This window comes from Paramacrobiotus metropolitanus, unplaced genomic scaffold (assembly GCF_019649055.1).
Source record: "Paramacrobiotus metropolitanus isolate TYO unplaced genomic scaffold, Prichtersi_v1.0 Parri_scaffold0000133, whole genome shotgun sequence".
NCBI lineage: Eukaryota > Metazoa > Tardigrada > Eutardigrada > Parachela > Macrobiotidae > Paramacrobiotus > Paramacrobiotus metropolitanus.
This window is the reverse complement of record NW_026570353.1, coordinates 1,435-128,729: the sequence shown is the minus strand read 5'-3', so window position 1 is coordinate 128,729 and position 127,295 is coordinate 1,435. Positions and strand designations below refer to the sequence as shown.

The window sequence follows — 127,295 nt, the reverse complement described above, 5'->3', positions numbered from 1 at the left end:
TTACAACTGCCAGGATTTATCTGTTATCTAAATGTCATATGAGTACCGTGTGACGAAAGGTTATTTAACTTCCGGCGAAACGTGGATCATCTTGATTCATACGTTTTTCTGGTGAACGTTTAAGTTTTAAAATTTACACAAATCGTTATTAGTATGCTACACATACCTACACAGCATACCCGGGAAGAAAAATTCAAAATTTTTGACTGATGGGTGCGTGTGTTTCATTTTCATTCCGATGAATCAGTTTTACAATGTCAGACCATTAAGGGTTAAATTACCAACGTTTTGACTGGCGCAGTGTAACGTATTTAAGAATGGAACCCCAGCGGTGTGGCTGTACAAGTGTGGAATAAGAACGTGATTTGCGTGCCAGAACAGCTTGTCAAAATTTTGTAATTTCGGCGCTTGGCCTCCCTACGTTCATCTCGGGCCACCACACGAACTTACGCACAGACGGCACAGTCGAAACTTAGTTAACAATTAACATCGATTGTCCGCTGGCGCACATAAGCGGTTTCAGTCCCCTGAGTGGAAGTTAACACTACATGTCACTGGGTGGTGACGAAATCGCCGTCCATATGCCCGTATTTACGCTTAAATGGTTAATCGGGTCATTTCTGTGGTTGTAGCCATGCTGTCGCATTACTCCACTTTTCTTGTCATAGATGTTCGCCAGCAACAACTCGTTCTATCAGAAGAGAAGTAGTAGAACCAGCGGTTTGATGGTAGTACACATAGCGGGCTCTCCTATTGGTCGGTTTAGCCTAAGTACCGCCCCCTATAGTCTAGGGTATACAAATAGCGGAATATGGTCTGTACACTGTACTGTATATACAAATAGCGTACAAATCAGCCTGATCTGATGGTGTGTACGAATAGCGTACAGTCCATGTACTGTGTACAATAGCGTATTGGTCGGTTTAGCCTGAGTACCGCCCCCTATAGTCTAGGGTATACGAATAGCGGATTATGGTCTGTACACTGTACTGTATATGCAAATCAGTCTGGACTGATAGTGTGTACGAATGGCGTACAGATCGGTTTAACCTGTATGCCGCCTATAATATACTGTGTACGAATAGCGTATTAGACTGTACACTGTCTATGATTAGCCCCTTTCTTTTGTTTGATTTTCCCCACCCTCTTTTTTTTTGTTTTATTCAGTCAGAAATCAGCAAAGCAGCATCCACTGATCTGGATAGTCAATATAGTAAATCGAAATTGCAGAAGTCAGTATTAAACATCAGTGCTACACGGACAACAAGACACAACAGATTTTTCGTATTTCTTTTGAGTTTCTTCAATGAATGCCGCTCCTTTCGTCTCCGTAAGGTACGGGCATTTTGGATACCATCGGGCATGTTCTTCCCAAGGTACATCAGTTGCTTCCCAATTGTGAATTTGGCCGCCGCAGTGAAAACAACGAACGCAATCACCATTTCCTTCGTAATAGAATCCAGCGTGTGCCATGTCTCGTGGATGTTGCTGCTTGCTTACAGGCCATTCGGCATAACTGGCAAAACGTGTCTTGTAATCTTGCATTTCTGGCGCAGCGAAAAGCAAATCATGTTGTGAACCGAAGTCATCCTCACCAGCAGCCAGTGCTTGTGAGTTAGGGCAATCCGGACGCTCAAACAGATGCCGATAGAAAGGCTTATACCGAGAATTGGGCCAATCGCCCATAACATGGCCGCAATACACACAGTGAATTTCGTCGTACACGCCCTTGTAAAAGAATCCATCAAACGCCAGTCGTGCTATGGAATACTCAGTACATGGCCAGTTGACAAAGCTGTTGCAGCGGTTATCTACGTCTGACATATCCATTTTCAAGAAGTGTTTTACCGATTATCTGCCATAGCCGTTCCTAGATGGATAGAGGAAGCAAATGCAGGCAGACATCTGTCATCTTGTTTAACTGGCCGCTTCCACGATCTGTATGATTGTGAATACAGACAACTTGATTTGGCGATCTTGTTGTCTGAACTCAACTGACGGAGTATACATGGAAGCTACAGGATTCAACTTGATCTCCAAATTTTTATTCAGTCTGTAGGTGTAATCAGATTCTTCTAGATCCGGAGTATACCATTCTGTTCGCACCATCCACTCTAAGAATTCCAAGTCACGCTTGTTCAAAGTTATTCCGGTTCGTTTAGCTTCCGAGTAACCGTGCTCATCCACCGATGGCACGTCTTTTGCCAAAACCATTTTGCCTGCGGTATAATGCCAAAAAACAAATGTTTTGCCATTTCCAAAGCGATAAGTCCTAATCCCCTCATAGCCGGGGTAGCTAACTTCTACCAAATTTGACTCCATAATAACAATAGTGTTCTCGGCGTAAGTTTGTTTGTGTCTCCTTAATGCAAAAAGGGTTCCCAAAATAGCGACGATGTCAGCTTGTCTGTCAATTATTCTGACAAGCTAAGACCGTCACTAATTCGGGGCAGCGCCCTCTTTTTTTTTTTTTTTTTTTTACAAAGTAACAATATCGGCTAATGTGGCACATAGTCCACGAAACTGAACAAGAGTTAGGTCCAAAGGCACATTCCCAGCACTACTGATGCGCACGCAGTCTGTCTGCGAACAGCGTGGTCTTAAGCGGATCCGAACAGATTTTCCTGTGGCATCCCTGATCCGATAACACTGAGTTTTTCGTGTGGTGATGGCGCGATTCCACAGTCGAAGAAATGAGTCGTCTTCATGCATTTCTATCATGCGTTTAACAACGGTATCATTATACTCGCCGATGTTTCGTACAAGACTCCAACTGGATATGTGTGTAACCAGTGAAGCGATAATAAGATGCTGATTTAATGGTCTGAAACCGACACGTATACTGTCGCTTAACCAAAACCATAATACATCGTCAGCGCTGCAGCAAAACGGCAAAGAAGAATCGTCATTCCCATCAGACTCCATGATTGCTGCTGAAGACAGAAAATGTTGTAAATGACTATTTCTTGCTAGTCTTCCTTGATATCGACGCGTACGCAAAAACAGCTATACATCTGACATTGAAAACTTATATGCTTTCTCCCATTAAGTTCTGACAAGCGTGCTTACCATTACTGATCAACCAGAGTCATTAGAGTTGCGCAAAGGATTCGAAACTCCAACACAGAAAGTTCCAAAGGTCCACCATCGGTTGGGCGTATAATGCAGATCTGTGCTTGCTCTTTCACCGCACGTCCATTCACTTTGATGAAAATTTCTTTGCGCACGCCATCCACGATCACGCAAACTACAGGCTGCCATTTAAGAATGGACTTTCTCAACGCCTGGATCATTTCACCGCTTAACTCCATTCTGATAAATTTACGAGCCACACGAACGTCATATTCCTCCATGCTCTCTATACACTGCTCACACCCAGCACTAGTCTCATCATCTGCAGGACCGCCAGGACTGACACGCACAAGTATAAACGACTTGCTAGCTACACGCCATTCCATACGAAGAGTGTCGCTGAAGCGAAAATACTTTACGCCGTTCTCCTCTTTGCGAACAGACATGGCGTCTACAGGCATTCTCAGTGTTCTAGAATGGAAAAGGAACAGGCTGTTCAAAAAAAAGACAGAATGCAGCCGTTGTAATGTACAAGGCAGTTTACAGTTTGACTTCTGACCTTCTTACCTTCGTGGATTTGCACAGTCTCATCAGCTTTACTTCTGCCACTTGTCTAAACAGTCAGTGGTCCGTAACCAGTTATTCTGTATATTTGTTTTCCACCCAGCATGCTAGTCACGTTATGGAAGATTTTGTTGAACATGGCCTCGGGAATCATGATGGGATCGCTGGGCAGCTGTGATGTCATCTTAATTTGAACGTACACTTCCAGTGTCCACAAAATGAGACACAATGTGGAAATAATACAGTAGAAGATGAAATCCTTTTTATCCATTATAGCTTGTTGATTTATTGGTATCCGTTAGCATCATAGTGTTCAGGAACGCTTCTGTCACGTCTTTTGACGCTTTAATATCAATTTCCGTAATGTTTCTGTTTCCCTTAATGGATTGATAGATTTGCAGGGAATAGAAACTGATGAGAAGGCCAAACATGACCACCCAGAACAAGGTGGCCACGACCTGCTTTTTGTTAATTTGCGATAAGTCCATTTATAAAGTTGCGGTCTTTTACTCGTGTTCGCATACTGAAAAACTTGTTAATGAACTTGCATACGAACACATCGTTCACTCCTTTATGCTTGGTTAGTGCTGACATGACATCCTTGTATGAGTATCCGTAGCAACGTAGCGTAACAAAGAACATGCAGTACTGACCGCAGACTGTGCTGTCTACACTTTGCCGCTCCGTGTTAGATACAATGAGAAAGTCGTCACCCATCCAATTCTTGATGTGCTGTGAGTATACGGCCGGATTTTTACCGTACGAATCGAAGGCTTCTAGTATGCCTGGTGATACACAGTAAAATGCCACCCAGTGCTCGCCGCGATTGCCGTCTACCTCTGTGTTGACAATGTAAGCACCAGGAAATTCTTTGTCCGGTAGTGTGTTTGCAGAATACACTCCCACAAAAATATCTCGGATTTTTGGGTCCTTCTGTAATGCGGCTTGGATTTGCAGGTTGTTCATGGTGCAAAATCAAAGATAACCTGACGGTTGTTGTTAATTTCGATCACGTTATCGAACACCAACATGGCTACACACACCGCATTTTCTTCTAAACCTTTGGCGAATTTCATATGTATATTCAAATTCCCATGGCGGGACAGGGACATTGCCCTCGTCCTGTGTGTCCACGCGTAAAATCAAATCCGTACAGGCAGAATCCACCCTTGTTGTACTGTTCACGGTCTATTGGCAATTCACCCGCTCCCTCGTTGAGACGTTCAAGTGTATCCAACAGACCTTCATAGCCTTGTACCGAACTGCCCTTCTCGTAATTTAGATTGTAGCCTTGTGTGGGAAACAGTTGGCCGTCAATCTCGGCCACGATATTGGTCAAGTTGAAATGTGTAAAGTTAAATGGGGATGATCCGTATTCACCAGCAAACGATCGGCTCGGTACAATGCCAAAAATCATTATTTTCGGCAGCTGACCCATAACAATATTGGACCAAACAGCTTGTTGCTGACCAAGAATCAATGTATGTTCACGCATTACCACACGCTCAATGTGATATTTTGAAGTGGTGCTGAGTAGTTCTTTGCTCAAGGCGGTAAAATAATCCGGAGAAGGTTCATATTTTCTTACTTGCAAGCGCGGATTTCTGATAGCCACCATTTTCGGGGCGTTGCTATCACTGTCAGCAACAAAAACCACTTCGTTCTTGTTCCGCACCAACTTAATTGTGAGCTCGACTCCGGGCAAGAGTGGCTTATCTTGTTGAAACAGGTCACAGTGAAGTTTGCCTGACAACTGCAACGGTTTCATATTCTGTAGCCAATCCCGTCTTTTGTTTGACCCATCGCTACAGAAACGATTCACTTTTGTTGTTGCATCTGTAACATGACCAGGCTTTTTCTCCCAGTTATTATCCAATACAAATCCCGATAGGGTAAGTTGTGATTTTTGAGCTTGATCCGTAAAACCGAGCAATGATTCTAGGTATGCACGATAGTGATACAGCGTGCTTGTATCCGTGACATTCCGACCACCGATGGTAACAGTAACTGACTGGAACAGGCTGTGCAGAATGTTGTTAACTGGTGCCAAGCAGTCCGAATCTTTCAAATCTGCGCCGTCTTTATTCGTAACGTGCAAGTCGCATTTAAATCTAATATCCGCCAAGCTCACTAATTCGCTCAGAGAGGGCGCAATAGTGAAAACAATATCGTTTGCTGAGTCAAATGTCGCTTGAGCTGGTCCAATATCGTAATCCTTTGTGTTCCATCTCTCTGTCAGTGTTGCCGGTAAGTAAAGAGATGGTTTTCCAGAAGCATCGAAGGCTCCGAATTTGCTTCAATCATCGCCATTATTTTTGTTAAAATCTGTTAGCGATTGCGTCGATGGCTAACTGTCGCTTGGTTCGTTTTCTTGTCCCTTTACGTTTAGTCACGCGTTTTGCTTGTCTGCGAGTTTTGACCTTGTGTCCTTGCACTCGTTGTCGTCGTCGTCGTTTGCGTCCTCCCTTAATGCCCATTTCTTCGCCTGCGGACTCTTTAAGCTTTTGTTAACTTTCTCCACGGCTGTGTCTATGACTGACTCCACTGCTTTAGAAGCAACTGTCTTCATATGAGGTTGTGCTTTGGTTACAAGGCTTGAAATGTAAGGTGCAGCTTTGCTAAATAGACCTTTAGCAAACCCAATCACCCGTCCCCAAAAGCTGCCACCAATAACTGGGGCGCCTCGGTATTTTGGCATACCAAAGCCATGCTGTTTGGCAAATAAATCTGTGTAGCGAGATTCGCTGAAATGGTGCTCCTTCAATACCATGGTTAATATCTTTTTGGTCTGAAATGTAATTTAATCACTGCTACTCCGCTATGAAATCGTATTTCTTCTCCTCTGTCGTCAGTCACTTCAATCTCCACTGTGCTAAATGTCTGTTTTTGAACAGGCAAGTAATGCGGATTCTCGAAACGCAGAACGGTACCATCGTACGAACTGGCTTCGGTACACAATGTGCGCAGAACAGGGACCATTGCATCCCCTACGAGTTGATATTCCACTAAATCACAGTAGATGTTCACAATGCGGCAATGTTTGGGTGGACGTAACACGAAAGGTTCCTTTTCAATCCCCATATAAGGATAGTTATTGTGTAATCCAAGGGCACGTGTATACTCCGCTCCTTCAAATATAACTTGACTGTCACCGCGCACGAAAAGCTGTCCATGATCTCCTTGAATTTTGATGGCTGCAAAAGGGAGTTTTTCATACTGCTTTTTTTCGTCTTCCGTTGTTTGGGGTAAGTCTTTAGGCTCTCTGTTAATCAAGTCGTGGTGGCTGTAGCGAAAGTCCAAATTGCGAGCGAAACGCGGATTGTATGTGAGCATTTCGTTTACGCTACTGATTAAATCATATTCATCTCTATAGAATAATTTCTTTGGGAGCGTACGCACTTCAAAAGTCGGCTTATATGGTTTGCTTATTGCAACCTTTAGATCTGACTGAAAACGCATTTCCATTGGCGGGAGAATTAGTTCAGAAAGTCCAACCTCCCATTCTCCGTCCAAGTCAATTGAACGGATAAGTTGTGTCGTATAGCAGCCAGGACGATTATCCGGGAATATCGTACTGGATGCAGAACTTGGTAATGACATGTAAAAACTCATTTTAGATTATCTTTGTCCTCCCAGGAATCATAAGCTGGCCCGTAACCATACCATCGCACGAGATATTGTTCCTTTCCCTTATGCTTTCTCGTCCTTAATATGCGTGATATTTTATGACCTGATCGTTCAGTCATAATAAATTTCGACAGCTCTTGACCATAGAACAAGCCGTCAACCTCTTCACCTGACAAATCTTCAACTGCATACAACCACTGCTTCCCTTTCTTAATAACTTTTATCACTTTGAAAAGCTCCTCCGTGAAGTTTGTTTCATATCCTTTCTCAAACGTAAGCTTCTTTTTGGCAAGTCGCACATAATCTCCAACAGCAAAACCAGGAGGTTTAATTGTATCCATTTCATCTTCCTCAAGCATTTTACCCCGTATCACGCGAGCTTTTTGCACGTCCACTTCACTTGGCGCAAAACCGGTAGCAGAGTGCACGCTATTATTATATGCTGTGACCACATCGTCCAGCACGTCCAGGTATCGGTATGTCTGTTTCTCTGTCATGTAAACGTAAAGTCTGTCCTTGAGTGTTCTGTTGAAGCGCTCCACCATTGCACACTTTATGTCATCGTTCTTTGTGGTAAAGAAAGTAACTCCACAGTCGCGAAGAAAATCTCTCACTACCTTGGCTGTAAATTCCTTTCCATTATCGCTCTGACACCGCAGCGGTGGTGTACGTAAGTCTCTGTAGATTGTTTCCAACGCTCGAACAATCTCACTTGGTTTCTTTGATTTCACAGGAATGGCCCATGCATATCGCGAAAAACAGTCAATGCATGTTAACAGATACTTTACTCCGTCGTTCTCTTTGTGAAATTTCTGCATATCGGCAAGATCAATTTGATGTTGATCGTTTACACCGACACAGATAATTTTTCTCCGTTTGAATTTTGAGCGGTACGGTCGATGCTCGGTATAGGTGTCTTTTGACTGCAAGTATCGTTCAACTTGATCTTTTGTAAAGCCGTGTTTACTGGCTTCCGTGTAAAGACGTTCCACTCCTCCCAAACTGCCCGGATTGGAGGGATCCAAATATAGATCATCCAGGAAACCATTATGCATAAGAGATCCAACCACTACCTGTCTGATGCTGTGTTTTATGTTTCTTTGTTGGAGGCTGATTATCGTTTCTTGCTTTCTTGCTGCGTGCTGTAAACATTTCATCGGGCTTGTATAAGATTGCCGGGACCGAAATTTTATTTGGCGCCCTATATGTCAATGCTGGCTTGGTAGCTGGTGCTGGCAAACTGGCTTGCTCATATGTAAGTGCTTTTCTGGCCGCAGGTGCTGGCAAACGGGCTTGCTCATATGTAAGTGATTTTCTGGCAGCAGGTGCTGCAATTCTAGGCTGCACATAAGTCAAAGCCTCCAGTTGGTGAGACGCCGGCAATTGTGGCTGCGCATATGTGATTGCTTTTCGACTTGCACTGCTGGGCAACTGCGGCTGCTCGTGCGTTAAAGACGGTACTGCGGCTGCGGGAGCTAATGCATACGAAGATGATAAATCATCATCGCTGTCCGGCCATTCTACATTTGGTACAGACGTGTTGTCAGCCAAAGCCAATGTAGGCGAAGGACTGCGTATTTCCCAGTACGGATTGCCAGCTGGAAGCAATGGAGGATTCTGATACACCAGCTGCGGATTTTGATTGCCGTATGTGATGGCAGGCAATGCAGGTCCTTTGGTAATCGTAGACACATTTGGATGACGCATTGTACTGGCTGCATTTTTCGCACGGTTCTGCTTAGATATCCGCTTATTTTTAGGTTGAGGTTTATAAACATGCCGCACAACAGACTTGCCCGGTGCACTGATATACTGCGGGACTGGAACAGGATAATAAACAGGATCCTTTTCGATGTAATGAACTGTTGGCTGTATAGGGTCCGATTGTGTTTGACTGTCTGCCATGAAAGGTTTGGGCGCAGCAACATATTCAAATAGCGGTGCGGTATCCACTTGTGCTGCGTGATCATAAGTAACACGTGAACTAGCTGGCACAGGCGGAATATCTGCATGGTTTGGGGTTTGTACAAATGTCTGCGGCATTGAATTTGATGAATCAACAAGTTTGTGTTCGGCACTGGTCTTTGGACCTTGTGTTAAATGCCTCTCAATCTCACTGCTAATTTGATAGGCCTTTGTCCATGGTGTTGGACACGGTTTCATCACCGTATTGTATTCGCTCTCCGGTACGAGCACGAATGTCTTCATTTTGCTATGAATGTAGATAATAGCGTTCCTAAAATTGGCAATAAAGCACCGAGAAATCCACCTCTTTGCTGTAAAATCTGCTGTTTTCGTTTTCGCGGCGTATCACGGCTGGCCAGTCGCTTAATGCTTGCTGCATACTTTCTCGCTTGCTGGAGTTGTGATTTGCTTAGACCACTTGGATTCTTCAACAGATTCAAACATGCCTCTTCCATGGCATTGACTTGTTTCTTTGTGCAATGTGCAAAAAAGCCTCTACGCTGAATGGGTGACATAGCTTGCAGCGCTCGCACTATGAATCCAAGATTTCACTTGGATTCATTCTGTATAAATGCGTCGATGAGCAAAAATATGTGATTGAAGTCGCAAGTTGTCCGGAGTTTCAGGTCGTAAATTTACAATCAAATAGCCGTACTGTTCCTTAATGGCCTTTTTGTACGCATTTTCCAAATGTTTCATTCCTAGTTGTCGACTCAGCACACGAATTTGCTGGATGTCTCTCACACTTTTGAACAAAATCAAGTACTGGGCATTCAAAGCAATGTCGCGCATGCTTTTCCCTTGTTTGAACAAGTTCTGCGATATAAATACAGCAGTGACATTCTTATGGTGCACATCTCGCGTGAAAAGTGTTGAGGCTTTTACATTGTTGGCTAATTCTTCCATTAGATCGTCAAGTATTAGTAACGTTGGGACATTTGGGTTGAAAAATCCATCATCGAACAGTTTGTTATAGTCAGAGACTAATTCAATTGACGAAGGAAATTCTTTGAACGAATTCTGCCAAGTTCCGTACGCGTATACTATACGTTTCGGACACGGGTAAAAGTGTGCATGCGGTGCTTTAAGTAACTCCATTATCAAAGTGGATTTACCAGACATTGTTGGGCCGCACACATACACCGAGCATGGTGTTTTGAAGCGAAAATCAAAATTTACACGTTCCATTTTCCCAAAAACAGTATTTTAATGGTTGCATGTGATTCAGATTTGTAGAATGGCTTAATGAGCAAATTCCCAAAACAGCAGTAGATTCAACCTGGCCGCAGACAAGTTAAAACTACCACCGATTTGGAGCATTCAGCTCTCTTTTTTTAACATTTTTTCAGGATAAAAACGGGAGTTTTTTTGTATTAGAAAATTGCGTTCAATAAACTACCAAAATTGCAATCGGAAAAGTGCAAGGAAAGTCACATTATTACATGCAAAGTCTATGGAAAAAGCAAATCGAAAAACTACAAGTTTGCGACATAAAAAACTACGCAAAAGTATGAACAGCGCACATCGAATCAGTTCATTTAGAAGATGTCTTCTGGCCAAGTAAAGGCATCACTTGATCTGTTTGGACAATGTGCAACTAATTTCTCGCACTGTGTTAGAGTGAATACGGGTTCCTCCAACTTCTCCTCGTGCTCCATGGCGACTTGGTCAGTTTCTTTGGAATCCTTTCCCCACTGTGCAACCAATTTATCGCACTGTGTCAACGTAAGGGCGGGCTCCTCCTCTCCACACTTCTCAATTGCCTGCAGCCATTCTTCCATGTCGTTGCACTTCTCCTGCTGTACTGTTTGGCTTACATCAATCTTTTGGGGAATGGTTCGTTTTCGCTTTCGGGGTGTGGTCTGTGTGCCTTGACTAACTGTTGTGCGGCCCTCTGATTCACGCATCATCTCTGCTTCCAAGACTCGCACGAATTCATCAATGTCAGAATTGATGGATTTGCGCTTCTTGCGCACGGCACTTACATCGAAGTCAGGAGACGGCGGTGGATTGGATGGCAGTGTGGCTCGAAGACGGTCAATGCAAATATCCACTGCTTTCACACTCTTGGCGCCTAGGATCGTACATTTTCCGGAACTAAAAACTTTCACGGTTATACCCAAATCGGCGTATCGCATTTTTGCCGCGTCAAACAACTCCGGTTCATAATACAACTTCTGTGCTTTCGCGAACTTATACAAGTTGATCGGATGCTGATGGTCGTACGTAGCCATAATATTCGCAGTGCGCTTGCTAACGACATTGGCAGTATAGCCAAGATGTGTTAAACGGAACCGGTATCGCTTCAACAATGTGCGTACTTCTTTCTCTGAAGTGCCGCCATTGATGATTGCTTTGCCTGAACTGAAAACTTGACAATAGCTACCATCATAGGATGTCAGATTAAGCGCCTTAAAATCCTTCACAGATGTACACTTGGTGGACGATGCAATTTTCTGCAGATCAAACTTGCAGTCAAAGACAACAACGGTTATGAAGTGGTGAATCATTTTTATGCAAAGCAGGAAAACCGACAATGGACTAAAACTGATGTCTGATGCCCTGCTTCATGGTCATTTTATACGTTTTACCCGATCGTTCCTACCACTGAACGATAGTTGGAATTTCCGTTCGCAGTTAACCAATCCAAAAGCAGACTACGCCTATTTGAGAATTCCGGAATTTTCCCGTTTTCAGAGTGCTACCCAAAACCACGTTACTTTCAGCTTGGCCGTAGAGAAGCTAAAAATAACGCAGATTTGGGGCAACGCCCTTTTTTTTTTTTTTTTTAATTTAATTAAGCAGCACATGAACTATTTAGGCTTTAGGAACGAGTTGAGTGAGTAACTTGCACACACTTCGGAAATTCCGGTAGCCCAGCATGATTGAGGCCCCTTCAAGGGAGATGGAAATCGTGCGTCCAAAAGCGGTATGGTAAGCCAACTTGATGTCGATGACAGCATCGTCAGCATCCTTAACATGTGTATACTTCGGGGATTGTCCAATGCATGCTGCATCCAAACCATGTCGGATTTTTCCTTCTTTCAGCAATAGGAGAAGATTGTTGATAGCGGGTAAGTCCAGTATGATGCCCTTCTGTCTGGCAGTCATGAGTCCATCAGAGGCAGGGCTGCGGGACAGAAGGACAGTGTTGCCGATAGTATCGTACCACAGTGAAGATTTGCTGGTGATCTCGTAACACTTGACGTTTCCGTCCTGAAACTGATACTTGAGCTCGGGGAAATCCATTGTAAACGGAGAATTCAGTATTGTTAACTGTAAGCAGTGCAAAAATGAAGCAAGTGTGAACTTTCATCGAATAAAAACACCGTGCAAGATAATGCTTAACATGCATCTGTCATATTTACTTCTGCTCATAGGAATAGCATAATTAAGGATATGGAGGACAGATATCTACTCCACCAACAGCCACAACAACTGCATCATCCGGCAGAATGTCCAGTTCCATATCGGAATTAGCGTGCGATCCATCTGAATGATCTTCGGCATCGGAATCACAACCGCAACGGAATATCAGCGCTTTTCGATTCCATTGAGTTTTAGCCCATACACTCAACTGTTCATCGACGTCCAACACATTTCTGATAAACTTCTTACTGGCAAGATAGTTCAAGTGCTCGCATGACCAGCTGTATCTGGCGTGATGTACGTTAATATCTTCAAACGGTAGCAAGCCTTCAAGTCCTACGCCACAAGTGAAACAATGCAAGCGGCCTTCACCAATATGGTAGAAGCCGGCGTCAGCCATGTAATAGATATCCAAACCAGGAAAATGGTTAAGATTCCCGAAGAAAGTTTCAATGCGCTTATTCACATCGGCCATATTCTGGTTATAAATCACCACGTCGTCTTGATAGTCACGACGAACGTGAGTAAACGTAGGCTTAAGATCCTCAGGAACAACCATTTTAGCATAATGTGCGAAAAAAACAAAAACAGCGTTCAGAATGAGTAAGACAGTATGGGTGACTTTTTACCCGATAGTTCAGTTCCCGCATACCTTTAGTCATAGCATTCATCATTTGCATCTGACAATTCAGAACAGTGAACACTCGCACGAAGATATCTGTCATCGGTCTCTGATACCTCAACTACAACCGTGTCAGATTGTCTGTGACAGATCAACCTAACACAGAAACAGATGAGGTTTTTTTTTTTTTTTTTCAGTAGAGGAACGGATGGTTGAAAAGATAGTGGAGAACTTATCATGCGCGAACTTCACCACATGCTTGTTCTTAGTTTGGGAGAAGTAAATGCAGAAGAATCTCCCAGTTTTGAAAGTTATTTTCAAGTTATCAGTCCCGTCACCATGCAAGAACAGATCCATTGGCTTACGTTTCAGAACAGAAGAGTCCAATAATTCTTGAACAGTGTTGTCAGAAATGCATTCCAGTATACGCGCGACGATCGGTGCAGATAATTCCATGGCCGTATATACAAAGCGCTGGTCTCCTTCGATCGAAAACGTCTTGCAGAAGGTAATGGCTTTGGACTTCTTGTGAAAGCCCATGTACGAGTCACGCTTGATCTCGTACCACATGGTCGTGGCATCCTCCAGATACAAATCCATCACGCCGGCTGCGGGTCCTGTGTACATATGATGAATTACAAGTGTGCTATCCTGTGTGTCGAACAGCATATAACTTGCATAGACATCTGAACTATAATCTGCTAAGCAGTTACTTGCTTACCGGCTTCTTGAAACCGTACGGAACTGTGGTGAAATCTTCCAACAAAACCCGTTTGTCGTACACCATGCGAAGATGCTTTTTCAACCGGACAGTGGAAATTTCTTGAGCTTTAAAGTTCCGCTTGATGTACTCAGGGTACACAACCTGTGTTAAACCACTGGAATCAATAAGAAGTAAAAGAAGAATAATAACATAACTGATACGTACCGGCATCGTAGCGCCTTTCAGGATTTCGGTCAACTTGTCAAAGTCAAGTTTCTCTCCAGTGCGCTGCAGATCATCGTTCAAGACATCTTCCGTGTACCCGTTCTGAGTCATGCCTTTAACTTTCAGCTGAATTCGACCGGTGTTTGTTTCATAGCTGTAGACTTTGGGACCGCAGGAGACAAAGCGCACAATATGTTCGTCTGGTTTCAACTCGCTGCTCCATTGACCAAGTCCATTACCGACTTCAGGAAGCCATTTGCCTTCTTTGTGAACAAAAATGACAGAGTCGGTGTCAAAATACAAAAGGCGCGGTCCAAGCTTGGCCATGGTCTTAAACAACTGAATGCGGGCATGGCTGGTAGTGAAAGCGGCAATGGCAAGATTGGCACAGTTGCTGCCTTCGTTGTAGTCATCTTTCTGCGAGTAAGTAACCATCATGCACTCTGGAGTCACGGCGTGAACGCTCTGTATATCAACAGATTTGGATCTGACTAAATCCAGATACTGCTTCACGGGGTAGATGAACACCGTCTGCTGTAAGTTGTCTCTTTGTCCAAATTTGCCCCAAAATGAATTTAACATCAACTTGGCAACTGCACGTCTTGCGGGGTTATCTTCAATGCGATTAATGTCTAGGAGAATTCCATCGCGCAAGGCAACTTCTTGAACATACAACTCTTTTTGACGTTGCGTTGTACAGCCGGCGGGGAATCCACTTGCTTCCAACTTTTCCTTCAGGAATTTGTCCACATATTCTTGAAATAGGCCCGCACGCTTTTCGCTCCAGTGCCAAACTTCGTAGATTTCCTGCACTTGATAACACTGTCGCAGCGCCATGTGCAATTCCGGAGTGCAAAATACTCCTTCGAAACTTCTTTCCTCATCGGAATGCGAACAGTAGTCATTTATGCCGTTTTCAGCACAAGTTCGGCATAATGTGAACACAAGTTTACCGTTGAAGGTGGCAGGCAACACAGGATATCGAATTCGTGCAGGCGGCAGAACTTTGCATTTGACCAAGCCAAAATATTCCGTTACGGGCTTGAAGTTAGTCACGATGATCTTCGGATGCCCGATCGGATACTCAGCTTTCTTGTTGACGAACGGGTACAAGGAGACGATGTCGTAATGTAGAATTTGCTCATCTTCTTGGACTTCTCTGAACAAACATGAAGCGTTGGTACGGCCACCTTTGAAGGCTTCACGCGGCTGCAGTGGATCACGTAGATTCTGGTTCAAGAGGAATTGCTGTATATCCGGATCTTTTCTTTCACGTAGCCACTCGCAAGACCACTTCTCTTCCACATCATAACCCATCCCTTCCAGAAAAAGTTTCTTACGTATCCACTGCTCGTACACTTCTGACATTTTCTTCAAGGAGAACGGTGCCCGGTCATCTTCATTGGTGCATTCCGGGTGTCCGTGATGTACGCAGCCGTTGTATTCGTAAACTGTTTTAGTGTCCGGATCAAATCCATCTACAAAGTAGCGATTGATTTTCCGTTCTTTACCGTTCCTACCATGCTCGATGTTCCGATGACTCATGCTGGTCCATTCAAGCCACTGCGTTGCTTCCGCGCTTGTCTTTCGATTCGGCTGATAACCGTTTGCGGAAATCACGGCAATTTCTTTAGCTTTTAGCAGCTTGGTCTTGTAATACGTTTGACAGGCAGACGCAATGGTAACGTTCTGAAACGGATCGACGTTGGTCATGTTGATGAAATTTTCACGGAACTGAAGAGCACATTTCCGCAGTATGGTAACGTCCCTTGCACAGTAGTCGGCCATTTCCAGTCGAAAATTGAAAACCCCTTTAAAACATGAATTGCATTTAAAAAAAAAAAAAAAAAAAAAAAAGCACCAGCCATACCTTTCTTTTCTTTTTCTTCGGCATGCCACTGTTCAAACTTTCTCCGATCCGCTCGCTTCAAGCCGTCTACTATGTATTCATCGACATCGGGAAACGGAAGCACTTTGTCCCAGTTTTCCGGCTTGTTAAAGCGATGAGGGAAATCGCCTTTGGATTCGCAATCGGTCAGACCAACAGCTTTCGGAAAATTGGATAGTTTCGTCATGACAAAGTTAAGAGTGTCGCGCGCCTTGATTTCCAAAGCCGGGTAACGGAGATCAAGAAGTTGACTGCCGCGTCGTATGACTTCAACTCCTTTGAGATTGTTTTCCAGAAGATACGAAAGTAGGAAGTGTCCGTCGTAACCGCGAAAGTTGTGTGCAATCAATGTGTATCCTCGGTGTTTCTCTGAATATACCCATTGGCCAAATTCTTTCTGAACATCATAACCGGTCATGAACACATTATCTGGAGGAAAGCGAAACTCTTCTCCACTCGTGTATTGTGCGACGACATAACAAGGTCTATGAATTCCTTCCGCGTCCACGTAAGTCTCGTAATCGAAAAGATGTAATTCGAACTTGATCCATGAACACGAGGCTCTAAAGGTTTAAGGTAGCACTTGTGAGTCGCTTGATCTACCCAATCCTGGCACGGGTGACAATACATTTCACCACATTCGTGCTTCTTGGTCTTACGATTAAGCAAACTGACAAACACTCCACATTTCGGGCAGATAAACAATTCTGTGCAATATGGCCGCCCGTTTTTGCGTTCTTTCTTGTGAAGATCAAAGCAGGTGTCATTGTTGAACTCGCGATTGCAATCTTGGCACAGAATCCTGCTGGATGCCTCTGGCTCGGTACAGATTTCTTTCGGGCGATAACACTTGAGACATTTGCCTTGGCATCGATGTTTTTCTTTCTGAACGTACGACTTGTCACACAACTCACAGTAATAACCACGTCGATGGAATCCGGATGGACTGGTTATCAGATCAAAATGGCCATTCTCGTACAGAAGATAGATGGTTTTCAGCTTACCCTGCCTTTCGGGACACCTGGCAATAATGATGTTACCTTGTTCGGCTCTAACAACTTTGATCTGGAACTCCTTAAGGACAGTTGTTTGGAATCGTTCAATGTCGTTTAAGGAAAACTTGGTTCCGACAGTAAGTCCAGCTTCTTCCACCAAATCCGCTGCAAGTCCTTGTATTTTCTTATCTCGTCTATCAGTCAGTTGCTTCCAGTTCCGTGTGTTCTTTGCAGGATCGTGATAGAACCGTCCAAGCACAAGGCATGCTGGCAAACACAGATTATAACCGACATCAACTTGCACAATTGAAGTCGCAAATCGTTTCCGATCGTGGGTTGAGTGAATATGCTTGCGCTTAGCAGCACCACCAGCGGGAATGACCGTACGTTGAATAACGAGCCGTAGAGAATCATCGATACAGAAAAGTCCACCTGAGTTGATCTTCATTACCATCTCCGTCAGGTCGCGCGGATTAAAATTATTGAAGAACTGCATTTTTAAATGCATGGGATTTTCCATAGTCCGGGTGAACAGTGTTAGGCAGACAGCGTCGTCCGGCTGGAAATCTTTAGAACAGGCTTTCCAAACTGCTTTAAACACTTCAGGCAGGGCTTCCAATGACGTTACTGTATCAAACTCTTGCGGCAAAGACTTGATTTTGAGGCTGTAGAAATACTGATGATGGTTGAACTTTTTGTTGTGATTGTGACTTATCTTCTGGAGCGTAAAAACTTTGGACCAGTCCGATTCCGACGGTAAGGATTGGTCTGACTCAGGAACGTTGACATTCTGAACAGGTTGGCTGAATAATTCCTGGGAAGGAACATGATTCGCAACAATAGCTTCTTCCACATCGTCGTCGTTGTCTTGCACGTCGACATCCATCGCCTCTGCACCACCTGCCTGAACATTTTCATCCACATCCAGGACGTTTTCCACAGTAACTTCCATGGGTTCATGCGTTTCATCGGATTGTGTGGCTGGCGATTGCGGTGGTGTGTAGACTTGTGACCAGTTGAATGGACTACCAGGCGGTGAATAAGGATTGAAGAATTGGCCGAAATTATATCCGTAGTCGTCAAAGTCGTTGTCGTTATCCATGAGATCATGATCCATGGCAGCAATGTAGTTAGTATCCACTTTATTCAATGTTGAAGGCTCAGAACTACAAAAGAAGCCCTTGATTAGCTAGAGTACTGCTTACACGTAGAATTCTGTGCCATACCTAAGATCTGTGGCCAAATTTAGAATGTAGTGGCAGCCAATTTGCTTTTGAATCTGGTTACGGAGGGCATTGCTCTTTTCCAACGTTGTATGACGGGAATAAATAATTTGCCAACCAAACAGCTGTATTTCGACAGCTGTGTCACGCATGGCAAATCGTATATCTTGGCCAGAAACAACCTGTACAGAAATCATAATTGAAAAATGAAATAAAGAAAGAAAATATCGATTCTTACCTTTTCCAAAGTGGTGTTGATAAAATAACGAGACAAGTGCGTGCATGCTTCACTGAACAATGTTGCACCATGTTGTACGCTGTCAGGCAGCAGGTGCTGAAAGTCTTTAGGTATCTCCGGCCATTGTTGATGGAAGAAGTTATACAACTCAGGGTACGGCTTAGACTCATCCAGAACAGCTTCGATGAAGGCGCGGCCAATGAATTTGGACGAGCACTTCTTGCCACTTGGATTGAAGAACATGATTTTTATTTCTGGGCCTACGAAAGACATGACATGACATGACATCATTGAAATTCAGAAACAAATCTTTACCGTTATTGAGTAGCGCCATCACGGACACATGAGAGATAAGATCTTTGTGCATTTGCTTGTTTGTTGTTGACACAGGAATCAAGAAGCTGCCTTTCGTTGCAAGCATCTGAAGAAGACTTTTCAAGTTGACGCAGTCCAGCGATGCAGCAAGATTGCTGAGCGACCAAGAGTCGGTAAAATCCCCGTCGGTCATATAGCGATTGTATTGGTCAGCACGGAATGTTCTCGCCACGCGAACACCTGAACCATGAGCCAAGGCACTGGTCACTTTATCCAACTGCTTAACAAACCGTTTTCCAGGATAGTGCAGCGTTTCAAGCGCATCCACAGCCCGTTTAGCCGCAGAACTTTCTTTTTCTGCAAATTCTTTGAAACACTTGGAAATATACGAGCAGTGTTGCAAGATGTGGGCACTTATAGGCTTGGAAACCATGGTTCCGCATCTTGGACATTGTCCAGTAACTGAAGTAGACGGTCTCGGTGTTGAAAGGATTGGCGACTTTTCTTTATCTAGAAAAACCGTTCTGCGACTCCGGTTTCGTACCGGAACTTGCTTGCATCGTCCCATATTGGCCTGTGGTTACAAAACACGATGTCAAAAAAAAACAAAAATTGCGCCCGATGAAGTTGAACCATGTGTTATCATCTAGAAAGTTGTGCAAGTTGCACTCGATGAAGTTGCACCATGTGTTGCATGTTTCGCAAAAAAAAAAACAAAAAAAAAACAAAAAAAATCATTTCAGAAGCTCTACCCGATGAAGTTGCACCATGTGTTATCATCTAAAAAGTGGCGCCCGATGAAGTTTAACCATGTTTTATCATCTCAAAAAATTGCATGCACCATCAGTAGCGACTCAGTTTTCACGTCAAACATGTAGGAAAGTTGAGAATCTCGTGTCGAGCAAGAAAATCTCAGAATGTCAAGGCACAGTTCAGGGACAGACAGGAATCAGACAGGTGGAATGTTATGCAGCATGTGGTAAGGATTGTGAGAATGCACCTGGCGTGGCGCCAAGCAAGACGGTAAGACAATAGGAATCTTGAAAATGTCGCGTCAAGCATGAAAGAAACTTGAGAATGTCGCGTCAGAGTCACAGGACAGATAATTAGGCAGCTGGAATGTTGAGATTGTCATATGAAGCACGTGGGAAAGTAAAGAAGCGAAAGTGAGAATGCACCTGGTGCGGCGCCATGCACTTCGTAGCACAATAAGAATCTTGAGATTGTCGCGTCAAAGTTGAAGGAGAGACAGTAATTAAACAGAGAGAATCTCAAAGAAAGAATTTGTGAACGACGCAAAGAAGGTATAACTTGGTGCAACTAAATGTATGCAGGGATGAAAACTATGAGAAAGTGCGGAAAAAAGTACTTAACACGTACACATTCACTTACCGTATGGAGTTTCTCCAGAATGCGGACACTTCTCTACTCCGCCAGCACTAACACGTGCTGTTCCGTGCCAGTCAATCAGTACAAGATGAGAAATAGTCCAAAATCAGTACAGATCCGAGTGCAAAATTAACAAAACGCGGACATCAACAATGATAACATTAAAATAAAACCCTTTCAAACGTGCAAACGATCTTTGCAGTTTCCAGCAAAACAACTTTCATAATGATAGCACACGATCACGCACGTTAATCCAGTTGTAGTGCTGCAGATATAATTCCTTAGATGGTGACTTACAGAAGTGAAAACTAAGAATGATGACTTGGAAAGTTTGACCTGTGCACTTGATCACAAGTCACTGCAGTGCAATACATCTGGTTTAAAGTGGCATCGTAATATAATGTTAGCCAATACACTGTTGTACGCGGTGCATTATGGGCGGTATTCAGATCAAACCAACCAATACGCTATTGTACACAGTACATGAACTGTACGCTATTCGTACACACCATCAGTCCAGACTGATCTGTATATACAGTACAGTGTACAGACCATATTCCGCTATTTGTATACCCTAGACTATAGGGGGCGGTACTCAGGCTAAACCGACCAATAGGAGAGCCCGCTATGTGTACTACCATCAAACCGCTGGTTCTACTACTTCTCTTCTTCTATCCATTCCGTAATTTGTCCACTGATTTGCAGAACAAAATTCAACCAACCGGCTAACCGACTTAATTACGCACCCATCCAGGTAGTTCCATAAAAGTGTATTTTCGGCCGTATCTTGAAAAACTATACATTGGCAGAAACTTCAAAAATTTGTTGCGCTGGAGTCGATGAATTTATCCGCTGCGCTGATGTCCTACGGCAATCCTGCACAGAATGCGGGCGCGCTTACAACAAAACATCGATTGCTGATAAGGCAGAATGACCGTGATACCCAAAGAGGGCATTATTAAACTGCACTAGGTAAACAAAACTGCTTTTAATTCCGGAATGCTCCATCTATGTGACTCGTATCACGTTACGTTGGGCGGGAAAGATGACGGCTGCCAGAGACGAAGCTGGGGGATGACTCCGTGGGATAAGAGCAACGGAAGGCATAGGCGGCGAGTCTGGACAACGGTGGTTGCATTTGTCCGGTTATCGCTTGATTCAGCCTAGACATACCAGATCTCTAATTAAAGATAATTTTTAATTTCATGTTACCACTTCACAAAAACGTGTGCACAGAGTAATAAACACATCACTTACAGCTGGATCATGAGGAGCTGGTTTCGTAGCGGATATTCGGCACGCGAAAGTGTCGAACGGTAGGATTCGTCAGTGTGTTTTCTCTCGCAATCCGTGAACGCGGGGCAACTAGCGTCTAAAGCCTTCACAAAATGTTGCATCCGATCGGCTTCATCAAGCGTGCAGTCCAGCACGAGTTTCTCCACAAAACCGTCGATGTCCAACCGAGATTCGGCCGGCACGGAAAACACTCCGGCGATGGAGCCGAAGAGGGAAGGAACGATGGCGTTGCGCAGATGCAGTACGCGGCAGGCTTGCATTAGATGACTGAGATTGGCCCACTCCAGCCGCTTTTTCTCATAGTTCAATTTTCTCATAGTTCAATGCCACGGCGTATGACAATACTACATTCTTCAGGAAGATTATTTGCAAACGCGTTACTTTAATCGACAGAAACCCAAAGATGTACATGCCGAATTCCATACTTAGATCGCCGTTTATCAGCGTCAGCGACACGGTCTTTGTATTCACGATAGTGTCGAGGATGTTTATAAGATGAGTGCGGTTATAATTTCGCTCCGGGCCGTTGGAGGATTCGGGCAGCAAATTGGTCAGGTCGATAGCGACATGTTGGTTAATGCCATTTCGACCGAGAATGTCGTGCCAGCATTTGCACACTCTGCAATAAAAACCCCTTAGGCAACTCAGTCTTTGGAATTTTAAATAGTACTAAAGCAGCATCAAGTTCCTAATCAGTTCACCTTGTTGTCCATGCCTGCCCTACGCTTGACATAATAAACATTCACGAGTCCGTTTTTTTTGCATTTCTTTTAGTGGTGCTTTCGTTCTTTACATAAACGAAGATCTCATCTGGGCCTGTAAATTTGTGTTGTACTGATTCTTACAACCGCAATTATAGTCACACCGTGAGAACACCTAACAAAGACTACTGATGACCTTGCGCTGATTCCAGATCGACACAGCTAGAAGCTCGCACGCAGCGCTATTTAGAAAATTCGAGTTCGGCTGTCTTAATAATTGTTAGCACCATGCTTGCTTTTTCGCAACTTACTTTCGAGCGCTAACCACGCTGTGGATGTCCTGGATTGCCAGCACGGTCCTCTCCAACACTTCATACGGCAGCTTTACCAAAGAACTGTCCCGATGGGCACCAAGCATATTGAAGTCCACAAGTTTCTCGGGCGCCATCACGTGACACCGCGATTTTTGAACTAGAATTTTCAAGTACGTCTCACTGAAAACACCCTTTCCTCGTTTCGTATAGACACAGTGAACGCACTGGGTGTCCAGCCATAGCCGTACCACTTTTATCCGCGGAGTTTCGTTGAACGCCTCCAACAACCGCTGCAGATCAATGCCTTCGGCATCCGGCCCAAAATCGAGGGGCGCTGTTTGTTTTAAAAGCTGATGACAGCATCTAAGTACCGAGCGTCTTTCGAGAGCGTACGCGCTGAGCTGAAAATTCCACACAATGCGCAGCTGGAGCGGATAGACAAATTTCCGAATGGGTACATCGCCGCCCGCAGGTGTCAGTTCTACACAAATCGGACTCATGCCGCCGTCCTGCCGGTCATGGTGAGAAATAATGCGCGCTGGATAAAATACATAGGGTTGGTCGGATTCCAACCGCACAGCGGCTTCAACCGTTTTTTGGTAGCGGAGATCCCAACTATCTAGTGGACGATTCTTCTGCACATTCGCGGCGGGCAGCCACAAGGGTGGGTTGCCGTAACAGTCGAAATCCACCAGGACGCGCTCTCTTTCCCTGTCTACGTCGCACAGATAACCCAGAATGAACTGCTCCTCTATGACTTCGTACACAACTGGTTGCAGAGTTTTTCCCAGAATTTGTCCGCAATTGTTGTCGTCGATGCTAGAGCCCTGATCGGCAGAGGACGGGGGAGCGCTGAGTAACGTTGTATGAGCACCTTCGGCATCGTCTGTTTGGGGAGCGTCTTTGCGTCGTGGAGTGAGCGACAACTCTTCCCAGGACTTGCGTATCCAGCGATCGAAGCGCGATTTTGTCGACTTCTTTGTGGGACGCTGGCTGGCCATTTCGGCAGTTCAAGTAGCTGATTAGGGAATTTTGATTATGTATCTGATAAACAAACGTCTTTCAAATGGAAACAGGCGGATGGCAAAAAGCAAACTGGCAGCAGATATTGTGGCTTACACTATAGAGCTTTAAGCCTTATATCTGGAATCTGCTCACTACGGGGAAGACGTTGTGCCTGCTGAGCGCTGCGTAGATAATTGATCGATAGTATGCGAGAACAGCCGGAGCTACGTCTTGTTACGAGTACGGCTAACAGAAATGCAGCGACACTATGACGCGGTTGGACAGGAATAGTGTGCATGAATCATCATAATATCGATTGGCGTAAGGCTATGATGGAAGGGCAGTAAACATCAAAAATTCTCATACAGTTATAAATTTTCTGATATTGTCCATGGGAAGTTAGCGGAGAAAGATCAAGGAAGTGACTAGAAATCGTTAAGTTATTATGTTTTTAAATAAACCACTACGTACACGCCTACACGGTAAAGTATATTGGTTATTAAATTTTAATTTGTTATTAAATTCGGTTATTGGTTATGAAATTCGGCTGCGGCACCAAGCGGCAGACTGGGTGCAGTTTTAATGTCGCCTTGATGGCTTCGTAATTCCGGCGTTTGTTCGTCGAGTCGCCACACGAATTGGCGCAATGGGACTTTTAGTTGCCATTTCCATTATAATAAAGTTTTTTCCGTTCGCGCCCACAAACGGTTCCTGTCCTCGCGCCCACAAACGGCAGTTACGATTAATACGACCTCAGGTCTTAATGACGATGGCGCCGTCCATTTGCCTTATTTCCGCCGTATCTGGGTCGTCCGGTCATTTCTGACCAGCCTGTATATGATTCGTCTGTAGCCAGTGTGGAGTCGCATATTACGCCCCTGTTTTTGACATTTTGTCATAGTTTTTCGTCAATACGAAATCGTTTTACTGTATAATACTTTTATCCATTCTGTGATTTATCGAGACGAGTGCTTGCAGAACAAAATCTCCCCAACTGGCTAACCCACTTGATTTCGCACCCATCTAGAAGCCGGTGGTTCCGTTGCCCGTACAATTATATTTTTCGTTGGACTTTGAATCAACTATACGAGTACATATGACCACGTCAAAGATTTTTGCGCAAATAAGCGATTAAAAACGCACACAGAGTCACAGACTACTCGGGCACAAGAGCTGAATAAAGAGCTGAGCTGAAGAGCTGAATTCGCACGGGAACTTAGAACTAGAAGCAGCTCAAAAGGCTGAAAGTGAAGCAAATGATGAATCAAAATATGCGATACAGTAGGTATCAAGACATGATATAAGTCATATAAGTCATATAAGTCATATAAGTCATGTATCATATAAGTCTCACAACGCCTGTTAATAATGTTTACGTTTACTACGAGTAAGTACTTGAAGGTGTTAATGCCACCCTCGCCTGTGGGTGGCTGTTTTACCGCCGTGGTACGACAGCCTTGGCCCCTGGCAAATGTAAAAATTTTGGCCATTTCATTTTTTCAACTTTTACTTGCAAGAAGTGGTCAAGTGGGTGATTGGTTTTAGGTATTCATTATTTTGTTGACGACGCTGCCCTGCTACTGTTGCTTGCTCTGCTACCGCATACGTAGCCATCATGTCTACAGATGAAACTACAGCGAAGACTCCAAAGCAGCAGGAACTGGGCAAGGAGCAACTAGCTGATATAATGAAACGAACGTTTGCCAATGGAGAACTCCCCGGTGTGCGCTTCTCCGTGGGACGTGACTTTGGCAATGTGCAGAACTTTTCCGCACACAGGTAAGGTCCCTCGTTATCTACTTATTTGTACAAACTGGTTGATTACGTGCCACGGTAACTGAAGTTTAAGGACTGTTTTCAGACTGGTATTGAGCATTCGAAGCGCCGTGTTCCGTACGATGTTCCACGGTAGTTTGCTACTTTGCTTGAGAAATGCGAGGAAGCCATCGACATTCTGATATTCAGTATTTGCCAATCTGCTGAGGTGCGTCGATATTCTCATATTGTGTTACCTTCTTGTCAGTAAAACATGGTTTTTGCTGCATAACGCACCGTGCCATGAGAAATTGTTGTGATATGTGATATTGCTGTCTTTTCATCTCTTGCAAGGCATAGTTGTGATATTAGCCGTTTTTTTGTTCTTGAAGTTTCATGTACATGGACGCAGTTGACCACCTCGATGCTGACAGTGCTTTCGCCACCATGGGCTGCGCCGACAAATATGTAGTCGGAGCTGATCTGTACCATCTGCGGCAAATCGGATTTGCCGCAGATGGTACAGATCTGCTCCGACTACATCCTGGGCCATTTGAATGCTGAGAACTGCTTGGCCACTTTGACACAGGCACGAATGTCTTGATGTTAGCGTGACTATATTCTTCAGAAGTTACAAAAAAGAACGATTGGTTGCGCGGCTTATAGGCTGTGTGTTGGCATGCTCACAGTGTTACGATCGTGGTGGTTTACGACCATGGACACCGGATAGCGTGGATTGCATGGCTGTATGTATCTTTATGGTGTTGTTTGTGCCGGTCTGAGCTGTATCATTTATGATCATATTTGTGCGGGACATTTATGTCTTTATGGTGTTATGCATTTATATGCATGAGTGTTTGTGACCGATGGTCAAGTGTGAATGAGAGGAAGGCAGGACTAATCTGGCCTGCAGGAGCGGATGTGCAGTGGTCAGATTGGTGCGTGTGTTTTTATAGCTTTTGTGGCTGTATGCGATATGAGCGTGTTGTGCGAGCATGCATATTGATGTGGTATATAAGTTGATGCAACTGCGTGGACACAGTTGTCGGGAGTGCAGCTGTCATGAAATAAAAGTTAAGCTTTTTCCCTGTGGTTTACGTTGTACGAGGTAAACGTAGGGCTGCAGGGTTTTAAGAACAGCACTGTGGAGCCGTGCCTGACTTGCGTGGATGCTAACGCTACTGCAGTGCTGCAGACGGATGCATTCACCGATATCTCTTTGGACACGTTGCAAAGCATTGTGCAACGCGACACGCTGTCGGCGGAGGAGCACGTTATTTACTTGGCTGCAGAACGGTACACTGAAGCGTAGACACGGCTGAGTCTGCCGTTTGGTTCACTTCCTAGACCTAAGATGAGTTTTGATGTGGGTTATCGTGGTACATGTCACTCATACAGTAATAGGCACTTATGTTAGTGATGTGTGGAAGGATATTCCATCAGGAATTCCGTAAAATAAATGCTTTGACGTTTTTCGATTTTTCGTATTCAATATAAATCCGCGTGCTGGACACCAGTATTCTCCGCGTTGTTCCACGCGACTAAAGCTGTTCAGAAATTGATTGCGTCATAATAACTGCTTTGTTTACCAGCTTTCACACGTTACTAAGTAGTAAACAATAATTTAGTTTAATAATGCGGAACAACGCAGAGAATACTGCGTCTCTGGCATCCGGCACGGGACTCCATAAGTTGTCCGAAAGGCAAAGAACATCGAAGTGTGTTAACATGTTAAATGTGAGGGCTCCAGTTATTTACCGATAACATTTGTTGTAGATGGGCAGTGGCGGCCTGTACTCGCCTTGCGATGGAAGCTTCGGACGCCAACCGGCGTTAGATGTTGGGCACCGCGTTATTCCATGTGCGATTTCCGCTCTTGACGCATAGCAAACTGGCTGATGGTTGGGGTTTGCAATGGAGACGTTGTCTTGATTTTTGTGAACGGCTTTTGTTGTTACCTTTCGTTTGAATAGCCAGGTGGTGAAAACTAAATGCGAAATCAAACAATAGATAGTGAAAAAATATGTACGATCCGAGGACTGATTGTGAAAACATTGGCCGAAAGAAAAGAGACCAAACGACGACTGCGAGTACCAGTAGTGCACCGTATGGCTGTATGTATCAGTGACCTGCTATAAGATAATGACAGAACTAGGTTTTAATGCTATTACAACAGTTTAGTTAAGTTGTACGCGGACAGCACATTCAGACGGTGAGCAATTTTTCATTTTGCGGTTGCTTTTATCCAGAAATTGGCGTTGAAACCAGTTAGGTAGCTCGGAAGCTGATCAGTTTATTCAACATAACTGCAAAATATATAACAGTATAAGTAACATTATGTGTTCTGCCAGAATGCTGAAACATTATAAACCGGAAGTAAATCAAATTGCCTCATTACTGTTCATACATTGGTATGCCGCAATTGCAGTGCATGGGAAAAAAACAAATAAAACAAGAATTTCGTTCAGTTCTTATCAGAATGCTCAAAGTTTATTATGGCAAGAATCGAAGAAATCAACTTAAGGTCGAAAATAAATCCGCGTTTACCATTCCTCGGCATCCTTCTCCGCACCGAATAATCCGCATTGGGAATAAACATTTACTATAATCCTACTTATCCGATTCAGCATGGCTCTACCAGAACCTTTTTTATCGACGCTTTGCTGGAGGTTGACCTTTCTTGTTTTGACGGGATCCCACCGAGTCACCGACCTCTTGTCTGAACCAGAGTGCCAAGAGAAAAATCGATAAAGATGCTCGAGCTCGGCCATTGGGGTCCGCTTAAAAATCGTCGGTGCTCAGTGGGAAAAGGGACCTGTGGCTTTACCAAGGAATTCCGGTACATAAACAAGTTCAGCATCTCTGCATCGGTCAGCAGACCGCTCTGCCACAACAAAAGCCAAAATAATGTTCAGAAACCATTACGTTACCCTTCCGCGAACTTACCTTGCCGGGACCTTCAGCCAGCTGAGAGTTACCCAACAGCGGAAATCGTACGAGAAACAACGCGCCACCCAGCATCAGGCGGCGGTTCCCACCAGAAGCATCTGTGCCGGTACGAGTGCATGCCGCTGCTGCCCACCTGCAAGAGACAATATCCGTGGCACATAATAGGATTATGAAATCTGAACCAAAGCCTTCAAGCGCCTAGTGGATAGCATCGGACGCGGAACAGCTCTGCCTAGGCTCACCAACCGTCACTTGTGCGACGTCTAAGAAAACTCACAAAAGTTGTGACCGGTAAGAGGGTTACCCTCTGTCCGCTTGCCAGACACACCCAAATGGCTTTTCCTGCAGCATTTTTCTATCCACATTAATAGAGGCAACGCGCTTTGTGTTAGGGACACTCTGCCGGTAAACCAAGGATTCTAGTTTCCGTTAAAAGTCTATACTGCTTCCGTTAACTCGTCGTTGTATTTGTATGTCTTTAAGGCTACTGTATTCGCTCGCACATCTTGGACCACAGAGTGTGTGTACGGGAAAAACGCGCATTCAATATACACACTCTAACCGGGCCAAACGCGCGATTCGCGATTTGATAAATTTCTGATGTCTTACAACATCTGGACTGGAGAACTTCTTGAATAATGAAAAAAATTAGAGCTCTAACAATTTTTATCATGTTTAGGCTCGAAAGCAGCCATTAACATACAGCTTTGGCGTAAGCACGAGTTACAAACGGATTTTGTTGTGGTTTTTGGGGTGCCCCTGGAGGGGGAGGGGTACGTTCCGCGTCAACATTCTTGATGGCGATGAACCACCGAACAATGCGAGCTTTCAGCTACAGAACCTTTTTTTTCCAGAGTGAATTGCCATTTAAATGAAAAGACTTGATTTAATAAACAAAAATTCACAAGAAGAACTGTTCATCTTGAAACCAAATGAGGAATATTTCGTAGTCGTGCATTTTGCCCGGTTAGAGTGTGTATATTGAATGCGTGTTTTTCCCGTACACGGACTCTGTGGTTCAAGATGTGCGAGCGGATACAGTACTTAAATCTAGAATGTGGCTCTTAAACCAATTCAAGATTTCTAACCCCACAACTGCTTTTATTAGCACTCGACCTGTTGAAATATTGTGAACTGCGTGGGTGAATCAGACTGGGTGATAAACGTAGACGGTAGGGGTCCTGTTACTGCTTACTAGAGCAGTATTCAGAATTGTGTTGTTATCTGCACGCGCCGTTCAACAGCCAAGTAAATAGCGTTTTCCTCCGCAGTCAGCGTGTCGCGCTGCAAAATGGTTCGCAGCAACGATCGAGAGATGTTAACAAATGCCTCCGTTCGCAAAACTGCAGCCGTTTTCGCATCCACTAAAGCCAGACATATTTCCACGGTGCTCTCCGCATGCCAACCAAGAGCCTGCAGACAAAAAGAAGCCCGTATTAAATCGGTGCGCTTACACTCACGACATACGTCGTAAGGCGATGGTACCTCCTTCAACGTAGACAAACAGTTGTCTGGATTCAGCAAATCGTATTTGTCGGCGCATCTCAAGGTGGCGAAAACATTGTCAGCATCCAGATTATCCACATCGTCGGTGCATATGAAACTGCAACCAGACCAAGAACGGCCATACAATACCGTAAATCGCGTCTCCTTTGATGTCGGCTCTTTTGAACAACATCAGAGGCGCCGACCTCTATCCGAATCTGATAACAAGTTTCAACAGACAGAAAGTTCCTCGCGCTAGTTCACAAACCTTAGCACGATGCCAAAGGCGTCTGGATGAATATCCGGAATGTCAATCGTATCCTGACCCTTTTCAGGCAGTCTGCCGTAAAACATCGTCCGGAACACGGGACTGCGAAAGCCCAGGACAAACCTGCACACGATCAACGTCCGCGGCAAGATCAACCCAGTACATCAAAAATTCTTACTTATGCGCAGAAAACTGACGAATCTGGCCAAAGTGGCGACCCACTGTAAAGCGCACATCGCTGAGCTCCCCTCTCGCCAATGGCTGCTTGACGAAGTGGACAATCCCATCGATTCCTGCACCAGGCTTTCCGTTGTCTGGAAGAGTCGGCGAAGCTGCGCTCATGGACATGGCTAGATTTATGGGATTGGCAGCTTATCACTCAATGCAAACTGCAAAGAAATTCATGGAAGAGAAAGAATGCCAAATGTCGAAGTTTAAACTCACAGGTTAAAATCCAATAATTTTTCCGATATTCAGAAAGTGAAAAATAATTCTGTAACTTGTAACTGCAAGTCTGCAAATGAAAATCTGTAAATATTCACGACACGTCATGGAGACGCCGCATTGCGGTGGTTGCACTTTGGTGGTAAATTAAAGGGCCACCAAGAGGTGACATCATTATGTAACGACTCTATCCCGGCCAAGCAGTACTTACTCTTTTAAAATATATCTCCAGAGACTTCTTTATTGATTTACTGCAGTTCACAGAAAAATTTCACAATAACTTCTAAAACGATCGCATCAAGCACCAATCGACAAAGGCGGCCTAATCACAGAGAAAATGTGATTTAAATTTGCCCCTATCGGCGCTGTCCCCGGCATTGATGCCACCTATCCTCGTTGGATTTCGATGCTGGCGAAGTTATTCCGTGGCTCGTTTTTTTCGCCGGTTTCCTGTCGTATCATCTGTTCGAATCCCATTATCGACTTATCGTGCGGGCTGCATCCGGTCCGGGCGGTCCGAACGTCTCAAAACAAAGAGCACGAAATACGTAGAGCCATGGCAGTACTTGATTAGACTAAGATTAGCATATCCACCGTTCTTCCAGCTCTGGCTAATGTTGTAGCGCCCAAGCCGGCCGAACAAAGGCCACCGGCGGGGTTAACTTCCTATACGGAGAACTCCCTCGCTCTTCCGAACATAAGCCTTTTTAATAACTTTCTCTACCAAAACTTTTTCAGAAGCTTAGAAAACAATCACTATTAAGCATCACTCGAGAGGGGCGGCCCAATCACAGAGGAAATTTGATTTGCGTACATAAGTTCACGTACATAAGTAAGTAGTAAGTACTGCTCTTATTCGTGCTCTACCATGGCGGTACTAAAGAGAAGGCGTACGCGCGCCGTTTGTGACGTCACAGTAAGGCAAGGAACCCCCTAGCGCAGTGCTTCAAAGGCTCGTAGGCTCTATAGACTGCTATGGTGAACGCTTTTCGCTTCCGTGCTATGGGATCACCGAGTTATAGTTCAAAAGAAAAAGAAAAAAATTTCAAGATTTATGATGCAAACGTCTTCGAAACAAAAGCTAAGTGAGATTTCTAGAACGTCTCGAAAGTAAGCCGAGTTAGCGTACAAAGTCGATGCAACGGTCGGTCCAGACCGCGCGACCGTTGTGTGCTAATTGCATACATTTTCTTTTTTTGAAAGCTTTTTACAACATGTAATCGACTTGAATTACACACATATTATACATCCAAAATCTTAAAATTTTTTTCTCTTACTTTCAAGCTATAGCCCGCTCATTTTAAACTTTTAAAACTTAAAATTGCTTAACATGGCAACCAGTGGAGCCTAGGAGCCATAAAGCATTGCGCAGATGGCTGGCTTGCCTTCTCATGACGTAGCACCGGAAGTAGGCGTGTCGCGCTAATGCATTCTATTTACGTGCACGTTATATGCTCAAGAAGTAGGGAATACTGTTGTGTAGGAAAGCGTTGGCAAGAATTTTTGTATTTATGTGTGAATAATATCTGGACATTGTAATCTTTTATTTTCGTCTTTTGTGGAACTGGTTGGGTGTGTATGCAGTAAGCACTGTGTTGTGCATAAGTACAGATACGCGTCGATTTCTAGACATCACCTAGACCGTGGCGGCGCCTTCGTCTTACCTTGAAGCTGAGTGCATACAAACTTTCATCATTTACTATGTCAGCGTTAGAGTATAAACCAGATTGTATTTTCTACAAAACAAGTAAAAACTGCATTTCCCGTAATAGCTAACCGTTAACGGGACAGCAAAAATAATCATTATTTTTGACGACGTCCATAAATTAAGCTATGCGCGACGAACACCTCGGAGCAAATTATTGCAGACTGCCGGATGTTCCTCCTCGGTTGGAGTAAAGCAAATGTCGTACCTTGACAATTTATACGAGTATACTTTAAGCCACATATCAATATGTGCAATCGCAGCCTCGGGTGACGTCTGTAACTTGCAGTATTTTCGATTTCTGCGTAGATGAAACTCGAAGTACATGTACTGCAGCCTGAACAAATGACTGGGCTAGAGCGGTATTTGGCTGGATTTACGGCCGGAATACATTAAACATCATGACAAATTTCCATTATCCTTAAGAGTCATGAAATAACTTTCACGCATAACGCCAAATGCATTTTGCCACCACTGATCCTGAAGCGATGACAGCAAGCGATAACGAGTCCAGGTACTTCGGCAGCATGCAACTGTGCAGTAATTTATTTTTAATTGCTTAATTTTTGGCAAAATTCGAAACGCTCCAAAAAAAAGTAATAACTTTGCCAGGGTAAATTAACACATCGATATATAAAGAAGGGCAGGAATACTTGATCTGCTATAAGTGCAGTAAATGTAGACGTGGTACCGCGGTGCGCGAAAACTTTCTGCAAAACACTGGTCACTTATCTACGTTGCGGCTTTCTCCGTATTCAGTATTCGTTTTTGATTTGCTTATCCCTGCAAGGATGCATCTAACGATTGCGGTTGCATCCGCTCTAGCAGTCGCCACACTTTTGGTCGATTGCGGCGCTGTGACCCAGCCGCCTGTCTCCTGCCCCGCCGGCAGCCACCAGATCATAGGTTGTCCACGGTGTGAGCCAACATGCGCCAACCCCAACCCTTCGTGCCCGGTGAGATGGACCGACTGCCCCGATAAACGCGCCTGCGTCTGCGAACCCGGAATGGTGCGCACCGCCCAAGGAACCTGCGTGCTGCCCGAAACATGCCTACCCGCTCCCTGCTCTGGTCCGTACGAGATGTTCGGTTGTGAAACGTGTCAAGGCACATGCAAATCTCCCCAAAGTCTGTGCCCCGTGATTTGGACTGGCTGTCTCTCGGCACGCCAGTGCGTTTGCGAACCAGGAACGGTGCGCAACAACAACAATCCGAGCGTCTGCGTGCTGGCTGACCAATGTCCGCCGGCTCCGGTAGAGGACTTTTGATCCCGAGGGACGCCAAGGATGCTATCGGGAGTGCTTAATGCGTTGATGATGCTTGCTTTATTGTAGTGCTTGGCGACCTTGTGCTTTGCCGAGATGGAAGCCACGTGACTGACTGTTGTAATCACGCGAAGCTTCTTTGCATTACTTAAAATTATGCGGCTGCTTTTACGCTTTTATAATGCCTTTTATGCGAAGTATGTATTTCTCGCTTGCCCATACGGTATGGTACCATTTCCAATAAACTGTGCCGGTAATCCGGTGGTCCGTTGTTTCCTCAGTTCTGGTACATAATCGCTAATCATAGCTGCATTGGTTTTCTGACAAATTATCTTCGCTTGCTCATCATGACTTTCCGTGTTCTTGAGGCGTCGAGTACGGAAAACCAAAAAGAACCTGCTGAAGTCTGCATATTCTTAACGGTTAAAGATTTTTCATTATCAGTGAGAAATGTTGTTTAGAATTAATGTGAAACAGAATCAGGTCTCAGGGTTAACATGAAGAGCCAACCTACTCACACTAGTTTCGCAGTCAGAGGCGGTGAAAAAATAAATGCCGCGCATACAGAGTACTAGGTACGTTTATGACGCTACCCCGCCAAAACCTATGTGCAAACTGCGAGTAGTACTCTATATAGTATATACTGTCTTCATCACTAATGTCTATATCATCTTTGACACAAGTCAAAAGACAATAATCTTCCCGAAGTTCAAAACAATTTGTGATAGTGAATTGTCAGAGGCGTACGACTGCGCCTGGTGCGTACGGTCCACACTGGACGTACTTGCACTCATGCTTGCCGTTATCGCCTCTCTCGCTGTACGTACGTGTGCTGCTGCACTGCACTCATATCCGCTGAAGCGGATATACGCGGCGCACACACTGAGCATACTTGCTCTCTCGTCCCTCTCTCGCATAGGGATGCCGAAAACTTGAGTTAATAACTTGACTTGACTTTCGACTTGGTTTTTCCAAAAAGTCAAACTTTTCAGATTACTTGGACATCCAAGTTATCTTTTCTGACTTAACTTGGAAGCACAAGTCAAGTTGTTAACTTGAAGTCGACTTCAAGTCGACTTGAAGTCGAATAAAAAGTAATACGAAAATTTGCGTAAAGGGAAGTTATTAGGCGTCACACACGCGTTCCATGTACTGTTCCAGTCATCCGCCCGGAGCTTTGCCTCCTGGCTGCACATACAGTCTATGCAGCCGTGTGGTCATAATTCACTTCGATGGCGGGAACAGTACATGGAAAGTGTGTTGTACAACACCATTATCAAAACATTTTAAAGATATAACGCAGAAAATGTCGGTTTACTTTAAAATTCCTCAAATGTTTTTAAAAACTCGCAAGTCGACTTGAAGCAGAACTTGAGAACTTGGTTTCACAAACCAAGTCGACTTCGTTGACTTGGTTTGGAAGGATAAGTTCAAGTTAATAACTTGACTTTTCCTACAAGTTTTTTCGATTAACTCAAGTTATTAACTTGATAAGTCGACTTCGCCAAGTATTTGGCAACCCTACTCTCGCAGTATGACTCAGCGTTCATACGCTCGCGTTGGATTGAGTCCAGTCTGCGCATCAACACACAGCTGATGGCTCACACCACGTGCTTGCCGCCAGTTGCTTCTTTCACGCCTTGACAGACGCTCAAGAACCCACTTAGCATCACTTGCTATTAGCCATCAGTGCTTTGTTCTTGCTTTCCCTGCTATTACGCAGCATTTGTTCCCTTTATTTGTACAATAAAGCATCACTCGCGATCTCCTCGTGCTTGTCTGTTACAGAATGGAAATCAGAAAAATTTCACGACACTTCGCGATATGCCTACGCAAATTTAATGTTGTTTTGTAGCATTCGGAATCGATATTCTGACAATATAAATTTTTATTTTTTGTTTAAATGGTTAGGTGCGTAGAGCGTACTGCGGAGTCGTACGATACGGATACACGTCGTCTGGAGTCTAGATTTCAGCCAGCCTATGACCTTCTTGCTCTATTTATCAAGTAAAACGTTAACGGCACATAGAGGACATATTATAAAGCGTAGTATGGTCTGGATGGCTGTCTTTTCTCAGTACGTTGTCAAATTCAAGAAAGAAAAGCCATTAATAATTATTATTTTTGACGATGTCCATAAACCATTCGTGACAAACGCCTCAGAGCTACTTTGTACCGGATGTGCCAGCTCGGGTTGGAATAAAGGAAATGTGGCAAGACAACCTAATATGCAAGCATCCGTAATGCTCCGCAGTACTCGCAATTATTATATGGTTATGTCACTTATGTGCATCTGACGTAACCTCAGGTGGCAGCTGTGTTATGGCTTTTTTGCGTAGAGGAAACCTGATGTATAACTTGAACAAATTTACGGAGTAGTGCGGCATTTAACTGACCAAATTACGCTGGGTACGTACACATCATGACAAAAATTAATGTATTTTGCCAGTCATAACCATAACTCGTATAGTCGTATGCATAAATCATAATGATGAATGCACTCTGCCATTGCTAATCTTTACGTGATTAGAGCAATCGATAACGTGTCCAGGTATTTTGGCAGAAAAAAATGTACAGTAATTTAAGTTAATGGTTATGTTTTTGGAAAACGTCCAGGCACGCCAAAACAAGGAGAAAACTTTCCTTGGACAAATTGACACAGTGGTATATAAGGAAAGGCAAGTAGCAAGTAAACTGCCACAAAATGCAGCAGATGTACGTATACCTGATACCGCGTTGCGTAAATATTTTTCTGCAAAGTACGCCGGTACTTTCACTTATAACTTAACGACTTTTCACTGTACGTCGCTATTATTTTTCCGTTCATATTCGGGAAGATGGAGTTGACGGTGGCGGCTGTAGCTCTTCTATTAGTCGCAACGCTTTTGTTCGACTGCGGCACGGCAAAGAACTGCCACCTGGCACTTCCACCAGTCTACATCGACGGTTGTCTCGCCTGTGAGCCGTACTGCAACAACCCCAACCCTGGTTGTGAACTGGTTTCGGCCAACTGTCCCGAACATCCGTTAGGAGCACGAGACTGCGTCTGTAAGCCAGGATTTCTGCGCAACGCAACACGCGGGGATTACAATATCCCCTCCAGCTGCGTGCTGCCCAGTCAGTGCCCCGGCGGCGCACCGAAAACAACGACCCCGGCGCCCGCCTCCTGCCCCGCCGGCAGCCACCAGATCATGGGTTGCGCTCGGTGTGAGCCAACATGCGACTTTTCTTTTATCGACCCTTCTTGCCCAGTGAGGTGGACCGATTGCCCCGATAAACGCGTCTGTGTCTGCGAGCCGGGCATGATGCGCACTCGGCAAGGAACCTGCGTGCTGCCCCAAGAATGCCCACCCAAGGAACCCACCTGCCCCGGCCAGTACGAGATGCTCGGTTGTTTTAACTGTGAGCCGACATGCCAGTTTCCCCAAGTGAGACCGTGTTTTGTGACTTATGCTGCATGTCCACGGCCACGCCAGTGCGTTTGCGAACCTGGAACGCTGCGCTCCTATGCACAAACCTTTGGTGAGGCAACAATTTGCGTGCTCGCTGACCAGTGTCCGAAACCGGATTCTGATCCCGAGGGACGCAAAGGTCCCCAGGCGCAGTCTTCAGGGAAAAAAATAGGTCGTAATGATTTCTGTCTGGGTATGACCTGGATGGATTGTTTATTGCGTCAATTGGGCTTTATTCGTCGTCGTCATGCTTGACGACTTTGTTCGGTGCTGTAGATGAGAGTCCCGTCATGGATGTAAACTGCTCAGTTCCGAGCATCTGCATCGCTCGCTTACAAATGCAGCTGTGTTTTTGCTCCAACTTCTAAACGAAATATTTTACGTAACGGATGTTATAAAATCTCAAAACTGTGCCGGTGATCCGGTGTTTTCTCGGTTCTGTTATTCGCAAATCAATGGTATCTGATATTCTTTTCTGATGTACACAGCACGACCTTCCGGTTCATCGGTGCGGCGAATAAGATACGCAAATTAAACAAAATCTGTGAAGGTTTTTATTCTTTTTAATGGTTTAGGAGTTGATATTTGCTAAAATCCGATGTAGCCTTTAGATAGCACGTGTCCTTATAGAATTCAGCCAACCCAACCACAAGATTGATTTTGCTTGGAAAAGCTGTATAATTTTGCTTGGAAAAGTTGGAAGTTGAATAATTTTGCTTGGAAAAGTGCACTTTATGAGATGGAATAACTGGCGTGCTATTTGCGAACGCTGAACAAGCCGTAACCTGACTTTAACGAACCGTGACAAGCTTAAGTGAATTTCATGAATAAATAAACAGGTATGGCGCTTTAAGATGTCATGAAAAAGTTGCTGTAAAAACCACAGATAAATCTTACGCGTTCTAAGGTAGACAATTTCCGGTAGGCATTTGTTTCTATTAGGTACTTGTAGCGCTTTGAAATAATTATAGTGGTGTCACTGTATAGTCATGTTAGAACAAATCCAACTCGCCGTAGTCACACGCGAACTAGATTATGGAAGCCGACGCTGAGAAAAACGAAGACACAATATGCTTATGTCGCTATCCACTTCTTATTATTTTCAGATATTATCAAAGAAGTAGTGCATAAAGTTTATTTTAAATACATGAATGGTCCCGATTCTCCAAACAAACAAACTGTACTCTGTATCACACAGCGGAATCTAGCCGACACAATAAAAATCCAGTTAGCCATGCGAAACGCAGCTGCTAGCTACGGGCCCAACACAAACGTGTGTCGGTCAGTAAAAAGACCGTTATCGAAAAAAATGCAGCAGCCGGTTAAACAAAATGCAGATTTAGCGCAAACGATGTGACCAGCAAGTCAGTTCACATTTTAGCGAGTAAGAAGCGAGTCATTAGAGCCAAACCGTTCAACGTATGTAGAGGAAGTAAAGTGAGCGCTAAAGTAAGATAGTACTACCTCTGCGGGACCGTCAGCCAGTTGCGTGCCGGTTAGTAGCGGAAAGCGCAGTAGATAGAGCGCGTCGCCCAACATCTGACGGCGGTTCACGGGGGACGGTTCCAAGTCCTCTCGAACGCACGCTGCATGGGCCCATCTGCAGAAGCAAGTGTCAGCAGCTGGCTTTCCTTCGAGAATGGAACCAAAAGGTCTGTCCTTGAAAGATAAGAGGGGGCCGGATGTGATCAGCCTCATTCCGTGGAAGCGCGGAAAACCGCTGGCAGTGGATGTCACCTGCGTGGACACGCTGGCAGCCTCGTACATCGACCGCACTTCCGTGAATGCCGGCGCAGCAGCCGAACTCGCTGAAAGGAAGAAACTAGCGAAACACGCTTGGATGCAAACAGGATACGATTTCGTTGCTGCAGCCTTCGAAATTTACGGACCTTTTGGAGACGGTACTAAGAAGCTAGTGGAAACGGTTGGAAACGGTATAGCGGCTTCAACTGGCCAAAAGCGGGCGAAAGAGTTTTTTAAACAGCGAATATCTACGCAAATACAACGGGGAAACGCAATTTGTGTAATGGGTACGATCCCCGATCAGGATAGCATAGAGGAAGTGTTTCTTTTATAAATGCCGTTTTGTTCTGGTGCATAGTTTGTACTCATGATACTTATTAAAGGTTGCATAAATTAAAGTACCATGATACTTATTAAAGGTTGCATAAATTAAATTAAAGTACCATGATACTTATTAAAGGTTGCATAAATTAAAGTGTCACGCCATACTTCCACATCAAAATGTTGATGTGATCGCAACTGATTACCGCTGAACAGCCAAGTAATAAATATCATGCTCAGCAGGTCTTTATCGATGGTAGGGAATACCAGAGGCTTTTTCATCCAACAAATTGAAACATTTCTCCGCGACACCATCAACGTGCCAACAGATGGCCTGCAACTCCATCGTCGTTACTAGTACATCCCAAGATTTTGCTTAGTTCTTCAGCGCTTTTAGAGACGCACCTGTTCCAAAGCGGATAGACAGTTATTGACGGTCAGCTGGCTGTAGATCATCTCCAGACACGCATGCACTAATGGTGCAAAATCGTACTTGTCAGCGCAGTTCATCGTGTGGAAAACATTGTCAGCGCTCAGGTTCTCCGCTTGATCCGTGTACATGAAAATGAAAACCCAGACACTCAAATGGAAATACTGTTTTTGCTAGGTAAAGCTCGGTGACCATGCTGCTCAACGCAAATCCTCCAGAAGACATGTGAAAGTAAATGTGAAATGTGTAAGTAAGACCAAAGCCACTCAAGCAAGTACCTGAGCAAGTTGGGAATAAAATGCGGAATCTCGATGGGGGCTTCGCAGCTTTCGGGCAGACTTCCGTAGAACATGGTGCGGAACACGGAGCCACGCATACTCATGACGTACCTGCAATTAAATGCGAGAATGAATGGAACTGCAAAAACCCGGCTCTGAAATCATCCGTATCGCTTATCAGAGAACATTGCTTACTTATGGGTCTGGAAGATCTGCACCGGGCCAAGCTGACATCCAACAGCAAATTTCAAATCGCTCAGTTCTCCGCTGGTCAGCATCTGTTTCATGCTACTGGCGAGGGTCGAGACGGGTCCATGCTTTTGGGATACCTTTGATGATGCAGGATTTGTGGAGGCCATTATGAATTGTTTATGGCTGTTTATTGTCCGATCAGGCGACGACGTGACACTCTCGGAATACGATTACAAGGAACTTCGGGATTTTCACAAACATCAGTCGGTTTACAATACACAATCAAAAAAGGGCGCAGGTTCTCAAAATGTAGAAAGCTCCAAATTGAACTAAATGGTGGATACGGTTCAAAAAGGAAGAAATTAAAAACAAATTAAAGGTTGGCAAAATACCCAAACTGCGACAAAATTGTCTAGCTTTAAATTTTGCCACACTCCAATCATCGAAATTCGAAACTGCACCTTGTTGAAGCTGCAAATAATGACAGCTAATACCGAAAATTTACCGACCGAGCCTCTTCGGCGCGATAAATATCGGCCATGAAAACAGTGCACGGCTCGGTTCGGATTCCAAAACAAAAATGGAACGAAAGATAGTACCAGCACTGTGTGCAACAAACTACGAAATAGATACCAATAAAACGTATGCGTTTTCTTATACCAGCGTAACAGTGTCACTGAATTGTTATGACCATTATTAATTTGGAAGTTGACTTTAGGATCAGAAGAAAGTTCAAGAATACAACGTACACTAGTGACTAAACCACTAACTCGCAGTCAGAAACAGATGAAGTCTCGAATATGACGCCGGCGTGTGAGGAAAGCAGATTCCGCTTGTTATGTTATTCTTATGAATTTATTCCGCCATCGTTTACCCGATCAGAATTTCTTCCACGTTGTTTCGGTCGATAGTGCATAAAGCGTGGCATCAAATTATTAATGCCAAGATTCAAAATGGAGAGAATGCCGCTGAATCCACGATCCATTTAAATAAACACGAAGGAATTTTGCTGGAAGACTTATTAAGTTTTATAAACGTCATAAACCAAAGAAATCCATTGGTCATTGGAAAAAATCGAGCATGTGCAGGAGAGCACTAATTAATCCAAGATTTAAATCCGTTTAAACCAACATAGGAAATCTGCTTTTCATTTTAAAACTGTCAAGAATCTGCAGTTCAGAATCATAAAAATCGAGAAAGCCTCTGTATTCCATAATCCCAATCGGCAACAAAACGCCAATTGACCACAACAGTGTGCCTCACACAACATCCATTTTCATCGACGCTTTGCTGCGAACAGGCTGGGTACGCCAACGGGTTCCGGCCACGGCCAAACGGATCCCGCCGATCGTTTCAAGCCACCGCCACTAAGAGAAAACAGAGGCCGGCTCGAAGGCGCTCGGAAGGGATATCGTCGGTGTGCTGTGGGAAACGGGGTGTGTGGCTTCACCGCGGCATTCCGGTACATAAACAAGTTCAGCATCTCCGCTTCCGTCAGCAGGCCACTCTGTCGCAGTGAAAGTGTTACGAAATCGGCCGGGAATCCAATTCAAGACAAGAAAAAAACTAAGCATTTCGCCGACTCACCTTGCCGGGGCCATCAGCTAACTGGGCGTTACCCAACAGCGGAAAGCGGACGAGAAATAAAGCGTCACCTAAGACCTTACGGCGATTTGCACCCGAGGCATCCATGAAGCTACGAGCGCACGCCGCTGCTGCCCATCTGCAAGAACGAAACCATAAGTATCCGTATAATGTCAGCAGCGTTTCTTCGACTGTACGTACCGTTCAACTGCCAAGTAGATAACGTTTTCTTCCGCAGACAGCTCGCTGCGCTGCAAAATCGTATGCAGCATTGATCGCGAGATTTTCGTAAATTCCTTCGACCACAGAACCGCTGCAGTTTTCGTATCCACCAGAGCCAGACACTTCTCCACGATGTTCTCCGCTTGCCAGTCAAGTGCCTGCAGGCAAATTTGAACTCTGATTCTTGATGAAAACCTAAGCGGTGAGTCGAACACCGAAGACACCGCACCAGTTTCATAGTCGTCAGACAGTTTTCAGGTTTCAGCTGGTCGACGACGAAGTCCGTACAGATCTTGAGAAGCTGCGGCAAATCGTATTTATCGGCGCACTTCATCGTCCCGAAAACATTGTCAGCGCTCAGACCATCCACTGCGTCGGTGTACACGAAGCTGCAAAACCGAAATCAAAGAGGAGCATACAATACCGTAAACCGCGGCTCTTTTGACGTCGGTTCCTTTGGGCATCAACAAAGTAGCCGACGTCTATTGGAATTTTCCCACACTGAATCACGCACCTGAGCATGATGGCGAAAGCGTCCGGTTGAAGATCCGGGATATCGATGGCACTGGGATGCTTCTCAGGCAGACTGCCGTAGAACATGGTCCGAAATACCGTGCTCCGAAAGCCCAACACGAACCTGCAAACGTTAGCAACACTTGCAATATCTGCGCAAATACTGCACGAAGTTAACGACCTACAATGTTTATGTGGGCAGATTGTCAGATTAGGTAACTCAGCTTTCAACCTGCGCCTTCGAAGCACGCCATCTTACTTGTGTGCAGAGAAATCCTTAACCAGACCGGTTTGGCGACCCACATTAAAACGCACGTCAGCGAGTTCCCCACTCGCCAGTGACTGCTTCACAAACTCGACAATTCCGTTGATTCCCGGGACAGGCTCAGGAATGCCACCGTCAGGGAGAACGGCGTTCGTGGACATGATCGGATTTCTGGGATCGACATCAGATTAATTGATAAATACCAAAGAAGTTAAGAAAAAAGAAATTTCCAAAAATATCAACGACAACCGACTTGATTACCACAAACAGTGACAAACTGACAGACTTTTCCTAATTTCAATTAATTTTGTACTTCTGTACTGTACTCAGCCTGTACTGGTACTGTTCATGAAACTTCACGGAAACGCCGCACCATGGTGATTGCAAGTTATCCTGTTGATCAGCCAACTCGAGGCGGTAACATCGTACAGTTTAGGCTGATGTCGTTTCTAATAACGTTTTATTTTGTTGTCAAATTTTGCGTCGGTGTTCTTCCTGCATTCTGTAACTTCCTTTTTCTGCACTGACCATTGATTCGTATATCGTAGCTGATCAAAGTCAAGAAAAAAGATATTTAACCCTTTAATTATGGCCACGAATATGTCACTTGCGATTCCTGACAAGGGAGAGCATGGGTCGCGAGTTCGCTCCGGCGACCGAATATCTGACTTTGTGAAATACGCTTGGTCGAGTGGAGAGCTCAGTGATGTGCGGTTTGCAGTAGGACGCGACTTTGGCACTGCGCAGATCTTTCACGCGCACAAGTAGAGTGACTGGGGCAGTGTGGTTTTTTTCGGAGATTTACCTTCGCTGGCATCGCCACAGTAACCTCGCAATGTATAGGTTCGTCTTGGGCATTCGCAGCGCTGTCTTTCGTGGCATGTTCTACGGGAGTCTGCCTGAAAAAGGTGACAATGCCATCGACATTTCTGATATTCAACGCGATGCCTTCGGCAACATGCTTAGGTTTGTCGGGACTTGTGTATTAAACTGGCTTTGGTGTTGGCTCGAAACTTCCATATTTTCTGGTTCCTAGAAAGTCTTGAAGACATATCTTAGCAGCTGTGGAAGTTACAAAATATACTGTAGAGTATAAACCATATCTTCGGTTGGCTGATGATTTTGAACTTGGCTTCCTAAGCGACATTTCGTCGTTCACGTTGTAGTTTCCTGTACACGGACACGATGGACAATCTGACTGCGGATAACGTCTTCTTCACTATGTTTTGTGCCGACAAGTACGATTTGCCGCTGCTGGTTAAAATCTGCTCGGATTTTGTTGTGAACCAGCTGACTCCCACTAATTGTTTGGAAACTCTGAAGCAGGTGCAGTCATTTTCTCAGTCGGTGAAATGAGCCGTTTACAGCATGAGTCGTTGTTACTGGTCACGTACTTACCTTTAGAACGCTGTCTTCGACTGCAGGCAGTCGGTTCTTTTGCGGTGAGCATTGTGGAGAGGTGTTTGACATTGATTGATGCGAACACTAGCGCGATTCTGCAGTCGGATCAATTCACCGAGATTTCTCAGGATGTACTGCAAAGCATCTTGCAGCGCGACACCCTGTCTGCGGAGGAGAACGATGTGTATCTTGCGGTTGAAAGGTGCGTGATTTCTTGGTAGTAGGATCAGTTAGTAGGTAGTTATTAAAAAAGTTATTTTACTAACTGCGTAAACCGGAACAGCGGTGTATAGTGGGAACTTTGAACTAAGAAGCCTGCAAACGTGAGATCACCGTTACAAAATTTGATACCGTCAGCGACTCAAATACACTGCCTTCCTAACTGTTTTCGCAGGTGGTCAGCAGCCGCGTGTGCAGGTGGCGCCTTAGATACGTCTGCTGCCAATCGGCGTCAAATGTTAGGTGCGGCTTTGTTCCACGTGCGATTCCCTCTCTTGACGAACACGCAATTGGCTGACGGTCCCGGCAAGGTAGGTCAACCGGTAAGGCTTCGATGTACTGGAACCGTTGAATTGCAGTCATTTTATGCAGATTTCTCCTTTCTTTAAAGTTTTCCCTGTTGTATTGTGGTAGAGCGGCCTGCTGACCGACGCTGAACTGTTGAGCGTGTTCATGTACCAAAGTGCCACCGTCAAGCCGGAAATCTCGTTTCCCACGGAACGCCGTACCGAACAGCGGCAGGTGGTGATTGCGGCCACGATTTTTCAAGCAGGGGACGAAGTTTTCGTGCATACCGCTAGTGATACTGGAGAGTTTTGGGAACCAGCCAGGATCTGCGAGGTCCATCCGCAGCATGTCACCTTCACTTTGTTCAGGAGCTGGATCATGCCAGGCACCGCAACAGCCGACAAGATTATTCGTGCTAAGGACATCCTGAAAAGGGCCATCTGGTTTACGTCCACTGTTTAGGGGCTTTGCACACTACGACCGCGCACTACCGGATGGGAGGCAGCAAGTCATGCTGCACGGCCCACGTACGGTTGTATTCGCGGATTTACGGCTGTATGGACCTGATGCCGTGTTCTGGAAGGCGAAGAATGGATAGCAAACCGTTGTTTTCCTGACAGACTGTCTGTAACTTTAAGGTTGAGGTTGACGGTTTGACAACTTGACGGTAAAGGTTGACGGTTTGACAACTTGAGTGTGTGACAACAGCAAACTCATTTCTCTTTCGTGAAGAATCTTACTTTCACTTTAGTTACTTTCGTTTTGGTGTTGTCTTTTTTGTATGCAGCGGCTGTGTGGCCGAGCTGCTCGTTTAACCTTACGCTGATGGCAGTCTCTTCATTACAATTTTACAAGTACTGCGGCGACGGTAAAACATGAAATGGTTTGTTACCTAAAGCTTAATTAAATGATTAGAACGGGTACTTGTAAGTTGTAACAGCAAAGCGAGAGCGACATACTCATATATGCTGCTTTCCATCTTTCCATCAGTAATGGTTATGGTGGATATTTGGTGGTTACTCACCTAGTCCCAAGCATGTGGTCTTGGCCACTTTCCCAGCCAAAACGGAGCCCGAGGCTTAGCAAAGGGAAAGGTCATGATTACTCTTATACCCTGAGAAAACGGGAAGCCGCCATTATTTTCCCGTAATTTGCCGCTAGCAGATTATATTATTTGAGAATGGAATTTCTGTCGTGTTTCTCGCTATCCTAACCGCAAAAACACGGCAAATTACTTGTCAATTTCCTTTTGTCGTTTGGAAGCGAGCGCGTTTGGCTGTTTCGGATACTACAGCTTGCATTTTTTCCCTGGGTCTGATACTTTTAGATTTTCTTTATAGCACAAAGCTTTATGTACCTCAGTTATCATAATATAATTTCCAAAATTATGGTTTGTTTCAGCGCGATGTCGTTTAAAGGCTACAAGCCTACAGCTACAATACTTCCGACTACACTGCACAGTTAAACGACATTTTATTGTTGTGAATATAATTTCGTTGCCAGTTTTAATGAAACTTTCATACGTAGTGCAATTTCGAAATAAAATTAGGGTACCCTTATAGGCACCCCCTAAAACCCCCGTATATTATAGGCCCTTTTCGCACCCCGTTTATTATAGGCACCCTTTTTACCTTAATATGATAAATAATAGATTTGGTGTTCTTAGGTAATAATGCAGCCTTATTAGATATCTCGTAATAATTTAATTACTACAGTAAAAGTTTACAGTAATTTGTTTCTCTGGCGTCGAGTTTAGTACATCAGGCCGATAATAGGACGACTCGGCAAATCAGCCAGCCTAAAGCGAATTAGTTTCGCCTGTTCTACTGTGACCAGGACTTCTGGTCCAGAAGCTCATCTTTCGCGTCTGTCCACTAATTCCTTGGCTTCCTTCCAAGCCGTTATCACCTCGTGATTTTTTCAGCTTGTAAGGCTTTTGAGCCGCGGCTTTTGTTGATACGGTGTTCGTGGGCGATACTACAGATATCGTTTCAGCAATGTAGGACAAAACGATCGGGCCGCCCTGACTGGACCCCGGCAACAGGACAACTGGAAATGCTACAGTGACCGGCTTGTGTTCGCCAGCGTACAGCATGGAAAGCTGCAGTTGGACATGCGGCGACACCGAAGCATGTCAGTGTTCAGGTGTCAGACAGCACCATATTCACGAAAGCGTTGGGATCTTACACATTAATATTCGTTTAAAGGGTGCTTAACGATTCCCTCAAACGAACGTTCACCACGACCCACTTTTTTCCGCATTATTGCGAATTTTGTACTCTGTATGTTGGGCTGTGCAGCCTGTGCACACCCTTGCCGGTCTCACTCTGTATGTTGGGCTGTGCAGCCTGTGCACACCCTTGCCGGTCTCTTTAGCAATATTTGTCGCTGAATTGCCCTGGCATGAAGGATTTCTGCATTCATACTACCTTCTGTGCCTAAACATGGCTAGTGCGGCGATTTTCCGGTAACGTTTCCACCTTTCTTCTGTTAGCGGATTCCATTGCCGTTCTATTCGTATTCTCTGTTGTGCACACTTTCACAAAAATTTTTGTGCTTAAGGGAAGGCTCTAGAGCGTGTCCTTGAACGTCTCGAGTCATATAGTACAATCACTACAATGTACCATATTAATCAAAAATGGGTGCCTATAATAAACATGGTGCGAAAAGGGGTGCCTATAATAAACGGAGGTTTTAGGGGGTGCCTATAACGGTTTCCATAAAATTATGCTTAATTGCACAATACCGAAGTGGCTGCGCGTAAACATCTGCAATCGCTCGTTTGCGCTGACAGTCCAACAACTTACTCATGCATGTATTGGGACTTCTAGTCTTGTACGATAGTTACACAGTTACTGTAACAGTTACTGTAACGTCCAATCGAACCTTTAGTTTATTTAGTAGACAAATTCCATGTCATGGTACATCGAAGCAGTAAACCGCACAATGTACAGCATACGACTCACAAAGGTTAAAAACAGAAAACCAGGCAACTTCAACATCCCGCTTTCTACTCCCGTAAACAGCTTTTCCAAACAGTCATACGGAAATGGTTAGGTTGTATAAAAGCCACTACAAAGTTAGGCTATTTTACTAAATGACGATATTTCACTCCACGACCACGATTAAAACATTTTACTGAAAAACTGTTCGCCTTGTTCCTTTGCGATTTCCAGTACACCACAGCCAAATCCATATTTTGAAATCGGCAGCTGACTTTCTATGGACGTCCATGTGCCCGAAAATACATCGAGTACTTCGATCGGTTTCGGATCACCATTTCCATTAATGCCACCCAGGACATATATGCTGTTTCCTATACAGCAAGTTCCGGCGGGAGACACCCGACGATTCATGTCGCCTACGATTTAATGAAGAGTAGGTTTATACCAGAGATTTGTGCGGTTCGGTTAGCAAGATGCAGATGCACGTACGTCCCTTGGTCCACTTCTTAGTCCGGGGATTATACGCCTCTACACAGCTTTCGAAAGTTCTGTTGTATCCACCTACCAAACAACCAAAACTTTACTGATAAGGCATTAGGTTTACCCGGGAGTTCGTTCACTTTCCAGCGTAAACCCGGCCATTATGCCTGTGGCCGCAGTGCAGCAATCAAGTGGCAGCAAACAAATCAACAGCCCGTTTCACTACATGCTTAATCGTACCAATGACATAAATCCATCCGTCCGATCCGACGCAGGCCGAAGCGCGATACCGTTCGGTGGGCATCGGCGGCAGTGCACTCCATAAATCCGATTTGGGATCGTAACAGAATGCCGCATTAGTGCCAATCTCCCTTATCGACGTGCAACCTCCAAACAAGAATACCTGGCCTTCGTAGCAGACCACGGCGGACCTTCTAAGCGACACTGGTAAGGGAGCTACAAAGGTCCACCGATTCGCTACCACATCATAGCGTTCCACCGATGACAGTACCCGCTTATCCTCAGCATGCCCACCAATCACGTAAATGTGACCGTCGGTGGCGGTAAAACCGGCATCACCGCGCCCCGTTTGCATCGGATGCACGTCGGCCCAGGTAGCGGAGACGGCATCGTAGCGAACTGTTCGTCGGGTCACGTCAAAAGCTCGCGGACCGACAACTCCGTTGCATACGAACAAAGTGCTGTTGATGACCATTAAGCCAGCTCTCGCCACGCCATACGGCAACGGGGGCAATTTTTTCCATACTGCTGTCCGTGGATTGAAGCAGTCGACGCTGTCCTTCACTGGATTGCCCTCGCCGCCAGCACAGATAATAAAACTCTCAAAACCTACTCTACGGCGATAAAAATACAGTAGACGTATCCGATACTCTATACTAGATGCAGACTAAGCATGCACCACAAAATGTATGAAGTTAGTTTGTTTTAGAGATGGTTTGCATGGTATGAAGATTGTATGGTGTGGTGCTGCAAAAGATTTTTCTTAATCGAACTGATTACTACTACACAGCTAGGATTGCGACGTATAAAGTCGAAAAAACACCGGATAATCGAGTCAGCTAGTGGACGCTTGTTTTCCGCATATGAGAACAGGAAGTGGCAACATGATATGCCGTGTAGTGTAGTGCATTATCTTTTCCGTTTTTATAATAGCGGATGCTCTGTACACTATCTTTCCTTACCTTTTACTACGTACACTACCTTGTGCACTTCCTCTCATACTGTGCACTGCCTTTTCAGGCACTAATTCTCATTTGGTAAACGACCTTTAACATTATAACCATTCATTCGGAACACACCATTTACCCTACCATTCACTTGGTGCACTGCCATACTTCCAAAACCATTCCGTAATATTATATACGGCACATATTATACTTACAGTACGAGTACGCTGAGGCTTCTTACTGTACATAACAGTACATTGATATAAAATTGCACTGTCCAGACTCCAAACCATGCGAAGAAAAACGGCACACGGGCGCCAAAAGTAACTTATTCACGGGAATTCGATTTTTTACTGCTGACGATGCAGCCAACGAAAAAGCGGCAGTTCCGGAAATAACTTTTATGTAAAGAAGTTAGAAAACAAAAGGTTGCGCAAGCAGGAGAAGGTAGTGCCAAATGGTGGTGCATGAAGTCAAAGAGAGTACTCGAAAGGATAGTGTACCAAATGAAAGTTAGTGCAAAAAGGTATTATACGGAACGAAAGGTAGTGTATGGAGTGTTTCCCTCTATAATATGGCCAATTTTTTACAACTAACGTTTTTTCTAATACATAATATTACGTACTTGTCCAAGACGTTCGAAAAGATTATACCTAGATAGGTCCTTGTAATTCTCGATAAAATTTGATTTCATTCAGAGCACACGCCGCAGATGATAACTTATTCAACTTACTATACGATTTCCTTGGAGTGTGTCGGGAGGAGAGTGTTTCGCTGTCACATCCTGGCAGCGCATCCAGGTAGATTGAATGCGACGGTTCGTTTGCTCCGCCACGTGCACAGTACTCTCTGATAGCGTTAACACAAGCCAGCAAATAGTCGTCGCTGCCTTTGGGACCCAGGTGTACTGGCCGAATCAGCTGCAATAGCTCCCAAAACTGACGCCGGCGTTTCCGAGAGTCATGATGGAGCCACCGTTGGAGGGCGTACAACACATCGTCTTCTCGTGGCACGTTTAGAGCATCGGAACGAATGAGCTCCATAATCTATGAAAAGCTAGCGCTAAGGCCGGTATGCAGACAATAGTTACTAACTTGCACTATTACTGTAGAGAGGCCGGTGTCACGACCTTTGCCAATAATCGAGCGGAACGTTTTTGGGCTACATAAAACAGTGTGGTGTATCTAGATTCGCGTGTTTCTTGACCTTCTGACCTTCTTGTACTTTCTATATTTCTGTTCTCTGTCCTTCGTCTTAGTAACTTTCTATGCTTCTCCTGTTCTCTGGTTACGGTTCTTCCCATGACATTCAGTCAGTTCTCTGCTCAGTTGCGATACACATTAAAGTGCTACGATACGAGTCCATATCATACGCTACAGTATACATACTAGTACTAATGATACTACCGATCTCACAAACAGTCAATATGAAGTATGCACTGTACCGTATATTTCGGCATTTCCAGAAATTCCGCTCCTTGTGAGAGGGCCACAAAATGTTTTAGGGCTAACGACTTCGCCTTGACCGCTAATGCAGAATTCTTATGGGCAACGGAATCGGCGAAACAGTACAGCGTCAAACAGGTTCGAACGTCTATGTGATCCTCCATATATTCCCAGCAGGCATCCACGACGGGGGTCATGTTCAAAAATTTCGCAGCAATGAACATAGGCTGCACGTTACTTCCGTTGATGGGGATGTCCGCCATGTAGCAGTATTCAACCAACCTGCAACCATTGGTTTAGTTACCTTTAGCTGCAAGATGCGTAATAAAAATTGGAAATCTATCGGAAAAAGTTTAAGGGGTTTTTTTAAATTAATTTTGGCGAACTCAAATATGTTTCACCAAATTTCTTAGGCTGTGCAAGGGATAATCGTTCCCCATCTTCGCGCATACTGCGTGTGCAGCACCAGAGCCAAGAAATTCTGATTGTTAAATACAAGCTTACTTGGAGAGGATATCACGGGAGATGTTGTGCAGTTGTATGACTTCCTGCCTGGCTTCCTTCATTCCCGACAGGAACATGGTGCGGAAGTATTCGCTGTGGGCGCTGAGAATACTGCGGTGACAAGGAATTCCAAAGGAGCCATCTTCTGTACCTTTCAGTAGCACATCGCACAGATATCTCCTGGCACGCAGATTCTGCAGTTCACGACGAAAGTCCGCGATAGGTGCCGCTATACGTGTAGAACTCTCCTGCTCCTCGTTGTCGAAAAGATTCTCTAGTTCGCGGATGTTCGCCTGCCATTTCCAAATCGAAATTCTTCCGCAACGGGCAATTTGCTTCACAGAAGTGGCACTTTTAACGTGCAGTTTACTGAACTGACAGTCCTCGATTACTGGGAGATCTTTCAGTAGGTCGCAATATCCAAAAATGAAAGAGATCGACAGAAGAAAAATTTACAGAAAGTTTTAGGCCGTTGCTCGTAAGCTCTGGTGAGTTAAGTCTTCAGCAATCGGTTGACTGAAGCAATTTTATAGAATTTGGCGCTTAATTCTGAGATGTTTCTTATGGAGATAGATCAGATTGCCCAGATCCGGTTACAGAAGAATTGCCCTCGGTGAACAGCCCATTCTGTCCGGACTGTGGCTCAAAATAGGGTCAGCTTGTACGTTTTACTCTTGTTCGATGTGGACTGCTGTCTAGTGTCTATCAACACAAAAACCCTTTGTTACTGTAATCCTGATTAATGAGGGCAATTTTGAACATCATCGGGCCCATCCTGATGCCGATCCGAGGCTGAATCGGAACTCTCGCTGGTCTCGGCTCGGTATACCGGTATGCAATACATGCAGTATACCGGAATTCAGTAGTTACTAGCCTACTACCGACTAGCTACGTGTTGGCTTTTAGTTGTCGTGCACAACTAATATTTTATGCTATACCTTACAGCAGATAACGATACTTGTGTAACTGTGTTGACTGAAATTGACTGTTACCGGAAAAATGTCATTGTGTCGTTGGTTCCTAATGTGAGGAGGAGTGGCCTCCCGTACGCCCGCACTGGTGCGGGTGCTAAGTTGTTTTGCTGTATTTTGATGTTGAATTTCTTCATCTACCAGATCTTCAATCTGGTAGATTCTTCAGTTGCTAGCCATCGTCGTCTGACAAACTTGCTGGTCATTTAGCCCCGCAGCATTCTGCTGCGGGAGCTTCTGTAGTGTCATGTGAATGGATAAAGTGTGCAGTTGATTGTCGGGTGTCTTGCGTTTCCGCATAACTCGTAGTATACAAAACTGCTCACTCTGCAGGATAGATTCCGTTTCTGTCTCTGTCCGTGGATTCTTCCTAGATCCACCATCATACTAAGATTATCTCCATCGATAAAACTGTTTATTCTTTGGCTCCTGTTTGGGTATCCCATTTGCTATGTGGCCATAAAGTTGGCAAGACTGTTGGGTCTTTGGGGGCGCACTCCTGAGCTGGTGAGTTATCCGGACAATTTTGACATCCTAACTGCCTGTATTAGTTAATAACGAGCGTGTAACTAGCGATTCTAGCGAGCATAAATATTTTTCGGTCATCAAAACTGTTGCACGGACTCTATACTTTGCCAGATGCTGCAACAATTGTAGACTTGTAGTAATAGTTGTACTCGTAGTAATTGTGCGCCGTATACAATACGCAGCCAATAGGGGTCCAATTAATAAACATATCTCGACGATAATTAAAGATTAATAGAAAACAAGCGATATTCGGTAGAAACTTCGAACTGCAAGCCCATTTTGCACTGTGATATCAGCAATGTCCGTGCGAACTGAAAACGTTTCACGCTAAGCCGGACCGAAAATCTTTTATTTTAATTTTGCAGTGGCCGGGTTTCGAAAATGATCCTCATGCAAACAGATACCTCACAAACGTGAAACCACTTCGTAACTTAACGGAAGTATCCACAAAAAATGGCGGATGGCGGGAAGTCAGCGACATTGACCGAGAAAGACACTTTGTTGACCACTGTGACTTCGATAGGATCAGTGTGTCGGATTTGTCAGAAGAAGTGTTTGAAAGAGAATATCGCTACAAGAAGCCAGTTTTGATACATTTCCCCAACGGTGCAAGCGAGTGGACGAATATCGAAAACTGGACCTTGCAGGCACTGCTCTCGTAAGTGAGCTTCAAATATCAAATCCGTGTTAGTGCTTGCCGGTTCTGACACTTGGAAGTTGGGTGGATGCATTTTGTGCGTGTCCAAATTTCTGATCGTCGGGTTACGTCTGATGCCCCGGTCATACTTCGTGTTCGAAGCCTTTAAAACAGTTCTAATCAAAAAATGTGTTAACAGTATGATCGCAAGCTGTTCTAAGGACCTTTTTCTTAGAACAAAAAACTATGACCACTCTTCGAACAAAATCTGTAAAACTTGTTTTATAACCATATAAAACATGTTTTAGTGGGGAGGGGCCTAATCAAACTTCTTAAGATGTTTAGAACAAAAAACTATGACCACTCTTCAAACAAAATCTGTAAAACTTGTTTTATAACCATATAAAACATGTTTTAGTGGGGAGGGGCCTAATCAAACTTCTTAAGATGTTTTAGTACTTTTAACCAATAGTAGCGCGCATGATAGGATCCTGGTTATAACACCGTATTCCCATTTTTATATGTCTTGATAATGCGGATATCATTTGAATACACGTAAAAAGTACTATCAAAAGCAAACAGTATTCTTGAACTTATTTGGAAACGAGTTCTGTTGATATCATTTAAAAGCGCGATCAACATCTGTAATAATTAACCAAAAATTGTAATAATTTGACCGTTCATAACTGGTACAAAATGAGCAAAAAATGGGAGCAAAAAAACGAGGCTCGTTTTTTCCGTTGTGGCCGTTTTTTCCGAGCATTGCGACGAGATATTAGGGCGGCACAAAGAATAATAAGAGACAGTAATGCTTGTTTCTTTCGGAAAACCGGAAACTGCATCGCGTAATATTGGCAAAAACTGTTTTTAAAATACGAAAGCCTAAATTCACATTCTTCTGCGTTTTGGAAGTTCGTGGTACTCTGATGAAGCGATGCTACAGTAGTCTGATTTTTATTTTCAAATTTTTGGATAAAACGAGTGAAGTCTCTATCAGAACAGTTTTAGCGGTATGACTAGTACACCGATAAAACTGTCCTAAGCATACTTTTGCGAACAGTTTAACACTTAAACACTTAAAACATTTAAACATTTAAACATTTAAAACAAATTCGTTAGATCCTGTGCTAAGCAAAAAGTTCTAAAATTTTCGTTAGAACACGAAGTATGACCGAGGCATGAGCCACCGATATATTTTATGTACCCGCCTGTTATTACAGTGCGTACGGTAGCCAGGAAATTGCGAGTGGACGAGGGACCGATTTCTTTTTACATCTTCATTCCGACTACGGAACTTTCAGAATGAGCTTGGAAAACTTCCTTTCGACAATCATGGATAGCAGAGATGCCCATAAGGAACTATAGTAAGGCAATAGTTCTAAGATAGAAAGTTACTCCACAGTAGAATGCATATTCGAGGACAAGTCTTTTGGGTATTTATTTCAGTTATCTCTACAATAAAGGCCTCCTCAACGATTCATCGGGCCTCCTGAATACGTTGTGTGTACCCAAATTCCTGCAAATTGTAAGCGGAAAGCAGCCATTTATGTCTTGCAAGTCCAAGTGACGAGCACGAGTATAGCAATGTTTGGAACCACGGTGTCACGGTTTACAAAATATCTTTATTATTTTTTTCATTTCAGCCGCGTGATGACCGCATTCCACTGTTTTACCTGGGAGCAACCTTTTCCGGTATATCGTTCCATCGGCACTCCGATGCGTGGAATGGTGTATTGTTTGGCTGGAAGCGATGGTTTCTGTATCCCCCGCACCAGACCCCACCCGGGGGTGTCAGTCCCGGATTCAACATGATGCCGTGGTACGAGGAGATCTATCCGAAGCTACCGCAGCATCTGCGACCTTATGAGTGCATGCAAGGCCCCGGAGACATTAGTATTTATTTGGTAAGCGGTTCACTTGTAAAGTTAGGCACAATGCAATACAACGAGTATTATATTATGTAGTGACCTTTGACTGTTATTGTACTCCAGTGCATGTGTATACGTTGTGCATCTTCTTAGCTATGTATATTTACAGTGCTTGAATATGTGCTTATTTATTACAGCCGGAGTCCTGGTATCACGATAAGAACGAATGGGCCATTATGTGGGGAATTAAATGCTTCGGAATGCGGGACATAACGACAGAATTTAGCCTGCTATAACACAATTTATACCTTTTCAGCTACACTGAATCTTGGAGATACGGTTGCTGTCGGCATTCAACGAAATTCCTCTATCCTGCCAATGGAAAAGCTTAAATATGCAAGTAAGGCCGTGCGAAGATGCACTTAGATAACAATTTTTATGCAGCGTGCATATTGTGCGCATTACGAAGATGTTTTCGCCTGTAATTCTGATAAACCACATCACATGTACCTGAGACGATTGGCATTGTTACTAATTTTTGGGCATAAGCCGTTCGTGTTAAGCATCTATACGTATACCAAAGATTCCCGGTGGAAATCACCTGAAATACTAATAAACTCGACAGTATAAAAATTTAACTACGTACTTCCTGATACTTATAACACAACGAAAGAATCACTTTAATCGTCATAATGAAAGAACCACTTTAAAAATGCTTTTTTTCGTGTTGCATATACTGCAATCACCATGATCATAATCACATAATGATATCGCCTGGTTACCCTTTCAATCTCGGTGTTGCAGGCTACCGGATGGGGCTGGATGCTCGTTTCACAGCAGCGTTCGAAGATGTTTAGCCAACTACACGCCCTATATCCAACCAACTCGGAGATAATGCTTCTTTTGGCGCGGACGTATGGCTTTCTTGGGGACCTTCACAACAGCGAAATTATGTCAAAAAACGCCGTTGATGAGGATCCGTATTTCGTCAGTGCGTATTTGCAGCTAGCACATGTCTACTTAAGGCAGCAAGATGCCGACAAAGCCGAGAAATGCATGGAAGCCGTTATTAAAATCAATCCAAATTACCACGAAATCGCCTGGTACTATGGGTGTTTTTTGATTGGCCGACACAGAGTGGACGAAGCAATTACTTGGTTCGAAAAGGTTGGTCATCTTCTGATCGAGCGTTTGCAGACTTATAAGCGCAGTTTTCCAGGGCTCACGCAATCACCTTGACAGAAAAGAGTTTTACCAAAGTTTGATCCAGCAAATCAAAGAACTGCGGCTTCGAGATCCGAAACTGGAAACTATCCCGAAACAAAATATGAGCCACTGTTTTTCTATAATTTCGCGAATATAATTTCGCGAAATGATGGGGTGAAATAACCGTCTGCCGCGTATTATAATGTCAGTTACGTTGTCAATTTGTAAGGACGACAATCTCCCAAAGATTGACAGCTGTTCTGTCAATTACCATTACTAACTGTTTTTCTGCCGCGTAGCATTTTGCTTACAGCCTACCTGCTTCTCCGAAAAATGGTTTCGTTTGAACACATATCATATTATATTGGCATTAACGCTTGCAAATTTTGGAAGCTGTTTTCCAGAAAATCCTTGAATTGTGCTTCCATGAGTGCGCTAACTGCCAGTCCCAGAATCCTGCATATAATTATTTAACATTTTTATCTGGATTTTCAGTCTTTATTACCACCCAACCGAACCAAAATGGTATCCCAGCCATAATTAAAAGTAACCAATGAATATCACAATCGGAAACCCATATTTCGAAACCCGTCTTGGTTTCGATCCTTTTAAAACAACGCTTCTTCAATCAGATCGGAAGTTTATTCCGTCATGTCAGTTTCCTCAGGTCAACTACTTTGTGGTAGACGGCGAACCGATTTCATGCAGCGCTCTTGTGCACAAATGAGTGGCACATACTGGCTTCTCGTAGTAGTAAACTTTGGAACGATTGAAAGTCGGAATATGTCAAAACAGCTGCGAAATTTCTTAACGCATCACAAAAGTGTTTGCCTAGTGGGCGCCCGCCTGGCATGCTGACTGTTATTTTACCTGGTAATTATAGATAAACACTTTTTAACAAAGTGTTGCTGCAAACTAAAACTGGAACGTTCAATGGACCGCACAAAAAACCTATGTATTGAAATGTTGACGTTGCCGCTTGCTTCAGGATAATATGTATACCATTCCTGCATCTTGCACATTTTCTTGCCTACAGACACTCTCGTTTCATGATCATTCGGGTAAAGTACTCGTATCATGTTCTCCGCTAATAAGGTGTTAGTTGATGCTGTGATGGTATGACCTTAAAGCTGTACAGCGAGGTTAGATCGAAGTTAACCCCGATCTAAGATAGTCACGTTGACATCTAGTGCAACACTTATTTAAGCTAACAGTGCAACAACACCCCGGCTAAGACGACATTCCACAGACTAAGTATCCGAGACCAGATATTCCAGAGCTGCTAGCCGTGCAGGATGATGTTGAACCATTCAGAAGAAGTGCTTCTTCCTCAAGCACTCAACAAACACTCAAATGCAAAACTTACCACAATATTTTAACGATTATATATTTTGCGAGAGCCACTTAATTAGTTGGCACTTTCTGGCCCTTTGGATCTTCTTTCGTTACTTTCCCATAAGGCAATGGTAAAACATTTATGACTGTATGGGAGTTCTTGCTGTTTACAGTCTTTCCAACATGTACATCCTTGTGCGAATCCAATCGATATGTTAACGATTCATGCACACTCCTTTCCAACCGCGTCACAGTACGGCTGTACTGCGAAGTATCAGCCATACTCGTGACAAGGTGTAGCTCCGACTGTTCCCGCAAACTATCGATCGATTATCCGTGCGCTGCCCACGTCAGTCGGCAGTGGCACAATGTTATCCATGCAGTGAGCGGATTCACGCAATTACATTTAATGCTCTATAGTAAACTACTGTCAGTGTGCTTTTTGCCATCTGCCTTGGAAGACTTTTGTTAATCATACTTTACATTTCCTTATAAAAACACAGCCGTACTTTGCGATTGCTTTATTCGTCTAGTTGTTTCGAAAAAGTTGCCTTATCAGCTGCCTTAACTGCCGAAATGCCGGAAATGCTCAGCCAGCGCACACCGCAGTCGACAAAATCGCGCTTCAATCGTTGGATACGCAAGTCCTTGAAACCGCTTTCGTTTACTCCACGACGTAGCAAACAGAGCAAAGAAGGACCCCAAACAGACGATGATGTCGATATCAAGACAACATCGTGCAGCGCTCCGCCTTCTCCATCCCCCGCCGACCATGGATTTACCGTCGACGACATCAACTGCGGACAAATCCTGGGAAAACACCTCCAACCAGTTGTGTACGAAATCGCAACGGGGCAGTTCATTCTCGGTTATCTGTGCGACGTGGACTCGGAAAGACAGCGCGTCCTGGTGGATTTCGATTGTTACGGCAACCCACCTTTGTGGCTGCCCGCCGCGAAGGTGCACGAGCATCATGCAGTATCCAAATGGGGCCTCCACGGCGAAAGGACGGTTGAAGCCGCTATCCGGTTGGAATCCGACCAACCCTACGTATTCCATCCAGCGCGAATCGTTTCTCAACATAACGGGGAAACGGACACTCCAATTTGTGTAGAACTGACACCTCCGGGCGGTGATGGACCCATTCGGAAATTTATGCATCCGCTTCAGGTGCGCGTTGTGCGAAATTATCGGCCAAGCTCGTACGCCGATGATTTGTACTCAGCTCGAGAGCTGCAAAAACAAACGGCCCCCTTGGATTTTGGGCAGCGTGCGGATGACATTGACCTGCAGCGCTTGTTGGAAGTTTGCAACGAAATTCCGTGGATAAAGGTGGTACGGATATGGCTGGATACCCAATGCGTCCACTGTGTCTATACGAAAAGCTATACGGGAATTTTGGATGAGACGAATTTAAAAATTCTAGTTCAAAAATCGCTGCGTCACGTGACTGTGCCCGAGAAACCGTTGGATGTCAGTAACACTGATGCGGTCCGAGACGATTTCTTGGTAAAGCTGCCATATGAAGTGTTGGAGATAGTCGTGTTATCGATCGAAGACATCCACAGCGTGGTTAATGCTCAAAAGTAAGTTACGGAAATGAGACGAGCCGCTATTCCGATTAGCCAGTGACCTGCCAGCCACCAAGGGAAGGCAGCCCAGTGACACCCCACACGACCATTGGACTGGACTGCCTTCCTTTGGCGACTGGCTGGTGACTGGCAGTACTGCACAACCCGGGCACGGTGATCGCGAATTCTCGCAAGTTTATTAGGTGATCGCGAATACTAAGCCTGTCCTCGTACTAAAGCAGTGCCACTGACGGTTGTTAGAACAGTGGAACCCAAAGAGCTTATTCAGCGCTGCGAGCGAGCTTCTAGCCGTGCATAGGTGAAATGGAGCTTTAAAGGTCATCAGTAGTCATTGTTCAGTGCTCTCACGGTGTGGCTATAATTGCGGTTGCAAGAATCATACAACACAAATTTACGGGCTCAGATTGTCGCTTACGTAAAAACGAAAGCATCATAAGTATTCATAACTACAAGAAAAGTAGAAAACGCTTTCCAAATGCATCCATTCATCATCCAAACTGGATTATAGGGACGCAACAAGGTGAACCGATTAAAAACTTCATTCGGCTTTAGTAATATTTTTTTTATAGCTTCGGTTTTCTGAGTGACACTTATTGCAGAGTTTGCAAATGCTGGTATGACATTATTGTCCGTCAAGATCGCCACGAACATGTCGCTGTCGACCTGACCAATCTGCTTCCCGATTCCTCCAGCGACCAGGAGCCAAATTACTCGTATAACCGAAATCACCTTATAAATGTCCTCGACACTACCGTGACTACAACGACTGTGGCGCTGACGCTAATGAACGGTGATATAAGCCAGGAGTTCGGCATGTTCATCTTTGGGTTTCTGTCGATTAAGGTCCCGTGTTTGCCGAAGATCGTCCTGAGGAATGTACAGTGCTACTACCCCGTGGCACGAAACTATGAACAGCGGCGGCTGGAGTGGGCCAATCTCCGCCACCTCATGCAAGCCTGCCGAGAAATGCATCTGCAAAGCTTCATCGTTCCTAACTTCTGCGGCTCCTTCGGCTCCATGTGGACCGCGCCGGCTGGACGTCGATCACGGCTGGACGTCGATGTTGTCGTAGGGAAACTCGGGCTAGACTGCACGCTTAGTGAAGGCGATCGGCTACAACATTTTCTGAAGGCGCTAGACGCTAGTTGCCCCTCGTTCACAGCTGCTGATTTTAAGTACATTGACACCGCCTATCGTACGACGCTTGAGCGTGCCGAATATCCGCTTCGAAACCAGCTTCTCATGATCCAGCTGTAAGTGATATTTTTGGTCAATGTGCGCTCCGTGTTTAGGAAGTGGTCCCAGCTCATCGGGTCTCGAGTATTTTATTGTCTTTTTAAGGAGAAAGTTTTCTGCTACGTGCAACGCCGGATTGGAAAAAACTCGTAAAATAAAATCAAACCAAACCAAATAAAAACTTCAAATATTAAAAAAAAATTCAAATACGCTACTGAAGCCTTTGTTAATAGCGTTTGGCTGCTGTAATTCCAATAATAACAATAATAACAGTAATATTACAAGCAGTAATAATATGGGTCTGCCCAGTCCGGCGGGACGGAAAAGCTCTCTTCTAAATTGTGTTTGTACATCTTTAATAAGAGAGCTGGTATTTCTAGGCTGAATCAAGCGATAACCGGACAAGTAGAACCACCGTTGTCCAGACTCGCTGCTCATGCCTTTCGTTACTCTTATCTCACGGAGACGTCTTCCAGCTCCGTCCACGGCAGCCGGCATCCTTCCCGCCCAACGTCAAGGAACCCAGATCACACAGATGGAATAATTCGGCACTAACGCCAGTTTCGGTTTCCTGGAGCATTCGGTCTCATTAGCAAGCGATGGTTTGTAGTGAACGCGCGCCCGTGTACAGAGTACTGTGCTGGAATGGCGTAGGATGTCGCAGTACATAAATTATAGCGCAACAAACTGAAGTCTCCTCCAGTGAATAATGGAGATTTCCGAATGAGCTTGGAAAGTTTCTCTCCACAATCATGGACAGCAGAGGTGCCTGTAATGAACCGTAGTTAGGCAACAGTTCCAACTTCCAGTTAAAAAAGGCAGTCTTTGTTATATACGATCAGTTTTGTTATCGAGGACCAATCTTTTGAATTTGTTTTAGTTGTGGTGTATGACGTATGACCGGAAGTACGTACGTAAATCTCGTGATTTTGCTGTTACTGTTGTGACCTTCTCGTCGCAGCAACCGGACATGTAAAGCCTCGGTTACTACGCTAGTGTATTCCGTTGACTCTTTGCACTATTACAAAACGGCAATACTTCAAATAAAGTATTAGGCCGTAGACATTTCACCTCCCCACAATCATGAACAGTAGAGATGTCTGTAATTGACCCTAGTAAGGCAATAATTGCAAACTTCCAGTAAAGAAAGACACTCGGCTTTAGATCGAGGACCAATGTTTGTTATCGAGGAACAATTTTCGGCAATTTATTTCAGTCATCTCTACGACAAAAACCTCCTCGAAGATTCACTGAGAATACCATGTGTGCCCCTAAATCCTGCAAATTGTAAGCGGAAGCCGATTTTAATATTTTCCAAGTTGCTGTATCGACTATTCCAGTGGTTAAAGGCACAACCATAAGCTTAAAATATACTTTTTTTTGTTTTCAGCCGCGTGACGCCATGATTTCCCTGTTCTGTCTGGGAGTTTCCCGCTTTTATCCGGGTTATCTTTCCATCGGCACTCCGGTGCGTGGAATGGTGGGATGTTTGGATTAAAGCGATGGTTTCTGTTTCCCACCCCAGACCCCACCCGGGGGTGTCAGTCCCGGATTCAACGTGATGCCTATTGCCTTGGTACAAAGAGATCTATCCCAGCCTACCGCAGCATCTGCGACCTTTTGAGTGCATTCAAGGCCCGGAGACATGATTTATTTGGTTTGTCGTTCACTATAATTAAGTTAGGAATCTAGTGCATCGAGTATTATATTAGTGACTTTGCACTAGTACTGTATGGAACTGCATTTGTGTTGCCTCTTGTTCGCTACTGTATGTACAGTGATTTATTTATTACAGCCGGAGGCGTGGTATCACGGTAAAAACGAATGTGGCCATTATGTGGGGAATTAAATCCCTTGAATTTCGTGGATATTGGGCACGACAGCAATTTTACCTGCCGTACATATTTATACCTTTTCAGCAACCTTGAACCAAGGTGGTTACCAAGTTACAGTTGATGTCGGCATTCAACGAAATTCTTCCGACCTGCCAATGGAAAAGCTCACACAAGCAAGTAAGGAGATACCGCATCATAGAATGATAATTGGCAATGGTACTAGTGTACCAGTATAGGCCGTTAGTTTTAACTGCTAAGCGGCAAGAGGCATGGCAAAGAACAGGAAATACAATAAAACTGGACCGTACAGAAATCCAAATCATCACGACATCGCTTGGTAGTACTGATGCTTTTTGGTTGGCCGACACAGAGTGGACGAAGCCATCACTTGGTTCGAAAAGGTGGGTCATTTTCTTATAGAAATTTGCAAATTTATAGTTGCGATTTTGCAGGGCTCAGGTGATCATCTTGACAGAAATCAGTTTTACCAAAGCTAGATCCAGCAAATCAAAGAACTCCGGGTGCGAAACTGAAAACTCTCGAAGCAAAATATTAGCCACAATTTTTCTATACGATTCATTTGCCGATATTATTGTGTAAAATAGTTGCCTGTTACAATGTCACTAACGGTCAATCTGTAATGACATTCTGACAGAAATGATAGGTGCTCTATGCATACCAAGCTTAAAATTTTTCCTCCCTGTTTCTGCTTTTGCTTTTGCTTGTTTACTTATCCCAAAAGCTACGTTTAAACATACAACGTATCATTAGCAACAACGTCCACCGATTGCAAATTTTGAAAACTGTCGTGTTCGCTAAAACGATTTAATAATCTGGACTTTCAGCGCGCTAATCAACTGAGTAATTATTATTACAGTGCACATCGTCTAGAGTGTTGCTATGGCATACACTACAGAAACAAGTCTTTGAATGGCGATTCTTTGAGTTTAGTTATCACTAATAATTGCAAGTCCCTAAAGTACGGGAGAGATACGTATCTGTATATATATGTATATGTACGTATCTGTATATATTTAACATTTAATAAAGAGACCGATCGCGATGACCTTACTTGATACGTAATTAAAAGAGTAAACAAACACCAGGAATCCCTGTTAACACCAGGAATCCCAGGAATCTCGAGTTAAATGTCAGAGACCGCTCACTCGAGGCGGTAGACACCTCTCCTGGCTTGCTCTGTCGCCCGCACACAGATGGCCACGCCATTCGTGCCGCTATATTACGCTGCTTACACAGCGTATACTTTGTCTACGCTGACCAATCAGCGCGCATTGCTGCACTCTAGGGGGCGTAGCCCAGCGCCTACGAGCGATCCTATGCTTTGCGGCATCAGCTGTTGCATACCTGCAGCACGCTGTTCATTATCACGATTCTGACGAGCTCGCATGCAGCTACTTTTTCCACAGTGATTCCGCACTGGTTTCTGTTGGTTTTGTTATTGCTTTATTGTTGCCAATAAAGGCTGATTTGCCCTCATTTTCCTTGCTCTGCTTGTGTGTCTTCTGACATAAACGATGAAGTATTCTTATGTTTTAGCACTCACAAGTCACAGGCAAAACTTAAAACATCATAGTAATATTATTGATTTAAATTGTTTATTGAATAGCCAAGCCGGGTACAATTCGGCACTATCAGTCTATCACATAATTATCCTTCTGCACTAAGAACATCAAATATGATACGGCCAGTCAAGTCCCCACACTCCGTTAAGTAACACTCCGTTACGCAACAGCAAATACGTACACAGATGTAACACGTCACAAATTGCCGTAGCTTAAACGGGTATGCCGTGAGACCGACTTACTGGTTGACATCCGCTGGCCAGTGGCCACATCTTCCTCCCAGCTTCCCATAAGACAATCGCAAAACATTTGTGACTGTAAGAGTCATTATGAAAGTTTCTGTAATACTGAGTTATCGTATGGCTGTCTACTGCCTCGCCTCTATTAATGCGCAAATCGATATGATGGTAATTCGTGCACCATAACATAACACGTATAACTGCAGTTTACCAGCCATGCTTGCGAGCAGTGTGTGGCTCCGGCTGTTCCTGCAAACTATCGATCGGTTAGATGCGCACTGCTCAACCGGCACAATGCGTTCTGTGTAGTGAGCCGATTCACACTGTCACGTTTAAAGGTGTATAGTAAACCGCGGTCGCGGCTGTTTTTTGTGGCCATCTGCCTCGGAGGACTTTTTAAATCATGTAAATGTACCAAAGTTGCCTTATCAGTTACTTTAACTGCAGAAATGGCCAGCCAGCGCCCCACACCACAGTCGACAATAGCACGCTTAGATCGCTGGATACGCAAGTCCTGGAAATCGCTGTCACTCACTCCACGACGCAGCACACTGAGCAACGTCGCTCACCAAACGGACGATATCGCCGCTGTTACGGCAGCTTCATGCACCGCTTCCCCATCCCCGGCCGACCATGGCTCTACCGTCGACATCAACTGCGGACAAATCCTGGGAAAACATCTGCAACCAGTTGTGTACGAAATCACAACGCAGCAGTTCGTTCTGGGTTATCTGTGCGATGTAGACTGGGAAGGACTACGTGTTTTGGTGGATTTCGACTATTACGACAACCCACCCTTGTGGTTGCCCGTCGCGAAGGTGCAGGAACGTAGTGGAGTAGGAAAATGGGAGCTCCGCTACGAAAGGACGATTGAAGCTGCTCTCCGGTTGGAATCCGACCAACCCTACGCATTCCATCCAGCGCGCATAATTTCTCCCGTTGACGACAGCGAGGGTCCAATTTGTGTAGAAGTGACACCTCGGGGCGGTGATGGACCCATTCGAAAATTTGTGCATCCGCTCCAGCTGCGCGTTGTGAGGGAATATCCGCGCAGCGCGGACGCCGATGAAGTTATGTATGAATGCTGTAGTGAGCTGCAAAAACAAACAGTCCCTCTGGATTTTGGGCTGAGTGCGGATGACATTGACTTGCAGCGCTTGCTAGAGGCTTGCAACGAAATTCCGTATATAAAGGTGGTCCGGATATGGCTGGACACCCAGTGTATTCACTGTGTCTACACGAAAAGCTATTCGGGAATTTTGGATGAGACAAATTTAAAAATTCTTGTTCAAAAATCGCGGCGTCGCGTTACTGTGCCTGAGAAGCTGTTGGACTTCAATAACACTGATGCCGTTCGAGACGGTTCCTTGGTAAAGCTGCCGTATGAACTGTTGGAGGGGATCGTGTTATCAATCGTAGACGTCCACAGCATGGTCCGCGCTCAGAAGTAAGTTATGGAAATGATACAAGCGGCTGTTCCAGTTATACATGAAGCAATGCTGTTGACAGTTGTTAGAAACAGCGGACTCGGAACTCGCACTGCTTACTCAGCTGCTGCGAGCGAGCTTCTGGCTGTGGATATCTGAAAAAGAGCTTAAAAGGTCATTAGTTGTCTGAGTTCAGTGCTCTCACGGTGAGACTATTATTGCGGTAGTAAGAATCAGCACACAAACTTAAAGGCTTAGTTTAGATCGTCGCTTGTGCAAAAACGAAAGCAGCATGTATTCACAACTACGTACAAGAAAACTGGACAAAGCATTCCGAATGCATATTCATCATCACAAACTGAATTATAGGCAGGCAAGAAGAAATCAGTTAAAAACTGGTTCGGCTTTAGTAGCATTTTATAGGATGTCGCTAATTGCAGAGTTTGCAAGTGCTGGCACGACATTATTCTCGGTCAAGAACGCAAACATGTCGTTGTTGACCTGACCAATCTGCTCCCACAATCCTCCAGCGACCAGGAGCAAGATTACAACCGAACTCATCTTCTAAACATCCTCGACACTACCGTGACGCTGGCGACAGTGGCGCTGGCGCTAATGAACGGCGATGTAAATCTGGAGTTTGGCAGGTACATCGTAGGGTTTCTGTCGATTAAGGTCCCATGTTTGCCGATGATTGTCCTGAGGAATGTACGGTGCTGTTACCCCGTGGCACGAAACTACGAGCAGCGGCGGCTGGAGTGGGCCAATCTCCGCCAGCTCATGCAAGCATGCCGAGAACTGCATCTGCGAAGCGTGATTGTTCCTACCTTCCTCGCCTCCTTTGGCTCCATGTGGACCGTGCCGACTCAATCCCGACTGGACGTCGATGTTGTCGTAGATAAACTCGTGCTGCACTCCACGCTTAGTGAAGCCGACCGGCTGGAGCATTTTCTGAAGGCGCTGGACGTTGGTTGCCCCGCGTTAACAGCGTGTGATTGGAAAACCATTGACGATGCCTATCGTGCAACGCTTTCGCGTGCCGAATATCCGCTTAGAAGCCAGCTCCTCATGATCCAGTTGTAAGTGATGTTTTTAGTCACTTTGCGCTTCGTGTTCATGAAGCTGCACCGCTCATCGGGAATAGAGTAATTTAATTTGTTTTCGATAAAAACTATCGAAGATCCGTATGGTTTTTATGGGTGGAATTTCACAGAGCAAAGTTTTCAGTGACGTAATTACGATGAAGAAAGCTGGTATTTCTAGGCTAAATCAAGCGATAACCGGACAAGCTGCACCACCGTTGTCCAGACTCGCTGCTCATGCCTTCCGTTACTCTTATCTCACGGAGACGTCTTCCAACTCCATTCCCGGCAGCCGTCATCCTTCCCGTCCAACGCCACGGAACTCAGATCACACAGATAGAGTACCCAGACACTAAAGTCAGTTTCGGTTCCTGGAACAGTCGGTCTCAGCACCAAAGCGATGGTTTTATATTGACCGCGCGCCAGTGCACTGCGCTGGATTGTCGTAGGACGTCGCAGCAAATAAATTATAGCGCAACAAGTTAAAGTCACCTGCAATGTGTAATGGAGCTTTCAGAACGAGCTTGGAAACTGTCTCTCCACAATTATGGACAGCAGAGATGCCTGTAATGAATTCTTCTCATTTTCGACCGATGGCATCAGAGCGACGCGGTGTGGCTGTTCAAGGTCGGGAACAAATATCAATTCCCGCTTCCGGCCTAGCTCCCGGATGTGGTCCAAGTAGAAGATGACACCATGCGTTATAATCTGTGGAAGCCGGCACGGATCGAAGTTGCCGGGGCAAAGAATGTAGTCGGAGAGCAGACTTTGGAAATGCGTTTACTGCGTATTTTTTTATAAAATTCCTGCTGTTAACTCTAAAATTCTCGATTCCAGTTCTGTTACCCGTCTTCAAATTTCTACTCAGATCTGTGAATCTGTCTTAGTTCTAGATCTGTACTTGCATTTAATTGCTTTTTTTGTTCCACCTGACTTGAAGTTCCTTCGGGCTTTCGTTCGGGGTTGTCTGCTATTGTGCCGCAATAATCCTTTATAATAAAAAAAAGAAGAGGAGGTGTGGTCATTGTGTTTGCGCATCCACCCCGAAGGATACACTGGATCAATCTTAAAGATCTATATATTATTCGATAGCCCTACCTTGTTAGGTTTTTACAAAATTAGTTTGTTTTGAGAAAACAAATACGTCATTTTCAAGAAAACTTTGGAAAACCCTTCTATACAACGTCTAAGGAACATTGCAACGAACAATCAGAAAAATCAGCAATAACAACTCCGAAACCAACTGGTTGTGAAATAAGTAACTGCCTCCTGAAGCCATCTGATTAACTTATGCGAAACAAGCCGTCTATGGGGTGGTACAATACTCACCGTTGTAAGTACTGCACCACTGAATACTACACTGTGCAAGCGAAAACTCCTGTGTGCGCGAGTGCCGAGAAGTTACCGTGAACGAACTTTCTACTATGTTTACCAGCTGCGCATTATTGCCGCACTGCGCTTCTTTAAAATTCTTCGCATTTATTAATTTAAAGTTTTAGTAGCAGATAAAAATTTAAACAGTACTTAACAGTATTTAAACAGTAAAATTTAAGCAAATTAAGTTACTTTTTTTGTATAATTAACCAAAGGCGGAGCCGAGCTGCGGTGCGAGTGGAGATCGCGGAGCAGCAAGCTAGGCATCCCATTTCTACGAACAAGACGATTCCCAGTGTGTGATGTGGTTCTAAAATTAATCGAAGTGAAAGTGTTATTTTTGTAGTTCCAAAAAAGAGTTAAACAATAAAATTATGCTGTATGGGAAATGTTAATACATATAAGGGTTAAATTAATTATGCAATTTACGGAAAACTGAGATGGAGGCTGCTTCCGATAGCGCTATGGAAGGTACCGGGCAGCATTTGGACCAGGTGTATGGAACAATATTATGATACTGTTCATATGAAGTGTAAACATACAGTTTGCGCAGTACAGTACAGCTTAATCGGAATTAAAATGTTGCGTTCATTGTAAGAATTAGGTTTTTTCTGGATTTCGTCAAAAATAACCAAAAAAAGATAGCTTTTAAGTCACCGACGCCTTGTAATTTATTTGTAGTACATTTCATCCGCACAGTTTGCGGGGGGTCTACTAGTAATGATAATATAAGTGACCTTTGGCACCTGTTGTACGTCGTTGCGTATGTCCTGCATTTTGACCGCGGGATAGATATCATACATGTAGTTATAGTGCCGGAATATGCGTTTTTTTATTACAGCCAGATGTCTAGTATCATGGTAAGCATGAGCGGGTAAAATTACATCCCACTAAATCCACTAAAACGTCACACTAGAGCTTTGCACCAGAGCTTTGCACTAGAGCTTTGCACTAGAGCTTTGCACTTGCGACTAGAGTAACCATAGATCAGCGACTGTATTCAAGGAGTTTTGACCTTTGTCATCGTATGAGTAAACGCAATCCAAGCCCCACTAAAAGCCGGGAAATAAAAAAACGGACAGTGGTAGTACCAAGTCACGTACAGTTAAACCTTTCAAAGCATAATGCCGTCTATGTATGAGAATACACATAAGATGCTGCATAATTTTGCGGTTTGCCGATATTTGCATGTAACGATACTCTATGGTTCTCCACTGGAACGAAAGAAACGCGTACGATAAAAAACTGTCGTAATATTTGCTTTTACGGTACTGTCGACCTGACTCAACGGGAGTGAGCAGAGTAGAACAAGATGCGGAAATAATGGCCTGTCTGTCCTATATGTAAGAAATGTGACCTGACTACTATAAGGCTAAAAAGGAACGCTACTGGTATAATTTTTTGCAAATTTTCCAAACTTCAAACCGAGATGTTGACGCTTTCTGGTTACAGATGCTTCCGTGATCTGCCTCTGCTAACTTTCCATATATATTTATACCATGTTTTGCGATTGTCCCGTGCAATCACAAAACATTGTATAATATATGAGAGTTCTTGCAGAGTTGCTGTTTGCAGCAGTTCCATCATACACTCAGTGGATACCTACGAAAATCGATATGATGATGAATCATTCACACTATTACTGTCCAACCGCATCACAGTATTACTGTAAGTACTTCTGCTAGCCATAGAAGTACTCCTTGCGGTGTGTAGCTCCGGCTGTTCCCACAGACTATCGATCGATTATTTGCGCAATGCTCAGTCGGCACAATGTTTCCCGTGCATGACCTAATTCACACAGTCACATTTAAAGCTCTATACTGAATATACTCTATAGTAAACGGCAGGCACTGCTGCTTGATTTTTGCAATCTTCCTATCTGCTTGAGAAGAGTTTTTTTTTCTTCAGATACATGTACCGAAGTTGTCTTATCAGCTACTTTAAATACAGAAATGGCTAGTCAGAGCCCGACACAGGAGTCGACAATAGCGCGCTTCGATCGTTGGATACGCCAGTCCTGGAATTCGCTGTCACTCACTCCACGACGCAACTCATCGAACGAAGACGCACCCCAAACAGACGATATAGCGCTGCATGAAGTTGGTACGACAGCTTCATGCAGCGCCTCCGCATCCCCTGCCAATCATGGCTCTAGCATCGACGACATCAACTGCGGACAAATCCTGGGGAAAAATCTGCAACCCGTTTTGTACGAAATCACACCGGAGCAGTTCATTCTGGGTTATCTGTGCGATGTAGACTGGGATGGACGACGCGTTTTGGTGGATTTTGATTGTTACGACAACCCACCCTTGTGGCTGCCCGCCGCGCAGGTACAGCAGCATCATGCAGTACACAGATGGCACCTCCGCCACGAAACGGTTGAAGCCGCTCTGCGGTTGGAATCCGACCAACCCTATGTATTCCATCCAGCGCGTATCATTTCTCCCATTGACGACAGCGAGAATCCAATTTGTGTAGAAGTGACACCTCGAGACGGTGATAAACCCATTCGGAAATTTGTCCATCCGCTCCAGCTGCGCGTTGTGTGGAGGTATTATTACCCGCGCAGCCCGCACGCCGATGCATTTCACTACGTTCGTGGATGCTGTCGTCGGCTGAAAAACCAAACGTCACCTCTCGATACTGGGCAGAATGCGGAAGGTGTTAATTTGCGACGCTTGTTGGAGGTGTGCAACGAAATTCCATGGATAAAAGTGGTACGGATATGGCTGGACACCCAGTGCGTTCACTGTGTCTATACGAAAAATGGATCGGGAGTTTTCAATGGGACAATTTTGAAAATTCTCGTTCGCAGATCGCGGTGTCACGTGGTGGCGAAACTTCGGAGCTTCATTAATACTGATGCCGTTCGAGACTGCTCGTTGGCAAAGCTGCCGTATGAACTGTTGAAGAGGATCGTGTTATCAATTGAAGACATCCACAGCGTGGTTAGCGCTCAAAAGTAAGTGTCGGAAATTAGACGAGCCGCTGCTGCAGTTATGCGGAAGCAATGTTGCTGACAGACTGTCTATTCAGCGCTGCGCGCGAGCTTCTACTTATGCATAGGTTTCTAAAAAGATGCGCAAGGTCATCAGTAGTCTCTTGCCAGTGCTCTTACGGCGTGTCTATAACTCCGTTTTAAGAATCAGCAAAGCACAAACTTAGGCTGAGTTAAGATCTTCGCTTACGTAAAAGCAAAGCAGCGCAGCTAAGAGAAAAGTACTCGAAGAAAAGTATACGTGATGAATGCTATGTTTATTAGGACAAACTGCAGGATAGGCAAACAACAGGGTGAAGCGATAAGAGATTTAATTCCGTTTTAATAGTATTTCTAAAGCGCAGTTTTCAGGTTGGTATGTATTACAGAGTTTGCAAATCCTGGCACGACATTATTATCGGTCAAGATCGCAGCCAACATGTCGCTGTTAACCTGATCAATCTGCTCCCTGATTCTTCAAGCGGCCAGGAGCAAAATTATAACCGAACTCATCTTATAAATATCCTCGACACGACCATGACTGCAACGACCGTGTCGCTGACGCTAATGGACGGAGCTATAAGTTTGGAATTTGGCATGTTTATCTTTGCGTTTCTGTCAATTAAGGTCACGTGTTTGCCGATGATCTTCCTGAGAAATTTAGAATGCTACTACCCCGTGGCACAGAACTTCGAGCAGCAGCGACTGGAGTGGGCCAATCTCCGACACCTCATGCAGGCATGCCGAGAACTGCATCTGCAAAGCGTCATCGTTCCGAACTTCTTCGGCTCGATCGCCGGGTCGTGGATCGGGTCGGCCGAATCCCAGCTGGATGTCGATGTTATCGTAGAAAAAGTCGTGCTGCACTCGACACTTAGTGCAGCCGATCGGATGGAACACTTTTTGAAGGCTTTAGACGCTAGTTGCCCCGCGTTTACAGCTTCTGATTGGGAAGACATTGATGATGCCTATCGTGAAACGCTTTCGTGTGTTGAATATCCGCTACGAAAACAGCTCCTCATGATCCAGTTGTAAGTGCAGTTTTCTTTCAATTTGAGCAAACGTCTTTGGGACGTGGTCATCGGATTTCATTATTAACAATTTTATGATATGTTCTAATCTGTTTTTCATAAACAAAGTAGAACCACGATCTGCACTTGAATGGTTTATATCAGTCTAATTCTTCGATTAAAGAATTCTGTTTATAAAATCACATTCTCGGAAAATTACCTTGGGTTCAAAAATTAAGATAAGTACATGGTGATGGGTGTCCGGTTTATGAAAACGTTAAACGTATGCGCAAAACAAATGAGAAAACATGAGAAAACCGAAGCAAACATTTTGAAGAAGTATTTTCCGTCTGTCAGATATTGCGTATGGATAATAATAAAACTGATAAAATTAAATGCCGGCCAGTTGGACGGGTATTTGAAGCTGTTCTAAATTGTGATTGTGTCCGTAATGAATGAACTGGTATTTTTAGGCTGAATCAAGCGATTATGGGACAAATAGAACCACCGTTGTCCAGACTCGCCGCTCATGCCTTCCTTTCCTTTTATCACAATGAGACGTCCTCCAGCTCTGTCCCCGGCAGCCGCCACCCTTCCTGTCCAACATCACGTAAGCCAAGCCACGCGGAAGAAGAATTCCGTCAATTCTGTGCTGCATTGCCGTAGGACGTCGCAGCGAATAAGCTCATTGACTGTAACGCAGCAAATTTTTGAAGTCTCGTCCTGTGTGTAATTTTGTATCGTAATTACTTACAAATTCTGCATCTAAAACTCGCTGTATTTAATTCAAGGTACAGGTACAGCGGTAAAAATATGTGTATAGGACCAGCGGCCTCTTGATTGTGCAAAATCAAGTCGGTTAGCCGGTTGGCCAAATTTTGTTCAGCAAGCACTCGACAAAGTACGGAACGGATAAAACAATTTCGTATTGACGAAAAATGTACGGTTTCATATATCAGTCACCTGCTATTAAAATTTTCTGACAAACAAATTACCAGAAATGAGTAATTTTGACAGTAAAAACTTCGCTCATGCATTTCCAAACAAAACTCTCAAAAATTTCTATAAAGAAAACAAACGAAGAACAGGAACTAGACCGGGAAGCAACAGAAAAGAACCACTCTTCCACGTTTCCAAACTTCGAAATTCCAAGTCCCAACATTTTCAATTTTGTTTTGACGACTTCAGACCAGTGAAAACCAAACTAAGAAGCATTTTGTGCGAGCTGCAGCTGTTCCTGTAGCGCGTCACATTACGCAAATCGAGATAATGATGATTCATGCACACTATTCCTGTCCAGCCGCGTCACAGTATGACTGTACTTCTGCTATCTATACTAGCTCCGGCTGTTCCCACAGACGATCGATCGATCATCTGCGCACTGCTTAGCCGGCACAGTGTTTTCCGTCACGGAAAACAGATTCACGATATAAGGTTCAAAGCTCTGCAGTGTAAACCAGAGTCTCTGCTGCTGCCAGTTTGCGTTTTGCTGTTTACTTTGGAAGACTTCCTTAATCAGATACGTCTACTGTACCAGAGTTGCCATATCAGCTACGTTAACAGAAGAAATGGCCAACCAGCGTTCAATACTACATTCGACAAAAGCGCGCTTCGATCGTTGGATACGCAAGTCTTGGGAATCGCTGTCGCTCACTCCACGACGCAGCAAAGACATTCCCAAAAGCGACGATTTCGTCGAGGCTGCAACAGCTTCATACAGCGCTTCCCCATCCCTTGCCGATCGGGGTTGTATCATCGACGATAACAATCGCGGACAAATCCTTGGGAAAAATTTGCAACCCGTTGTGTACGAAGTCATAGAGGGGCAGTTCATTCTGAGTTATCTGTGCGACGTAGACTGGGAAAGAAAGCGGGTTCTATTGGATTTCGACTGTTACAATAACCCACCTTTGTGGCTGCCCGCCGCGCAGGTACAGCGCCATGAAGGATTAGACCAATGGGACCTCCGCTACGAAAGAAATGTGGAAGCCGCTCTGCGGACGGACTTCGACCAACCTTTCGTATTCCATCCAGCGCGCGTAATTTCTCACCATGACGGCGACACTGACACTCCCATTTGTGTAGAACTGACGCCTGCGGGCAGTGATGTACCCATTCGGAAATTTGTCCATCCGCTCCAACTGCGCTTTGTGTGTGATTACCCGCGCAGCGCATACGCCATTGAGTACGATTCAGTTCTTAGATGCTGTCGTCAGCTCCACAAACGAACGGTCCCTCTCCATTTTGGGCCGAATGCGGGAGGCGTTGATCTGCAGCGCTTGTTGGAGGCTATCAACGAAATTCCGTGGATAAATGTGGTACGGATATGGCTGGACACCCGGTGCGTGCATTGTGTCTATACGAAAAGAGGAAAGGGAAATTTGAGTGAGACGTATTTGAAAATTCTTGTTCAAAAATCGCGCGTAATAGCGCCGAAGAAACCTCTGGGTTGCAGTAACACTGATGCCGTCCAAGACTGCTCCTTGGCAAAGCTGCCGTTTGAACTGTTGAAGGGGATTGTATTATCAATCGAAGATATCCACAGCGTGGTCAGCGCTCACAAGTAAGTTATGAAAATGAGACAAGCCGCTGTTCCAATTATAGGGAAGCAGTGATGCCGAATTTTGTTACAACAGCTGATCTGGAACTGCTTATTCAACGCTGCGAGTGAGCTTCGAGCTATGCAGATCTGAAAAAGGTCGTAAGGTCATCAGTAGTCTCTGACCACTCTCTGTTCGGCGCTCTCGCGGAGTTATTAAAAATGCGGTTATAAGAATCGGCAAAACGCAAGAGTATGTGTTCAGCTTAGATCGTCGCTAGCGAAAAAACGAAAACATCACAAAGAAATTAGAAAGCATGAAAAACTAGAATGCAGGAAAAGCAGAGAGCAAGAGAGGAGGAAAGGAAAGTAGAAGGCATATACTGTAAATAGCCTTCTTTCAGCAAATTTAAATAAATGCTACGTTTATCACGGCAAACTTCAAAACAGGCAGACGACAAATTTAACTGTATTGCCGCTAGCAAAACTGCCGAACGCAGATCTCTGGGTAGTTACGTGGATCTTGGACCGTATGCAACTAGCAGGTAGATTTACCTTACATAGCTATTTCGGCTCCGGTTTAAAAGGAAGTGTATGCAAAGCTGTCACCGGGGTGTATTACCTTAACAGGATGCCCCTTTTGTTGTAGTCTACCGGGCGCGCCGGTTAAAGCTTAGGCGTATCTACATTCCTGCTGTATTTATTGGCACGGTGTATGTATAGGCTGGTTTTACTGTATTTCAAAGGTTCAGCTTTCTGAATGGTATTTATTGCAGAGTTTGCAAATCATGGCACGACATTCTCGAACAAGATGGCAACCGTCATGCAGTTGTCGCGATCGACCTGACCAATCTGCTCCCTGATTCTTCAAGCGGCCAGGAGCGAAACTATAACCTAAAGCATCTTGTAAACATCCTCGACACTACCTTGACTACAGCGACTGCGGGGCTGCTGCTGATGAACGGCGATCTAAGTATAGAGTTTGGCAAGTACATCCTTGGGTTTCTGTCGATCAAAGTTCCGTGTTTGCCGAGAATCTATCTGAGGAATGTACTGTGCTATTACCCCGTGGCACAAAACTACGAGCAGCAGCGGCTGGAGTGGGCAAATCTCCGCCACCTCATGCAAGCTTGCCGAGAACTACATCTGCAAAGCGTCATCGTTCCGAACTTCTTCGGCTCGATCGCCGGGTCGTGGATCGTGTCGACCAAATCCCAGCTGGATGTCGATGTTGTCGTAGAAAAAGTCGTGCTGTACTCGACGCTTAGTGAAGCCGATCGGATGGAACACTTTCTGAAGGCTTTGGACGCTAGTTGCCCCGCGTTCTTAGCTTGTGATTGGGAAAACATTGACGATGCGTATCGTACGACGCTTTCGCGAGCCGAACATCCACCCCGAAAGCAGTTCCTCATGATCCAGTTGTAAGTAATTTGCCGATTCGTTTTAATGAAGTGGCCACCGGCCATGGGCTCTCAAGTATTTTATAAAAAAACTATTGACGTAAGGTTTGTATAGGTCGAATTTCACGAGCCAAGTTTTCTGTTATTTTAATAAATATTTTCTGAAAACTACGTTGGGTTTAAAAATTAGAATACTTGGGTGACCAATCTAAGAAAATGTATGCGCAAAGCAATCAAAATTCGAGAAAAACCGAAGTATACAATTTGGAAAAATACTTTTCGCCTGTTAATTTCGCGTACTACCATAATAAACTAATAATAACCCTAATAATTGCCTGCCAGTCCAGCGGGAAGGAAATGCTGTAGTATGTTGTGATTATACTAGCGTCCTTAATGAATGAAGTGGTATTTCTAGGTTGAATCAAGCGATAACCGGACAAATAGAACCACCGTTGTCTAGACTCGCGGCTCATGCCTTCCGCTGCTCTTATCCCATGGAGACGTCGTCCAGCTCTGTCCTTGACTACTCTTACCGTCCAACGGCACGTAACCCTATCCACACGGAAGTAGTGATATGAAATTAGAATCAGTTACCTACTCAGGTTATGCTCTCTTACGGTGTCCGGCCGTTCGGCCTCATTAGCAAGCGTAGTGACCGCGCGCTCGTGCTGGATTGCCGTAGGATGTTGCAGCAGAATGAGCAGATAAATTCAATATTGACTATAGCGCAACAATTTTTTGAAGTTTCTTCCGGTTCTGTATAAATATTCGCGGTACAGTATAAAGTAATTAATACAGCAAAAAATATAATTGTGCTATAACATAATAAACAATACTCCGTAAGTACTCTTTTTCGATCTCCTACCGTTCAGATCTGTCGCTGCCCAAACGTTTTGTTGAAAGGAGAATGACGAATCCTCTACAATGTCCGAAGTGTCAGACAGTCCTTACCAGTGCAAATTACCTGGCGAACCATCTCAAAAAGCCCCCCAAGTACTGCAAGCGGGCCGCAGAGCAACGGCTACGATCCCAGCAAGCCAGGCGCAGTACCACCCCCACCACCCAACAGCGAGCCAGCCAAAAAGATTTGCCAGCACGACTTGCTGAGCTACGCGAACTTGTCCATCTACCAGATCACATCCCCAAAAGTGTACGCGTGATTGTGGCCGAAGCATTGAACAGCACCCTGGAAAACGTCGCTTCCAGCAACTCCATCGAAGCATGGACCGATCTCCTCGTGTTCAGCTACGCAACTCTCGGGCAACCAAAAGCAGCTCCTGGTGAAAGATCAGACATGACTTACCCCAATGTGATACGTCAGAATCTGCAGCAGAAAAACCCTCCAGAAGCCAATCAGGGAGAACCACGCAGGCAGGCACAGCCTGCAACGGACCCTGAAGATCCAGTGCGCCTCCGCAAGCGAGTTAGTCGCAAGCTTCAGGACGGAAATGTAGCTGGCGCTGTACAGCAGCTGGTGAGTGAAGAGTCAGTGATGCCGCCATCCGATGATACCTATTCGCAGTTACTCGGAAAACACCCCCAAAACCCGTCGAATGTGCAACCGCCCTCGGGTGTTGCAACCCCACTGCCACCTCCCGTGACTCCCGCTGAAATTTTGGAAGCTATCCGCGCGTTCCCGAATGGATCGGCAGCAGGTCCAGACGGGATGCGGCCGCAGTATTTGAAAGAGCTGACAACAGTGAAGAACCAAGAAACTACCAAAAAATTGTACAGTTCGTTGGCTGGTGTAACGAACATCATGCTAAGGGGTGAGGTACCCCTTGAAATCGCAAAAATTCTGTATGGAGCGAATCTGTTCGCCTTTAAAAAGAAAGACGGAGGTACTCGCCCTATCGCTGTTGGTACGGCACTCAGACGGATCATGTCTCGTACCGTGTCTTTCCGATCATCACACCTGAACAGCGTCTTGCAACCTGTCCAACTGGGTTTCGCAACGAAAGGAGGCGCGGAGGCAGCAGTCCACGGCGCACGCTACTTCATAGAAGACGCTATAAACGGAGACAGACCGCAGGTTTTTCTTAAGCTGGACGTGAAAAATGCCTTCAATTCTCTCGACAGGAATCGAATTTTGGAAGCTACAGAAGAGTTTTTACCAGCATACTCCCTGTACGTGCGCCAGTGCTACGGTGAACCGTCAGTACTGCTCCATGGAGGCTACCAAATTTCGTCGCAAGCGGGTATACAGCAAGGCGATCCCCTCGGCCCGCTACTGTACTGTCTAGCAACAATCGGCCCACATAAAAACCTCAAATCGAAGTTGAAGGAAAGTTTCCTCGACGATGACGCGCTTGGTGGGGACCCAGATGACGTCTACGACGACCTGTGTTTTCTGAAGGAAGAGCTGGAAATGCGCGGCCTGGCGTTGAATATCGCGAAATGCGAATTGGCTGTTGTGGGAGGCACCGAAGATGAACGCCAGGCTGTTATCACAGCCTTCCTCCAGTCTTTTCCCGATCTCCAGTGCCCACAGTTGGGCGAGCTGCAGTACCTGGGCGCTCCACTCCACGATGCTGCCGTGGCGGGGGCGCTTACCACAGCGACAGCACAAATTGCCCGAATTGTGCGGCGACTGAAATTACTACCGGCTCATCACGCCCTGTACCTACTGAAATGCAGCATGGGACCGGTAAGAATGACATATAAGTTGCGCACTGCTCGGTGTTATCTACAGAGAGGACTACTGACCGAATTCGACGTAATGATTCGTGAATGCCTTTCGGCAATCACCAACGTGAACATCACCGACGTGAACTGGGTGCAGGCATCCCTTCCAGTTGCAGAAGGTGGTCTCGGTATCCGGAGTATTGAGAAGCTTGCTCTTCCGGCCTTCTTGGCCTCGGCTTACTCAGTGACCCGACTGGCAACCGAAATAACCGACTTCGATCCGGAAGTGTACTGCGGCACCGCCGAAGCTGAGTGGCAGCGTGTAACGGAAGCCGATCTTCCAGCTGTGGAAGCCCGAAAATTTCAGAAAATGTGGGATGAACCAGTCATCCAAACTTCCGTGAAGATGCTTTCTGAAAAGGCCCAGTCCGACATTTCTAGCCAAGCACGGCTCCTGGGTGTTAGCACCAAGGACAACGGAGCATGGCTGGATGCACTTCCAACTGCATCACTGGGAAATCTCCTGAACGACTCTGCATTAAGAATCGCTGTTGGCCTGCGTCTTGGAACACCGATCGTTACTCCGCACCGATGCATTTGCAGTGAATGGGTGGACGCACGAGGCTACCACGGCTTGAGCTGTAAGAAAAGTCGGGGCCGGAAGTCACGACACAGCAGCTTAAACGCGACGCTCAAACGAGCCTTCGCCTCCGCCACCATTGAGACTGAACTCGAGCCTTTGGGTATATCGCGAACCAACGGCAAACGCCCAGACGGAGTCACCTTAGTGCCATGGGAACGAGGCAAGATGTTAACATGGGATGTGACATGTGTATGTACAATGGCCTTATCACATATCGCAGCAACATCCACGCAAGCCGGCGCAGCAGCGGCTCAGGCCGAACGGAAGAAAATCGGGAAGTACCAGAACATCACGCAGGACTACCTGTTCCGTGCGGTGGGCGTCGAGACATTGGGACCACTCGGACCGGGAGCATCCCAGCTAATCACTGAAGTGGGCAAGATGATTCGTCAGGAAACAGGCGAGGTACGCGCAACGGAATATCTGCGCCAGAGGTTCAGCATCGAAGTCCAACGGGGAAACGCGGCATCCATCCTGGGAACGGCACCAGCCACGGCTAATTTAGATCAAATGTTCTCTGTAATTCGGCCGCCTGTTTCCGCTGTTTGTTAAATTCGTAATGTAATGTTTCTTTTGTGGATGTTAGATTACTTACTTTGTATTCGCTCATCAATAAAAGTAAAAGTATAAACAATTTCTACGGAAGTACCGGCCTCTAGATTGCGCGAACCAAGTCGGTAAGCCGGTTCGTTAAATTTTATTCCGTAAGCAGTCAAAAATCTACGGAATGGATAAAACGAATTCGTATTGAAGGAAAACTTTGACAGAAGTCGAAAACATGGACGTACATTCGCCGCGCAATATGCGACCGCACACTGGCTACAGCCACAGAAATGACCAATATGAGCAAAAATAAGGCAGATGGATAGTGCCTTCGTCACTCCCCTACGGCAGTGTTAACTTCTACTCGGGATGGGGATTTCGCCAACGGAAGTGACGCTATAAAAGTGAAAACGGTAACTAAAACTTCCTTTGCGTCGATTCGCGTGGCGACTGGAAATGAACGCACCCTGTATGAGAACGAGTGACGCTTAGCCGAATTTCATAACCGGTAACCGAATTTAATATCCAATTTAAATTTTGTAACAGGCAAGCGCGAGGAGATCACGAGTGATGCTTTATTGTACAAATAAAGGAACAATACTGCGTAATAGCAGGGAATGCAAGAACAAAGCACTGATGGCTAAGCAAGTGAATGCTAGAAAAAGGCTCTTGAGCGTCCGTCAAGGCGTGAAAGAAGCAACTGGCGGCAAGCACGTGCTGTGTGCCATCAGCTGTGTGATGATGCGCAGACTGGACTCAATCCAACGCGAGCGTATGAACGCTGAGTCATACTGCGAGAGAGGAACGAGAGAGCAAGTATGCTCAGTGTGTGCGCTGCGTATATCCGCTTCAGCGGATGTGAGTGCAGTGCAGCAGCACACGTACGTACAGCGAGAGAGGCGATATGGCAAGCCTGAGTGCAAGTACGTCCATGGTGGGCCGTATGCATCAGGCGCAGTCATGTGCCTCTGACATGCCTCTGGGCGGGAATCCGAGCTCCTGCGAAGGATGCTCCGACTCGGTACCGCACCAGTACCGCACAACTCTCCAGTCGGACCCAATGTGGGGTCGCTGGTACGCGTCCTCTGGCAGTGGGAGTCCGGTGTCTAGTCGACCGTCCCTTCTTCACTTCCGAACCCATGAGTGGAAACCACTCACGGCCGAAAAATCCGGAAGCCGCTCGGGCGTTTCGTTGGACCGGTGTTGCTTCTGTTGGCGGCTGGCTTCTTGCTTCTGTTGGCAACGGAGAACAATGTGAAAGAAAAGTGTGATGAAAGTTGTATACAGCGCGAAAGAAAGTATGAAATAAAGTTTAATCACAATTCCAGTGAGCAAAGGGGTTACAAAAACAGATCTGTTAAAGAGATCGAACTAGAAAAATACAATTCCGTTTGTTAGGAAAAATGCTAAAAAAAATGCAAAAATCTGTCCGGGGGTCTTATTTCGACTAGGATGACGTCCACGGGGCAGTTGAGTCTCCACGGGGTCTCCTGTCCAATTTCATCCGGTAAGTTGGGTCCGGGGCATCGGTTCCCGGGTTACCCGTCGTAACCGGTTAAATTCACCGAGGTCGGATAAGCGCGGTTAAACACTTACGTCCGACCCGTATCCGTCCGTTCGGGATAGAGAGGCACTGTTGCGGTTGCAAATGCCGAGGCATCCTCTCTGAATGGGGAATAGAACCGAGGTCGGTTTGACCAAGGTCGGCCTACCGGTAAGTCGACCGGCGGCTGGGGAAATTCGGCTATGTTCCGAATTCTTAAAGTCCAGGTCGGAGAAAGCTGTATGTGAGTCATGCGGCCTGTGTGGTCGTCATGTACAGCAGTTCCGTTCAAAAGTGGTCGGTTACAACCGTTCAATCTGCTACCACGAGCCTGGTTTGTAGTAATCCGAGTCGAACTGGCTCGAAGGTCCGGTCGGAATTTATGAGTTTCGGCGATGGAAGTGTCCAGTCGACTTCCATCCAATCTGTTCCGTTGTTATCCGACCTTCTGTCGAGGTCGGTTATCCTATCCGTCCGTTCCAGTGCCGAGATTCCACAGGCAGCCTGTGTTATCGACTGCTGTGTTCGGTGGCAAAACCTGCGGCGGTATCGCTCCACGTTGGGGCCCGACCGTAAGACCTGCTAACACATTAGCTGTTAAGTTAGCACTAGGATTATCTACCTGCGGTAATGGCGTCTGCGTGGCCGACCGCGAGTTATCCGATCGCGATGTCGAGCGATGACTCGTGTAAGTAGTCGGGTAGGGCTGTGATCGGTTCGATCCGCTGCCGCTGCGTCCGCTGTTCGATCCGCTGGAAGGTGGGTCGTGTCGGTGACGACCTGACATTGTTGCTTGCTGTCAAGGAAAGGAAATACGGCGCGTTAGAATTCTACCAACTCCCGTACATTCAACTGAAGATGTTCCGGTCAACTGAAGAGATTCCATTTCGACACCAAAGGTCCATCTATACCTAGCTATTGTTAAGCTACCTAAAACTTATTCTAAGTTTTACACCTATGGCCCTATGACTGAGTTTGTTCTGTTGTGACTGCTGTTTTGGGTGTCTTGGGTTTTGCTGTTTTGACTGGTTTCTCCGAGTCTGCCCGTCCTTCGGTAATTCGTTCGAGGATTTCCTTATGGGCTTCATCTTCAGCGACTTCTGTTTCTTCCAGCATCTGTTGTGCCGTCAGCTTCGGCTTCTTAGTTGTTCCGTACTTCCGTTTCGGCTTAGTCGGTTCGACTGCCTGGTCGGCCGCTACGACTTCCGTGGTCGGCGCCGATGTGCTAGGTAAGTCGACCTTCCGCTTCGTGTACTTGCGCTTTGGCTTGGTCGGTTGGACTGCCGAGTCGGCTACAACGACTTCTGTAGTCGGTGCCGACGAGTCGGTTTTCTTTACCGTCCTCTTTTTCCGAGCTGGCTTTGTTGCCGACTTCGGTTCCTCTGTTGGTTGGTTGGCTGGCTGGACCGGCGTTTCCGACTTATCATCCGACTTCTTCGGTTGCTCGGTGGTCGGCTGAGCTTTGTGCTCGTCGACTTCCTCCGAGGTCGGTGCTGGGTCGGCAGCTATCACATCTTGCTTCTGAAGTTCCTTCAGTGCCGGTGTCTCGAAGTCGGTCGGAGGTTTCTTCCGAGGTCGACCTCGCTTGTTCTTCACCTTCGGTTCGGTTTTATCCGCGTCATTAGTCGGATCCGAAGGTTTTTCGACGGTTTCTTCTGGTTTCTTCTTCGGCTTCCGATTAGCTTTTCCTTCCGTCGGGTCGGCTACCGGTCCGGTTGACCGAGTTGCAGGTCGACTTGTCTCGACTCGGCAATGTTTAACTCGGTCGACGGCTACCGTATCTTCCCGTCCGTCTTCGCATCGGAGGAGCAAGTTGTTTGGGCCAACATAGTTGATGACCGTCCAAACTCCATCATAGCGTTCCTTCCGAGCTGGGTCCTTGGTCGGGAATTCCACCGTTACCTTGTCCCTCGGTTTGAAGGTCGGATTCGACTTCTTCTTGTTGTAATGCTCAGCATTTCGTTCGAATGCCTCATCAATGTTGATGCGGGCGATCTCGTGCGAGCGCTGAAGTCGTTCTTTAATCCGTCGGATGTATTGTTCCTTATCCGTGAAGGTTTCCGGTGTGTTCGTTCCGGCCACTATGTCCTGTGGCATGGTCATCTCTCGACCATACATCATGTAAAACGGTGAGAACTTAGTCGCGGCATGGACGGCTCGGTTCATTCCGCAGACGACATAATCCAAGGCTCTGTGCCATCGGTGTCCGTCTTTTACATCGCAGAACTTCCTTATTCCGTCCCAAATCGTTTGCATTTGCCGTTCGACCTGTCCTTGTCCTTCCGGATGATGGGCAGTTCCAAGCGTATGTTGGATGCCGAAGATCCGTGCGACCTTAGCGAACGTCTTCGCTGTAAAGTGTGTCCCTCTGTCTGAGTGGATGAAGGTCGGCATTCCGTACTTCAGTAGGACGTCCTTGACGAAGAACCGTTCGAATTCCCTCGCGGTATTCGTCTTCGTTGCTCGGGCTACGGTGAACTTCGTCAGCTGGTCGGTTACCACTGCGATGTACTGGTATCCCTTCGTCTCCGTCCGAGGAAGAGGACCTTTAAAGTCCGCGTATATGCGATACCAGGCTTCACCGACTTCTGTCTTTTGAAGTTTACCCGGTGGTGGACATCGTTGTTTGTTCGCCATGATGCACTGTCGGCATTTCTCGATGTAGGCGATGTCGTCGGTATTCATCCTATTCCAAAAATAGCGCAACCTCAACGCCTCGATCGTTTTCTCCCTACCGAAGTGGTTTCCGGTTTTTCCGTCGTGGAGCGATCGAATGATTTGATTTCGCATAAAGAGTGGTACGACGAAGCAACGTTCCAACTTTGTGTTGATCGTCTTCAGTCTGTACAGTACTCCTTGCGCCATCTGGTAATGTTCCAGATGTTTCGACTTGTGGTCGAGTTTTTCTGGATTTTCCAGTTCGTCAATGATTTTGCGTAGCTGCGGGTCTCGTAACTGCGCTTTCCGAAGTTCCAAGTTCGGTTCGGGTGGAGGTGGGAGTGTCTCCTCGACTTCCAACTCGTCGTCTTCCGCCGTGTTGACGGTCCGAATGGTCGGTTCCGGTGTCTCCGGTGCTGGTATGTTAATGACTCGGACCTCTGTGGTACTCAAGTCATCCCAGTCGGTTATGACATTGCATCCGGGGAGAACCGGTGGAGGGGGGATTTTCGGTGGTTCCTTCAGATCCTTCTTCCTTTTCTTTGAGGCATTTGCCTTCAGACGTCTAAGAGTCCGTATTGTGCAGACCTTGATTTCGTCCTTGAAGTCCTCGAAGTTGGGGACTTGGTCTAACTCTTCGTGTGGATCTTTGTCATCACTACGTTCGAGTGGCCATCTCGACAGGGCGTCCGCATTGTCGCAGAAAACTCCTGGCTTATACTCGATGGTTATGTCCCGTCCTTGTAAAGCCAGTGCCCATCTCGTTAGTCGAGGGTTGATGCCAGGTCGGTTCGACTCGCATCGGAGCAGATTCTGCAGTGCTCGATGATCCGTCCTTACGGTAAATGGTCCGTGGTCGATGAAGTGCTTAAATTTCTGCACGGCCCATACCACGGCCAAGCATTCCCATTCGGTAACTCCATAGTTGAGTTCCGGTCCACGTAGGACTCTGCTGGCGTAGGCGATTGGATGATCGTCTTGTGAGATCACCGCGCCAAGTCCGGCTCCGCTTGCGTCACATTCGATGACGGTCTTCTTAGTCGGGTCGAACTTTGCCAGTACAGGTGCTTCTGTTAGCGCCTTCTTGATGTCGTTGAACTCAGCCGTGTGGGCTTCCGTCCAATCGAGCTTGATGTTTTTATCCTTCCGAAGGAGTTCGTACATTTTTGAAGTTTTCTGAGCGTATCCTCGGATGAACTTGCGGTAGTAGTTGGCCAGTCCGAGGAACGACCTGAGTTGTCGTTCAGTTCTCGGGCAGCTTTGTTCTGCGATACAGGCCACTTTCTCGTCATCGGTCTGGACTCCGTTTTTACTAAGAACATGCCCCAGGAACAGCAGTCTGTCCGCTCCGACCTCTCATTTGGAGGGTTTGACCGTAAATCCGGCATCACGGAGGCATTCGAGGGTTGCTCGGAAAGCCTCAAGGAAGTCTTCGAACGTTTTGCCGAAGAAGATGATATCGTCAATGTAGGCGAACACACCCTTCTTCCGAGCTGATGCCGTGATCTTATCCATATGCATTTGGAAAGTTGCTGGTCCGTTGCAGACTCCAAACGGCATGCGGTTGAATCTCCACATACCTTCGGGTGTTACGAAGGTCGTGTAATCCTTGGACTGTTCATCCATGGGAATTTGCCAGAAACCGGACTGACAGTCTACTTTGCCGTAGTATTCCATTCCGGCACATCGGTCCAGTAGCTCGTCCGGGTTCGGTAATGGGTAGTTGTTCTTCTTTGTGACGGCATTCAACTTAATATAGTTGATGCAGAAGCGTGTTCCTACCGTGCCGTCTCCGTTCCGTTTCGCGGCTAAGACGACGGGGAAGCTCCATGCAGCCGATGACGGTTCGATGACTCCTTGGTCGAGCATCTCTTGCACGTGTTTTTGGATGAATTCACGTCCCTTCCAGCTTGTCCTGGTGGGGTTCATCTTAATCGGCTGTGCGCCCTGGACGTCAATGGTATGTGTTACCCCTTTGACGTCCCCGTAGGGTTTCTTCGAGGTCGGAAATACGGTCCAGTAATCCCATGCAACTGCCTTCAGTTTGGCTAATTGCTCGTCGGTTAAATTTTTACCGAAATTCATGGAGTCGATGATTCTTCGTCGCTCCTCTTGGGATTCCGCGTCTTCCTGCTCGACTTCAGCCGTGTTGACTCGTGCCTCTTCGACTTTCTGGTCGTCCGTCATCATTGTAAATGCTTCAGCTCGGCCCATCGGGGCACCTTTGCGTAAGGTGACTTCCCGATGAGTGTGGTTAGCCACCATGACGGTGAATCGTTTCCCGTCATGCTTGGTTACGCCGTCCATGAATTCGACTCCGTCTCGTTTGGGGTCGGATTCACCGAGGTACATTAATTTTTGGTCCTTGGATACCGGTACGTCCAGGACGACTTCTACCATTGTTACGGCTCGGGGAATGAGTTTGACCTTCCGTTGGGCTCGAACTCCTGTTGCCTCGAAAACTTCGAATTGGGGTTTTGGCTTTACTTCCCGAGTCGGGGGCCAAGTCTTCGCCACTCTGTGTGGGAGTTCCCATTCGACGAATGCATTGTTGATTTCCGGTTCATAGACATCAGCGTATTGCATATGTCCGAGTCGAACACCTATCTTCAGCACCTTTGTTTGGTGAGTCGTGTTCTGAATATTTATCCAGGCCGTGTCGTTGGTCGGTCGGATGTCGATCTTGGCTTCGATTGGCCGAATAGGTCGGACTACCCGTTGTAGGGTAGAGAAGTAAATTGGTCTTCTCGGATCCATTGGTTTGGCCGTCCGTATCTTAATCGAACATGTTGACCATGCTGGGAGAGAGACTCGCTCGCTGTTGAAGACGACTTGTCGGTCTAGCGCTTTCGTCTCTACGTGGGGATCCAGCTTTAGGTGGTGGACTTCTGGGCATTTGTTGTCCAGGTCCAACTCCTCGATCGTCGTTACTTTGGCGACTCGTGCTTTCCATGTGTTGAAATGCTCCGACTTCTGTTGGTCGGTTAAGTTAGCCAAGATCGGATGTTCCGTTGACAACTGCTGGACGACTATGGTTGGAGGTCGGAAATCGTCTTCCTCCGGTTTACCTCCTCCAAATTCCCGCAAAGCCTTAAGTTGGTCGAGTTCTTCCTGTTGTTCGGAGTCGACTGACTTAGGTTGTTCGGTTTGTTCCGGTTGCTCGACTATAAATTCTGTGTGAACTATAGTCCGCAATGCTGTAGTTAGCCGAACATCGTAGGTCGGTTCTTCGTCCTCCGTTGACGAATCGCCCGAGTCGTTTATGCTCGGTTTATCCGTCTTACAATGTCGGACTGACATGTCGAATTCTTCGTCGTCTTCTTCCTCGGATTCTTCCGAAGTTCGGTTATCGGAGTCGGTGTCCGCCGAATCACTCGTACTCTGTATATCCGAGTCGTCCGACTGGTAATCTTCGTTTTCGACGGTTATTCCGTCTTCCTGTCCAATTTGCGGTATATTGCCGACTTCGACCTGTGTGGTCGTTTCGGCTTGGTCGACTTGCTCCGTCGGTTGGGTAGGTCGACTTGCTCCGTCCTGGTTCTCAAGGTCGGTTGGCTGTGAGCCTATGTCGCTCAACCATTGGATGCGCGTCTGTTGGGGCTTTCGAAAGCGGTCTACCTTGCGTTCCTGTTGCGGAGGTGACGGTGACGACGGTCTGTCGTCCGACCACGTTAAGTCGTGATGAGCCTTTATGGCCCGTACCACTCCGTCAATGTTGTCCTTACAGATGGTACACTGATAAGGTTTATCAGTTTCCTCCAGGATTACGTCGTCCTGGGGTTTCGCCGGGCTACTCACGAATTGCACTGTGGTCGGAGTATGCTCCTCAATTGGCGGCAATGGGTCGGGAACATGTCGCGTTATAGCGGTGTCTTCGCCATACCGTTGCCAGAATGCGGTCGTTGACGATTCTCCGTGCAACTGAACTCGCTGCATATAGGCAAAAAGTTGAAAGCCTAGTTCCTGGCAGGGCATTTCCAAAGGTCGTGGGACGGGGAGTCCGTATTCCATGTACTGTCGATGGATCGGAATTCGTTCATCTTCCCATTCCCATGCTTCGTCCTCTATGTCATTCATGAGGGCGATTACAGGTTCACACATTTGTTGTGCGTCCCGTATTTGCTCGTAAGTTACCGCTCCATTCTGTCGCAGAGTGGTCACCATCTCTAACGTCCGTTGGTCGAGAAAGTGTCGAGCTCCCGAGAACTAAGTTCGGTACTTTTGTCGTACTCGTTCTAGGTTCTGGGCATCCGCCTCAGCGGGTGCCTCTGGTATCGGGATAGACTTCAGTACCGTCCTTGCCGTTCGTAGTGTACCATTGCGTATCCGTTTCTGATAGTGCTCTATCACGTTGTGGAGTGCTAGTTCCTCCAACAGAGTGCGGTTCGTATCCCGGCAATCGCGGCAGATTTTACGTGTGGAGTTCGCCGGGTGATCAAGCCGACTAATCCGAGCTTCGTTTCCTACCGTGTCCGATGCCTCTGGTATCGGGATAGACTGCACTACCGTCTTTCCTTCCGGTTGTTCCGGAATTGGAATTGGTGTAAGAATAAAAGTAAACTTCGAATGCAGGTAGTCGCATCCGAGTAGCACTGGGATATCCGCTTCGGTCGGCTGAACGTGGAATGTGTGGTGGCTAGTAAAGCCCTGCATTGTTACAGGTGCCGTACAGCAGTGTGACACTACGAAGGCGACTTGTCCGCCCACTCCAAGTATTTTGGTGTAATGTCCGAGGGGTTGCATCGTTAAACCGTTCCTCTCGCAAAACCGTTGTTCGATGAGCGAAGTCTCCGCTCCGGTATCTAACATCGCCATTGTGGGCGTGGATCCGACTTGGATTTCATGTGTCCAAGCTCGAACTGTTTTCGGTTTCTTATGCGTTCCCTTCTCAAAAGTTACTTCCCGTATCGTTGGTTTGATGGGAATTAGTGACACCGGTCCGTGGTCGGCTGGCTGTTGAGTTGAACTTTGTGTAAGTTCGACTCCGACTTCACCCGCTTCCTGTACCTCAGGTCGGTTAGCTACTCCGTCCTCCGGTAATTTGGCGGTTCGGAACCGTTGTGCCTGTGCCAGTATCCGTTCCTCTATTGAGGTGTCTGTTGGCCTCAATTTCGACCACATGTAGTCGATGTTGAGGAATGTTCTAGAGCTGGCTATCGTTCAGGCTGGTCGCTCTTTTGGCTGGAAGAGGTCCGCTTCTCCCGGCCGAGAGTAAACGGGTACCTGTACTTCCAATGGGACTGTTTCCCATTCCTCGACTTCTCCTTCCGATTCTTCGGTGAGGTCGATGGCTGCCATTGTTGCGGCGTATCTATCCGTTGCGCGTCCGGATGATACATTGGGGAAGTTTCTGTTGCCCCGGTGCGTGAATCGGCGTCCCGGTCCTCCGCGTCTTGGGCATCGTCTGGCCTGCTCGGTTGAGTTTATCCTCACCGGCAATCCGGTCCAACTTCCGTGGCCGGGCCGTACTACGTCACTTTGTGTGACGGACGGCGCAGTCGCTTTGTTCGCGCTGCTTAGGTCGGGCAATTTCTGCGTTCCGACCTCCGACGTTCCAGCTTCGAATCGAGGGGCTGGGTCGGTCGCCTCGAGTGCTTGTTGCATCCCGGGCCACGCTTCAACGGTGCCATTGTTGGCGTACACGCCGAACTGAGCGGCTAACTTCCGAGCCGTCTCCGCCTCCTTTGTGGAGGCCGATATCGCCTTTGCGAAATCCTCCTCGGAGCTGTTTTCGTTCAGTCCGAGTAGTTGGAGGATGGTGGCTACCTGTTGGTAGCCTTCCTTTATCGTTGTAGGAAAGTTCGGTTCGTTCCGAGCTTCCGATGTTCCAGCGCCAAGTCGATGCGCTAGGTCAGTTCGGCCGGGCATTTCTTGCGTTCCGGTCCGGATCTCGATTTCTCCATTGTTGATGGAAATTCCGAGTTCGGCTGCCTTAATTCGAGCAGCTTCTGCCTCCTTTGTAGAGGCGGACAGTGCCGTAAGTTCGTCTTCCGTGCAACTGATCCAATCCAGTCCTAATGTGTTTAGGACTGTTACGATCCGTTGTTGTAACGGATCTAAGTTCGGCTCGTTCCGGGAGGTTGGCGGCTGATTAGTGGGGTTATCCTTGTCCGGTGGTTCGGTCGGATGTTGGAGGTCGAATGAGTCACCGGAGCTCATCGACCTTGGGCGTTTCCCGGGGAGTTACTCCGAGCCGGCCCATTGTTGGGTGGCGTCGAGTTTAACGACTGGCGGGGCGGCAACGGTTCTCTGTATGCCGGGGTACCTTGTTGGTTCCCACCGCTATTGTTGCGGTTTCCGCCATTCCCCTGGCCGGGCGACCGGTTTCTGTTACCGGGGCTACCCGAGCCGCCTGCCTGTTGGCGTTGGCGCGGCGGCGGCACAATATCCTTCCAGAAGGGATTGACCGAGCCTACCGGGCCATTCATCGAGTATCGGCGGTACCGGTCGTCGTACCACCGAAGGTTCGGATAGTTATCCGAGCCATAGATGCAGCGCGACTCGTCATGGTTGTTGAACATGCAGTGCCTGCATCGGAAGGTCTTGTCCTTCGTCCACTGGAAGAAGGCTGCCTCCATCTTATCAACGTACGATGTTCCTTGCCGAGCACTTTGTTGTGCTTGGGGAGGTCGGTTGCCTTGTGGGCCGCCGCCTCCGCCGCGGTTAGGGAAGTTCCCACGGCCGCGATTCCCGCCGCCGCGTCCTTTTCCGCGACCGTAACCTCCGCCGCCGTATCCTTGTGGGGGATACTGTCCGTATGTTACCGCCCGAGTAACGCCGTGGTTAACGGGGAGATTCTGCTCCGGAGCCTTAGTTGTCCGTACTGTGTCGTCGGAGTTTGGTATCCCGGCATCATGTGGGGCTGATATCCGGTCTGTTGCGGTATCGCCGGAGGTGGAGTCGGGACAGGTGCAGGTGTTGCTGCCCGAACTCTAGCGTAGTCGCTGTCACGCGACTTGCGTACCTCGTACATTTCCTTGCCGTTGACGAAGTCCCGTAAATAGTCGCGGAACTCGATCGGCGTTGACGGCATCCTGATTTCAAGGGCCGCCCGCAGTTGGGGCTCATGAACGTTCTCCTTAAGGTGGTACAGTATGATTTGGTCTGTGACCGTCGGGACTTGGGACTTCATGAACATCATTGCGTCGTAGTATTGTTCCGGCGTTTCTTCGCCGAAACGGAATATCCGTTTGTTAATCCTGGATATCATGTTCACTTCTTTATTTTTGTCCGCAAATCTCTGCTCGAATTTGGTCAGCCATAAGTTGACTGGCCATCCGCCGAGTGGTTCTCCGGCGGCTTCGAGAGTATGCCATTCTTTCGCTTGGCCGTCCAGTTCGGCTATCAAGTCGGACATGAAGGTCTGATCGTCTTCATACCATCGTTGGGCTTGACGATACAGGCTTCGGATTTGCTTAAGCCACCCATGAAGTTTGGTGTGGTCCCCGTCGAACGGTGGTAAGGGTTGCCGACGTCCGTGGGCTATTGCTCGTACCAAAGCAACGTGCGCTGGGTTTTGTTCCAGGGGAGTTGGGTGTGCCGCCGGCGCAGCTTGTTGTGCAGCCGGGGCGGGTGGTGGATTGATGTATGGCATGTGACCTTGTTGGTCTTCGTACGCCTCCTGTTGGTAGGCATCGTCGTCATGGCCTTCGTATCCGTCCTGTTGCGGATGCCGAGCCTGAGCCTGGTCTGCGTGACGAGGCTGTTGCGGCTGTCCTCCATACTGTTGTGGAAGGGGCGCTCGATTTTGTCTCGGCGCCGGCGGATAGAATCCGCTCGGTTGATCGTAGACTCTTCCGTACCGGTCGGGCTGTGTTCCCTGAGCCGGCATCCGACTCTGTGTAAGTCGGTTTGGAGGCCTCCGGCCTTGTTGGTCGGAGCTGTCTTCTCCATTTCGTCCGTCCTGCTGCTGGTCGGCCGTGTTGAATGACCGAGCTCGCCCGCGTTCAAGGTCGAACTGCGGGTTCTGGCGGAGCAAGTTCGGGTTGGAATTCGTCCGTGGTGGCCGGTATGCCTCCATGCCAGGTCTTGGTGGCTGGATTGGGATCCGTTCGGCGTCCGTTGTCCGGTCTCCTCTGGCATTAGGTACCGGCGCGTACATTGTTGTCCGCGTCGCGTACGAGGTGCTGGTATATGCACCGGTTGACGTCGTTGTCGCCACGTTCGTCGTTGGCACTCGTGGTGCCGCGGTCGACGTATTGTGTTCCGGTTCCGGAGCACGCGGTACTGCTGGTGGTTGTGGGATTGTTCCCACACTCGGGTCGGTTGTTACGACTCCGACGAAGTAGGAGGTGTTGTTCTCCTTCTTCACCATTTCCTGGGTCGGGTTAATTCCCCACAGGATGTCACTTATTGTTCGTGACGGCTGTTGATCCTGTGCCATGGACGTCCGGTATGAGGGCGGTTCAACCCGACTATGTTCTTGGTATGGGGGAAGTTCGACCTGGCTTTGTTCCAGGTGTTTCTTTTCTTCCCTCAGGCACCGTGTTTCGGTGTCCATCTCGTCCATTTGCCTCATCATTTCCGTGAGGTTGCGGGCGGCTTGTTCGCCGAATTCGTACAGCTCGGTTTCACGGGCCTCCAGGTAAAGGATGCGGCTGTGTTGCGCCTCGTTTACCTTTTGGGCCTCGTTCAAGTTGTACTCGAGTTGAGCTCGGAGTTTCTGTTCCTCCTTAAGGACCTGGTTCAGTCCATGGACCTGGTCAGCCAGCTGGGCGTTTGCTTCCACCAGGTCGACGTCGGCTGTCCTTTGGTTAGGAAAGCCCATGTCCCGAGCGTTCGCGTCGATGAACCGTCGTCCCATTCTGGTGAAGACAAGTTCGATTTCCGCCTCGAGCTCGTCGACTCTGTGTGTTAGGCGGTCGATCTCGTCGTCGGCCTTCTTCAGTTCCACCACATATCTATCGACTTCGTTTCGATAGACCTCGGCTTCTTCGTTGGCCGTGTTGAGTTGCTGGTGGAACGCTCCGGCTGCCTGCTCCGACTCGACCAATGCAGTTTGTACATCGGCCAGGTCTTTCTGGGCTTCTTCGAGCGCTTTGTTCGCTTCGGCGAGTTTTCGGTTTAACTCGTGGACCGCATCCATAGATCGATCCAACATGCCCTTAAGTGTAGTGGCTTCGTCGATGTCTTGCCGACACGGTTGGTCGGTACGCTTCAATATGGCATTCAGCCGGTCGATTTCCCGTTGTTGGATGGCGATGCCTTTGTTGGCGTCGGCCATTTCGCGTTCCCATTTGCTTCGTTCGAGCCGATGAGTATCTTCCGAGTTTCGGAGCGATTTTCCCGCCGAGTCGATAATTCTGTCTGCCAAGGCGATCTGAGTGATCAATCTACGGCATCTCGAGCGGAGTAGGTCGACGTCTACGATCCTTTCGGGCGGTGTTGCCGCTATCCACTTCTCGGCCGTATATTCGAGTGAAGTGGCCTGATGAGTGAGGTCGTCCTTGTTGGACCCCGGTGGCATCGTGAAGAATCCGTCCGCACTATTCGGTCTTGACGCTGTTGTTGCGTCAAAGACTTCGTTTGTCGGTGACGGAGTACTACCGAGTTCGCCCGTTTCGAACATCGGTGGTGACGATCTGATTTTCAGGTCGACAGGTCGACTTTGTGTCGCCTTAGTCGACTTCACCGTTTGTTGAGCTTCAGTTACTCGAGTCGACTCGCGTCCGGTTGGCGAAGGTCGGCTTAACGGTGAGATAACCTGTTCATTGGGTGCTGGTATGCTAGTCGGCGATCCAGCTGGGCGAGGGCCGCTTCGTGGCGGTACCTCGGAGTCTTTCGTTCCACTTGGTGATATGGTTGGCTGGACGGTCGCATCCGACTTTGTGTCGGGTGGTTGCCGTTCCAGGCTAGTCGATTGGCTGTTGCCGACTTCCTTCTGTGGATCCGCCGTGGTCGGTTTCGGCTGACCGACCTTCACAATTGGTGAAATCCTTCCGACCTGTGTGGTCGGTTGGACATTGCCGACTTCTGTTGTCGGTTTTTCCATTCCGGTCGAGGTCGGTTGTTCGGCCTCCCGGGTTTGTGGCAGGTCGGCCTGCTGTTGGTCGACTTCTTTTGCCGGCGGCTGGTCGACCATTTGTTGGTCGGCCACCGTAGGTTGTTGTTCACCGACTTGCTTAGTCGGAGATTTTCGCTCGGCCTGTGTGGTCGGCGATTTCCTTCCGACTTGGTTAGTCGGAACGTCCATGTTGGGCGAAGTCGGCTTCGGCACCTCTTCCGTCCTGTTGGGTGAATGCCGTCCGAGCTCGGTTGTCTTTGTGACTACCGAGCCTTGAGCTCTGTGTGAGCTCGACTCCAGGTCGGTATGAGACAATGTGGTCTCAGCTTGCAGCTGTTCCACATCCCCCTTGGTCGGGTGGGACGGGGCTGCTGTGTCAGCTGGGGCTTCCAGGAATGTTTTATCCCGGGCGTCCTCGAAACTGTCATCCGAAGTTGGATTCGAGTCGGCAAGGAGGATCCGCTCGTTGCGCTTCTCTCTTGCTTCGGCCGACTTAGTCGAGTCGGTTGAGGACGGCTGGCTTTTATCTTGACCGGCGTACCGGAGTGAGTACTTCCCGGTCATATTCGCACGCCGAGAATAGTCCGTGTTGAACTTTCTCGCGTACTGATCCTCTCGGGGATTCGACATTGTTGTCAAGTCGGGTCGGCTCTGGTGGAGCCTCAAAGGTTTAATCAGTTAGAAAGAGAAAGTCGAACAATCTTCTGTGTGAAGATGTTCGGCAAAATCAGGAACGTCTTTTTGTTCGGGAACTTCCAAGGGTCAGGAACGTCCGGTAAGATGTTGTTGTTGTTGTTGATGTGTCTGTTGGTGACTCAGTACACAGGGTATTAATATACAGTACGATGGTACAGTACAGTACGTAATAGTAGTACGGTGTAGTACGTCCTATGTTACTGTGCTGACCAGTGTGACGTAACAGGTTAAGTGGTCTTGCACTTCTGCCTACGTCACAGAATGCGAGCCGCGTGCAAAATTTGCAAAAAAACGATGAATCACGCCTATGTTAAGCTATGGGAACTTTCCCCTGCACGCTGATTGGCTGCCTCTTAAGTACTGATAAGCGGTCGTTATGACGTCACAAGGAAGTTCGAGAATTTTCGCGCTATTTCCCGCGAGAAAAACAAATTATTTTAGGTCGGCTAGAAAGTTTATCTAGTCGGATTTTGAAGTTCTTAACCGTTAGAAATTAATTTTATTAATTAAGAAAATTTTCTGGTGGTCGAAACACCGTTAGAAATCAGAAATGAGAGAATTTCCGACCTGTTGCCGGTTAGCCTTTGTCTAACTGTCTAGACAGGTTCGTTGACCTAGCAGGTCGGTTCTCGACCAAAAGCAAAATTCCGAGTCGGTTTCTCCGTCGAAAATCACTTTTTCACCGTTAAAAATTTTAGATTTACGGATAGAAATTGTTTTCTACCGCTAGAAAATGAAATGCCGACCTAGTTTCGGCTGAAACCGACCTACAACCGTGACTTTACCAGTGTCGGTGTCGGTGTCGGTTCCACTCGATTTCCTCCGTCCGAGGTCGGAAATCCGTCGTTTCCGAGCTGAAATCCGCGAGTAAAGTTGCGGGTCGCTGTTCAAAGCGAAGGTCCCCGTATGATTGGAGTAATCCTATCGCGCTGCAGACTCTCGTTCGAGTCTGATCCGTCAGTTGGGAGAAGAAAAGTCCGTGCTGTTGGGAAATGAGATTCCGCTCTTCAATGTGGAAGAGACCAAGGAACTGTGCTCACCAGCTGGGCAAGAATCACTTCAGTGATCCTCGTTTTCCTCAGCTGTAAGACGATGCGATCAATCCGATCAAAGTCAAGGGCAGAGATTGCTTCAGCAATCTATCTGACAGTGACTTTCAGGTTCCTCACAATTTCTCCGTGAATTGAGCCTTCACCGTCTCCTCAAAGGGTCCGTTGAAAGAAAACCAAACGATGCTGCTACCATGTAACAGGCAAGCGCGAGGAGATCACGAGTGATGCTTTATTGTACAAATAAAGGAACAATACTGCGTAATAGCAGGGAATGCAAGAACAAAGCACTGATGGCTAAGCAAGTGAATGCTAGAAAAAGGCTCTTGAGCGTCCGTCAAGGCGTGAAAGAAGCAACTGGCGGCAAGCACGTGCTGTGTGCCATCAGCTGTGTGATGATGCGCAGACTGGACTCAATCCAACGCGAGCGTATGAACGCTGAGTCATACTGCGAGAGAGGAACGAGAGAGCAAGTATGCTCAGTGTGTGCGCTGCGTATATCCGCTTCAGCGGATGTGAGTGCAGTGCAGCAGCACACGTACGTACAGCGAGAGAGGCGATATGGCAAGCCTGAGTGCAAGTACGTCCATGGTGGGCCGTATGCATCAGGCGCAGTCATGTGCCTCTGACAATTTCAAACCGAACTTAATATCTAATAAACCTTAATAGTATTGTGGTTCATTAAAAAAATCAACACTAAATATACTGACACTTTCTAGTCACTTCCTAGTTCCTACGCTAATTTTCCATAGGACAATCGCAAAACATTTAAACTTGTATGAGAGTTCTTGCTGTTTACTGCCATTTCCATCCTGTACTTACGCAAATCGATATGATGATGATTCATTCACACTATTCCTGTCCAAACCGCGTCACAGTATGACTGTACACCATACTCGTAACAATGTGTACCTCCGGCTGTTCCCACATAGTCACAGACTATCGATCGATTATCTCCGCACTGCTTAACCGGTACAATGTTTTCCTCGTACGTAGTGAGCAGATTCCCGATATAAGGCTTAAAGCTCTATAGTGCAAACCACAGTATCTACTGCCAGTTTAATTCTTGCCTTCTTGCCATCCGCCTTCTTTGGAAGACTTTTGTTAATCAGATACGTTATCAAGACTGCCTTATCCGCTACTTGAACTGCCGAAATGGGGCCGACAAAGGAATCGACAAAAACGCGCTTCGATCGTTGGATACGCAAGCCTTGGGAGTCGCTGTCTCCACGACGCAGCAAAGACGCTCCCAAAACAGACAATATCGTCAGTGCTACAATAACTTCATCCAGCGTTCCTCCATCTCCTGCCAATCGGGGCTCTACCGTCGACGACATTAACTGTGGACAAATCCTGGGAAAAGATCTGCAACCAGTGGTGTATGAAGTCGTAACGGGACAGTTCATTCTGGGTTATCTGTGCGACGTGGACTGGGAAAGAAAGCGCGTCCTGGTGGATTTCGACTGTTACGACCACCCACCTTTGTGGCTGCCAGGCGCGCAGGTGCAGCGGCATAGAGCAGTAAGAGAATGGGACCTCGGGATCAAAAGGCCTTTTGAAGCCGCTCTGCGCTTGGCTTCCGACCAACCCTACGTGTTCTATCCAGCGCGCATTATTTCTCCCGTTGACGACAGCGCGGGTCCAATTTGTGTTGAAGTGACGCCTCCGGGCGGTGATGTGCCCATTCGGAAATTTGTCCATCCGCTCCAGCTGCGCATTGTATGGAAATATCCGCGCAGCTCATACGCCGCTGAATATGACTCAGTTGTTGGATGCTGTCGTCAGCTACACCAACAAACGGCCCCTCTCGAATTTGGGCAGAATGTGGAAGACATTGATCTGCAGTGGTTGTTGCAGGCTGTAAACGAAATTCCGTGGATAAATGTGGTACGGATATGGCTGGACACCCAAAGCGTTCACTTTGTCTATACGAAAAAAGGAAAGGAAAATTTGAATGAGACGGTTTTGAAGATTCTGGTTCAGAATTCGCGGTGTCACGTGACTGCGCCCGAGAAACTTTTGGACTTATCTAACACTGATGCCGTCCGCGACGGTTCCTTGGTAAAGCTGCCATATGAACTTTTGAAGAGGATCGTGTTATCAATCGAAGACATCCACAGCGTGGTTAGCGCTCAAAAGTAAGTTGCGGAAATACAACTAGCCGCTGTTTCTATAATACGGAGGCTGGCAATTGTCACAATCCCTGAACAATCGCAATCGAGCTTTTAGCTGCGTTTATTTAATAAAAAGCAAAAGGTCAACATCAGTCTCTGTTATTGTTGTGAGAATCAGCAAATCGCAAAATACAGGTTCAATTCAGATCGTCGTCTATGTAAAATGAAAGCACCACAACTAAAACAAATGTACGAAAAGGATGCGAGATGCAGGCTGCCTTTACTGAAGGATAGACAAGCAACAAGTTGAACCGAATAAAATTTTATTTCCCCTATAACACTACTTCAGGGCTATTTTACTGAATGGTATTTATTGCAGAGTTTGCAAATCCTGGCATGACATTCTCCGTCGAGACATCAATCAACATGCCGCTGTCGCGATCGACCTGACCAATCTGCTCCCCGATTCTTCCAGCAGCAAAGAGCGAAATTATAACCGAACTCAACTTATAAACATCCTCGACACTACCGTGACTACAGCGACCGTGGGGCTGCTGCTAATGAACGGCAATCTAAGTATGGAGTTGGCCAAATACATCGTTGGGTTTCTATCTATTAAAGTCCCGTGTTTGCCTGCGATCTTCCTGAGAAATATACTGTGTTCGTACCCCGTGGCACAAAAATACGAGCAGCAGCGGCTCGAGTGGGCCAATCTCAGCCAGCTGATGCTAGCATGCCGAGAACTGCATCTGCAAAACGTTATCGTTCCTGCCCTTTTCGGCTCCATCGCCGGATTGTGGACCGTGCCGGCCGAAACACGGCTGGACATCGATGCGGTCGTAGACAAACTCGTACTTCACTCAACGCTTACTGAAGACGATCGGATGGAACATTTTCTGAAAGCTTTGGATGCTAGTTGCCCCGCGTTCACAGCTTGTGATCGGAAAACCATTGACAATGCTTACCGTGCGACGCTTTCGCGTGCAGAATTTCCGCCACGAAACACACTCCTCATGATCCAGCTGTAAGGGATACTTTTGCTCACTTTGGGCCTACGCTTTTATGAAGTAGCCACCGGTCATCGAATTTTCTGATTTGTTTTTTTCTATAGAAAACTATCGATGCATGGTACGGTGTGCTTAAGTCGAGTTCCGAGCAAAGGTTTCTGATATTTTCTAAAAATAACGTTGGCCTCCGAAATTAGAATGAAAGAACAACAACTCCGAAACACCCAATTTATGAAAACGGATCCGCAGAGCAATTAAATTATTAGGAAAATATTTCTTCAGTAATTATGTAGGTTGGTATTTTTTAGGTTGAATCGAGCAATAACCGGACAAAAACAACCGCCGTTGTCCAGACTTGCCGCTCATGCCTTCCGCTACTCTTATCCCACGGAGGCGACGTCCTCCAGCTCCGTCCCCGGCTGCCGTTTCCTTTCCTGCCCAACACCATCTGACCCGAGGGACACGGAAGAAATATTGCGGCATTGAGTTCTGTTTTATGTACCTGATTAAACTCAAATATGCCATCTCAGGTTGTCACGGCCATTCGGTCTCATTCGCAAGCGATACTTTTGTAGTGACCGCGCGCCCGTGTATTGTGCTCCCGCTGGATTGCCGTAGGATGTTGTAGCAGATAAGCTCATCGACTATAGCGCTAAAAACTTTTGTAGCCTCTCCCAATGTATAATTCTGTATAACATCTGTAACCTCTATACGAGGAGGGGGTAAACGAGCTCGATGTACTCGAGTCATGGGTAACAGAGCACGTTATCCGTAACCGTGCCTGTGCAGATCGATCAGCCACCAAGAGATGGCAGTGTTCTGCTAATCAATATAACCCCCACCGACTGGTGGCCGGCCGTGTGTTTCAAGTAACTTCAATTTAATGGCTAATATGTAGTTTATCATAATAAATTACTGATTCTTTTTCTACTCGTAGTCTCGTACTAAAAGGATTCAAAAAATTTGCAAAACTTTGCTAATTTTGTACAGTAACAAAATCTCATTTTTCCAATTTCACTTCTCATACGAATATACAGTTATACTTGCGCCTGTCTTGTAATTTTCATGATGCCACACTAACTAACACGAAACTCAATAATGACAAAATCACGGCAAAAATCACTTTCTAGTCATTCTAAAAGTTTTTTTTGTTGGGGTGTTCGTAATGTCGCTCAGTCCGCTCCGAGTTGTCTTTTTACGCTTATTTTTCTGCTGAAGCTTCTCCGCTTCTCTGTCCTCCAGAGCCTTGATCACCTTGCTATCCGTAGCAATAAGCCCTGCATCCGCACGGAGGCGAGATTCTTTTAGTTTTCGTTTTTTGTGACCGTGAGCGCTCATAAAATTATGGTGCCAGTCAGCAGCAACTTTTTCCGGTAAAACGGGAGCCTTAAATCCTTCTGCTTCGGTAACGGCAAAAGCTATAATTCGCTCAATTGCAGCTTCTCTGAGGAGAGGAATTTTTCGGAAAACACCGCGCGCTATTTCGAACTGCGTTGCATAATCGTTGGCGACAGAAATCGGTACATCCGCTAGAGTTACAACTGGCACAGGCTCCACATAGGCTTGACATACCGCAACCGGATTAAACGGATAAATTCCAGAAGAAGCAAAACCAGAAACAATATTTTTCGCCATGTTAAAATCGTTCCATTTTTTCACAATGTGGCTGGCAAAGTTCTGCTTGTTAACCTAAATAAATTTCATGTTCATGAATATCATTTTTTAATAAATTCGCATATTTACATTAGAACACTAAACCACATCATACTTCTTCTGTAGGAATCAGCGTCATCTCTCGCAGGTAGTCCCTCCAGTACTTTTTGATCGGACCGAACACTTTTAAATCCATGGGCTGAAGCTTGCCGGTCTGTCCAGACGGGAATATCACGACCGTGATGTCTTTGTCCGACTTGACACATTCTGACAGGAACTCTAGGTTAAACATATGAGAGCTATGCCCATCCAGGAAAATAACATTCTGAAAACATTTATTAAAAATATTACTGGAAAATTTAATAAAAAAATGTTATAATTTCAGAAATTATTAATGCTCAAATATCATTAAATAACGATGATTTAATCACAAGGGAAAATGTTAGTATTTAGAACTTGCCTTCTCCGCTGTCATTCGGGGGATGACTTCTTCTCTGACATAAGAGGCGAAGGTCGCATTATCCATTATACCCGACGAGTTGAAACCAATATGGCACATATCGTCGGTGCCATCAAATCGGGAAGCAAGGAAGACTTTACCGTCAAACAAAATTAGCGGTCGCAAAATCTCCCCAGCAGCATTTCCTCCCGCAAGCACGGTTATTAATTCCCGATCGTTGCCATCGTAGTACGAAAGAACTTCCTTACTGCCTCGTTGAGCATACACTGTCGTTACTTTTTCCGCAACCTGAAATGCTGATTCATCAAAATTCCAAATGCCCCTCGGATCATCAAGCAGTCCGTCATTATGCAGTTCTCTGAGCCGCTCGATTCACTCTTCTCGATTACTCACGGTCCACTCTCTTGCCTTTTTCCGAGATACACCATGAGAAATCGCTGCGAAATCTTCGGATGTCTTTTCAAGAACTGTCTGTGCCAGAATTTCGTAAACGTTTTACGATTAACGGGCATATCTGTGTTAAAAAATGGAAAAAATATAAAAAATAGTCGGCAGATGGCATTAATTTTAGTGATAAAAAACACTGCAATAATGCATCTACGATGAAATTTTATGGACAAAGCGGAAAGATGTACGACAAAAAAAATATAACAGCAAATAAACTTCAGACCAGTTACTAAGATGCGTAAATGTAGATAGCACATACTCGTACCTTTGTTGCTGGCCAATATTGGGACAATTCGCTTTAGGAACCGCTTGTCCAAAGGTATACCATTTTCCGCACATTTGAGTAGAAGGCTCTCTATATAATTCTCCTCTTCGTCTGTGAACTTTCTCATATGGGCTCCTAACTTTCCACGGCGGACGCCGTTCAGCTTTTCCCAGAGCGTGGTGTATGGAACGTTGTACCGTTTGGCAGCAGCATAGCGAGTCATGATTCCAGATTCAACGGCTCTAAGGGCTGCTTTCAGACGATCACTGTACGCTGTAGGCACGGGCATATCTGTTATACATTCCTGCTCATTTTGCGGTAGACCAGACGCGGTTCTCGAATGAGCACAGGGGTTCTCCGTTGATATGTCAGAAAATAAACTGGCAGGTAACTGCACGTCGTCGCTGCATCCTCCAACAGTGCTCGTATCAGGCGTGGAGTTATTCACACATAAATCTTCCGCCATTTTCATATTAACATTTTAAAAAATTTAAGAAGTTAAGATCAATCCTTAGAAACATAGATATTTCTAGTAATACCGTAAATCAAATATGCATTTATCACAGCTGAATTTAAAGTTTCAAGTTTCAACGGTTAAGTTTCAAAATATTGCAACATGGCTCGGCCAGGCTGCCATCTCTTGGTGGCTGAGCGATCTGCACTGGCACGGTTACGGATAACGTGCTCTGTTACCCATGACTCGAGTACATCGAGCTCGTTTACCCCCTCCTCGTATTGCTAGTTGCAAGTCGCTAGACTCGCTACCTAATCTTTAAACTGTTGAGCTGTTCAACTGTTGCCGCTTTCCAGCATCTGAATGGCCTCCTCAAACCGTACTTCATCCACGGTGCCTCAGCAGCACAACCCCGTCTCCAGCGTCATGAATGGCATGAAACAGATGTTAACCAGCGGAGAACTGAGCGATGTGCAATTTTCCGTTGGGCGTCAATTTGGTCAAGCGAAGATCTTCCGAGCTCACAAGTAACACTCCCGTTTTTTCTCATAGATCATTGTTGATTATGCAACCAGTGTTTTGCGTTCCCCCCTTTCTGTCGTATTATTGTAATTTTTAGGTACGTTCTGAGTATGCACAGCTCTGTGTTCCGCACCATGTTTTACGGCAGTCTGCCCGAAAGCTGCAAAGTTCCCATCGAGATCGCCGATTTTCTTCCCGACGCGTTTGCCAACATGCTCAGGTAGGATCAGGTGTAATCTGCCTTCTGTGGAATACTGCATGGTCAGATAAACTTTACAATTTGTGAGTCTGTGACTACGATTGTTAAAAAACTGTCGACTGCAGCTTAGTAGCTTTATCGCGCAGCACGCTTTTCTCTTTACCGTGGTAATAGTGATGTATCAGTATCGTTAAAATGCTACTGGTAGAGACACTTAAGTACGTCCCGATCAAATGTCTGGTTGTTTCAGTTACATGTACACGGACAAAGCGGAGAACCTGAACGCGGACAACGTGTTCCACACCATGAACTGCGCCGACAAGTATGACTTTGCGCCGTTGATGCAGGTGTGCTTGGAGATGATCTACAGCAAGCTGAACATCGACAACTGCCTTTCCGCTTTGGAACAGGTGAGCCTCTGCCATACATCAGTAACGAACCAGATTACCGTGCTGCGCTAAATTGTAGGCCGTCCACTGGCATGCTGACGGTATCGCGGAGAAATGCTTTAATTTGTTGGATGAGAAAAGTGTGGCGGTTCTGCAATCACCGACATTCACTGCCATTGGTCAGGACCTACTGAAGACCATATTGTCGCGGGATTCACTGACTGCTCCGGAATACGACATCTATTTGGCCGTTGAACGGTAAGAAGCTCGACAAAGGCATCCGCATTCAACTATTCGAGTTTCCCTTGAAAATGTGAGGGACATCGTACAGATGGACTGAGGCAGCTTGCCATCGGCAGGACATGCAGCCGTCCGCCATGAACCGACGTCAGATGTTGGGCGAGGCGCTGTACTTGCTGCGGTTTCCACTTCTCACCAACGCAGAACTGGCTGACGGTCCCGTACAGGTGGGTTGTTGCTTCTTGGCGTTTTGGTTAAACTCCTCAATATAACTTCGAATTTTGAATGTTTCGCTTTGTATGATTCACTTCGTATTGTTTCCTTTCGACAGAGCGGTTTGCTAACGGAATCCGAGTTGTTCCGCTTATTTGTGTACCAGAATGCCGCAGCGAAGCCGGAGGTTCCGTTTCCCACTGAGCCACGCACGGGTCAAGAGGGAGTGTTGAGGAGGGGAGACGATGTGTTTGTTCGATTCTCTGTAACACATTCCATGATGCACTTCACTAGCACAACCTTTTGGGAGCCAGCCACAGTACAGCTGGTCCATCAGCAGAACGTGGTGTTCACTTGGTGTAAGAATCAAATCCACAAGGAAGGCCTTGCACCGGTAGGCGAGGTGGTTCGAGCTAGGGACATCTTGAAACCTGACCAGACGGTTTTTGTTACTTCGTTGAATACTATTGGACAATACAGCAGTGCTGAGATTAACGGAAACCATCGGGTCACCTTGCACGGATACAACGGAGATCGTACTGTTGAATTCGCTGATTTGAAGATTCGCGCAGAAGATCTAGCGTCATGGAAGGGACAACGCGGAAAAACGAAAGAATCGTTGACCAGATCTTCTTATCCTGTACAGTGAAGTTTGTAGAACCAGCTGTCAGGTTTATCGTCTTAGCGGTTCATTCTTATAATCGTTTTTGTGTTGGTTTGTGTGTGCTGTTTTTCAGTTAGATTTGTTACTTCGTTTAATACTATTGGATAGATTATGCCTACTGGCTTTAAGTATTTGATTAATGTTAACTGTTTTGCAAATTTGGCATTGATACTTTTCGTACCGATTGCACTTTTTGCATCTAGGAAGCAGAATAATAAAATAACAAAGTTAATGCGACGGTGACCGAGCGATCTGCTCGACGAAGCGTCGATGTTCGCCATGTTTATGTGCTCACTGCTCTGTAAGCTCGTCTCGCGATATAGTCACCTGTTTGCTGTTGTGAATGGGCAGCGGCAGCCTGCGCTCGTCACGTCATGAAAGCTTGTGGCGTTGCATGACAAATGATGGCATCAGTTGTTGTGCGGCATTCCGTGTTCAGTTTGACAGACTCGTAACCGTACACTGTGCAACAACTGGTTGTTAACGTTTTGATGATTCACGGATAACAGACTGAACTCCAGATTGGATATAATGTCCTGATGATGTGCAAAGTATTAACAATACCATTAAATATGACCGACAGAAATCACGTATACTTCCGCACAGATCAAATCATCAAAATTAATGAACCTGCTCGTACTGATCACCACAGTTAGCCACATTCCTTATGACGTGTACCATTCTAACAGTTCTCATCGGTTTTGATCAAGAAACATGCAAACATGACTGCGCATAAACAGCTGTGAATTAGATAAGCTAGCTAGCGCCTATAGGCGACCGGCGCCATCCTGTTGCGGCGGCTGGCTGGCACGCGTCATCACACACACGCCCACATCCGGCTAACCGGCGCCGGCAGCATGTAGACGGCTTGTAAGTTACCGATTCTGACTAGCTGTTTAATCAGGGAAAATTTCACTGGTAAAAGCAACGACGTACAGCGTACAAACCGTGCACTGAGTGGGCATACGGCGCATACCATGGTGAGCCAGCACAACACGTACGACGGTATGAGCAAGCAAGTACGACGGTATGAGCAAGCATCTGTCGCACGAACAAAGCGTCGCAGGGACGAGGCGGTCATTCAGTTAAATTTTGATTTCTTTCGGCTCAGTCGTGCATTTCTGTTCTACGTTTTGAAGTGCTTTCTTTATTGCGTCGATATCTGTACTTTCTCTTCTTTTCGTTTGTTTTTCAGTCGGTGTTGATCATTAATTCGTAAACTGCACGAATCCAATCATGTCGATGAACACAGTTTCATCGACTCTCCCTGACCGTGGACAACCTGCGTCTGGAATTGTCGGCGTTATGAAACAAGCATTGGCGGATGGCGAGCTGAGTGATGTGCGCTTCACAGTAGGACGCCACTTTGACCGAATCCAGGACTTCTCTGCGCACAAGTACGATCCTGGCTTGCCTCGCAGACTCAAATTATCTGCTCGAGCGCTGTGCCGAGTTGGTTTTCCCAAATCATTGTCGTTTTCTGCTGGGTATGTGAGATGGTTTTCGTAGTGTTGTAATTTTTCATTGGGTGTACGCAGGTTCGTTTTGGGCTCTCGGAGCGCTGTGTTCCGGGCCATGCTTTTCGGCCAACTCTCTGAAAACCATGACAATGCTGTCGAGATTCCCGACATTCCTCCCGAAGCCTTCGCCATCATGCTCAGGTACGGCGGCCAGCGTAGCGTGGGAAACTAGTTTGTTGTGGCCAGTTGGCAGGACCGGTTTCTGTTGATATCGGCTCCTTTCATGCCGCTTAAAGAATGAGACAATAAAGAAGCCCCGGTGCGCAGTTTTGTTCATGTCTTTGTGGTTCGTTTTGCAGTTTCTTGTACACTGATGCAGTGGATAATCTGAGTGCTGACAATGTTTTCGGAACCCTGAAGTGCGCCGATAAATACGATTTGCCGCAGCTCGTTGATATCTGCTCGGAATTCATCAGGAAGCGGCTGAATCCTGACAACTGTCTGGATACGCTGAAAGAGGTACGTTGTACTATACTTCCACCGTTCGTGTTCATACTGTTCGTTGCACGACGGTTGGCGAGATCAAATTTCGATTGTGTTGTGCAGGCACTTGATTGGCAAGCGGAGAAAATTGTGAAAAAGTGTCGGGTGTTGGTGGAAGAGAAGACCAGTGCGGTACTGCGGTCGGAGGAATTTGTCAACATTTCGCTACAGATGCTGCAAGACCTTTTGCAGCTCAAACTGCAGGCCTCGGAGAATGATATATATTTGGCTGTTGAAAGGTGCGTGGAAGTAGTTGAAAAACGAAGGGCGTGTATAAGAGTTTTAGACCGATTTCTTTATCTCGTTTTGTATATTGTTATCGAAGTTTCTGTGTCGCTGCAGATGGGCCGCCGCTGCCTGCGCTCGTAATGGCATGGATGCATCTGCTGCGAACCGACGCCAGGTACTGCGTGACGCCTTATTTCTCGTCCGATTCCCGCTGTTGGATAACAAGCAGCTGGCTGATGGACCTGGCCAGGTGAGCTTACGGAAAACCTTGTGGAAACACTACTAACAAGATGGGTTTTGATTTGTTTCTTATTTCCCTTGGTGACAGAGCGGTCTGCTGACGGACACGGAGATGCGGGACTTGTTCATGTACCTGAATGCCGCAGTGAAACCTGAGGTGCCGTTTCCGACAGAGAAACGAATTAAGAAACAACTTGCGGTGAAGAACAGAACTCTTTATTTTCCCGCTCGCAATCCATGTAAAAGATCCGCGGAAGCCAACCAGAACAACGGTCAATCGGCAACAAAGCGTCGTTAAAGATGGTGGTTGTGGAACATACAGAGTACTGGTTTGGGCAATTCGGTACTGCACGACCATACCGAGGATACAACAATAGACAAATTTTAGCATGATGGACAGTGGATTTATTTTGTTTTAATAAATCACTGATTGTGAGAACTTTTGCAACGGCTTGTAATTGAGCGTACGCTTTCTTACTTGTGTTTAAATGGATATAATGCGTGGAGCGACGGTGCCACGGAAATCGGCAAAATTTGATCTGCGGGAAATTTTGTTGGATGGTATTTGAAACAGGAAAGTTCGAATCTTACAATAAAACTGACCGTGTACAAGTAAATGGGTAACTAATAAATAATTATGAGTTTTATGTCCTAAAAGCTCTCGTCATCATGAATTGGCACTCCCTCCAAGATCCCAACGAAATAAAAAAAAGTTACCAGGGCAAATAAAATTAAGGGAGGTCCGGGTCACAGCTTTCACGTTGTCAGTTGCAAGCCGCCTGCATGCCGGTTAGCCGGGTGTGCGCGTGTGTGGTGGCGCGTGCCAGCCAGACGCTGCAATAGGATGGCGTCAGTCGCGTGGATCACTGATTCCCATCTTACTTGTGCGTGGTCATGTTTACATGTTTCTTGATGATGCCGGATGAGAACTGTTAGAATGGTGCACATACGGAATGTGGCTGCATTGTGGTGGTCAGTACGAGTATGTCTGTCTGTATGGCGGGCCGTTTGGGTCAGATTTGAAACATCAAATACGCGAAACACAAAAAAACCAAAGGGTGTAGTGGTATTCAAAAACGCCAAAAATTTTCCAAGTCCGAAAATTTTTTGTGTTTCGTGTAATTGACGTTTTTGAAATCGATCACCAAAGATCCGATGTTTCGTGTAATTGATGTTTGTGAAATTGCTCACCGGTGATTTGATGTTTGTGGTTTGTGTAATTGATGTTTTAGAAACTGATCACCGACGATTTGATGTGTGTGGTTCATGAAGTTGATGTCTGTGAAAGCATGAATCTGTGTTTTGATGTTTCGTGTTTCGATGCATAAGAATTTGATCAAGCTGACCCAAACGGCCCGCCATATGTCTGATCTGACCGACAGAAATTGCGTACGAGGAAGGATACGTGATTTCTGTCGTTAATGCTTTACACATTATCACAGCACTACATTACATCGAAACTCGAGTTCAGTCTGTTATCCGTTAATGATTAAAACCTTAACAACCAGTTCTTGCACAGCCTACGTTTACGAGTCTAACACGTTTACTACTAGGCATTCCCTGTTGCATTAGAACTATTCTTTAGTAAATATCGATCATTAGATTTGCCATATTTATCCGAATCATACTGTGGCTGCAATAATTGTATTCCGCTGCCGAAAGTATGTGAGTCGACATCGCAAAACACTAACCCGCACAAAAGCAACCAGCTAGCTTTGCAAAACGAAATGTTAGGGCTAAGGCTATTTTGCCGCACTTTTTTACAGTGCGTCAAAATAGCTTTTTGCTATTTTGCCGCACACTGCGTTAAAATAGCCTTTAGCTATTTTGCCGCAGTATGGCAGGGAAAATAGCCATTAGCTATTTTGCCGCAGACTGCGTTTAAACAGCCTTTAGCTATTTTGCCACACTATGGTCTAATTTGCGACAGTAAAGGGTACGAACTGCACTGCCAAATAGAGCATTTTCTCCTGGATTTGGTCGATTGCCGTAAGCCGACCTTGACTTGTATCGCTGGAATTCGTAAAAGCACGTCCTTGGGAAGGTTCTTTTAGCACGGGGACCGAATATTGGACATGAAGCTAGTCGAGGGCGTACGGCTTCCGATGAGTGCATATTCGGAAACGGATAGTGTGACAACAATTTCTATTTGGTATCAGATCAGCGCCATAAAGTTCATTCAAAGAAAAGTCTGCCCCAGTCAACAAATAACGAAAATTGTCCACCGCCGAATGTACGTTTCTTCCGATTTCGGCAAAAAAATGCGTGACAGCCCAAGTGATCTCGAGACATTTCGTCGTCGGACATTTCGCCACAGGTATTTCGTCGCAGCAGCTAACTTGTTTTGAGACACCTCGATTTGCTGCCGTTTTGTTGTGTGACATCTCAGCGCGCGACGTTGGCGAAATCAAAAATTATAGACCAGTTTATGGCACCGAACAGCCATATGAATATTGGCCCCAAGAATGAGTTGCCCTTAGACGCGATGTCTGTAAAACCAATTGTCACACGGCGACCTGTCGCGCAGCCAAAAGTCGCTAGCCGCATAAACACTAACAACGCGTCGCCAGTCGCGTATGGAAGCGTGGATGCGCATAGCCGGCCTGTGGACCTATGGATCACGCCATTCATAAAGCGCTTCCATATGTCATGGGAAGCATAGCTTGGGTGGTATGTAAAGTGTGATAACGAAGAGGAATGTCGTTGGAAATGTTGTGAACTGTATGCACTGGCATGCCGCCAGACGGTCTCATTTTGTAGCAGTGCGCTTTTGGCGAAGATATTGTCACAAGTTGTGCAACACTCTCACTCTATCCGAAGGTAAGATTGGCTACTTCCTAGTCAGAGGGAGCTGCCAGTGCCGCTCTACTAGGGGGGAAGAATGGCTACTTCCTAGCTAGGAAGCTTACGACCAGCAAAACTACTTGCTGCTACTACACGAAACGAAAGACCCGCACTTTCCAGATCAAATTTAGTAACAAAAGCAAAAGATCCGAAAATTCACCTGAACTTTATCGCAGAGACGTACCCGGCTTTTATACGCCGTAGAATAACATGTCATGATTACGTAACAGTTCCGGCGGCAGAGCCGACCAATAGGAGTACATGGAGGGAATAAGAGTACATGAAAGCACTCTATAACAACTCCACTCAGGAGCACGACACGTCCCCTCGCTGCGGGAAGGCTGGACCCACAGCCGTGAAAACAAAAGATTGCTGCTAGTATAGCAGTTCATTAATGAAAAGTTAATTGTACATAATGTGAACAAAAAAACAACAAATTACTGGTACCCAGACAATGCACGATCGCGACACCGTAGGCTTCTCACTGAAAGTTATTAGATTCCATAAACTCGTCAATGGGATCCCCTTTTCAGACACGGTCATCCGCGTCGTCGGTGTCCATGCGTCCGCCGTCGGCAGTTTCTCCAGTCGGAGGAATCCAAGACGAGGCAGCTAACTGCTTGGCTTCTTCAGCGGTATTTGCAGACGAGGCAGCTAATTTCTTCGCTTCTTCAGCGGCTAGTTTTTCCGCTTCTTCCGGTGACAAACCCTCCCACCTTGCCCAGTGTTTGGTCTCCTTGATGGAGTCATACTGCGGAATGCCGACAGGGCAATCGGCGCAGTCGTTCATCACCCTCCAGTGCTTTTCATGTGGGATGCTTCAGTCAGCCACCAAGGTATCCCTGGTGTTCCATGTGGTGGCATCGTTGTTTCGACGGGGAAGTTCCTTTGCTGAAGGCGATGCAGCGTCGCTTCGTTGAATATCGGCGCGGGCAACTTCAACGCCAGCTGGACAAGCGTGCTGTTAATAGAGCCCCGGGCGACGTGCATAGCCCGCGTGCAGAAGTCTTCGTATGCGGTCGCGCGCTTCGCTATATCGGCATCCATTAACGCTGTATGCGCTGTTACCCAGTTCCGGATCGTGGACTCCGCTGCGCGTTGAGGCAGGTACGAGCCGTCCCGCGGTTGCTTTACACGGGAATGATCCAAAGCAAACGGGTAACCGTTCATCTGGCTTTCCATCCAGGTCTGAGGGCCGATGTACCATTGTGCGACGTTTGGCCGTACTGCTCCGGGTTTAGATTTGACGGAATGGATCTCGTGCTCGTGCCACCGACCACAGAAGCCGGAGATGGTAACATACCAGAGGTCAACCTTGATAGTGGATCAGCCATAGAATACGAGGGGTAAGACTCGGATGGTTTGGACGTACAAAGGTCGAGTGATCCACCGGATACGGACTCAGATAATGAACCTTCGGAAGAATCCGAAGAGGATGACGATGAAGAATCCGACCCGTCAGTTCGACACTGCAGGTCGGATAAACCGCGGAACGACGACTCGGATGACTCGTCCGAGGAGGACAAAGAACCGACCTACGACGTCAGGCTAACTACAGCACTGCGGTCCATCATCCATACTGAATTCATAGTCGACCCTCCTCCGCAACAGACCGGACAGAAAAAGCCAGTCGACCCTGAATAACAGGCGGAACTTGACCAACTTAAAATCTTAAGGGAATTCGGAGGAGGCCAACCGGAGGATGACAATCTCCGACTTCTAACGATAGTAGTCCAGCAGTTGTCAACGGAACACCCGACCTCGGTTAACTTGACTGACCAACAGTAGTTGGAACAACCGCGCCCACGGAAGGTCCGGATTGCAAAAATCAAGTCAGTTAAAGAGTTAAACCTGGGCAACAAACACCCAAAAGTTTGCCATTTGTCGCTGGACCCACTCATTGACGCTAAGCCGCTGGACCGACAAGGGGTCTTCAACAGCGATAGAGTCTCTCTTCCACCATACTCAACGTGCTCTATCAAGGTACGGACGGCCAAACCAATGGTTCCTTTGAGACGCATTTACTTCATATTTTACGGCAAAAAAACCGACCTATTCGGCCAATAGAAGCCAAAATCGAGATCCGATCTCAGATGGACACGGCCTGGATAAACATCCAGAATACGACACATCAACCGAAGATACTGAAGAAGGGCGTTAAACTTGGCCACATGCAGTACAACGACATATACGAACCCGACATCGACAACGAGCATGTCATCTGGAAACTCCCACTTGGAATAGCCAAGACATGGCCGACCAAGCCGGAGCCCAGACCATTGCCGAAATTTAAAATTTTCGGGGCGACAGCACCTTTGTGTATCCGACCCCCAACGAGACGGAGTCGAGATGATGGATGGCGTAACCAAACATGACGGAAAACGATTCACCGTCATGGTAGCCAACCATACTCACCGTGAGGTCACCTTACGAAAGGGTGCACCCCTGGGTAGAGTCGAACCTTTCACAATGATGACGGTCGATCAGAGAATCGAGATAGCGAGAATACGCTCAGCTTAAGTAGAGGAGGAGGACGCGGAATCCCAAGAGGAGCGACAAAAAATCATTGACTACATGAACTTCGGCAAAAACCTTACCGATGAGCAACTGGCCAAACTAAAGGGAGTTGCCTGGGTATACCGGACTGTCTTCCCGACCTCGAAGAAGCCTTACGAAGATGTCAAAGGTTTAACACACACCATCGACGTCCAAGGAGCACAGCCAATTAAGATGAACCCCACCAGAACAAGCTGGAAACGACGGGGATTTATCCAGAAACATGTGCAGGAGATGCTCGACCAAAGAGTCATCGAACCTTCATCGGCTGCATGGAGCTTCCCCGTCGTCTTAGCCGCGAAACGGAACGGAGACAGCATGGGTGGAACTCGCTTGTGCATCAACTACATAAAGTTGAATGCAGTAACGAAGAAAAATAATTACCCACTACCGAACCCGGACGAGCTACTGAACCAGTGCACCGGAATGGAGTACTACGGTAAAGTAGACTGCCAGTCCGGTTTCTGGCAAACTCCCATTGATGAGAACTCCAAGAATTACACCACCTTCGTAACACAGGAGGGGATGTGGAGATTCAACCGTATGCCATTTGAAGTCTGCAACGGAGCAGCGACCTTCCAGATGCATATGGATAATATAACGGCATCAGCCCGGAAGAAAGGCGTATTTTTATACATCCACGACATCATCTTCTTCAGTAAAACTTTCCACGGTTAACTCCGAAGTATGGTTTACCCACAAGACGAAGTAGACCCACCGAGACCTGACAGAGTCCCACCAACTCCGTGTGAAGACACAAATAGTTTCCCCGGCGGATCAACAACACCTTTAATCCCGGTCGAAGTGACCATCCGAGAGGTAACGATCCAGCCATTAAAATCCCCCGGACAACCGAAGGTAGTCCGGGCATGGACTCAGATTTAACCTGTAATAACTATGGCCATGTTGGACACCGGAGCCGAAACTCGGCGTTTCCGGACAAGTCGCATGCATGTTGTCCATTGCTGTACCGTACCGGTAACTGTGCGAGGATACACCAGCCCCCACACATTCTACGTCCAACCAAACAACTCGAACGTTCCCGTACTTCTCGGATGCGACTATCTGCATTCCAAGTTTGTCTTAACCCGGGCGCCAAAGACCGCCAATGAGGGTCAGCGGAACCCATCTTCCAGTGTATTGCAGCCTATCCAGATACCAGAGGCAGCGAATGAGTCTAGGATAAATCGGCTTGATCAACCGACAAACCCCGGACTCCCGATCTGCCCAGAATGCTCGGACACCAAGCGAAGCCTCGTAACGGAGCTGCAAATCCATAACGCCATCGAATAACATTTGGCGAAAGTACGGACAACCCGATTGGAACCAGTCCGAGAGATACTGAAGTCAACCGTAGATAGTTGCATTTTTAACATCTGAGCAACAGTCAGCCGTGGGAGGTTGCATCGTTTACTTACCAACCACAGCTGTTGGTTTGTGCAACCATACTTGGTTTCCTGGTACGTCAACAGCTTACGGAAATGGTGTTCAGTTTGACTCGCAGCAGCTATGCACTACCGACTCAACTGTAATCTTCCTCGTACCAATCGCTTCTTGTTGTCGGTTACACCGGCGGAGCGGATTGTCCATTCGTCCGCTTTCAGCATGTCACTATCGAATAAAAGAAAATCCGTGTCTCGATTAATAGCCAGCAGCAGCTCGCCCAAGCATCCGCGATTCAATGACTTTTTGTCGGTTCCGGTCAGTGCCAGCACGGTCGCTTCGCTCATCCGTCGAGACGGGTCGCTGATCCCCAACGGCGTCGGCTCGGCCGTCTCGCCATTTGTTACAATGAACAGCACGTCTGGCGTTCCGGCAGCCATGGTTCCCAGACACTTTTTCGGCTGTATCCGGTTTGCCAATTCTAGCATCTTTTCTCTCTCCTCAGCTCGAGTTTACGTCGGAACGCGTTGGAGTCGGCGGTCGCTCTTTGATTAATTCTTCTGCCTCACGTTTCCCTACGTCTCGCCAAAGTCGGGCGGACGGTGACGGTGACATTATCGGTGACGACGGTCCCGCTCGATGTTGGTCGACGTGGCTGTGACTGCCGTTTTCCGGCTGTCACAGCTTTCCAACGATCCCGTTGACCCTGTGTCCGATCCCGCAGTTCCACTGTGGGTGGGTGCCACACCATCCGTATAGGTCGGCGTGGTACGATTTCCGGTTGCCGCAGTGTCCGTTTAGGTCGGCGGTATACATGTTCTGGTGAAAACTTTTATTCGGAATCTGCCAGCACATGTGTCAATACGCGAGCGCACATTTACACTAATTCAAATGATTAAATTTTAAACAATATAAAAAACATCCAAAATCGTGAGTGTCCTTTAAGGTTTTTGGACGTGTGTTGAGAGTACCCAAAACAGCGGCTGCATTGCCTCTGACTACTGCTAGACTAAAACGTTGTCTCAAAAAGGCTGTAGATCGAGGTTCTCCAGTGTTATCCCGAATCTTTCTCCCGACGAAACGGACCAGCTCAGCAAAAAAAGCTCCAAAATTTTTCAGCGTCTCAATTGTCAGAGGGTAGAAGAAATATCCCAAACCTTCGACGAAATCGTACTTCCGCCGCTTACTGTCTTCGGCCGACTGCGCTACACTTCCGGCTTTCATCGAGCTCGCGTGAACGTTCGAAACGACCACCGTGTCCCAGCACGTCGCATCCCATACAACCGCTTTACCGTCAAGTACTGGGATCAAGGTCATACCATCTGGTCGCTTGCCATGTTTATCTGACAGGCCAACCGGTTCGGTTTTACAAGGATAGCCCGCAAGCTCCAGACCCCGTTTAACTTCGTTGTTCAGATCACCATGACGAGATCCTCTTCCTTTACTACTTGGACAGGACAGTCCGTGGTGGCCGTTAACTTCCACGACACTTCCGCAATTCACGCAGTTATGCTCCTCCACCACGAGGAGTCCAAAACGCAGAGCGACGTCTATTCTGACTTCCTCGTCTCGCAGAAACGTATGCAGATTCGCTGCTGGAAGGGCGTTCAACCATGCGCCAGAATCCTTTTCCAGAGCAGCAAGTAGTACTGCTTCCTAGTAAGTAGTACTCATGTTCTGGTTGATGTGCAGCCGCGGCCGATCGCTGTTCCCCGACAGCTGGCCGCTGTGCCGTGTCGAATTGTTATCCGGCCAAGATAAACTGCTCTCCCAAATTGACGGGTTTTGGCAACGCTATGTCGGGCTGCTGCACCATGATGGCCATTTAATGCATAGAGCCGATCGGCTGCCCGATCAAATCCCGTATTTGCTGCGCATCATGTCGGAGTTTTGCACGGATGCCAGCAAATACCAGTTAAACCGGGTTTGGCAGCACTTTACCGGAAAAGTCTGGAGATGCCGTCCCTGGTTGGTATCTGAAACGGGGCCGACGTGTCATACTGGACGGGCAGAAGCCGTCTCCCGGATCCGCTATATCGGCTGGATTCCTTATGTCTGCCAAGCCGTTCCGCGGGTCGAATATACCGCGCAGATGGATTCGCCCCCGCAAAAACCAGGGTCGAGCGACACCATTCAGCCATTAATTTTTCAGACCTGCCCGGGTCGTTGTTAATGGACTTGCCGGTATCATCGGCTATCCGAGCGGTGTCGTCGCTGAGTCAATATTTCGCCTGCTACTGCTCTAACCAAGTCCTCGGGCACAGAGGCGTTCTAACTGCTGAACTCGACGTGTCGACCTATATCTGCGATTTGGACGCGTTGAACAACGACCAGGTCTAGGGTCCCTGCATCATGCCGACGATGAGCCGGATCCGGACAACTTGATCCTTATCAGGTCGTTCGTACGGTTCCGTGTCAGCGTGATAACACTGGAGCGTGTTGCCATCCACGATTAATCACTAAAGCTGCTGTTGCTCAGCTTGGCCGACTGATCCGATATTTCCGACCCCGGTCGCACTGTATTCTCCAGCGACCAGGCCGGAGTGCACGTTTATTATCCGGAGTCCGAATGTATGGTAATTGTTCGCATAAACTAGTACGATTGGATCAGATTTTCAAGGGAAACCGGTGATTCTTGAAGGAAACGCGAAAAAAGCTGCGTTGGCAAAGTCTACGCCAGACGCTTTGGAGGCCCGGAACTTACTGGAAGGATTGAAAACTTTATCGTCTAGCGGATGTCTGGACGCCATGGATGGATGGTTTGCTCCCGTAAATGGGATCCCAGAGCACTGCAGCGCCCGCACTACGCTACCGATTTCTCCGTAGACAGATAACTTTCAACAGCTACTAAAACTGTTCTGTGTTAACCGGAGACGGCGGCAAAATAGCTAAAGGCTATTTGGCCACCCATAATGCGGCAAAATAGCTAACGACTATTGTAACGCAGCGTGCGGCAAAATAGCAAAAGGCTATTTTGCCGACCATAGTGCGGTAAAATAGCTAATGGCTATTTTACCGCAAATACTGCGGCAAAATAGCCACTTCGAAATGTTAGAGATTTTGGGAGAACGCTTTGTTCGGGAGAACAGAGCCGAGGTCTCCATTGGAAACGGAAACAATCTCGCTGTCGGTCTTCCAGAGCATGTTTATTATTTGTTGTTTGATATAACGCAAGAAAACATTCGGCAAAAGACGGAGCTCACTTTCCAGGTTTTGCCTTTACGAAGCACGATGCGTGTCGTAAGCATAATGTCAGCGATTCCAGCACTCCGACAAAAGCCACCAAGAAAGTGCGTATGCTTTGTGGTCCAGAAAGTAAAGGCCTCTCCGAACTGACAGGCTTTGCACATGGTCCGGCCAAAGCCACAGACGGCAACACGCATGAATTGTGTTCCTGTTGTACGTATAAATGATAAATCCGCCGAAAAGAATTGTACAAACTTGTTGGGGAAGAACCGCACTGGAGATATTGTGTGGTTGTATGATTTGCTGCTTGTCACGTACTGGAACAACACATGACCTGTAGCCTGTAGGCTGTTCATAGAACTGATTCATAATACTGATTCATTAATACTTCGTATCGTAAATAACCAGTAAATAATATTAACACAGTTGGTTGCTTGGTCAGTACATCACACTGTTTGAACTCCATTCTTCCAGACCGGAACATGTTCCCGAAATATTCACAACTGACACAACAAGCGCTGAGAACACCTCGGTGAGAATGAGAATGAATTCCCGAAAAGCCTTCTGCCGTACCTTTCAGCAGTAAACGTAAACATTGCACAGTACTGCTGAGAATCGTAGATTCCGCAACCAGCGATCAGAACCCATAACAAACGCTGCTACACGCGCAGAATTCGCAATCTGCTCGCCGTCAAAAACATTGCCCTGTGGCTGTTATTCCCAAACAATAACGGGACTTCACTTCCCAGCGGCGGACAATTTCGCCAATTTCGCAGATATCACAGTCTGGCACTAGCGTGCAACTAACATTTCTTTCATCGAAATTCAGCGAGGAAACGCACCACCGACGGTGAATTTAGGCGAGATCTTTTCTGTTATTCGCCCGCCTATGTTTCTAGATGTTGCTGTGTAACTCGCTCGTGTTTTTAGCTTCTTATGTAGAATGTGGGGAAAAACGTTTTTGTTGCTCATAACGCGAAATAAAGGTATCAGTTGCGAAAAAAAAACATTTCTTCATTAACACGAATGCCTTTGGTTCAACTGCAGTAAACTAAAGTGTATCGAAAATTTTGTTTAAACCACGAATGCCGACAGTGACAGCTGAACCACAAACAACCACTGACAGAGACAGAAAAAGAAGGTAAAGAATCCAAACTTTTCTTCACAGGCATGCACATGCCGTCGCAGTTGCAAACTAAAACAAGGCAATGGCCAAATCAATGGGATAAGGCAATGGCCCAATCATTCTTGATGTACTTTTTAACGGTCAGCCCTCCCTGCGGCAACATGACGATCAGCAATCATCAGTTCAGCAAACGCAACCAACCGATCCCCTCCGCCCAAATCAACCCGATGCTGTCCATCCTTCTCCACACGGACGTACTTCCCATAGGTTCCAAAAGCGTCGATACATACGCGCTGATCTTTTACCAGGATGTCGAGAGCACGAACTACCTTGTCAGTCCGCTCAACGCCTTCCCTGCCGCTGTAGCACCAGGTGCACAAGACGAACCCATTCTGCACCGCGGTTAATCTGGCTGCATACCAGTACTCTGCGACAGGGCTTTGCACAAATATTTCATCTCCCGCGCTCAACATTTCATTTCATTTGGCCGGTTCGACGCTGTGTGGGAAACGGGACATCGGGTTTGACTGCGGCATTCTGGTACACAAACAAGCGGTATAATTCCGATTCGGTCAGTAGGCCGCTCTGTCCGTAAAGAAACAACAAGAGTGATAAATCATAAAAGCATGAGTTATAATTTCAAACTGATTTTTCAAATGTCACGAGTACGGGCGAATTAACGGTAGGTTACACGATTGTCCCGCATTTTCAGCGCATTAAAGCAACAAGTTCAAATTAATGGCAGTCGATTGCCTCACCCGCGTATGCCATCCTGGGCGGCTGGCAAACCAGCCCGTAATGATACGAAATTGGTCGCGTCCACAGATGTTAAACAGATTTTCTCCATAGAATGGTATGCTAACTTCAGATGCCTGCCATTCTTGAATGGGGCAATGAAGTTGTCGTTGGTCAGTCGTTGCATATCTTCAGTGCACACCATACGGTTTAATAACGCTCTAAGTCCTCTAACTATTTTTTATTGGTCAACTACTGTTTCATTGGCCTTCTGCCGATTTGACCTGATGTTCCTGCTTAGTCAGGCGTAGAGTAGACCCAGAAAATTTTATAGCCATTTTTATACTCGAAAAATGAAAGTGCGTCAAGAAACGGAAGCCCACCTGTGCGGGCCCATCAGCCAGTTGCCCGCTGGTCATTAGAGGGAACCGCAGCAGGTTCAACGCGGAGCCGAGCATCTCTCGCCGGTAAGCGGCGGATGGTTCCATGTCCTCGCGAAAACAAGCTTCCTGGCCCCATCTGTTACAACACAGTTTTATGGCAAACTCCCGCAGCGTGAATGTCACTAATCAGGATGCAATCGCAAAGTTAATTACTTTTCAACAGCCAAATAAATGTCACACTCCTCAGCGGACAAGGTTTCGCGCAGCAAAATTGTCTTCAGCAGGTCCTTACTGATGGCAGCAAATGTTGGCGATTGCAAAACCACCAGACTCTCCTTATCCAGAAAATTAAAACACTTCTCCACGATACCGTCAGCAAGCCAGTGAAGCGCCTGCAATTTACTCCTCATATTCGGTATAGCTCAGAAGTCTAGTTAGCAGTTAGCACCTTAGAGTTTCAGAAATCGCACCTGTTCCAAAACGGATAAGCAGTTGTCGATGCTCAACTGGCTGTAGATCATCTCCAGACACACCTGTACCAACGGCGCAAAGTCGTACTTGTCTGCGCAGTTCATCGTGTGGAAAACGTTGACTGCGTTCAGGTTCTCCGCTGTGTCCGTGTACATGTAACTGCAAACCAGGCACTTTGCACTTCAATGTGAAATTGATGGATTGTGCAGTTCAAAAAATTTATCACCGTGCGTACGCGGAAATCGTGTTGGATTTGAAAATGGCTCAACTGGCAATTTTTAAATTCACACTCAACACAGGAGGAGACCCCCACTGCTTTTCTGGTGCAATACGAAAAGTCAGAATATCATGCGCGTACCTGAGCAAATTGGCAAATGCTTCGGGGATAAAATCCGCGATCTCGATGGGACCGTCGCAGCGTTCGGGCAAACTGCCAAAAAACATCGCTCCGAATACGGGGCTGCGCTTACTCAGAATGTATCTAGAATAAAGCAAGAAAAGAATGGAAGTCGTACCAGCTCGGTTCTAAATCCATCCCCATCAACGAGTCATTGCGAGGGGAAGCATTACGTGTGAGCTTGGAAGATCTTCACTGGACAAAACTGGCGTCCAACGGCGAACTGCCCATCACTAAATTCTCCGCTGCTTAAAGTCTCTTTCAGGCGTCCGAGGACGCTGGAGGCAGGTTCGTCCTGTAGGGTAACCGTCCGCGATTCAGGATTCATTTTGATGCCAACGCCAGCAGTAACTAGTGGCAACAGTAAGAGAGTAGTCGTCTCTGATCAAACAACGTTGTGGCAGTCGGGGTATGGCTAACTGGCCAACAGGATTGACAAGGAGAGTAAGTGGAGAACCACACAGCTTATTAGAAGATAACAACTTCGAACTGGAAAGCACTTCGAAGCAGGAACACTTCAGAAAGAGAAAAAGTGAAATTAAATTAAGAATACGAACATTACGCACTATGTACAACTAACGCACTACGCACGCATTACGCATTACGCACTATGTATTTTCAAGAACCCATGGGCCATGTGCTAATTAAAAATGTTCTCCATGGCACCACCTCTGGGCGGCTGACTAACCTTCTGAAATCCAGATAGTGGCGCGGCTTCTACTTGGCTTTCGAGTCGGTTTTTAAACTCGTTCGTTGCAACCTTACAGCTTACAGCTTGCTTCTCATTTTTATGGTTCTGCTTTTGTCGGTAAAGTAAAAGTATCTGCAATTTGGTTTCCATCTATCTTCGTATATTTTCTGCATTTGTTTGAGATATCGATGATATTACATGCCTGCCATGTCGACGAATGCAACTTCTTCTAAGGGTACTAAGAAACGAAAGGTGGACAGTGACGCCGATGAAAGTATTAACTTGATGAAGCGAACGTTAGCGAGCGGAGGACTTAGCGATGTGTGCTTCACAGTGGGTCGCGACTTTGGGAAAATTCAGTCATTTCCCGCACAAAAGTAAGACGGCCGCTTGTCCCGAGACTGTCTATAAACGTTGCGAGGACAAATGTGTGTAGACAAATGTGTGTAGACTCATCCTAAGCTGTCGGAGCGCTGTGTTCCGCACGATGTTCTTCGGAAGCCTGCCAGAAAAGTGCGGCAATGCCATCGAGATTCCAGATGTCCACACACACGCATGTGCCAATCTGCTCAGGTACGCTGACACGTGGTTTTACCGTTTCGCTACTGATACGCTTCACAATGTGCACTGTCATCGCACTGCTTTACACTTTATGTACACCTCACATTCTAGAATAGATCAAACCTTCAGCCAGGTTTACGGAATGCTGATCATTTTCACTGTCTTGCAGTTTCATGTACACGGACGCGGTTGATCATCTCACAGCGGACAACGTTTCGGCCACCATGAGTTGTGCCGACAAGTACGATCTGCCGAAGCTGATACGGATTTGCTCTGCCTTCATCTGGAGCTGTTTAAATGCCGAGAACTGTTTGGCCACTTGGCTACAGGCAAGGTTGCCTTCTTTTTTGAAATGGCTATCAGGCAGCAGTTACGAACACTAAGGATGTTTTTTTGTGTCTGCAGGCCGTGAGTTGGCACGCTGACAGTATCGTGGAGAAATGCCTTACTTTCGTGGATACGAACGCTGAGCAGTTCTGCAGTCGGATGAATTTGCTGACATCTCTCCGGAAGCGTTGGAAACCATTTTGCAGCGCGACACATTGTCTGCGGAGGAACACGACATTTATCTCGCTGTCGAGCGGTGCGTGAAGTGTTAAGAAAACTCGAAGACTTTAGTGTAACACACGATGTTGTAGATGGGCGACAGCGGCCTGCACACGGAACGGTATCGACGCTTCGGGCGCTAACCGGCGTCAGATGCTGGGCGCCGCGTTATTCCTTGTCCGATTCCGCTTCTTACCAACACCGAACTGGCCAACGGCCCCACCAAGTTTCGTGGACATCAGACAGTAGAATTATACTAGAGTTTTGTTTGTTTTGGCTTTCTTGTCTAACTTTTCAGTGGTGCTTCACAGCAGAGCGGCCTTCTGACGGATTCGGAATTGTTGAGTTTGCTCGTATTCCAGAATGCCACAGTGAAGCCGGCAGTTGTGTTTTCCACGGAGCCCCGAAGGAACCAGCAAAGGGTGTGGAGTGCGGGAGACTACGTGTTTGTGGAAGTTGAGGACACTGACTTTTGGGCTCCAGCTAGAATCACCGGGGTCCATCAGAAGCACGTGGTGTTCACGTGGTGGGTCGACGGCGAGGAAGACACTGCAACACGTGACGAGGTGATTGCTCAGGAGATTTTGCGAAGGGGTCTGCGGGTGTTTGCCATCTCTTTGAACGACTATGGAAATTACGTCAGCGCCGAGGAAAATGGACTGCATCGCATCAGCTTGAACGGAGATCGGACGGTTGGAATGGTTGATTTGAAGATCCATGAGGCGTATGCAAAGTCATGGAAGAGAACCAATCGGAAATGGCTGTTCTAGCCAGATATTAGTTGCGTAAAAATTTCTTACAGTGTAGTTGTGATCTTTTCACATGCCTGCCTCGAGAGCCGCGGCCCGCGTTTGTCGGATTAACTGTTTCGGTTAAAAGGGAGGGAGCGCATGTACAAATGTGTGTAGACCAAACCTAAGCGGTCGGAGCGCTATGTTCCGCGCGATGTTCTTCGGAAGCCTGCCAGAAAAGTGCGGCAGTGCCATCGAGATTCCAAATGTCCACACAGACGCATTTGCCAATATGCTCAGGTACGCTGACTCGAGGTTTTTGCTGTATGTTTTGCTGCTTATATGCTTCAGAAATCAGAAACTGCTCGGCCATCGCACTGTTTTACAGTTTTTTACAGTTTACGCACACCTCACATTCCAGAACAGGTTAAAGTTTGAGCAAGGTTTACAGAATGACGATTGTTGATCATGTTCACTGTCTTGCAGTTTCATGTAAACGGACGCGGTTGATCATCTCACAGCGGACAACGTTTTCGCCACCATGAGTTGTGCCGACAAGTACGATCTGCCGAAGCTGATACGGATTTGCTCTGCCTTCATCTGGAGCTGTTTAAATGCCGAGAACTGTTTGGCCACTTGGCTACAGGCAAGGTTGCCTTCTTTTTTGAAATGGCTATCAGGCAGCAGTTACGAACACTAAGGATGTTTTTTTGTGTCTGCAGGCCGTGAGTTGGCACGCTGACAGTATCGTGGAGAAATGCCTTACTTTCGTGGATACAAACGCTGATGCAGTTCTGCAATCGGATGAATTTGCTGACATCTCTCCGGAAGCGTTGGAAGGCGTTCTGCAGCGCGACGCACTGTCTGCGGAGGAACATGACAAGTCATTTATTTCGCTGTCGAGCAGTGCCTGAAGTGAACATTAGAAACGCGAATGTACCGCAAAGAAAACGAAATAGTGGATGATGAACTAAGTGTTAACTAAATCCTATGGGCGTCCAAAACACAAAACCGAGTGTTAGATGTTTTGGGTTTGCGATGGAAACATCGTTTTCGTTCCTGTTCTGCATTTGTAGCCTCGTTTTCTTGAATGGTTGGCTGGTTTTTTGTATGCATCCAGTGAGCAAGAAAGAGTGTTTCAGTTTGTGTTTTCTGTTTAAATCTGACATAATCTTTTACCAAAAAAGTAGAAGTACACCACCTCCCTGACATTAGCACAATATAGAATATAGAGTACATTATAGCAGCATGTGCGTCACAGTGGTCAGACAAACACTATTGGCTGGTTCCATATCTTTAAGCAGACGGGGCCCTCCCGGCCGGAAAAGTCTTTTTTCATCTTTCCTTCTGTCTTTCGCAAAACTTTCAGAGCTGGAATTTTCAGACACTTTTCTGCTTATATAGTTTCGCTTTTTATGATTTCGGAAATTCCGTGCTCCATCTGCAATTCTGTCCTACGCGGCGGTTACGATTTCTGAGTGTCTGGCTATTGTGTAATTTGCCTGCTGTCTTACACTTTTGCGCCGGACCCAGAACTGATTATCGCAGCCAAATCAGCCGAAAATGTCCACGAAAGCCACATCATCAAAGGATTCTGATGTATGACTGCGCCGTGAAAATCAAAACATTCAATTCCCGAACGTGTATGGCTGCACAGGTTACTGAATTTATTGTGATTTGATCGCAGAGAGCAGTGGACTATGAACTGCTAGTTCCACCTTACCGAATTCTGGATGGGCCGTTCAACTGGAATTATTTTTTGAGGCTCTTCGTTCTGAGGGACTATAAGATGTGTAAGTGTTCTAAAATTTAGAACTGCCTGTCACTCCATGGTTTTTTATTAATCGTTGTAGAATTTCTTCGCTTGTTCATTTTTCATGACTAAAACTCCAAAGCAGAGGCGTACCTTCATTGCGTTTATTACTAGTTCGATCATGATAAGTTACTGTATAAGCTTACTGAACTGGTGCATAATAGCGCGTTTTGTGGTAAAAGCAAATTGCATCTTCGTGACGTTGTACTGGATAAACATAAAACGGAAAACCGTTGATTGACTTTTATTGCAGTTGACTGTAACGATGAGTCGCTTATGTCTGCGATGAAAAAGTATGGGATTCGTGGAGCATACCAGTTCAAGCTCCTGAAGCAGCACGGGATTGGTCCACGAGTGGATGTGTTCTTTTTATGTGGTGGGCAGAAGCAGTTAGCGCTGGATGACTTCATTAAAGAGTTCAAGGAGAAGATGTAAGAAATTATGAGTACATAATTGTAATCAGCGTAGCTGTAGCGACTGGACAGAATGTGAAAGTGTAAACTCAAAACGGTCCGAATGCCAGAAAAATCGAAATAGCTATACCAAGTACGTAGTACCGCAATTACTGGAAAGATATGCTTTTGTATGGGCTGGGCAGCAATTGCTTTTAGTTAGCGGTTTGCGAATGCCATGTTGCTCTAAATGAATAAATTTTATCCTGCAGTTTCGAAGAAAAATTCAGCAATGGAACGTTTGATGAGGATCTGACGATGCCAACGAAGCGAATGTCAGCGAAGTACACTGGGTATGACAAGCCCAACCGTGAGGTTTACGATGAAATCCTTGTCCGCAGCATCGTTCGCGACTGGAACAAAACTGCTGGGACATGGTATTTTATGGTATGTGTGATGATAACGAACTTAATACCGTCCGATATCGGTATGCTGTAGGCAGTACCGTTTTCTGACTAACATTTCATGTTCTGATTTGTCCATATTACGAGTACATAGTGAACCAGTCATATTCCGTATTACAGTTAGCTACAAGTGCGCTAAGGTGCTAATATTAGCAAAATTACTTGTAAGTTATACGTGGTACAGGTATTGTATGGTGGCACTTGTGTACGTTGACAGATCGGCAGTGCTGTTGGCAAATAATGTTCCTTCGTTACCATGTAAAAAACTTAACTGAAATTTTTCTACATGTCTGGCATTCTTAATTACATGGAATTTATATGCGTTGCAGCCTGGACAGCCAGGAAAAGCGAAAAGCATACTCCATCACGATGTCAAAAGGATGAATTGCTCACTGAAGAATCAGGCGGGTTTGCTGTACTTTAATTACCCACGGCACTCCTAAATCGGGATTAACACGGACTTTTTTGTGTTCACGGATACATGAAAAGCTGATGTATAGACAAAAAATTTTGTCTTCCAAATTTATTGGTTTTATTTGCTTATGTAGGAAAAAGTCTCCTCGAGGTGGTAGGCAGTAATTAAGTTCAGACATGTAGCCGTCTTGTAAAATTCGATGTTTAAATAACTGATTATTTTTTCCCACTGTGCTCTGTAGTGTGCTCTGTAACTGTGTGTAGTGTGCACTGTGCTCTGTAACGGCGCAGCAAATTTAAGTGTATTATGTGTTGAAATGGTAAAACTGCGTAATTTTGAGTTTAACCAATGTTAATGTCGATATTCCTTAAAATGTTATGGAGATAAAGGCAGAAAGGCTACCACGATATCAGACTTTTGTCAAACATACAGAGGTAAGCAGTACTCGTATTGCTAAAGACATTTTTACGAGTAGCAGTCGCAATGTTACATGTACGTCTACAGTACAGTATTGTACACCGTTTATACAGCCAAATCGGCGGATTCTTGAGTCGATTCTGGAGTCTCGACATACATACTTGAAACATCCATTACTATTCGCACAGTTAGACTTTCAGAAAAACAAAAATCCACAGCCTTGGCATGAGTATTGCTTAAGTGCGATAATAATGATACATAGTATGCATTTGCAACATTCCTGGTAAATATTTTTATGCATAAAAGCGCTCACGGCTTCACGCCCTCTCCGTTGTTCAGCAACATCTGTTAAACAAGCGTAGACAAATTACCGTTGAAAAACTCTGGTGATGCGACCAAAAGTAACACCTTCCACCAGTATAACCTGCTGCGTCGCCCACGCATTAGGCAACTAAATTAAATCCCATTGACAATAGTTCGTTGGCACCTGAAACCTAAGGAACTTGGGAACTCCCAGAAAATGCAGCGTTGCTTTTTACCTCAATGATTTTTAAGCAAACACATGATTAAACATACACATTAAAAATTTGTCGCGACAATGAAGTCATATAGATATTCGGAATTCACCTCTTTCGCCAACTGTCGAAAACAATAGAGGTAGTTGTTCGTGGACAGTGCGCCGGTTTCAGTACCATTCAGGTAGAAATTCGCTACTCTATGTGGCATCTTTTCAGACTGACTTACCCAAACCCAGCTCCCTTCTCTTCGTTCAAAAATACAAATTCTACTGTAACTCCACGTACAGTGTTGTGGTACTTGTCGGCTTTCCCAATGTCGCCTCTAAGAGACCACCAAGCATACTTGATTTTGGAACATTTCGCATGAGCTGCATTTACTACAGTTACGATTTTTACATAACAAAAACGTCGAATAAGCACATTATGTGAGGCGTTTGGCTGTTTAAAAGCAGGAAATATCTCACTAACTCAGGATATTTAAAATAATTGCGCTGAAATTGCAGGTACAAAGGAATCAGTATGCAGTTCCAGCCGGGCTGTTGTCATGAGCTTGGGCGTTTTCCCGTCAACCATAACATCGAAGTCCGCATGTTCATCCAGAAATCATGTGTTCCTTTATCATTAGAAGCTGTTCGAATAAACGGTTGTGGCTCTTGCACACAGTAGTGATCAAAATAAAGTGCGTTTAGGTCCTTCCATCGGGGGAAGGACTGTGGCTGTGCCTTTTGTGACTGTTACCTCGAATTTCCACCTTTTTATTAATATGTGCGAAGATCAGCAAGGAGCGTTGGGAAAGTTATATGTAATTATAAACATAAATCAACCTTTTCAAAGATGAAGCAGGCAGATAAAATCTTTTTGTCACCGTTTCTTTCTGTCAGCAGATTCTTGTCACCGTTTCCAGCATGTATAAAACAAATAGATGCTCCAGCTCCCAGAAACAATCCAGTTAAAGATTTTAATGAACGCCAACAGAGAGAATACAGCGTACAAATACCGGAATGCGGTACGGGAGATTATAGGATACAGAGTACTGCTCGCGACAATACGAGGCTTGAAACGAAGTTGCTATCCCATGTACACATGATTTATCATCATATACTGTATAATTATGG

The 127,295-nt window shown here is 46.2% G+C and overlaps 19 protein-coding genes, 1 long non-coding RNA gene and 1 pseudogene across 21 annotated transcripts; 12 read left to right on the top strand and 9 right to left on the bottom strand.

The window, feature by feature from the left end:
* Positions 1-20,980: 20,980 nt before the first annotated feature.
* Positions 20,981-23,655, bottom strand: LOC129598960 (uncharacterized). The gene is made up of 3 exons (XM_055497054.1): positions 22,504-23,655; positions 21,453-22,110; positions 20,981-21,358 (listed from the first exon to the last, which is right to left on the bottom strand). The coding sequence occupies exons 1-2, from the start codon at positions 23,505-23,507 to the stop codon at positions 21,789-21,791; spliced, it is 1,326 nt and encodes a 441-aa protein (XP_055353029.1). The 5' UTR covers positions 23,508-23,655; the 3' UTR covers positions 20,981-21,358; positions 21,453-21,788.
* A 1,498-nt stretch (positions 23,656-25,153) lies between these two features.
* LOC129598981 (uncharacterized) lies at positions 25,154-25,686 on the top strand. The gene is made up of 3 exons (XR_008691844.1): positions 25,154-25,290; positions 25,373-25,495; positions 25,659-25,686. It is a non-coding gene; the product is annotated as an uncharacterized LOC129598981 (long non-coding RNA).
* Positions 25,687-27,563: 1,877 nt separating this feature from the next.
* On the bottom strand, positions 27,564-30,489 carry LOC129598970 (BTB/POZ domain-containing protein 6-like). The gene is made up of 8 exons (XM_055497066.1): positions 30,413-30,489; positions 30,147-30,357; positions 29,969-30,091; positions 29,683-29,818; positions 29,450-29,628; positions 28,213-28,348; positions 28,094-28,150; positions 27,564-27,572 (listed from the first exon to the last, which is right to left on the bottom strand). Exons 2-8 carry the CDS (start codon positions 30,314-30,316, stop codon positions 27,564-27,566), a joined length of 810 nt encoding a protein of 269 aa, XP_055353041.1. The 5' UTR covers positions 30,317-30,357; positions 30,413-30,489.
* Positions 30,490-36,054: 5,565 nt separating this feature from the next.
* LOC129598939 (multiple epidermal growth factor-like domains protein 6) lies at positions 36,055-37,375 on the top strand. Its single transcript, XM_055497027.1, has one exon. It carries the CDS (start codon positions 36,220-36,222, stop codon positions 37,087-37,089), a length of 870 nt encoding a protein of 289 aa, XP_055353002.1. The 5' UTR covers positions 36,055-36,219; the 3' UTR covers positions 37,090-37,375.
* A 1,916-nt stretch (positions 37,376-39,291) lies between these two features.
* On the bottom strand, positions 39,292-39,965 carry LOC129598969 (BTB/POZ domain-containing protein 6-B-like). The gene is made up of 3 exons (XM_055497065.1): positions 39,802-39,965; positions 39,607-39,717; positions 39,292-39,478 (listed from the first exon to the last, which is right to left on the bottom strand). Exons 1-3 carry the CDS (start codon positions 39,963-39,965, stop codon positions 39,292-39,294), a joined length of 462 nt encoding a protein of 153 aa, XP_055353040.1.
* A 1,010-nt stretch (positions 39,966-40,975) lies between these two features.
* LOC129598938 (BTB/POZ domain-containing protein 6-like) lies at positions 40,976-42,665 on the bottom strand. The gene is made up of 6 exons (XM_055497026.1): positions 42,377-42,665; positions 42,119-42,241; positions 41,834-41,993; positions 41,584-41,762; positions 41,386-41,521; positions 40,976-41,305 (listed from the first exon to the last, which is right to left on the bottom strand). Exons 1-6 carry the CDS (start codon positions 42,541-42,543, stop codon positions 41,075-41,077), a joined length of 996 nt encoding a protein of 331 aa, XP_055353001.1. The 5' UTR covers positions 42,544-42,665; the 3' UTR covers positions 40,976-41,074.
* Positions 42,666-43,217: 552 nt separating this feature from the next.
* On the top strand, positions 43,218-44,752 carry LOC129598968 (BTB/POZ domain-containing protein 6-B-like). The gene is made up of 5 exons (XM_055497063.1): positions 43,218-43,348; positions 43,549-43,729; positions 43,807-43,985; positions 44,178-44,313; positions 44,417-44,752. The coding sequence occupies exons 1-5, from the start codon at positions 43,218-43,220 to the stop codon at positions 44,750-44,752; spliced, it is 963 nt and encodes a 320-aa protein (XP_055353038.1).
* Positions 44,753-47,902: 3,150 nt separating this feature from the next.
* Positions 47,903-48,430, bottom strand: LOC129598967 (influenza virus NS1A-binding protein homolog A-like). The gene has a single exon (XM_055497062.1). The coding sequence runs from the start codon at positions 48,428-48,430 to the stop codon at positions 47,903-47,905; it is 528 nt and encodes a 175-aa protein (XP_055353037.1).
* A 1,883-nt stretch (positions 48,431-50,313) lies between these two features.
* On the bottom strand, positions 50,314-52,071 carry LOC129598966 (kelch repeat and BTB domain-containing protein 12-like). Its single transcript, XM_055497061.1, has 3 exons — positions 52,018-52,071; positions 50,852-51,144; positions 50,314-50,629 (listed from the first exon to the last, which is right to left on the bottom strand). Exons 1-3 carry the CDS (start codon positions 52,069-52,071, stop codon positions 50,314-50,316), a joined length of 663 nt encoding a protein of 220 aa, XP_055353036.1.
* Positions 52,072-52,176: 105 nt separating this feature from the next.
* On the top strand, positions 52,177-55,075 carry LOC129598965 (jmjC domain-containing protein 8-like; the record flags this gene model as incomplete). Its single annotated transcript, XM_055497060.1, has 6 exons — positions 52,177-52,329; positions 52,716-53,008; positions 54,208-54,351; positions 54,434-54,512; positions 54,631-54,880; positions 55,053-55,075. Coding segments are annotated over 6 exons (942 nt in total), but the record flags the coding sequence as incomplete, so codon positions are not given.
* A 2,767-nt stretch (positions 55,076-57,842) lies between these two features.
* On the top strand, positions 57,843-61,038 carry LOC129598955 (uncharacterized). Its single transcript, XM_055497047.1, has 3 exons — positions 57,843-58,982; positions 59,588-60,241; positions 60,605-61,038. Exons 1-3 carry the CDS (start codon positions 57,973-57,975, stop codon positions 60,777-60,779), a joined length of 1,839 nt encoding a protein of 612 aa, XP_055353022.1. The 5' UTR covers positions 57,843-57,972; the 3' UTR covers positions 60,780-61,038.
* Positions 61,039-61,195: 157 nt separating this feature from the next.
* Positions 61,196-67,313, top strand: LOC129598953 (uncharacterized). 2 transcript variants are annotated; one of them, XM_055497045.1, is made up of 5 exons: positions 61,196-61,511; positions 61,615-62,236; positions 64,329-65,328; positions 65,749-66,387; positions 66,572-67,313. In XM_055497045.1, exons 2-5 carry the CDS (start codon positions 62,215-62,217, stop codon positions 66,744-66,746), a joined length of 1,836 nt encoding a protein of 611 aa, XP_055353020.1. In that variant the 5' UTR covers positions 61,196-61,511; positions 61,615-62,214; the 3' UTR covers positions 66,747-67,313. The 2 variants fall into 2 exon arrangements, with proteins under 2 accessions (XP_055353020.1, XP_055353019.1); XM_055497044.1 differs by lacking the exons at positions 61,196-61,511; positions 61,615-62,236 and adding an exon at positions 62,373-62,460.
* Positions 67,314-69,601: 2,288 nt separating this feature from the next.
* Positions 69,602-72,524, top strand: LOC129598956 (uncharacterized). The gene is made up of 3 exons (XM_055497048.1): positions 69,602-70,729; positions 71,134-71,775; positions 72,228-72,524. The coding sequence occupies exons 1-3, from the start codon at positions 69,717-69,719 to the stop codon at positions 72,418-72,420; spliced, it is 1,848 nt and encodes a 615-aa protein (XP_055353023.1). The 5' UTR covers positions 69,602-69,716; the 3' UTR covers positions 72,421-72,524.
* Positions 72,525-73,182: 658 nt separating this feature from the next.
* Positions 73,183-76,283, top strand: LOC129598941 (uncharacterized). The gene is made up of 3 exons (XM_055497029.1): positions 73,183-74,317; positions 75,070-75,714; positions 76,109-76,283. Exons 1-3 carry the CDS (start codon positions 73,323-73,325, stop codon positions 76,269-76,271), a joined length of 1,803 nt encoding a protein of 600 aa, XP_055353004.1. The 5' UTR covers positions 73,183-73,322; the 3' UTR covers positions 76,272-76,283.
* Positions 76,284-76,600: 317 nt separating this feature from the next.
* LOC129598964 (uncharacterized) lies at positions 76,601-91,289 on the top strand. The gene is made up of 3 exons (XM_055497059.1): positions 76,601-78,340; positions 78,386-79,121; positions 91,231-91,289. Exons 1-3 carry the CDS (start codon positions 76,601-76,603, stop codon positions 91,287-91,289), a joined length of 2,535 nt encoding a protein of 844 aa, XP_055353034.1.
* A 5,238-nt stretch (positions 91,290-96,527) lies between these two features.
* On the top strand, positions 96,528-99,474 carry LOC129598946 (uncharacterized). Its single transcript, XM_055497036.1, has 3 exons — positions 96,528-97,591; positions 97,947-98,591; positions 98,883-99,474. The coding sequence occupies exons 1-3, from the start codon at positions 96,609-96,611 to the stop codon at positions 99,058-99,060; spliced, it is 1,806 nt and encodes a 601-aa protein (XP_055353011.1). The 5' UTR covers positions 96,528-96,608; the 3' UTR covers positions 99,061-99,474.
* On the bottom strand, positions 99,434-101,062 carry LOC129598949 (uncharacterized; annotated as a pseudogene).
* LOC129598948 (uncharacterized) lies at positions 101,034-102,104 on the bottom strand. The gene is made up of 2 exons (XM_055497038.1): positions 101,400-102,104; positions 101,034-101,201 (listed from the first exon to the last, which is right to left on the bottom strand). The coding sequence occupies exons 1-2, from the start codon at positions 101,869-101,871 to the stop codon at positions 101,077-101,079; spliced, it is 597 nt and encodes a 198-aa protein (XP_055353013.1). The 5' UTR covers positions 101,872-102,104; the 3' UTR covers positions 101,034-101,076.
* LOC129598947 (BTB/POZ domain-containing protein 6-A-like) lies at positions 101,871-104,292 on the top strand. Its single transcript, XM_055497037.1, has 6 exons — positions 101,871-102,380; positions 102,473-102,595; positions 102,825-102,984; positions 103,043-103,221; positions 103,295-103,430; positions 103,535-104,292. The coding sequence occupies exons 1-6, from the start codon at positions 102,217-102,219 to the stop codon at positions 104,063-104,065; spliced, it is 1,293 nt and encodes a 430-aa protein (XP_055353012.1). The 5' UTR covers positions 101,871-102,216; the 3' UTR covers positions 104,066-104,292.
* Positions 104,293-105,189: 897 nt separating this feature from the next.
* Positions 105,190-107,090, top strand: LOC129598961 (BTB/POZ domain-containing protein 6-B-like). The gene is made up of 6 exons (XM_055497055.1): positions 105,190-105,477; positions 105,619-105,741; positions 105,900-106,059; positions 106,147-106,322; positions 106,426-106,561; positions 106,640-107,090. Exons 1-6 carry the CDS (start codon positions 105,317-105,319, stop codon positions 106,847-106,849), a joined length of 966 nt encoding a protein of 321 aa, XP_055353030.1. The 5' UTR covers positions 105,190-105,316; the 3' UTR covers positions 106,850-107,090.
* Positions 107,091-117,577: 10,487 nt separating this feature from the next.
* On the bottom strand, positions 117,578-120,192 carry LOC129598958 (BTB/POZ domain-containing protein 3-like). Its single transcript, XM_055497052.1, has 6 exons — positions 119,751-120,192; positions 119,594-119,665; positions 119,235-119,394; positions 118,978-119,156; positions 118,765-118,900; positions 117,578-118,231 (listed from the first exon to the last, which is right to left on the bottom strand). Exons 1-6 carry the CDS (start codon positions 119,774-119,776, stop codon positions 118,121-118,123), a joined length of 684 nt encoding a protein of 227 aa, XP_055353027.1. The 5' UTR covers positions 119,777-120,192; the 3' UTR covers positions 117,578-118,120.
* Positions 120,193-127,295: the final 7,103 nt, after the last annotated feature.

Bases quoted from the DNA above. Each gene is read 5' to 3' on its own strand.
- LOC129598946 (XM_055497036.1), top strand. From the start codon at position 96,609: ATGGGGCCGACAAAGGAATCGACAAAAACGCGCTTCGATCGTTGGATA. The intron at 97,592-97,946 runs GTAAGTTGCGGA...TATTTATTGCAG, and splicing joins AGCGTGGTTAGCGCTCAAAA to AGTTTGCAAATCCTGGCATG. The intron at 98,592-98,882 runs GTAAGGGATACT...GGTATTTTTTAG, and splicing joins ACACTCCTCATGATCCAGCT to GTTGAATCGAGCAATAACCG.
- LOC129598948 (XM_055497038.1), bottom strand. From the start codon at position 101,871: ATGAAAATGGCGGAAGATTTATGTGTGAATAACTCCACGCCTGATACG. The intron at 101,202-101,399 runs GTACGAGTATGT...TTTTTAACACAG, and splicing joins AATATTGGCCAGCAACAAAG to ATATGCCCGTTAATCGTAAA.
- LOC129598968 (XM_055497063.1), top strand. From the start codon at position 43,218: ATGTATAGGTTCGTCTTGGGCATTCGCAGCGCTGTCTTTCGTGGCATG. The intron at 43,730-43,806 runs GTGAAATGAGCC...CTTCGACTGCAG, and splicing joins TGCAGTCATTTTCTCAGTCG to GCAGTCGGTTCTTTTGCGGT. The intron at 43,986-44,177 runs GTGCGTGATTTC...CTGTTTTCGCAG, and splicing joins GTGTATCTTGCGGTTGAAAG to GTGGTCAGCAGCCGCGTGTG.
- LOC129598947 (XM_055497037.1), top strand. From the start codon at position 102,217: ATGGCCTCCTCAAACCGTACTTCATCCACGGTGCCTCAGCAGCACAAC. The intron at 102,596-102,824 runs GTAGGATCAGGT...TGGTTGTTTCAG, and splicing joins GCGTTTGCCAACATGCTCAG to TTACATGTACACGGACAAAG. The intron at 103,431-103,534 runs GTGGGTTGTTGC...TCCTTTCGACAG, and splicing joins TGGCTGACGGTCCCGTACAG to AGCGGTTTGCTAACGGAATC.
- LOC129598961 (XM_055497055.1), top strand. From the start codon at position 105,317: ATGTCGATGAACACAGTTTCATCGACTCTCCCTGACCGTGGACAACCT. The intron at 105,742-105,899 runs GTACGGCGGCCA...TTCGTTTTGCAG, and splicing joins GCCTTCGCCATCATGCTCAG to TTTCTTGTACACTGATGCAG. The intron at 106,562-106,639 runs GTGAGCTTACGG...CCTTGGTGACAG, and splicing joins TGGCTGATGGACCTGGCCAG to AGCGGTCTGCTGACGGACAC.
- LOC129598960 (XM_055497054.1), bottom strand. From the start codon at position 23,507: ATGGCCAGCCAGCGTCCCACAAAGAAGTCGACAAAATCGCGCTTCGAT. The intron at 22,111-22,503 runs GTAAGTTGCGAA...TTTTTATTGCAG, and splicing joins AGCGTGGTTAGCGCTCGAAA to AGTGTGCAAATGCTGGCACG.
- LOC129598964 (XM_055497059.1), top strand. From the start codon at position 76,601: ATGACGAATCCTCTACAATGTCCGAAGTGTCAGACAGTCCTTACCAGT. The intron at 78,341-78,385 runs GTAAGAATGACA...TGTTATCTACAG, and splicing joins TGAAATGCAGCATGGGACCG to AGAGGACTACTGACCGAATT. The intron at 79,122-91,230 runs GCAAGATGTTAA...GTTTTGTTCCAG, and splicing joins CTTAGTGCCATGGGAACGAG to GGGAGTTGGGTGTGCCGCCG.
- LOC129598953 (XM_055497044.1), top strand. From the start codon at position 62,406: ATGCTTTTTGGTTGGCCGACACAGAGTGGACGAAGCCATCACTTGGTT. The intron at 62,461-64,328 runs GTGGGTCATTTT...CTTTAACTGCAG, and splicing joins CCATCACTTGGTTCGAAAAG to AAATGGCCAGCCAGCGCCCC. The intron at 65,329-65,748 runs GTAAGTTATGGA...CGCTAATTGCAG, and splicing joins AGCATGGTCCGCGCTCAGAA to AGTTTGCAAGTGCTGGCACG.
- LOC129598941 (XM_055497029.1), top strand. From the start codon at position 73,323: ATGGCCAACCAGCGTTCAATACTACATTCGACAAAAGCGCGCTTCGAT. The intron at 74,318-75,069 runs GTAAGTTATGAA...TATTTATTGCAG, and splicing joins AGCGTGGTCAGCGCTCACAA to AGTTTGCAAATCATGGCACG. The intron at 75,715-76,108 runs GTAAGTAATTTG...TGGTATTTCTAG, and splicing joins CAGTTCCTCATGATCCAGTT to GTTGAATCAAGCGATAACCG.
- LOC129598955 (XM_055497047.1), top strand. From the start codon at position 57,973: ATGCCGGAAATGCTCAGCCAGCGCACACCGCAGTCGACAAAATCGCGC. The intron at 58,983-59,587 runs GTAAGTTACGGA...CACTTATTGCAG, and splicing joins AGCGTGGTTAATGCTCAAAA to AGTTTGCAAATGCTGGTATG. The intron at 60,242-60,604 runs GTAAGTGATATT...TGGTATTTCTAG, and splicing joins CAGCTTCTCATGATCCAGCT to GCTGAATCAAGCGATAACCG.
- LOC129598956 (XM_055497048.1), top strand. From the start codon at position 69,717: ATGGCTAGTCAGAGCCCGACACAGGAGTCGACAATAGCGCGCTTCGAT. The intron at 70,730-71,133 runs GTAAGTGTCGGA...TATGTATTACAG, and splicing joins AGCGTGGTTAGCGCTCAAAA to AGTTTGCAAATCCTGGCACG. The intron at 71,776-72,227 runs GTAAGTGCAGTT...TGGTATTTTTAG, and splicing joins CAGCTCCTCATGATCCAGTT to GCTGAATCAAGCGATTATGG.
- LOC129598969 (XM_055497065.1), bottom strand. From the start codon at position 39,965: ATGGCCTCCACAAATCCTGCATCATCAAAGGTATCCCAAAAGCATGGA. The intron at 39,718-39,801 runs GTAAGCAATGTT...ATTTAATTGCAG, and splicing joins CAGATCTTCCAGACCCATAA to GTACGTCATGAGTATGCGTG. The intron at 39,479-39,606 runs GTACTTGCTTGA...TTTCCATTTGAG, and splicing joins TTTATTCCCAACTTGCTCAG to TGTCTGGGTTTTCATTTTCA.
- LOC129598966 (XM_055497061.1), bottom strand. From the start codon at position 52,071: ATGACACTACAGAAGCTCCCGCAGCAGAATGCTGCGGGGCTAAATGAC. The intron at 51,145-52,017 runs GTTTGTCAGACG...TGGAAATGGCAG, and splicing joins CGGGGCTAAATGACCAGCAA to GCGAACATCCGCGAACTAGA. The intron at 50,630-50,851 runs GTAAGCTTGTAT...CAATGGTTGCAG, and splicing joins TCCCGTGATATCCTCTCCAA to GTTGGTTGAATACTGCTACA.
- LOC129598967 (XM_055497062.1), bottom strand. From the start codon at position 48,430: ATGGTCATCAACAGCACTTTGTTCGTATGCAACGGAGTTGTCGGTCCG.
- LOC129598939 (XM_055497027.1), top strand. From the start codon at position 36,220: ATGGAGTTGACGGTGGCGGCTGTAGCTCTTCTATTAGTCGCAACGCTT.
- LOC129598938 (XM_055497026.1), bottom strand. From the start codon at position 42,543: ATGTCCACGAACGCCGTTCTCCCTGACGGTGGCATTCCTGAGCCTGTC. The intron at 41,994-42,118 runs GTGCGTGATTCA...TCGGTTTTGCAG, and splicing joins GCTTTCGCCATCATGCTCAG to CTTCGTGTACACCGACGCAG. The intron at 41,522-41,583 runs GTACGTACAGTC...TCGTTCTTGCAG, and splicing joins ATCTACTTGGCAGTTGAACG to ATGGGCAGCAGCGGCGTGCG.
- LOC129598958 (XM_055497052.1), bottom strand. From the start codon at position 119,776: ATGGGGATGGATTTAGAACCGAGCTG. The intron at 119,395-119,593 runs GTACGCGCATGA...CCTGGTTTGCAG, and splicing joins GCATTTGCCAATTTGCTCAG to TTACATGTACACGGACACAG. The intron at 118,901-118,977 runs GTAATTAACTTT...GTGTTGTAACAG, and splicing joins ATTTATTTGGCTGTTGAAAA to ATGGGGCCAGGAAGCTTGTT.
- LOC129598970 (XM_055497066.1), bottom strand. From the start codon at position 30,316: ATGTCCATGAGCGCAGCTTCGCCGACTCTTCCAGACAACGGAAAGCCT. The intron at 29,629-29,682 runs GTATGTCGTGAG...TTTTGTCTGCAG, and splicing joins AGGTACCATCGCCTTACGAC to GCTCTTGGTTGGCATGCGGA. The intron at 28,349-29,449 runs GCGCGTGCAGAT...TGTCTCTTGCAG, and splicing joins ATTTACTTGGCTGTTGAACG to GTGGGCAGCAGCGGCATGCA.